The sequence below is a fragment of the Macaca fascicularis genome, chromosome 19 (genome assembly GCF_037993035.2).
Source record: "Macaca fascicularis isolate 582-1 chromosome 19, T2T-MFA8v1.1".
Taxonomy (NCBI): Eukaryota; Metazoa; Chordata; class Mammalia; order Primates; family Cercopithecidae; genus Macaca; species Macaca fascicularis.
In genome coordinates this window covers 8,513,258-8,616,904 of record NC_088393.1, presented here as the reverse complement: position 1 = coordinate 8,616,904, position 103,647 = coordinate 8,513,258, and the positions used below count along the sequence as shown (strand labels likewise).

The following is a 103,647-nucleotide window of genomic DNA, read 5'->3' as shown; positions in this document are numbered from 1 at the left end:
AAACCACTCCTTTAAGTGGTCCGAGGGGTGCTGGGGAAATGTCTCATCTGGAACCCAGGGATCCCCCAAGAGCAGCTTCCCTCTGCTCTTAGATGCGAGAAGGAGGTTCTGATTTTGCAGAGACACCTGGGAGGTGGCCAGGGCCAGGCAGGCTCTGCCAAGTACCCTTCCAGCTTCTGGCCCAACGAGGGAACACTTTGGGATGAGTGTTACAGGCTTGTCGGAACTCCTCTGGTGACGACTTGTGGATGGAACGCACACAAGTGTAGTGCTGAGGTCTGTACCTTCCCCTCTTCCAGGCGGCCTTCTGTGCCTCTGCTCTGAGAACAAGAGACTCAGCCTTGATTCTGGCACACGGGTGCGCCTTGGTCACGTGAAATAAAAGGTTAATATTGGCCGAGCATGGTGGCTTACACGTGTAATCCCAGCGCTTTGGGAAGCCGAGGTGGGCGGTCAGGAGTTTGAGACCAACCTGGCCAATTTGGCAAAACCCGCATGTGTACTAAAATTACATAAAAGCCAGGCATGGTGTGTCAGCGCCTGTAATCCCAGCTACTCAGGAAGCTGAGGCAGGAGAATCGCTTGAACCGGGGAGGGGGAGATTGCCCAGATGGCGCCACTGCACTCCAGGCTGAGCAACAGGGTGAGACTCCATCTTGAAAGCAAACTAAATAAAAGGTTAATATTTATTTATTTACTTATTTTTAGAAACAGGGTCAGGCCGGGCGCAGTGGCTCACGCCTGTAATCCCAGCACTTTGGGAGGCTGAGGCAGGTGGATCACGAGGTCAGGAGTTCAGGACCAGCCTGGCCAAGATGGTGAAACTACGAAAATTAGCCGGGCATGGTGGCAGGCGCCTGTGATGCCAGCTACTTGGGAGGCTGAGGCAGAGAACTGCTTGAACCCAGGAGGTGGAGGTTGCAGTGAACCAAGATTGTGCCATTGCACTCCAGCCTGGGCGACAGAGCCAGACTCCATCTCAAAAAAACACAACAAAACAAAAGAAACCAGGGTCTTGTTCTGTTGCTCAGGCTGGAGTGGAGTGGTGCAATCACAGCTCACTGCAGCCTCAACCTCCTGGGTCCTGGGCTCAAGCAGTCCTCCTGACTCTGCCTCCCTAGTAGCTGGGACCTCAGGCACGCATCAGCACATCTGGCCAACTGTTTTTGGTATGTTTTTGTAGAGATGAGATCTCACTATGTTGCCCAGGTTGGTCTCAAACTCTTAGGCTGAAGTGATCCTCGCACCTCAGCCTCCCAAAGCGCTGGGTTTACAAGCATGAGCCACTATGTCTGGCCCTAATAAACAGTTTTAGACAATGACAGGAGTGCACATAAAAGATCAAAACTAGAATTTGCATAATTAGTATTATTTATTAAGCACTCAAGGAACAGTCAAGACCAAAGTCCCTACCTGTCCTTGGAAAAATGTCACCTCTATAGCAGGTGTCCTAACCCTGGCGTCCGCACACCTTAGGAAGTCCTTGAATATCTCTCTGGGGGAAATCTATCAGCTGCCTGAAGAGCTTTGTGTGTATTTGTACATTTTCCTGAGGAAGGAGGTGCCTGGCTTCATCAGTTTCTTAAAGGGTCTAGGACCTCAAAAGAAATCAGAATCTAGATATTTGGATACCTTTTTTTTTTTTTTTGGCAGAGGTGGGGTCTCACTATGTTGCCCAGGCTAATCTCAAACTCCTGAGCTCAACCATCCTCCTGCCTCAGCCTCTTAAAGTTCTGGGATTACGGTCATGAGCCACAGAGCCCAGCCATGATACCTTTACATCAAAATTACTTTTTTTTTTTTTTGGAGATGGAGTCTTGCTCTGTCACCCAGGCTGGAGTGCAGTGGCGCAATCTCGGCTCACTGCAAGCTCCGCCTCCCTGGTTCACACCATTCTCCTGCCTCAGCCTCCCAAGTAGCTGGGACTACAGGCACCCACCACCACGCCCGGCTAATGTTTTTTGTATTTTTAATAAAGACAGGGTTCCACCGTGTTCTGCAGGGTGGTCTCAATCTTCTGACCTCATGATCCACCCGCCTCGGCCTCCCAAACTGCTGGGATTACAGGCATGAGCCACCGCGCCCGGCCTACATCAGCATTTCCCAACATGCCATGTCAGGACCACTTACTTGCACCAGAACTACCTGGGATACTTATTTAGGAACAGACTCCTGGCCCCCAACCAAACCTCCTGAGTCAGTCTTTCAGGGGTGGGGACTGGGATATTTTGTTTTGCACCGACTCCCTAGGTGATTTTGCTGCTTAGCCAAATGAGAACCATTGTTCTGAACTCACATATAACACGGCGAACAACTGTGTCTGTGTCCTCTCCTTGGGAGAGAACCCCAGATGTAAGTTGCTTTGTCTGTTGCATGGGGAGGGGAAGTCTTGGAAATCCCACTGGGATGTGTCCTTTCCCCCATATGTGGCACTAATTGAGCTGGAATATACAGGGAGAGGCAGCAGTTCTGGTCTAGGGATGGGAGCAAGGCCAGCCAGGCTGCCAGACACACAGGTGTGGTTTTGGAGAATCCCATGACTGAGTCAATCCCTCCATACCAGGTTCCACCCCAACTCCACAACATCCTCTCTCTCTCCTCAGACAAACCAGCCCCAGATCCTCCGGGGTCCCTGAAAGCTGACACAGCTGTCTTGGAAGACAATGGTTGAGATTCCAGGGCGGAAGCATTTTTAAGGCCCTACCTAAAACGGCCCCACCCCGGCTTCATTCCTCCTCCATCTTGTCCCGCACCTCTGCCGGCAGACCCTGGTAAAGGGTGTCTTCCACCAGGAGCCCCGCCTTCTTTAGCCCCCCACAGTTGCCAAGTTCTTCCGGCAGCACCTCAAGGCGGTTTCCTTTGAGCTCCAGGCGGCTGAGGGCCCTGAGGGCACCCACGTGGGGCGAGAGCTGGCTCAGCTGGTTGTCACCCAGAAGCAATGTCCGAAGCTTGCGGCAGAAGAAGAGCTCGTCGGGCAGGGCCTCCAGGGCATTGTAGGAGAGGGCCAGGTGCTGTAGGTTCTGCAGGAGGCCCACCTCGGGTGGCAGGGAGTGTAGCCCGTTGTGGGACACGTCCAGCAGACGGAGGCCCGAGCACAGGCCGAGCTGGGAGGGCAGGGTCTCCAGCTTGTTGTAGCTCAGGTAGAGCTGCTCCAGGCTCCTGAGCTTCCGCACGTGCTCGGGGACATAGGCGATCTGGTTGTGCCATAGCCTGAGCGTGACCAGCTTCCGGCAGTGCTGGAAGCTGAGGATTTCCTCGATGGAGCGCAGGTGGTTGTCCTTGAGGTCGAGTTCCTGCAGGGCGCCCAGGCTGAACACCGCGTGGGGGATGCGCTCCAGCCCGCAGGCCACCAGCTCCAGCTCCCGCAATGCCGCCAGTTTCTTAAGGCTGTTCAGGGCAACCAGACGGGCCCCATCATTGTGCAGGCTGAGCCTCTGCAGGTGGCCGGCGACGTCGGTCACACTGGCTGGCACCTTCCCGGCGTTGCTCCGGAGGGACAATACCTTGAGCTGCTTCAGCTCCCGGAGGCTCTCCAGGGTGGCCGCCCGAGCCAGCTCCTGGGGGAAAAGCCCCTCCAGGTGCAGCTCCTCCAAGCCCCGCAGCCCGAACACCCAAAGCGGCACCTCGCGGAGCTCCTCGCATTTGACGCGCATCACCTTCAGGTGGTCCCGCAGGAAGACCTGCAAGGAGAAGGGTAGCCTGGTGGGCGAGTGGAGCAAGCTGAGCTCTTGTAAGTGCACCAGCTGCGACAGCCCCGGGGGGAAGGTGATATCGCAGATGGCCTCCAGCCGGAGTGACTCCACCTCACTGAGCTCAAAGATGGTGTCGGGCAGTCCCGGAAGCATGCAGAGGGCCAGCTCCAGCCGACCTGCGGCGTTGCGCTGCAGCTTCTGTCGAAGCTTCTCGGGCGTCCACTCGTGGTTGAGATTGAGCTGCTTTAGACGGCTTTCGCTGACCTCGGACAGGAAGACGGCGAAGCGCTTGGAGTAGAGGGAGTCATACTGATCGATGAGGTGCAGCATGAAGGCGAAGTCGTTCTTGACATCAGGAATGTCCCCCATGCCAGTCTCCTCCCGCACGGAACGGAAGGAGTACTCCTTGAGGGGCCGGTGGAAGAGCCAATAGAGCGTGTAGATGCAGGTGAGTCCGTAGATGCACACGAAGGAGATGTAACAGAAGGCCAGCTTGGAGAAGAGGTGGGCCTTGGTGTGGTTGCAGCAGAAGCTGGCGTAGCCCGTGACCTCTGACGTCTCCACCCTACAGGCCACCAGGAAACTGATCTTCTCCACATAGACCAGGTTGTAGACCAGGATGGCCAGGAACTTACACACTTTCAGCACCGTCTGTCGGATGTACATGGTGTACAGGATGTCACCCTCTTCCACGTGCACACGGAACTTCTTCACCTTCTCAAACAGGGCTTTGGCTTGCTCACCCTCCTTCTTGTCCAGCAGGGTGACAACTGGAGGCTCGGTCACCACCTTCTCTGGTTCCGCCAGCACTTTCTCCTTCTCACCCTCCCCTGCCTTCCCCGGTGCGGCCCCTGCCGTGGCCACTATGGTGGCCGAGGCCCGTCCGGCGGCTGCTGGGCCCTTCTGGTTCTCCCCGGAGACCTCGGACAGGGCCCTTGTGGTCCATGGAGAGTCAAAACACTTGCCCAGGATGGAGATGAAGTGTTCGATCTTGGAGCTGGTGCCAGGGAACTTGAACCAGAAACTGGTGCAGACCATGAAGATGAGTGTGTGAATGACCACGAGGTAGGGGAAGTATTTGGCATACCAGTGCAGGGCCGTCTCGTAGCACAGCTGGTTAATGAAGCTGTATTGCTGCAGGTCCAAATTGTTCTTAAGGCCTTTAACCTCCTGCAGGGCCCCCATCTGCTCAGGGCTCCTCCGAGGCAGCAATTGCTGGCACGGGGCATCTGATAAGTTCTCCTGGGGCTCGTGATTGGGTAGACAGATGATCTTGTCCTGTGTCACCTGAGGAGCAAAAGAGACTGAGGGCTGTAATCCTAGCACTTTGGGAGGCTGAGGCGGGCGGATCACTTGAGGTCAGGAGTTCGAGACCAGCCTGGCCAACATGGTGAAACCCCGTTTCTACTAAAAATACAAAATTAGCCGGGCATGGTGGTGGGCACCTGTAATCGCAGCTACTCGGGAGGCTGAGGCAGGAGAAATCGCTTGAACCTGGAAGACGGAGGTTACAGTGAGCCGAGATCGTACCATTGTACTCCAGCCTGGACGACAGAGTAGGACTCCGTCTCAAAAATAATTATTTAGGCCGGGCGCGGTGGCTCAAGCCTGTAATCCCAGCACTTTGGGAGGCCGAGGCGGGCGGATCACAAGGTCAGGAGATCGAGACCACAGTGAAACCCCGTCTCTACTAAAAATACAAAAAAAAAATTAGCCGGGCGCGGTGGCGGGCGCCTGTAGTCCCAGCTACTCAGGAGGCTGAGGCAGGAGAATGGCGTGAACCCAGGAGGCGGAGCTTACAGTGAGCCGAGATCGCGCCACTGCACTCCAGCCTGGGCAACAGCGTGAGACTCCGTCTCAAAAAAAAAAAAAAAAAAAAAAAAAAAAAAAAAAAAAAAAATAATTATTTAAAAAAAAAAAAAAGAAAATGAGGGAGATGGGGGAAAAACAGGCTGAAGGTGGGAGACCCCCGCATCCCCCATCTCTGACTGTTGCCAGCCAGCTGTGACTTTGGAAGAGTTTTGCTAAACCTCTAAGCACTGGTCTTTTTTTTTTTTTCTTTTTTGAGACTGAGTGTCGCTCTGTCACCAAGGCTGCGTGCAGTGGTGCAATCTTGGCTCATTGCAACGTCCCCCTCCCAGTTCAAGCAATTCTCCTGCCTCAGCCTCCTGAGTAGCTGGGGCTACAAGCACGCAGTACCACGCCCAGCCAATTTTTGTATTTCTAGTAGAGATGGGGTTTCACTATGTCGGCCAGGCTGGTCTCGAACTCTTGGCCTCAAGTGGTCCCCTGCCTCAGTCTCCCAAAGTGCTGGGATTACAGGCATGAGCCACCGCAACCAGCAAAGCACTGGTCTTTGAGAAAAGGAACTGGGTTGAATCGTGTCCCCCGAAAAGATGTTGAAGTCCCAACTCCGAATTCTTACGAATGTGGTATTATTTGAGCTGCGTCAGGCGGCTCCTGTTTGGTAATAGGGTCTTTGCAGAGGTGGTCAAGTTAAGACAAAGCCAGCAGGGTGGGCCCAGGATGACTGCGCCTTAGAGAAAGGGGAAACATAGACACAGAGACAGACACGGAGAGAGAAGATGACGCGAGGATACAGGGAGAGGCTGGGTGTGGTGGTTCAGGCTTGTAATCCCAGTGATTTGGGAGGCAGTGGGACAGGGGCCAAGTCGGGGTGGTAGAGGAGGATTGCTTGAGGCCAGGAGTACAAGGTTACAGTGAGCTATGATTGCGCCACTGCACTCCAGCCTAGGTGACAGAGCTTGCTAAAAAAAAAAAAAAAAAAAAAACTGTCTCGGCTGGGCGTGGTGGCTCATGCTTGTAATCCCAGCACTTTGGGAGACGGAGGCAGGGGGATCACAAGGTCAGGAATTCAAGACCAGCCTGGCCAACATACTGAAATCGCGGCTCTACTAAAAATACAAAAACAAAAAAATTAGCCGGGCATGGTGGCACACGCCTGTAATCCTGGCTACTTGGGAGGCTAAGCCAGGAGAATTGTTTGAACCTGGGAGGCAGAGGTTGCAGTGAGCCGAGATTGCACCACTGCACGCCAGCCTGGGCAACAGAGGGAGGCTCCAGTCTAAAAAAAAAAAAAAAAAGAAAGAAAGAAAGAAAAGTACTGGGAGAATGTCATCTACAAGCCAAGGAACCCTTGGAGCTACAATAATCTAGCAGGGAGGCTTGGAAGATTCTCCCTCACTGTCAACTGACGCCTTGATCTCGGACTTCTGGCCTCCAGAACCAGACCCAGAAGAGGAAACATTTCTGGTATTTAAGCCCCTCAATCCGGCCGGGCGCGGTGGCTCAAGCCTGTAATCCCAGCACTTTGGGAGGCCGAGACGGGTGGATCACGAGGTCAGGAGATCGAGACCATCCTGGCTAACACGGTGAAACCCCGTCTCTACTAAAAATACAAAAAACTAGCTGGGCGAGGTGGCGGGCGCCTGTAGTCCCAGCTACTCGGGAGGCTGAGGCAGGAGAATGGCGTGAACCCGGGAGGCGGAGCTTGCAGTGAGCTGAGATCCGACCACTGCACTCCAGCCTGGGCGACAGAGGGAGACTCCGTCTCAAAAAAAAAAAAAAAAAAGCCCCTCAATCCTTGCTACTTTGTTACAGAAAAAGTAACAAACTCATATAGCAATTGCAGCCCTTTCCAGAGTCCAGGGAGAAAATTGAGCATTATGAAAATATGGGGCTGGGCACGGTGGCTCACACCTGTAATCCCAGCACTTTGGGAGGCCGTGGTGGGAGGATGGCTTGAGGCCAGGAGTTCGAGACCAGCCTGGGCAACATAGCAAGACCCCCGTGTCAACGTGAAATTAAAAAATCAGCTGGGCGTGGTGGCGTGTGCCTGTAATCCCAGCTACTCTGGAGGCTGAGGCGGGAGAATTGCTTGAGCCCAGGAGTTCAAGGCTGCATTGAGCTGTGATCATGCCACTGCACTCCAGCCTGGATGACAGAATGAGACCCTCTTTATTTTAATTTTCAATTATTTTATTATTTTTTTTAAGATGGAGTCTCGCTCTGTCGCCCAGGCTGGAGTGCAATGGTATGATCTCGGCTCACTGCAACCTCTACTTCCCAGGTTCAAGCAATTTTCCTGCCTCAGCCTTCCGAGTAGCTGGGATTACAGGTGTCCACCACCATGCCCAGCTAATATTTATATCTTTAGTAAGGACAGGTTTTCACCATGTTGGCCAGGCTGGTCTCGAACTTCTGGCCTTAAGTGATACTCCCACTTTGACCTCCCAAAATGCTGGGATTACTGGTGTGAGCCACCATGCCCGGCCCCTGTCTCTTTTTAGCCAAAAGAAAAAGAAAAAGAAAAAGAAGGGTCGGGTGTGGTGCCTCATGCCTGTAATCCCAGCATTTTGGGAGGCTGAGGCGGGGAGATCATGAGGTCAGGAGTTCAAGACCAATCTGGCCAACGTAGTGAAACCCTGTCTCTACTGAAAATTAGTGGGGTGTGGTGGCATGTGTCTATAGTGCCACCTACTCAGGAGGCTGAGGCAGGAGAATTGCTTGAACCTGGGAGGCAGAGGTTGCAGTGAGCTGAGACCGTGCCATTGCACTCCAGCTTGGGCAACAGAGGGAGACTCCATCTCAAAAAAAAAAAAAAAAAAAAAAAAAAAGGCTGGGCGCAGTGGCTCACGCCTGTAATCCCAACACTTTGGGAGGCCCAGGCAGGGAGATCACTTGAGGTCAGGAGTTCGAGACCAGCCTGGATAACATGGTGAAACCCCGTCTCTACTAAAAAACTACAGAAATTAGCCAAGCATGGTGGCGGGCGGGCGCCTATAATCCCAGCTGTTCAGGAGGCTGAGGCAGGAGAACCGCTTGTACCCAGGAGGCAGAAGTTTCAGGGAGCTGAGATCACACCACTGTACTCTAGTAGCCTGGGTGACATAGCGAGACTCTATCTCAAAAAAAAAAAAAGATATGGAATGGCATAGCAATGTGGGACTCTGGTGCTCCTGGCTATGGAGGTAAGGAAGATAAGGGGTCTGGATGGGCCTTTGAGGGGCTCTGTCTTCAGTTTCCTCTCACTTTCTTGGGTGATGGGAAGGCTTCCTGACTTCCCCAGACACCTACCCCACCCCTTTGGTCATGCCCCCTTCACAGGGGAGCACCTCACCTGGAGGGTGCAGCCAAAGACCCCGATCATGAGCATGGCCACGGTGAGGTACTCAGCCAGCACGTCCCACCAGGGTTTGAGCACCTTGAATGCAGGCTGCTGTTCCGTAAACTGCTTGAACTCGGCCACGGGGATCATGCTGCCTGTGGGAGGGGACGAGACGGGGGGTGTAGAGAGAGACCCTCAGGATGGAAGGCTCTGCAGGGGGTACCCCGAGGAGCCACACACAGGCAGGGCCGTGCTCCTCATCTGCCCGTGACCCTCCCTGTTCAAACTTGTCCAAACATCCGAGGTGTGTGCCCCCCACTTCCCTCTTAGCCTGGCCTCAGTCACCCTCCATGCAGACATCACCACCTGCCCAGAACCAAGCGGCCACCGTTCCCCTCTAGGCACCCCTGCACCTGATCTGACTTGTCTGACCTCAAAGAGCACAGTAGGGCTAGTCCACAGGGCCGCCGCCCTCCAGCTTCCTTGCTTGGCTGCCTCCCCGAAACCAGGTATTCCTCTCCCACCCCTGACACCAAGGCCTGAAAAAATCTGCCTCGATGCTCCCTGACCGCAGACACTCAGCGTCTGGGCCAGCCTCGGCTCTCACCCCTACCAGACCTGAAAGTGTCACAAGGCTCAGGACTTCCGGGGGTGGGCCCCTCCACCCCCTCCAGGGGCACTCTGGGCACCACCTCCAACCTCCAACTGGAAAAGCCGGCTGGAGCCTGGCTCTGGTTACCAGGGCCCCAGGGGCAGGGAGTGGCCAAGCTGAAGGCTAGTCAGCCCTGGGGGTAGAGGTGACCACGACACCTGAGTTTCTAAAGGGGCTACAGCCCAGAATCACAGGCAGAAACCAGAGACCTGGCTCTGAGAGGGGGCAATGGGGTGTCCGGATGTCCGAGGAGGAGGGAGGACTTGCAAATGGAAAGCTGTCAGGTGACACCTACGACCAGGCCAGGGCTGTGCTGCCAGGTTCCTAGCCGGCCCACTCTGTCTGCTCCCAGGGTCTCCTTTTAGACCAAGGTATCATTATTGCAGATACAGACAGGCCAGCCACAAGTCACACTGGGGCGTGGGGCATGAGCTGAGATGTCACTCTCCCAGGCAGTCGCCCACTTCCCCAGAGGCTGAAGTGGAACAAGGAAGGTGGAGACCCTTAGACCAGCCCACTTGTGCCAACATCCAAGTTCCCCCAGTCCTGGGAGCCTCCTGTCCTTGTCCAGATAGATAATCTGTAACTGGGGCTGGGCGCCGTGGCTCACGCCTGTCATTCCAGCAGTATGGGAAGCTGAGGCGGGCGGATCACTTGAGGTTAGGAGTTCGAGACCAGCATGGCCAACACGGTGAAACCCCAGGTCTACTAAAAATACATAAAAAATTAACTGGGCATGGTGAAGCACACCTGTAATCCTAGCTACTCTGGAGGCTGAGGTGGGAGGGTCTTGATCTGGGGAGGCGGAGGTTGCAGTGAACCGAGATCGTGCCACTGCACTTCAGCCTGGGTGACAGAGTGAGACTCCATCTCAAAAAACACACAAAGATAATCTGTAACTGGGCACAGGGGTTTGGCCAGGAAGGAAGGCATCTGCCCATCAGGGAGTTCTCTCTGGCTCCCCATCCATCTCCCCAGGAAGAATCGGGAAACCCCGGTCCCCTGACGCACAGCTCAGCCAATGATTCTGACGCGCCTGAGCCTCGCTTTTCAGTTTCTGTGTCCCCCCAATATTTTGGGGTGACTCCTGGGTAAAAACAAGGTAGGCTGCAGGCTCCACCCACCAAGCTAAAGGCCAGGCGGTCCCCAAAGACCACATCCTTTTACCCCCTCAGGGGCCCCCACTTCAGTCTGGGGAATCAGGCAGGCACGGGGGTGGGTACCGCCTGCCCACATGGGGACTCACCATGCAAGCGTAAAATGTCATGAGTCGGGCCAGGTGCAGTGGCTCACGTCTGTAATCCTAGCACTTTGGGAGGCCGAGGCAGGCGGATCACGAGGTCAGGAGTTCGAAACCAGCCTGGCCAGCATGGTGAAACCCCGTCTCTACTAAAAATACAAAAATTAGTTGGGCATGGTGGCATGAACCTGTAGTCCCAGCTAGGCAAGAGAATCCTTGAACCCGGGAGGCAGAGGTGGTGGTGAGCTGAGATCGTGCCACCACACTCTAGCCTGGGAGATGGAGCGAGACTCCGTCTCAAAAAAAACAAAACAAAAAACAAAAAGTCATGGGTTCCCTGACTCAGGTGGTGACTCATCCAGACTCAAATACATGCAAGGGGGTGCCCAGAGCACAGGGTCCCAAACACCATCGCCCGGCCCTCATGCTCATTCATACTCCCTGCCCTAAGCACAAAGCCAAGTATAGTTTGGGAGGCTGAGGTGGGCGGATCACTTGAGGTTAGGAGTTCGAGACCAGCCTTGGCCAACATGGTGAAACCCCGTCTCTATTAAAAATACAAAAATTAGCCGGTCATGGTGGAGGGTGCCTGTAGTTCCAGTTACTCGGGAGGCTGAGGCACGAGAACCCCTTGAACACGGGAGGCGGAGGTTGCAGTGAGCCGAGATTGCACCACTGCACTCCAGCCACAAATATCCCAGTCTGCCTGGGTCACCAATATCTAGAAACATACCAGGACAGCTCAACTATCCCCAGGGGATGAATATGTACATTGCACCCACCAAAATGGATGCTTGGGGTCATTCTAGGTCATGGATATTTGTGCATGAGGGTATAAAGTCCAAGTACATACACTGAGCTTCGGACAGACCCAGCACCAGGGAGCCTCACATCCTGTTCCAGTTCTGGCCATCCATTAAGTCCTCGAAGGATCCTGCAGGGACAGTACTCCGTTGCTTTACCTAAGAACGTTCACCCCAGGCTGGGCACGGTGGCTCACGCCTGTAATTCCAGCACTTTGGGAGGCTGAAGCAGGAGGATTGCTTGAGCCCAGGAGTTTAAGCCGCCGGGGCAACATAGTGAGACCCCATTTCTACAAAAAAATCTAAAAATTGGCCGGGCGCGGTGGCTCAAGCCTGTAATCCTAGCTCTTTGGGAGGCCGAGGCGGGTGGATCACGAGGTCAGGAGATCCAGACTATCCTGGCTAACATGGTGAAACCCCGTCTCTACTAAAAATACAAAAAACTAGCCGGGCGTGGTGGCGGGCGCCTGTAGTCTCAGCTACTTGGGAGGCTGAGGCGGGAGAATGGCGTGAACCCGGGAGGCGGAGCTTGCAGTGAGCCGAGATCATGCCACTGCACTCCAGCCTGGGAGACACAGCGACACTCCGTCTCAAAAAAAAAAAAAAAAAAAAAAATCTAAAAATTTGCCAGGTGTGGTGGTGCATGCCTGTAGTCCCAGCTACTTGGAAGGCTGAGGTGGGAGGAGTGCTTGAACCCAGGAGTTAGAGGCTGCAGTGAGTCATGAACCAGTCTGGGCAAGACCCTATCTCAAAAACAGAAAACAAAACAGTACTGACTCGGGCTGGGTGCAGTGGCTCTCGCCTGTAATCCCAGCACTTTGGGAAGCCAAAGTAGGCGGATAATTTGAGGTCAGAAGTTCGAGACCAGCCTGGCCAACATGATGACCCTGTCTCTCCTAAAAATACCGAAACAATTAGCCAGGCATGGTGGTGGATGCCTGTAATCCCAGATAGGTTACAGGTGAGAGAGTGAGGCAGGAGAATCGCTTAAACTCAGGAGACAGAAGCTGCAGTGAGCCAAGATCTCGCCACTGTACTCCAGCCTGGGTGACAAATTGAGACTCCATCTCAAAAAAACAAAACAAAACAAAACAAAACTACTGACTCTGGGGACTGCAGAAGAAATCACACAAAACGCACACAAACACGAGCCGGGACCAACTTCCTGTCCTTGCCACCCTGGTGTGAGCTCCACCAATAGCCATCCCAGGTGCACAATCATAGACAAGAAGGCAGAAACTCTCAGGGGACCGGGGGGCAGCCACAGGGGCTATCATTATCTGTCTCCATGACTCAAACTTGATCCTCACAAACCTGCCATTAAATTTCCACAGACACAAGACAGGCCCCCACTTTGTCTGAGCAGGGGTGGGGGGAAGGGGTGGTGGGAACAGGGGCTCGAAGAATTGGGGCAGAGCCAGGGAAAACACAACGATGGGACGTATATACGCTCAGCTTCCTCCACCAGACACTGAACGCCTCCTTTTCTCCCAAGTCAGGCAGTGTCGATGTCGGGGACTTTGTTTTCCAGACTCAAGGGAGAGAAATAACTTGTTCAAGCTTCTACAGTTCAAGTGGCATTCGAAGCCTGACCCATCCAGCCTCCAGGTCCTGCCTGTAGGATTGCAACCGCTCTGTTCCCTCTTGGGAGACAGCCTCTTAATTAAAATGCAGCATCTTGCTGGGCATGGTGGCTCATGCCTGTAATCCCAATGCTTCGGGAGGCCAAGGCGGGCAGATCATTTGAGGTCAGGAGTTAGAGACCAGGCTAGCCAGCATGATAAAACCCCGTGTCTACTAAAAATAATAAATTAGCCGGGCGCGGCAGTGGGCGCCTATACTCCCAGCTAATGGGGAATCTCTTTTTTTTTTTTTTTCTGAAATGGAATCTCTCTCTGTTGCCCAGGCTGGAGTACAGTGGCACGATCTCTGCTCACTGCAAGCTCCGCCTCCCGGGTTCACGCCATTCTCCTGCCTCAGCCTCCAGAGTAGCTGGGACTACAGGTGCCCGCCACTTCACCCGGCTAATTTTTTGTATTTTTAGTAGAGGTGGGGTTTCATCGTGTTAGCCAGGATGGTCTCGATCTCCTGACCTCGTGATCCACCCACCTCTGCCTCCCAAAGAGCTAGGATTACAGGCTTGAGCCACCGCGCCCGGCTGAAGCGGGAGAATCTCTTGAACCCAGGAGGTGGAAGTTGCAGTGAGCCGTGATTGCGCCACTGCACTCCAGCCTGGGCAACAGAGCAAAACTATCTCAAAAATCAAACAACAACAACAAAACAGCATCTTTGCCAAAAGCACATAAGAGCGGTGTTGCATTGCAGCAGGCCAGGCTGGAAGACCTTCCAGCCTAAGACCATGTGGCTCCCACCAGCCCTGGTTCCTTCCACCCATGCCTCACCCCTCCTCCCTCCCAGGTCCTCCTCAAGCCACTTGCTTCCAAAATATGTGTTGGTGAGTTCCTGCTGGGGGAAGGGTGGAAGAGTGAGACCCTCCACACGCACAGCCCATGCTAAGAGGCAGGGAACAAGGAAGAAACATCCAGCAGTTTTCAGCCCTAAGAGGGGTTTTGTAGAACACAAGGCCCAACTTTTTTTTTTTTTTTTTAAGACATAGGGTCCTGACAGATGCAGTGGATCACACCTGTAATCCCAGCACTTTGAGAGACTGAGGCAGGTAGATCACGAGGTCAAGAGATCAAGACCATCCCGGCCAACATGATGAAACCCTATCTCTAAAAATACAAAGATTAGCTGGGCATGGTGCCGCGTGCTTGTAGTCCCAGCTACTCAGGAGGCTAAGGCAGGAGAATAGCTTGAACCTTGGAGGCGGAGGTTGCCATGAGCCAAGATCGCACCACTGCACTCCAGCCTGGTGACAGAGCAAGACTCTATCTCAAAAAAAAAAAAAAAAAAAAAAATAGAGAGAGATATGGTCTTGCTCTGTTACCCAGGCTGGAGTTCAATGGCGCGATCATAGCTCATTGCAGCCTCGAACTCCTGGGCTTAAGTGATCCTCCTGCCTCAGCCTCCCCAGTAGCTGGGACTACAGGTGCATGCTACCATGCCCAGCCAACTTTTGTAATTTTTGTAGAGATAGGGGTCTCGCTATGTTGCCCAAGCTGGTCTTGAACTCCTGAGTCCAAGCATCCTCCCACCTCAGCCTCCTAAAGTGCTGGGATTATAGGCGTGAGCCACTGTGCCTGGCCTCAACCTTTTTTTTTTTTGAGATGGAGTCTCGCTCTGTCGACCAGGCTGGAGTGCAGTGGCCCAATCTCAACGCACTGCAACCTCCACCTCTTGGGTCCGAGCAATACTAATGCCTCAGCCTCCCGAATAGCTGGGACTACAGGTATGCACCACCATGCCCAGCTCATTTTTGTATTTTTAGTAGAGATGGGGTTTCACGGTGTTAGCCAGGCTGGTCTTGAATACCTGACCTCAGGTGACCTGGCTGCCTCGGCCTCCCAAAGTGCTGGGATTATAGACGTAAGCCACGGTGTCCGGCCGAGCTTCAACCTTTTATACGAGGGAGAAACTGAGGGTCTAGGGTGGGGGAGGGTGGCATCTTTGTAGCCCGTCCTGGGTCAGGCTCCAGGCCCGTGGATTCCCAGGGGGGTAGTTTTGCAAGCTGCCTCTGCTAACGGACTTGAAAATCTGGGACATCTGTAAGTTCAAGAGCACCAGAGGTCAGGCTTGGTTGAACCCACCCCAAGTGGTAGGTTCTGGGACTCTGAGGGTCTCCCCGGGATGAGTTGTCAGTGTCTTCCCAGATGCCAAACGGAGGGGGAAGTGGTTGAGATCCCCAAAATCAAGTTTATCTTCAGCCTGTTTATCTTCACGCTGAGACTTGGCCGGGTCTGCCTGGCTCCCAGGACAGGGACCTCGTGGGCCAGGTTTCCCTTTGCCCCAGCCCGCACCCCCACCCCAACTCCTGGTGTGTCGGGACGGCCTGCCCTGGCCACAGGGCCAGCGCACCTGGAGCGACTCTGCCCCTTGTCCAGACCCGGGGACTCCCGGTCCGACTCCCACCCCGCCACCTCGTGGGGTACCCAGAGGCGAAGAGCCACCTACTCACCGTTCCGGGAGGGACGCTGGGCCCAACTCCTGGGTCTCTGGGAGCGGAGCTGCCGCGACTCCCGCAGAGTTCCCGGGCGGGCCGCGAGGGTGAGTCAGGGCAGGCGGGGACAGGAGACCCGGAGCCGCCCCGCCCCGCCCCCGGACGACTCGGCCCCGCCTCGTCGCAGGCGCGCCCAGGTCGACCCTACTCCTGGCGCCTCGCAATTAGCGGGGTTGCGAGGAAGAGAGTGGTCCTATGGTGCTTTGTACTGCTGGGCTTGGGGCTGGCGGGAGATGTAGGGGTCTTAGGACTTTGCAGCTTTGCAGTCTGGCTGGACCCCGGTAGCTGGGGAAACTGAGAGAGCTGGAGACCCTGAACTCCCAAAGGGCCACCCTTCTGGGAACCAGGTCTTAAAGACCCTGTCGAGAAAATGTGGAGGCTGAAGCCAGGCACAGTGGCTCACGCCTGTCATCCCAGCACTTTGGGAGGCCGAGGCAGGCGGATCACGAGGTCAGGAGATCGAGACCATCCTGGCTAACATGGTGAAATCCCGTCTCTACTAAAAATACAAAAAATTAGCCGGGCATGGTGGTGGGTGCCTGTAGTCACAGCTACTGGGGAGGCTGAGGCAGGAGAATGGCGTGAACCCGCGAGGCAGAGCTTGCAGTGAGCCGAGATCACACCACTGTACTCCAGCCTGGGCAACAGAGTGAGACTCCATCTCAAAAAAAGAAAAGAAAAGAAAAGAAAATGTGGAGGCTGGGCTCTGTGACTCACACCTGTAATCCCAACACGTTGGGAGGCCAAGGCAGGAGGATACCTTGGGCCCAGGAGTTTGAAACCAGCCTGAGTAATATAGTGGTACCACATCTCTACAAAAAGTTTTAAAACCTACAAAAACAAAAATTTAAAAATCAGCCAGGTGTGGTGAAGTGTGCCTGTAGTCCCAGCTACTCTGGAGGCTGAGGTGGGAGGATCACCTGAACCTGGGAAGTTGAGAGGCTGCAGCGAGCTATGATCATGCCACTGCACTCCAGCCTGGGCCACCAAGCAGGACCCTGTCTCCAAAAACCCAAAAACACAAAAAAGTGTGGAAGGGCTTCCTCTAACCCCTCAAGGCCCAGTCACCTGGCCTTAAAGCCCAGCCAAGGCACAGGTGACTGGAGTTTTCAGGTGCTGGGAGTGGAGTTGGGGGAGGAGAGGACAGGGGAGGGGACGCTCTGGCCATGAGGCAGGAACTGGGCTGAATCAACAGAAGTTGAGTAGAGTGGGGATGTCCACCTGTCTGTCCCTGCCCAACACTGTGGTCTGCCCTCCAGGTAGGGGGTGGGGGACAAGAAGCTCCGAAGTCCTGGGGGACTCAGCTTCTCTACCTCCCCACCCCCACCCTGGCCGCCCCACCTAGGGAGGTCTGAGCTGAGTCTTAGATGAGCAAACCTGTGGAATTGGACCTTGATCTGCTCTCAGTCTGAAAAACCTTGGCTATATCTACGGCCATACCACCCTGAAAGCACCCGATCCTCGTCTCATCTCGGAAGCTAAGCAGGGTCCTGCCTGGTTAGTATGTGGATGGGAGACCACCTAGGAATACCGGCTACTATAGGCTTGGGCTGGGCACGGTGGCTCACACCTGTAATCCCAGCACTTTGGGAGGCCAAGGGGGGTGGATCACCTGGGATCAGGAGTTTGAGACCAGCGTGGCCGACATGGTGAAACCCCGTCTCTACTAAAAATACAAAAATTGGGCCGGGCGCGGTGGCTCAAGCCTGTAATCCCAGCACTTTGGGAGGCCGAGACGGGCGGATCACGAGGTCAGGAGATCGAGACCATCCTGGCTAACCCGGTGAAACCCCGTCTCTACTAAAAAATACAAAAAACTAGCCGGGCGAGGTGGCGGGCGCCTGTAATCCCAGCTACTCGGGAGGCTGAGGCAGGAGAATGGCGTAAACCCAGGAGGCGGAGCTTGCAGTGACCTGAGATCCGGCCACTGCACTCCAGCCTGGGCGACAGAGCGAGACTCCGTCTCAAAAAAAACAAAAAAAAAACAAAAAAAAAACAAAAATTATCTGGGTGTGGTGGCTCACGCCTGTAATCCCAGCTACTTGGGAGGCTGAGACAAGAGAATCGCTTGAGCCTGGGAGGCGGAGGTTACAGTGAACTGAGATTGCACCACCGCACTTTAGCCTGGGCGACACAACGGGACACCCTCTCAAAACAAAACAGAACAAAACCATCCATGGAGATGTTCCTACCTGTACTTAGGGTGGGAGAGGGAGGGTTCTCCCTGATAGGGTAAAAGAAGCCCTGGCTTGGCCGGGCGCAGTGGCTCACGTCTGTAATCCCAGCACTTTGGGAGGCCGACTTGGGTGGATCACCTGAGGTCAGGAGTTCGAGACCAGCCTGGTCAACATGCTAAAACCCCATCTCTACTAAAAATACAAAACATTAGCTGGGTGTGGTGGCTTGAGCCTGTAATCCCAGCTACTTGGGAGGCTGAGGCAGGAGAATCGCTTGAACCTGGGAGGCAGAGGTTGCAGTGAGCCAAGATGGTACCACTGCACTCCAGCCTGGGCAACAAGAGCAAAACTCCGTCTCAAAAGGAAAAAAAAAAAAAAAAAAAAAAAAAAAATCCCTGACGTTCGCCAGGTCTGAGCCTGAGACCGGAAACCTCTAGGGTTGGAAACTTGTAAGTCAGGGACCCTCTGGGCACTGCCATAGGGAGTCTAAAGACAAAACTTCCTTTTGGATTTAGTAGAGCTTTAAGAGCACCTGTTGTCGGTCAGCACCTGTAGCTTCCTTGAAGGACAAGACGAGCAAGGCTCCCTACTCTCCAAGAGCTTCTATCCCAGTGGGTGAGAGAGATACACTAAGTAAACTAATAAAGGAGACCAGGTGGGGTGGCTTACACCTTTAATCCCAGCAATTTGGGAGACTGACCAAGGTGGGTGGATCGCTTGAGCCCAGGAGTTTGAGATCAGCTTGAGCAACGTAGTGAGATCCCATCTCTACAAAAAATAATTTAAAATGATAGAAGAGTTAGGCGTAATTAGGCACCTGTAATCCCAGCTACTCAAGAGGCTGAGGGAGGAGAATCGATAGAACCCAGGAGGTGGAGGTTGTGGTGAGCCGAGATTGCACCACTGCACTCCAGCCTAGGTGACAGAGCGAGACTCCATCTCAAAAGTAAGTAAATAAGTAAATAAAAATGAGCTGGGTGTGATACTGGGCACCTGTGGTCCCAGTTACTCGAGAGGCTAAGACAGGAGGATTGCTTGAGCCTGGGAGTTGGAGGCTACAGTGAGCCATGATTGCACCACTGTACTTCAGCCTGAGTGGCAGCTCAGAACCTGGCTTTTAAAAACGAAAAAAAAGACAAATGAAAGAACAAGGTAATGCCAGTTTGTGACAAGTATTGTGTGCATAACAAAGCAAGGTGAAGCGGTAGCAAGGGACGAGGGGTTCCTTGAAGACCTCTTTGAGGAAGGGACCTTTCTTTTTTTTTTTTTTTGAGACAGAGTCTCACTCTGCCGCCCAGGCTGGAGTGCAGTGGCCGGATCTCAGCTCACTGCAAGCTCCGCCTCCCGGGTTTACGCCATTCTCGTGCCTCAGCCTCCCGAGTAGCTGGGACTACAGGCGCCCGCCACCTCGCCCGGCTAGCTTTTAGTATTTTTTAGTAGAGATGGGGTTTCACCGGGTTAGCCAGGATGGTCTTGATCTCCTGACTTCGTGATCCGCCCGCCTCGGCCTCCCAAAGTGCTGGGATTACAGGCTTGAGCCACCGTGCCTGGCCGAGGAAGGGACCTTTGAGAAAGGTTGTGTCGGCCGGGTCTCCTTTAGAGAGGTTGTCTCCTTTAGAGTGACTCTTTCCTTCCTTCCCTCCCTCCCTCCCTCCCTCCCTCCCTCCCTCCCTTCCTTCCTTCCTTCCTTCCTTCCTTCCTTCCTTCCTTCCTTCCTTCCTTCCTTCCTTCCTTCCTTCCTTCCTTCCTTCTTCTCCCTCTCCCTCTCCCTCTCCCTCTCCCTCTCCCCTTTCTTTTCTTCTTTCTTTCTTGATGGAGTTTTCGCTCTTGTTGCCCAGGCTGGAGTGCAGTGGCATGATCTCGGCTCACTGCAACCTCCGCCTCCCGGGTTCAAGCGATTCCCAGCCTTAGCCTCCCAAGTAACTGGGATTATAGGCATGCACCACCACTCGGCTAATTTTGTATTTTTGGTAGAGACGGGGATTACTCCACGTTGGTCAGGCTGGTCTCGAACTCCTGACCTCAGGTGATCTGCCCGTTTCAGCTTCCCGGAGTGCTGGGATTACAGATGTGAGCCACCGTGTCCGGCCTTCTTTTTCTTTCTTTCTTTTATTTTTCTGAGATGGCTGGAGTGCAGTGGCATGATCTGGGCTCACTGCAACCTCCACCTCCTGGGTTCAAGCGGTTTTCCTGCCTCAGCCTCCAGAGTGGCTGGGATTACAGGCGCCCACCACTGTGCCTGGCTAATTTTTGTATTTCTAGTAGAGACGGGGTTTTGCCATGCTGGCCAGGCTGGTATTGAACTCCTTCCTCAGGCTCCCAAAGTGTTGTGATTACAGGTGTGAGCCACCACACCAATCCTTCCCCTCCCCCTCTCCTCCCCCTCCTCTCTCCTTCCTTCCCTCCCTTCCTCCCTTCCTCCCTCCCTCCCTCCCTCCCTCCCTTCCTTCCTTCCTTCCTTCCTTCCTTCCTTCCTTCCTTCCTTCCTTCCTTCCTTCCTTCCTTCCTTCCTTCCTTCCTCCTTCTCTCTCTCTCTTTCTTTTTTCTTTCCTTTCCTTTCTCTTTGCCCCTCCTCCTCCTCCTCCTCCCCTTTTCCCCTCCTTCTCCTCCTCCTCCATTCTTTTTTTTCTCCCTCTATTGACCAGGCTGGCATGCAGTGGCATGATCCTAGATCAGTGCAGCCTTGAACTCCTGGGCTCAGGTGATCCTCCGGCTTCACCCTCCCTCCCAAATAGCTGGGTCCACAGGCATGCACCACCACATCTGCTGAATCATTTATTTATTTTATTTTTTTGGAGAGACAGGGTCTTGCTATGTTGCCCAGGCTGGTCTCAAACTCCTGGGCTCAAGAGATCCTACCGTGTTGGCCTCCCAAAGTGCTGGGATTACCGGCATGAGGCACCCCGCCTGGCCTACTTCCTGTCTTCTGAGAGGCTTCTTGGGATCTGTGCCCTGGGGATGTTTGCAACCACATGCTGAAATAAGCTTTTTTTTTTTTTTTTTTTTTTTTTTTTTTTGAGAGATGGAGTCTGTCTCCCAGGCTGGAGTGCAGTGGTGTGATCTCAGCTCACTGCAACCTCCACTGGGTTCAAGCGGGTCTCCCAGCCTCCTGAGTAGCTGGGATTACAGGCACATGCCACCACACCCGGCTAATTTTTGTATTTTTAGTAGAGACAGGGTTTTACCATGTTGGCCAGGCTGGTCTCAAACTCCTGACCTCAGGTGATCCACCTGCCTTGGCCTCCCAAAGTGCTGGGATTACAGGTGTGAGCCACCGCGCCTGGACTAGCATCTTTTTTATTTTATTTTTTGAGACAGAGTCTTGCTCTGTTGCCCAGGATGGAGTGCGGTGGTGTTAGCTCACTGCAACCTCCATCTCCCGGGTTCAAGCCATTCTCCTGCCTCAGCCTCCTGAGTAGCTGGGATTACAGGGTTGAGGAATTGAAGTATTTATCCACCAGCTCCTGTCTGTCCCTGTCTAACGGCTGCTCCAGAGAAGGGAGGTGGACAGGTGTTAACTCTCTGGCACTTCTGACTTCCCTGCCCACAGGGACTGTGAGTGCTCAGGGATATGGACAGGGTGGTATGGTACGTGCTGTGGATATAGATTTACCTGCTGCAAGTATAGATGCACCTGCCACAGGTATAGATGCTGAGTGGGATGGCTGAGTTATAGCACACTAATACTCAATCCTTTCCAATTATTTATCAGAAAGGCTGCCCACTTTACATTCCCATTGCTACTGTGTGAGCCTTACCACGTGATAATATCTAGCTTAAAAAAAAATATGGGCCAGGCACGGTGGCTCATGTGTGTAATCCTAGCACTTTGGGAGGCTGAGGCAGGAGGATCGTTTGAGCCCAAGAGTTTGAGACCAGCCTGGACAACAGTGAGACCTGAGACCCCGTCTCTACAAAAATTAAAAAAAGAAAAATAGCCAGGTGCAGTGGCGCATGCCTGTGGTTCCATCTATTTGGGAGGCTGAGGTGGGAGAAGTGCTTAAGCCCAGGAAGTTGAGGCTACAGTGAGCTACTATTGCACCACTATACTCCAGCCTGGGCAACAGAGTGAGGCATTGTCTCTAAGAAAGAAGATATATTTTTTCTTTTTCTTTTCTTTTCTTTTTTTTTTGAGACGTAGTCTCGCTTTGCCACCCAGGCTGGAGTGCAGTGGCGTTATCTCAGCTCACTGCAAGCTCCGCCTCCCGGGTTCCCACCATTCTCCTGCCTCAGCCTCCTGAGTTGCTGGGACTACAGGTGTCCACCACCGCGCCCGGCTAACTTTTTTGTATTTTTAGTAGAGACGGGGTTTTGCCATGGTCTTGATCTCCTGACCTCATGATCCACCTGCCTCAGCCTCCCAAAGTGCTGGGATTACAGGCGTGAGCCACCACACCTGGCCAAGATATATTTTTTCAATTGGCTTTAAGGTTTCTCCTGAAATTAAAAGGAAAAAAGAAAAAAATTTAAATTTTGGTCCAATATAATAAAAATTGACCAGTTTAACTTTTTAAAAAATTTTGGAGATGAGGTCTTGCTCTGTCACCCAGACTGGAGTGCAGTGGTTTTTTTTTGTTGTTGTTTTGTTTTTTTGTTTTGAGACGGAGTCTCACTCTGTCGCCCAGGCTGGAGTGCAGTGGCCGGATCTCATCTCACTGCAAGCTCCGCCTCCCGGGTCTACACCATTCTCGTGCCTCAGCCTCCCGAGTAGCTGGGACTACAGACGCCCGCCACCTCACCCGGCTAGTTTATTTTATTTATTTTTTTGGTAGAGACAGGGTTTCACCGTGTTAGCCAGGATGGTCTCGATCTCCTGACCTCGTGATCCGCCCGTCTCGGCCTCCCAAAGTGCTGGGATTACAGGCTTGAGCCACCGCGCCCGGCCCTGCAGTGGTTTCATCATAGCTCACTGTAACCTCGAACCCTTGGGCTCGGATGATCCTCCCCACTTCAGCCTCCCAAGTAGCTGGGACTACAGATGTGTGCCACTGCACTCAGCTATTTTTTAGATTTTTTCATAGAGACGGGGTCTCGATATACTGCCCAGGCTGGTCTTGAACTTCTGGTCTCAGGCGATCCTCTGGCCTCAGCCTCCCAAAGTGCTGGGATTATAGGTGTGAGCCACTGTGCCCAGCCATTGTAATCATTTTTAAGTGTACAGCTCAGTGGCATTGAGCATATTCACATGGTTGTACAACCATCACCAACATCCATCTCCCGAACTTTCTTTCTTTCTTTTTTTTTTTTTGAGACGGAGTTTCGCTCTGTCACCCAGGCTGGAGTGCAGTGGCGTGATCTCAGCTCACTGCAAGCTCCACCTCCCGGGTTCACGCCATTTTCCTGCCTCAGCCTCCTGAGTAGCTGGGACTACAGGCGCCCGCCACTGCGCCCAGCTAATTTTTTGTATTTTTAGTAGAGATGGGGTTTCACCATTTTAGCCAGGATGGTCTCGATCTCCTGACCTTGTGATCCGCCTGCCTCGCCGAACTTTCTTATCTTCCCAAATTGAAACTCTGTCCCCGTGAAACACTAACTCCCCACCTCCCTCCCGTAGCCACTGGCACCCACCATTCTACTTTCTGTCTCCCATGAATCTGACTCCTCTAGGGACCTCCTACAAGTGGAATCACACAGGATTTGTCCTTTTATGTCTGGCTTATTTCCCTGAGCATGATGTCCTCACAGTTCATCTATGTCACAACATGCATCAGAATCTTCTGCCTTTTCAAGGCTGCGTACTATTCCATTGTGTGGACGAACCACATTTTATCTATTTACTCCTCTGCTGGTGGGCACTTGGGGTTTGCTTCCATCTTTTGGTTCTTGTGAATAATGCTGCTATCAACACGAGTGTACAAATATTTCTTTTCTTTTTCTTTTTTTGAGATGGAATCCCACTCTGTCATCCCAGCTGGAGTGCAGTGGTGTGATCTCGGCTCACTGCAACCTCCACCTCCCAGGTTCAAGTGATTCTTCTGCCTCAGCCTCCCAAGTAGCTGGAATTACAGGCACGTGCCACCACGCCTGGCTAATTTTTGTATATTTAGTAGAAACCGGGTTTTGTCATGTTGGCCAGGCTAGTCTCGAACTCCTGAGCTCAAGTGATCTGCCTGCCTCAGCCTCTACCTGAGTGCTGGGATTACAGGCATGAGCTACTGCACTGGGTTTAGCTGAACCAGTTTACATTCCCATCAGCAGGACATCAGTATTCCAATTTCTCCACATCACCCCTCAGTGCTTGTTATTTACTATCCAGCCTCTAAGATTTTGGAATGTGAGTTAGCTATTACTTTGTAACAAATTACCCCACAATTTACTAGCTTTAAAAAAGTATGTATTGGTTGGGCTGCAGTGGCTCACGCCTGTAATCCCAGCACTTTGGGAGGTCAAGGTGGGTGGATCGCTTGTGGCCAGGAGTTTGAGACCAGCCTGGCCAACATGGCAAAACCCCGTCTCTACTAAAAATACAAAATTAGGGGCTGGGCATGGTGGCTCACGCCTGTAATCCCAGCACTTTGGGAGGCCGAGGAGAGTGGATCACCTGAGGTCAGGAATTCAAGACCAGCCTGGCCAATATGGTGAAAACTTGTCTCTATTAAAAATATAAAAAAGTAGCTGGGTGTGTTGGTGGGCACCTGTAATCCTAGCTACTCAGGAGGCTGAGGCAGGAGAATCACTTGAACCCAGGAAGCGGAGGTTGCAGTGAGCCGAGATCAAACCATTGCACTCCAGCCTGGGCAACAGAGCAGATTCCATCTCAAAAACAAAAACAAACAAACAAACAACAAAACAAAAAAGCCCCTCACAGTTTAAAATATATATATACACACACATATACACACATATATATATATATATATATATATATTATATAGGTGCAGTGGCTCACGCCTGTAATCCCAGGACTTTGGAAGGCTGAGGTGGGTGGATCACCTGAGGTCAGGAGTTCGAGACCAGTCTGACCAACACGGAGAAACCCCATCTCTACTGAAAATACAAAATTAGCTGGGCGTGGTGGCGCATACCTGTAATCCCAGCTATTCGGGAAGCTGAGGCGGAAGAATTGCTTGAACTCGGGAGGTGGAGGTTGCAGTGAGCCAAGATCATACCATTGCACTCCAGCCTGGGTGACAGATTGAGACTCTGTCTTAAAAAAAAAAAAGAAAAAAAAAATGTGTACACACACACACACACACACACATTTGTGATTTATTTATTTTTCTTCTAGAGATGCGGTCTCCTTATATTTCCCTGGCTGGCCTCAAACTCCTGGGCTCCAGGGGATCCTCCTGTCTTAGCCTCCCCAGTAGCAGGGACTACAGTTGCCTGGCCCTCACCTGAGAGTCACAAGCCTAAGAGTGGCTACACTGGGTAGTTCATTCAATGTCCCTCCCCCACCGGTTCCAAGCAACCACTGATGTGCTGTCTGTCACTACAGACGAGCTCGCATTTTCTAGAATGTTCTATAAATGGAATCATACAGTGAGTGCTTTTTGTGGCTTCTTTTGTTTGGCGTGCTTTTGAGATTAGTCCCTGTTTTGAGAGTAGCAGTAGTCTGTTCCTTTCTATTGCCAAGTTCCATTCCATTGTAGGGGACAGTTTGATTCATGTTACTCATCCCTCTGTTGATGGAGGTTTTGGGAGTGTTTTTATAAAAGGGCAGAGTCCAGATCCCAATTAATTACAGGGTGGGTTTCATGTACCCTGGAGGAACCCTTGCATCATAGTCAGAAGGCAGGAGAGGCTGGGTGAGGTGGCTCCTGCCTGTAATCCCAGCTCTTCGGGAGGCTGAGGTGGGAGCGTCACTTGAGCCCAGGAGGTCGAGACCAGCCTGGGTAACATAGCGAGACCCTGTTTCTACAAAAAATTTTAAAATTAGCCTGATACGGTGGGGTAGCCTTTAGTCCCAGCTACTTGTTTTATTTGTTGTTGTTGTTGTTGTTTTTTGAGACAGAGTCTTGCTCTGTCACCCAGGCTGGAGTGCAATGGCACGCTCTCGGCTCACTGCAACCTCCGCCTCCCAGGTTCAAGTGATTCTCCTGCCTCAGCCTCCCGAATAGTTGGGATTACAGGTGCATGCCACCATGCCTGGCTAATTTGTGTATTTTTAGTAGAGACAGGTTTTTTCCATGTTGGCCAGGCTGGTCTCGAACTCCTGACCTCAGGTGATCCGGGTTTTTTTTTTTTTTTTTTGTATTTTATTTTATTTTTAGACGGAGTCTCTCTCTGTCACCCAGGCTGGAGTGCAGTGGCATGATGTCAGCTCACTGAAACCTCAGCCTCCATAGTGGCTGGGACTACAGGTGCGTGCCACCACGCCCGGCTAATTTTTGTATTTTTAGTAGAGATGGGGGTTTCACCATATTGGCCAGGCTGGTCTTGAACTCCTGACCTCGTGATCTGCCCACCTCGGCCTCCCAAAGAGCTGGGATTACAGGCGTGAGCCACTGTGCCCAGACTGTTTTGTTTTGGTTTTGAGAAGGAGTCTCACTCTGTTGTGCGGGCTGGAGTGCAGTGGCATGATCTCGGCTCGCTGCAGCTTCCGCCTCCTGGGTTCAAGTGATTCTTGTGCCTCAGTCTCCTGAGTAGCTGGGACTATAGGCATGTGCCACCACACCCAGCTAATTTTTTGTATTTTTAGTTGAGACAAAGTTTCACCGTGTTGGCTAGGCTGGTCTCTAACTCTTGTCTTCAAATGATCCACCCACCTCGGCTGCTAGTCCCAGCTACTTGGGAGGCTGAGGTGGGAGGATCACTGGAACCTGGAAAGTCGAGGCTGCAGTGAGCTGTGAAGCTGTGATGATCATGCCACTGCACTCCAGCCTGGGTGACAGAGTGAGATCCTGTCTCAAAAATAAATAAATAGGAGGGCAGGGATCTGCGTAGGTAGATGTGATTTAGAAGGGGGCACTGGGTGTGGGTGGGTAGACAGGTAACCAGGCTGGTGTCATGCCACAAGGGGTTCACACGGGTGATCATTGGTAGACTGAGGGAGAAGATAAGGCCTGGAATGATCCAATCTGGAGGCCAAAGCATGGCATTCAGCTCTGCCATTTTTCTCTGCCTTCCATTTCTGCAACCTCAAATGGGCCCAACGTCCCCACTCCCCCACCCCAGTTCACCCGATGCCAAGTTGCATTATCGGTTTCCTGTGCATGGAGGCACCCTGATTTTCAGAAGCGAGTGAACTGTGCATATGGAGTTTGCAATGGGGTTGGTGATGGGGCAGAGGACGCTGGTTTCTTGGAATGGGGTAAAAAGTGGCTGTGAGTCTGGAGGGATGAGACATCCAGGCGGAAAGCTCATGGAGGCCATATGAGGAGGGGACTTGGCCGACAGAGGTGACAAGGCCAGACTCTTCTTATAAGGAGAGGGAGCTGAGGAATGGCTGTTTTCACCCTCAGGGTCCCACCCTCTTCATGCTACAGTCCTGGAGCTCAGCTCTCCACCGAGGCCCCTGCCCTGGCTTAAGTCACCAACAGGACACCTCCCACTTGCTCCGGCTGGGCTGGGGCCCTTGCACAGGATCCTCTGTGTCCCTTCATGAACTTGTGTTTTTGGTTTTTTTGTTTGTTTGTTTTCGTTTTTGAGACAGAGTCTCGCTCTGTCGCCCAGGCTGGAGTGTAGTGGCGCAATCTCGGCTCACCGTAACCTCTGTCTCCCAGGTTCAGAGGTTAGCTGGGATTACAGGTGCTCGCCAGCACGCCCGGCTAATTTTTGTATTTTATGGTAGAGACAGGGTTTCACCATGTTGGCCAGACTGGTCTCGAACTCCTGAGCTCAAGTAATCCGCCCGCCTCAGCCTCCCAAAGCGGTGGGATTACAGGCGTGAGCCACCGTGCCAGGCCTTATGCACTTGTTTTGACACCTCCCAGGTCGACATAACCTAGTATCCTGGAAGCCCAGCTTTGCCAGGCAGCCTCTGCTGACTTGACGTCCTGTTAGCTGGAAGGGTGTGGAGGGTGGGTGTGCTCTACCCTGCAGATGGCTGGGTCACCTCTCACAGAATACCCTGCAGATATTCTGTCTCCTGTCTCCCTCCTACTCCTCCTTTCTTTCTTTCTCTCGCCCCCCAAATCTGGGGTCTACCTTGCATCCCTGAAATTCACCGGGCGGCATTCTCTTAGCAGTTCTCCGACCCCAGGAAACCAGATAAGGGGTTTCCTGGCGTCTGGGGAACACCTTCGGGTATGAGGGGGTGGGCGGCTGCCCCCCAGGGACCCTGGGCGGCCTAGCTTTCGCAGACGCGAAGGCCTGGAAAGTGCCAGGGCTACCGAGCGGCCGGATTGGTGTGTGGGCCAGAGGCGCGGTGGTCCCGCCTCCTGGTTGCCAGGGCCCAGCCTATCCGCGTCCAGGCGGTCCTTGGTCTCCAGGTGGTTGTGGTGGGGGTCGGGGCAGGTGTATGTGTTGGGGAGGACAGTGGAGGACCCCAGGGATTTGCTCCCCCAGTCCCAACCGTTGACTCTCTGGGTTCCTCAGGCGCAACTGGGGAAACAGGCTTCTCTCGGACCGTGGAGAAGCCACCCCTCTCTCCAACGCGCCCTTCTCCCCCATCCCCCTCGGCGCGCTTCCGCCGGCCGCGCTCCCGGGTCCGGATCGAGCGCGCGCCCCTGGCTCTCCCGCCCGCGGCCGAGGGGCGGGACAGGCTCGGCTCCCACGGCGCCGCAGCCTGCAGCCCCCTCCCCTCGCCTCCTCGCCGCTGGCGGCCACCGCGTCGCTCCGGCCCGGGCCCCACCCCAGGCGACCCTGCGAGGAGCGGCCGGAGGCCGGAGGCCAGAGGCGGAGGTGAGTGCGACGCGAGCAGGTGGAGAGGCTGGGCGCGGGCCAGGCCTGGCTGGGGGAGGGGTCGGGCCCGGGACGCGGCTCTTTGTCTCCCGGAGCCCGTTCGCGGGCAGCGGGGCCGCTCTGCCTCCCGGCAGGTGCAGGCATCCCTGGAGGAGGCTGGGGGAGGCCGCTGGGGGCTGGCGGGGAGACCCGGGCGTGCGCTCCGGTCCCCCACATCCGGAGCCCGTGGCAGCTCCCTGCTCTCGAGGCTGGCGGTCTGAGTCCCTGAGGGGGCGAGGGGTAGGGGCGTGGAGATCGGTCCTAAATTGGAGCTGAGGCGGGGGAGGCGGCGGGCTGGGGCAGGCAGAGCCTCTTCGCTTTGGGGAAAAGCGGTGGGGGGTGGGACATGGGGACAGCAAGGAGCAGTGGGGCTGGCGAGTGGGTGTAGGTGCGTGGGAGCCGAGCGGATGGAAGCCGAGGCCGAGGTTTGAGTGTACATGGGTGGCGATGCTGCGAAAGGGCAGTGAGGTACCCGGGTCCAGGTCTCTGGAGACGACGTAGGTGTCCAGAACCTGGGATGCGGACCAGTTTGTCTCTTCAGGTGCAAGATGGACAAGAGAGACAAGGCGAAGGCAGGGGCCACCACGCGGACGCCGGCTGCTCGCCCTCCTGGACTTCTGACCCCCAGGCCCCCAGGCTCTCCTCGACCCCCTCCCCCAGTAACTCCCGCAGCCCTCCGAGTTCTGGGAGCTGCGGGAGCTGTGGGGCGAAAACCTCTGGCAGAGCGAGCCGGGGGCATCGGCGGGGCCACTCTTCCCGAGTCTGCGCCCCGAGCGGGACCAACGCGGAGTGCTGGGACAAGTTCCCGAAACCCAGGTACCCCAGCCTCCTTCCTCAGCTCCGACCCGATCTTCCCTCCCACTTCCAATACCTGTCCCATCTCCCCTCCACCACCACCTCTCCGGGGCACCTGTGACTCGGCTTTCTCCCGGCAGCTTCCAGGGCCCCAGCCTCCGGGAGAGGGGAGAGAGCTCCTCCTGCCAAGAACACCAGCCCAGGCCCTGTTTCTAGCCCAGGGCGTGCCAGCGGAACCACTAGGTAACCTGCTCCCTCTACCCCAGTCCCCTCAGCCAGGGTTGGCGTCAGAGTCTGGAACCTTTTATTTTACACTGGACGCGGGAACACTTGCAGGTCACTGGACACAAATTGGGTGAAAGCCATTATTGGTCGTCAGAGAGGGCGCATGCCCATTTCACAGATGGGAAAATAGAGGCTTGGGAAGCCAAACAAGGACCTAGGCCTGAGTGTGGCCCCCTCTGTCTCCAGGCCAGGCCCTCTTGGCCAAAAGGGACTCCGGATCCCAGCGGAGGAAACTGTAGCCAGAGGAAAAGCTACAGAGGCTCCCAAAAGGAGTGCCCTCGGCGCCGGGGCACGGAGAGGTATGTGACCTGGAGAAGAGTGGGGTTCCTGGGCAGCGAGGGGGGCCGCCTCAGAGGTATCGGTGACCCTTGGCCTTCTACTTTTTCTCCAGACACTTCCGGGCCTACCCCAGGAACCCCCTCCCCGGCCATGGCCCGTCGGTCCCGGGCTGCGGGCACCGAGGTGGGGCTCCCCCGGCCAGCTCCGAGTGCCCGGCCACGGCCCACGACAGAGGGCCCCCGGAAATCAGTGAGCAGCGCCTCGGAGCACAGTACCACCGAGCCAAGCCCGGCTGCCAGGAGGCGGCCCAGCGCCGGTGGGAGTCTCCAGAGGCCGGCCTCGCGCCCCCTGAGCTCCAGCGCCACCCCTCTCTCCTCCCCAGCCCGTTCTGGGCCCTCAGCCCGCGGAACACCCAGGGCTCCTGCGCATCCCTCGCAGCCCAAACCGAAAGGGCTGCAGGCTCTGCGCCCCCCGCAGGTCACACCCCTAAGGAAGGACGCAGCCCCAGCACTAGTCCCGCTTTCTTCTTCTCCTTTGGCCACACCCTCTCCACCGGGTACCAAGGCAAGACCCGTACCGCCTCCCTACAACGCAGCCACTCCCCTGCCAGCCACGCTCCCTCCTTCTCCACCGGTCACGCCCCCTCTTCCAGCCGCGCTCCAAAGTCAGGCCCCGCCCACCCTGCCGGCCACGCCCCACTCACCGAGCCTTACCTGTCAGTTGGCCACGCCCCTCCCTCTAGCCCCTCCTTCTCCCTCTGCTTCTCCCTCTCTGCAGACCCTCCCCTCTCCACCAGCCACACCCCCCTCGCAAACTCCACCCACACAGGTGATTACATCCTTTCCAGAAGCAGGCGCCTCTTCCCTAGCCATAGCCGCTTTTGTGGCTTCAGTCTCTCCATCAGTTTCATCCCCTCTGCAGAGTATGCCCCCCACCCAAGCTAATCCAGCGTTGCCCTCTCTTCCGACTCTCCTCTCTCCCTTGGCCACACCTCCTCTGTCAGCCATGTCTCCTCTACAAGGCCCTGTTTCTCCGGCAACATCTCTCGGGAATCCGGCTTCTCCCCTCACCACACTCCTTCAGCCAGGCCTTTCTGCTCTGACCACGCCCCCTCCGCAGGCCAGTCCTTCCCCGTCTCCCCAGGCCACGCCCCACACTCTGGCCACTCTTCCTCCTCAGGACCCTCCTCTTCTGGCCACATTGCCTCTGCAGGCCTCTCCCTCTCCTTTGACCACAGTCTCTCTGCAGGATCGTCCTCTAGTTTCTCCCTCTCTTTTGGCCTCGCCTCTGCAGGCCCCGCCCCCACCCATGGCCCCGCCCCACTCACAGGCCCCACCTTCTATGACTACGCCCCCTTTGCAGGCCCCGCCCTCTCTCCAGACCATTCCCCCAGTACAGGTCCCACATTCTCTGACCTCACCGTCTCCGCAGGCACCTCCCTCTCCTCTGGCTTCGTCCTCTCTGCAGGCCACAACTTCTTTGGGCTCACCCCCTTTGCAGGCCACACATTCTTTTCTGACAGTGTCCCCTAGGCAAACCCAACCTTCTTTGACCTCGCCTTCTCAGCCTTCCTCTACTCCCCCTGATTCACCCCCTCTGCAGGCCCCTCTTTCCCTTCCTGCCTCACCCCCTCTGCAGACTTCTCTCTCTCCTGCTGTCTCACCCCTAAACTCACCCCTGATCACATCCCCTCTGCAGGCTCCATCTTCTCTGGCCTCCTACTCTCCTCAGGCACCTCCCTCTTCCCTGACCATGCCCCCTCTGGAGACCCAGTCTTCTCTAGTCCCGCCCTCTCTGCAGACACCTCCTGCTTCCCTGACCACACTCCCTCTGGAGAGCCCACCTTCTCTAGCCCCACCCCCTCTGCAGACAGCTTCTGGTTCCCTGACCACATCCCATCTGGAGACTCCACCTTGTCCAGACCCACGCCCTCTGCAAGCACCACCTTCGCCATTAATCGCGCCCCTTCCGGAGACCCCCTCTTCCATAGCCACGCCTCCTCCACAGGCCCCACCTGCTCTGGCCTCACCCCCTTTGCAGGGCCTGCCCTCTCCCCCTCTGTCTCCTTTGGCCACGCCCCCTCCACAGGCCCCACCTGCCCTGGCCTTGCCTCCACTGCAGGCCCCTCCCTCTCCACCTGCCTCACCCCCTCTGTCTCCCTTGGCCACATCCTCTCCACAGGCCCCAACTGCTATGGCAGTGTACCTTCTGCAGGCCCCTTCCTCTCCCCCTCCCTCACCCCCAGGGCAGGCCCCTTTCTCTCCCCCTGCCTCACGCACAGTGTCTTCTTCGGCCACGCCCACTCCACAGGCCCCACCCTCTCTAGCCGCGCCTCCTCTGCAGGTCCCACCCTCTCCCCCTGCCTCTCCCCCAATGTCTCCTTCAGCCTCGCCCCCTCCACAGGCCCCACCCCCGCTATCCGCGCCTCCTCTGCAGGTCCCACCCTCTCCCCCTGCCTCTCCCCCAATGTCTTCTTCGGCCACGCCCCCTCCACAGGCCCCACCCCCTCTGGCCGCTCCTCCTCTGCAGGTCCTGCCCTCTCCCCCTGCCTCACCCCCAATGTCTCCTTTGGCCAAGCCCCCTCCACAGGCCCCGCCTGCTCTGGCCACACCTCCTCTGCAGGCCCCTCCCTCTCCGCCTGCCTCACTCCCTGAGCAGGCCCCTTTCTCACCCTCTGCCTCACCCCCAATGTCTCCTTTAGCCACACCTCCTCCACAGGCCCCACCTGTTCTGGCAGCGCCCCTTCTGCAGGTTCCTCCCTCTCCCCCTGCCTCACCCACCCTGCAGGCCCCACGCCGCCCCCCGACCCCGGGTCCGGATACCTCTGTCTCGGGCCCACGGCTGACCCTGGCGTTGGCCCCCGGCCCGCCGCCGCCGCCCTCGCGCAGCCCGTCCAGCACGCTGAGCGGCCCGGACCTGGCCGGCCACAGCAGCAGCGCCACGAGCACGCCAGAGGAGCTGCGTGGCTACGACAGTGGGCCCGAGGGCGGCGCCGCAGCCTCCCCGCCCCCCGACGCAGAGCTCGCCGCTTGCCACCCGGCTGCCTGGAGTCGAGGCCCCGCTCCGCCGCTCGCCTTCCGCGGAGCTCCAGGTAAGGGGCACCCCAGACCCGGCCTGGCTGTGGGCGGGGTCGGAGGCGAGGCTTCCCAGCTCGGGGGCGGGACAGCTGGGTCCGGGGCGGAACTTTCACAAGGGGGCGGGACCTTGAGGCAGGGGCAGGTCTATTATCACCCCCACCGCCCACCTGGCGTCTCTCCCCGCAGGTGCGCAGCTGCCGTGGCCGCCCGCTGGCGGACCCGGCTCTGCTGACGGTCTGTGCACCATCTACGAGACTGAAGGGCCCGAGTCGGCGACCCCAGCCCCAGGCGCACTGGATCCGGGGTCCACTTCCGGCGCGAGCGGTGGGAAGGCGGTGGCTGGGGCTGGGGCCGGGGCTGGGGCGTCCTCGCGGAGCCCGAAGCAGGCGCGCCTGGGCGAGCTGCCACTGGGGGCGCTGCAGGCTAGCGTCGTGCAGCACCTGCTGAGCCGGACGCTGCTGCTGGCAGCTGCCGAGGGTGCCGCGGGCGGCAGCGGCGGGGGCCCAGGAGGCGCCGAGGGTGGTGGCGTCACGGGGGGCGCCCGGACTGCACTCAGCGACGCCGAACTCGGCCGCTGGGCCGAACTACTGTCTCCCCTGGACGAGTCCCGTGCCAGCATCACCTCGGTCACCAGCTTCTCTCCGGATGACGTGGCCTCCCCGCAGGGTGACTGGACCGTGGTGGAGGTGGAGACCTTCCACTGAGCCAGACCACAGCCCCGCCTGCTACGCCCCACCCCTGCCTTAGGATCCGCCCCTCTGGGTATGCCTGTTTGTTTTAGACCCCGCCTCCACTGCCCTGGAGCACCGCTGGGTGGATTGGTCTTAGCTCCCTGGAGCCTGAGCCTTTCGGCCCAGGCTCCACCCCTGCCTTTGGCCTCGGAGGCTCGGGACCTACCCACAGCTTTGACTAGGCCCGCCCCTCGAGCTCCGCCCCTTTGGCCTAGGACACGTCCCATTTCCCCGAGCCCCGCCCCGTGTCCAGTGTATTGCCCACCCCGCACAGCCTGAGTTTGCAATAAAACTGGGACACTGGGGCCTGCACACCTTCGCTGTCACCGAGAGGGCCGGGGCTGGGGGCTTCCAGCGGGCTGAGCGGCGCGGGGGGCCAGGCCAGGTAAGGTCTTGCTGGCGGCTGTGCGCGAACCGGTTGGAGCTCTGGATTAAGTACGGTTTTCCTCTTCTGTGAGAAAAGGGGCAGGCCAGGTGGGGCTAGGGCGGGGCCCTGCCGAGTCCTGGCCATCTGGTGCCGCGCACCCATCCAAGTGTGTGAACTTGGGCCTCTTGGTGTCCGACTTCTGGTGGAAACGTTCCGCGCAGGAGGGGCCTGGCTGGGGCTGTGCGCCCTAGTGGATGAGCCAGTGCATGGCCGAGGTGAAGGAGCGACTGGAACACTCCTCTCCCCTCCCTTCCCCTCCCCTCCCCTCCCCTCCCCTCCTCTCTTCTTTTTCTTCTTCTGCTTGACCTCAGGTGATCTGCCCTCCTCAGCCTCCCAAAGTGCTGGGATTACAGGCGTGAGCCACCGTGCCTGGTCTGGCACACTTTTCAAACTCGATGTGGGGAACTAGTACTCCTGGGGAACAGGTGGGAAGATTGGAGGGCACCGAGGCAAGGATGGGGGACCCCTTCCCATGGCCCTTCGGCTGGTATAGGGTCTCGGGCCAACTGCCCCAGTAGGGGATTGCAGGGAGAAGTGGCCTCTCCCAGGGCTGGGTGGGAGATGGAGTCCTCACACTGCACCCTGTCTCCAAGTGTCCTCGAAGTGCCACTTGGTGCATCCCACCCCCACGGCATCCTTGCCCTGTCTCCTTTGTCAGGCGTCCTTATCAGATCCCAAACATTTTCACAGGCCCCCTCCAATCAGAGTTTCCTGCTCTTCCTCCCCCAACTAACCCTAACCCTAACCCCCAGCTCAGTCATCTTGACCCTGGAGCCTCTCAGCCCTAGCCAGTTTCTCCCTGTTCCCAGGTGCCCCTGCAGAGAGCTCCCCCACTAGGCCTTTCCTCCCCCGGGTCTCCTGCATGGCACCAAGAATGATGGCAACATCCCCGGCTGGTTAAGAAGACAGAGTAGGATCTGGCCTTGGGCCCTCAGCCCTGCCTCTGCCCCTGGACCCAGTACCCTTACGCCATCCTGTGATCAGGTTCCTGTCAGTCACAGACCAGCAAGTCCTGCCCGTCCCCATCCCAGACAAGGCACTTCCCAGCCTGGGGTCTGAGGAGAAATGGGCTCTGGCCTGGAGGGGTGCCACCTGCACCTCTGGGAGCTAAAGGAGGAGGACACCAGCACAGTCCTTCGGTCAAATTCAGAGTTTTGTGGCAAACCATAGAGGTGTTCTCTCAAGCCGGGCCCTGGTGGGGTTGGGGACCTGGGTGTTTTTGTTTCCAGACTCTAGGACAAGCCCAAGGCTGACTCCTGACATGCTGGGTAGCCAGAGGCTCAACGCCAACTGCCAGAAAGGACAGGGCACAACCTCAGACAGTTCCTCTGGGGTCCTGCCCCGTCCTGGGGCGCCATCGGGGGTGGAATTACCATGGAAGCAGGAGGCATGGACAGTGACTGTCAGGGTCCCCAGGGTTACATCTGCACTGTGTGTGGCCAGGAGAGCTGTGGCTTGTGATAGGACAGTACATGGGACTTGGCTGTCTCAGTGCACAAGCAGTGTCATGTCCTTTGCTTGGCTGTCAGGCATGGGGGCAAGGGGCACTTTGTAGACCCACACTGGGTGCAGAGGGCAGGCCCTGGCTGGCATCTGCCTGAACCCAATTATGTTTCTGCCCCTAGGGGCCAGGCACCGTGTCTCATGCCTGTAATCCCAGCACTTTGGGAGGTCGAGGAGGGCGGATCACCTGAGGTCAGGAGTTTGAGACCAGCCTGGCCAATATGGTGAAACCCAGTCTCTACTTTAAAAAAAAAAAAAAAAAAAAAAAAAAAAAAAAAGTTGGGCCAGGTGCAGTGGCTCATGCCTGTTATCCTAGCACTTTGGGAGGCAGGTGGATCACCTGAGGTCAAGGGTTTGAAACCATCCTGGCCAACATGGCGAAACCCCATCTTTACTGAAAATAATACAAAATTAGCCAGGCGTGGTGGCGCATGCCTGTAATCCCAGCTACTTGGGAGGCTGAGGCAGGAAAATTGCTTGAACCTGGGAGGCAGAGGTTGCAGTGAGCCGAAATTGTACCATTGCACTCCAGCCTGGGCAACAAGAGCGAAACTCCGTCTAAAAAAAAAAATTAGCCAGGCGTGGTGGCGGACGCCTGTAGTCCCAGCTACTCAGGAGGCTGAGGCAGGAGAGTCACTTGAACCCAGGAGGCGGCGGTTGCAGTGAGCCAAGATCGCGCCACTGCACTCCAGCCTGGGTGACAGAGTGAGACTCTGTCTCAAAAAACAAAACAAAACAAATTAGCCAGGCATGGTCGTAGGTGCCTGTAGTTTCAGCTACTCGGGAGGCTGAGGCAGGAGAATCACTGGAACCCAGGAGACGGATGTTGCAGTGAGTTGAGGTCACACCACTGCACTCCAGCCTGGGCGACAGAGTGAAGCTCCGTTTCAAAAAAACAACAAACAAACGTTTCTGCCTCTAGGAAGCTTTGCCTTGCCACTCCTGGCTCTGTCCTCCACCCCGCCCCATACCGCCACCCAGCAGCTGGGATTCTGCCTTAGCTCTGTGGGGAACCCCACAAAGGACTCTTTCTGCCCCCTACTCACTATCCTCCCTGCACTAGCCCCTCACAGACTCTGCGGTCCATCTGGTGGGGCCCTCTTACCTAAGCCCTCCATGGGCTCCCAATGGCCCCCAATTCAAAGCCCAAACTCCCTCTCCTGACGTAAGCAGTCCCTTCTTGATCTGACCACGCCCAGGCTTTCCTATTCCTCCTTCCTAGGCATGGTGTGCCTCCTGTTGGTCTGATCTTTATGCTTTTACGCCTGGAAGAGGCCCTGACACCACCTCCTCCAGGAAGCCTTCCCTGATCTCCCTGCACATTTGTCTATTGACCACTTACCACATTAGTGCAGGCTCCCCCCTGCCTAGTACCTGTCTCCTCTGCTCCACTGGAGACCCCCCTCAGAGCCAGGCACAGGGCAGAGTACCCCACAATATCCCTGGAGGTGTGAGCAGAATGAACGCAACTGGGTCCTGTGCTTCCTGAAGCCCAGCGATTTGGCATGCCTCTCTCTCCTTCAGGGGGGGCTCAGGTTGATTCACCTGGGTGGGAAATCATGCCCTGCCCCCAAACTGAATGCCCTTCTGTCCTCTCCCACCCCCATTCTATGAGACTGTGGGGAGCTCCTGAGGGCGAGGACAGCGTCGCCTTCCCTGAGCATGGTTTTTGGTCCTGGGGCTGGGCACCCACCACTGCTTGCGATTCTCCTCCCAGCCCGCAGGCCAGTCCGTGACTGTGTAAATACACTTTATTTTCCATCTTTCCCGCCTGGGCAACATGTGGAGTGAACAGGCAGTGTGCAAAATGGTGGTGGGCAGTGTAGGGGGCGTGTGGGAGAGCCCCGCGGGTGCCTGCCCCGTCCCCAGGCTTCATAACACTGAAAAGTGGGCAGCTAGGAAGTGGGGACGGAGCAGGGGTCCCCACCCCAGGAAGCGCCAGGGAGATTGCTTGTGACGCTACTCTACTGGAGGCTCCAGGAGCACCGAGGGGGGCAGCCCCAAGGTCATGAGGCCCGGGGGGCTTGGGGGAGGGAGGAAGGGGACTGGGGGGCATCGTTGAATTTTGGCACCGTTCTCAGCTCTGATTCAGCAGAGGCCACGGGACCACCAGGAGGAAGTGAGGGGAGGCCGCTCGCTAGGAAGCTCCTACATGGGGGCCTGGCCCTGGCTGAGGGTGGGGCTGGGAACACAGGAAGAAAGGGAAGTAGATGGAAGCTGAGCACCCCCCCAGAGATACCCCTCCATCACTGGCCAGGATAGGGGGTGTGAGTGTCTCCCAGAGGAAGATGTGGGGTGCTGGGGAGAGGGGTCTCTTCACTTCCTCGAAGCTGCTCTGGCCCCAGAGAAGCAGGGAGACTTCCCGCTCGCCACTCACTCCCCAGGTGGCCCTGCACACAGTATGGGGGACTTTGGTTTCTGCTGCAGGGGCCATGGTGCCTGCACCAGGCAGGAGAGGCCGGCCTGGCCATCTGTCCCCAGCGGCCCAACTCCCCTAGAGATGGCCAGGGGTTGGTCAAGGGTCACTTCGTCCCGAGGAGTGTCATGGGGTGCTGATGTCCAGCCCAGAGCTGGTGCTCTCCTTCCTCAGGCCTCAGTTAGCTCCTGGGCGCTTCCCAGCAATGCCGCCCCTGTCCCAGAAGGAACCCTGCTGGGAGGTGGGAGCTGCCTGCTCATTCAGTGCTGGGACCTCTGGGTCATCTGTCTCTTGCCCTCTGCCCTCCTGTTAAGAGAGCAGTCAGCCCCTCCAGGCACCCCAGAACGCCAGAGGGCCCGGAGGAGTACAGACCAAGATGGGTAAACACTGCTGGGGAGGGAGAGCCTGCCCCGGGGTCCTGAGGAGCCCCAGGCCGGACCCCACCCTCTGCGCTGCCTCGCCGGGCCTCGCTTTGTGGGTGGCCGAGCCACAGAGGGCGCGGAGTTCGTCAAGTGCGGCAGGTGGAGCGCAGAACGCGGACTGCCCGGGCGCCCCCCGCGACTGCGGTCTCCTGACTCCGGGCACGCGGGGCACGGCCTCAGTTGTCCAGGCCCTGGCTGTAGGGCGCGGCAAGCTCATCGGCGTCGCTGTCTGAGCTGCCCTCGCTGTCCTTGGCCGGCCGCTCTAGACGGCGGAAGAAGCGCGCATCACGCGGGGACAGAGGATACAACGCGTCCTGCAGGGCAGCGCCCACGCCTACACCGAGTAGCTCCTCGTCCGACGACGGCAGCGAGTCCTCGTCCAAGTGCCGCGCCAGGCTCAGCCCGTCGAAAGCCAGCGGGTCCTCGAAGGGCGGCGGGCCCTTCAGCAGCCGCACCTGGGGCGGGGGACCGGCGCTGCAGGCGTGGACCGGCCTTCTGCCCCGCCCTCCCAGCCGCATCCTCCGCAAGGCACCGGCGCTCGGCTCGTCCCAGGCCGACGACACCCAGGCCTGTCCCCGGCATCCCCGCGCCGGCTCACCTCGGCCTTCAGCTCCTCGATCTGGTCCTTGAGCTCGCGGATGTACTGCGATGAGTCCGAGTGGTTCAGCTGACCCTGGATTCGGCCCTCCTCCCTCTGCGGGGTGCGCCAGGTCACGCGGGGCCAGTGCCATGCTGGGCCTGGGGTGCGGCCCCGCTCCTGCCCCAGGCCCTGCCCCCGCCCCCGCCGCTCACCTGGATCTCCAGCTCAGCGATGCGCTGCCGCATCTCGGCCACCGCAGCCATGCTGTCCGCCTCCCGCAGTCGCACGGCCATCACCTCCTCCTTGCTCTGGGGTCGGGGGATTGGGGGCAAAAGGAGGGAGGGTCAGGGGGCGGGACGCATCAGGGGGCGGGACCGCGGGCAGGGGCGAATCAGGAGGCGGGGCGCGGACGGAGGCGGGTCAGGAGGCGAGACCGCGGGCAGGGGCGGATCAGGAGGCGGGGCGCCGAGGGTGGGGGCGGATCAGGAGGCGGGACCGCGGGCAGGGGGGGGGATTAGGGGCGGGGCCTCATGTAGGGTTGCGTCCGGGGCAGGTGCCGCGGGCCGGGAGGGGCCGCGGGGATCTGCACCTTGCACTCGGCCTCGGCCTGCTTGCGGCGGCTTTCGCTGAGCTGCGTCTGCAGTCCCTTGTTCTGTGCCGCCAGGTACTGCAGCTTCTCCTGCAGCGCCGCGCGCTCCGCCTCCACGCGGTTCAGAAGGTTGCGATGGATGTGGTCCTGGGGTAGGGAGGAAGGGAGGACGGAGAACCGTGGCGGTCAGGGCCTAACCCAGGGGCTGGCCACGGGCACCACGCCCCTCCCCCAACGGGCAGGCACCCCGAGTTCACCTGTGTCTCAAGTTCCACCACGCGCTGCCGCAGCTCGCGGCCCTCGGCCAGGGCCTGGGCCTCGCGCAGACGCACGCTCATCAGCTCGTCCTGCAGCTCGCCCACGACCAGCTTCCGTGGGGACTCCTTCCAGCGGCCGCCGCGGGCCAGATGGGCCTGGGGGGTGAAGCCGAGAGGCGGGCGGTCAGCCTCCGCTCAAGAGCCCCGAGGGGACGGCCCTAGGGGCCGCTCTGCCCGCCGGCGCCCACCCGGCCCTCACCTGCCAGGTGTCCGAGAGCTCCTGCAGCTGCAGTTTCAGCTCTCGCGTCGAGGCCACCGCCTGGCCCTCCCGCACCTTGAGCGCCTTCAGCTCCTCCTGCAGCTGCGCCACGTTGTTCTCGTCGGGCAGCGAGCTGTTCCTCTGCGGGGAGAGAGGGATCAGGGCCTGGGGGAGCAGCGCAGCTGCATGGCAGGACAAACGCCCCCAGCCACGTTGCCTCCTGAGCTCTGCCTTGGGCGGCTCAGATGGGGGAGGGCGACCCCCTGGACAAGGCCCACGGGGAGCAGACTCGCCTGTGGAACCGGCTGGAGCTCCTCAGCTGTAAAATGGGTGTGATAACAGCACCTACTCTCACAGGGTGTCCTAGGGCAACCCCCATAAACGCCGTCCTGCACATACTCAGACTCCCCGAGGTCTGAGATCCACCCGCTCAGGGGAATGATCAGGTAGAGAACCAGCCCCAGCAGAAACACCCTGTCTGCCCTCTGGCCCCCAGGCCAGGCCACACCAGGCCAGGCAGTCGCTCTCACTGGGAACAGGCTGAGTGCCAGCCTAGGCCCTGGCCTGGCACCCCAGGGCTCCGTGATGGAGGATTGATGCTCCAGGACCCAAATCCAGCTTTCTAGATGAGGTCCGCACTGACCCGTGTTTGGGTCTAGGGCTGGGACGGATCCAGCAGCGTGTCCTGGAGGCACACTTCCCTGTGAAGTGGAGGGAGGCGGGAGCGGAGCCCAGCTCTTGGCTGGTGATGAGGGCCTGGAAGCAGATGGCCTCTCAGTCCTCCATTTGGGAGGACTCCCAAAATAGTGCAGGCTGGAGGGGTGGGGAGGCTCCTGCTGCATGTGTGAATGGGTCTCTGGGTGCTTTCCTTCCTCTGGGAGCTCCGTGGGAGAGTGGAGTCGATGCCAAGTCAGAGCAGTTGGGGAGGGACCCAGAAGGCCTGGGATGGTGTCTCCATGGGAATGTGTAGGGAGGGAGCCCCAGTGGGCCTGGGCCTTCCTTTCTCTCCTTCCTGTCCCCCTCCCCCATCCCCCTCTCTCCCTCCCTCCCTCCTTCCTGGAACCCGGTACCTGGGGAAACACACACAGGTGGGATGGGGGTATCCAGGAAGCTCATAGAAGCTGCCACGCTGCTGGAGTTTGCCTCATACAGGAGGGTGGGCATGGCCACGTGGGGTTGTGCTGTGTGTGTGCATATGTATGGTTATGTGTGCATGGGGGTGGGGGATTCTGACCTGGGGTCACCCCCAAAGCTTACCCAGGACCCCTCCTATGCCCCAGGGTCCCCCCGACACCTGCCCGCCTGCTTCCTGTCGCACCTTTTCCATGTCAAGAACCTTGTCCTGCATCTCCCGAAGGGCCCCCAGTGTCTCCGTCTCCCGCAACCTCGACTGTTCCAGCTCAGTCTCCAGGTGGGACACGAAGTCTTCTGTGAGGCGGGGGTTCTCCTGGGGGAGGCAGAGAGCTGTGTGGGGCCCCAGGCCATGGCTGGGGGATGGGCAGCCTCCATGCCTGCTGGCTTCTGCCCCCCTCCCCAGAGCCCTTCAGCAGGGAGAGGGGCCCAGGTTTGGGGCATCATGGGCTGGACCCCCTGATGCTCAGAGCAGAGGGCCTAGAGGTCCTGGCACCCATGCAGCTGGCCCGGTCCAGCTTCCTTCCTGGAAAGGCTGCACAGAGGGGACATTATGAAAGGGGACTTGCCTTGGCCTTCGGATGCCCCGAGGGACCCCAGTGACTGTGGTTTTCCAGGGTCACTGGTGAGGGTGGGAGATGGGTTCTTGCTGGGTGGTCACCGTTCCAGCCGCATGGTAGGTAAGGCCAGGGGTGGGGGCGAGGCCTGGGGCTGTGCACCTGTCTCTCCACCTTTCTCCTCTGCATCCCACCCTCCATTTCAAAACAGGGGAGGATGGGGAAAGAATGTTGGTATCAACCTCTTGCTCCCTGCCCTGGCTTCTCAGAAGTTCCCCAGTGGGGGGGCCCCCGGAGTGATGGACACTGCCACCTGGACCTGAAAAAGGACATCTGGCCCCTGGGGTGGGAGCCGGGCTCCCTCTCACTGACCCTGTGGCCTGGTAGCGCAGTTCTCTGGGGGACTGCCTCAGCCCTCCCAGCCACCACCCTCTTCCTGTGGGTCTCTGAGATCCATGTGTGACGGTGGCTCTGCCTCAGCCCAGATGGCCTCCAGGCCCCATGTGGGGGCCCTGCCAGGCTGTGGCTCCTCTGGGCCACCTCATCTTGCCTGTAGTGGCCTCCCTTTGGGCCTGAGGAGGTGGCCTTGGGCCTCCCCCATCACTGCATCCCCCCCAAGGCCAGAGCTCAGGAGTCTCTCTGACGAGCCTGAAAGGAAGCATCATGCGGTGGGTGGGATGAGCCCAGCCTCAGTTTCCCTAACGTCCATGCTGCCTCACAGCAAGGTGGGACGAGATTGCTCGCAGACTCTGAGGGCCACAACACCAGCATCATACCGACGGGGTTCACGGGGACAAGTGAGAAACAGTGAAACTGCCCTTCCCCTCCCCAGGAGCAGGAGATCAACTAGAATCCCCCGGCCAAGGCTTGAGCTGTAGTCTCTGGGCCTGGGGGTGGAGGGGGCACCTCTGTATTGGATGGCTCTTCTTTCTTAAGCACTCCATGGTTTCTCCAACCCACACCCCACCGCCAGGCCCTGCTGGGTCAGGCCAGGATGGCAGTGGGGCCTACAGCATCGCTCCCTGCCCTCTGGGGCATATGTCCCGGTGGCCTGCGGGGCTTAGGGCTGCAGCCACTGGTGGTCTCTGCAATCAGGAAGCCCGACTGCTAGGTGCAGCTGCAATTAAGTTTTTTTTTTTTTTTTTTTCTTTTTTTTGAGGTGGAGTCTTGCTCTGTCACCCAGGCTGGAGTGCAGTGGCGCCATCTTGGCTCACTGCAACCTCCGCCTCCTGGCTTCAAGTGATTCTCCCGCCTCAGCCTCCTGAGTAGCTAGGACTACAGGCGCATGCCACCACACCCGGCTAATTTTTGTATTTTTAGTAGAGACGAGGTTTCATCATGTTGGCCAGGCTGGTCTCCAACTCCTGACCTCAGGTGATCTGCCCACCTCAGCCTCCCAAAGTGCTGAGATTACAGCTGTGAGCCACTGTGCCAGGTCGCAGTTAGGTTCTAAAAGCTTTCAGAAGAAGCAGATTTTTTTTGGGGTGGGGGCCCAGCTCATGGGCCTGCCCATGATGGGATCCAAAGTTCATGGCCCACAAGACACTCAGGGTGCCTGCCCCCTCAGCCCCACCCTGCCGGCTCAGAGCTCCCCAAACAGTCCTGGACTGCCCTGCTCCCATTCTTCATGGCTGGCCCCCTGGGGACACCCAACAATTCTTCAGACTCTGGGGAGAGGCAAGGGCCTCAGTAAGCAGTCATAGCCCTGTCTGCTGCCTGTGACATGGAGGGAACCTTGCAGGGATAGCCCGATCTTCAGAGGTCTCCCTGCTGAGGCTGGGGGGTTGGGAAGTCAGACACTGCAGACACCCTACGAGGTGGCAAGAAATGGGAATCAGGATGTCCCAGAATGTGGAGTTGCTGGGGGAGAATCTGCGCTTGTCTCTGGGTTCCCCTTACCCCAGAAAGGAACAGGAGGGCCAGGTGCTGAGGCCCGCAGATCTGAGCCCTGAAAGAAAACTGTGGGGTGGGGGCGTGGGGCGTGGCCCCGCTCAGCAGCCCCGCACACCCCGCCTGTACCTGCTGCTCCTGCAGCTGCCGGATGGTGCTCTGTGCCTTCTGCAGGTCCTCGGCCGCCGAGCTACACTGCTGCCGCACCACCGCCAGCTCCCGCTTGATGACGTAGTTCTCTTCTGCCTCCTGCGCCCGTGTCACTTGCCCCTGGGCACAGCAAGGATGGGGGCGGGGAGGGGGAGGCCGTGACCCTCGGCTCCCACCCAGGGCCCTGCCTCCCGCCACAGGGGGAGGCCCAGAGAGTGGAGGTGGGTGGAGGTGAGGTGGGGGGCCTCCCGTACTCAGAGCCTGGGATGGGCGTCCCACTGGGCCTGGGGACGTGGGTGGGTGACAGGCAGGAATAGGACACCTGGAGGAGCCTGGGAGGAACAGAGCTAGCCCTGGGCTTGGAAAGCTCAATCTCCTTCCCCACTCTGGCTCTCGGTCTCTGCCCCAGTTGGGGTCCTTATCCAGGGGCACAGCGAGGCCACCTGTGCCTATTCGTGCCAGACTCTGCCAGTGAGGGTGAGGATCTGGGGACAGCCAAGGCCCCAGCAGGACAGGACTGGAATCCCAGGGGGCATCTTCTCCAGTCCTGGGCTCTGGGGCCTCCACCTGCCTGGGGCTAAGACCCCCTTCTTTTCCCCCACCTCATCTTCGTCCACTACCCAACTTGGGCCCCCCATTCCAGGCTCAAAGCCACCAGGTGGCGGGTGGCAGCTTCCAGATAAAGCCATTCAAGATGAGGTGGCAGCAGGAGCAGGTGAGCTAGAGAAGATGGTAGCAGGCATTGCAGGTAGGAGCAGAGAGGAGCAGCGTGAGGGCCGGGGCGCATGTGTGCATGTGTGTGTGTGCGTGTGTTGTGCGTGTATGTGTGCATGTGTGTGCATGTGTTGTGTGCGTGTGTGCGTGTGTGTGCGCGCGTGTGTGCGCGTGTGTGTACGCGTTTTGTGCGTGTGTTGTGCGTGTGTGTGCACGTGTGTGCGCGCGTGTTGTGCATGTGTGTGCGCGTGTGTTGTGCGTGTGTTGTGCGTGTGTGTGCGCGTTGTGCGTGTGTGTGCGTGTTGTGTGTGCGTTGTGCGTGTGTGTGCGTGCGTGTGCGTGTGCGTGTGTGTGCGCGTGTGTGTGCATGCGTGTGTTGTGCATGTGTGTGTGCACGTGTGTTGTGCGTGTGTGTGCGTGCGTGTGTGCATATGTGTGTGTATGCGTTGTGCGTGTGTGTGTGACCGCAGCACTGCACACACCAGGGCCTTATGTAAATATGCTTTTAGGTTCCCCAGCCCTCCTGGGTCCCCACCCTGTGTCGCCTGGAGGAAGCTTTCTGTACATGCGTGTAGACATTCACACCCAAACGCACTCACAGACAGCCCCTGAACACACACACTTCTCCCCACTTCACATGCCCCGCCCACCGGGAAGCCTCTGTGCCCCCCAGAAGCGGTCCCCAGCTGCCCCATGCATGGCGCCAGGCCTGCCCGCAGAATGGCAGGGAAGAGGCGGTTACTGGCTGTCGTGTGCAGGGTGCAGGGAAGGGGCCAGGAAGGAATCCGGAGAGGGGATAAAAAGCTACAGTACCTGGATTAACCTATCAGCCAGAGCAGCGCTCTCCTACCCGGCGAAGGGGATTCCCAGCGACAGGGGGAGGAGGCAGAGCGGAAGGCGCGGGGACAGGAGAGGGGAGACAGACAAGAACCACTTGTCACTAACGCAGTGGACTATCTCTAGAAGCGGGGGAGAGAGGAGGGAAGACCAGAGAACCAGCAGGAGAGGACCCGGAGGAAGAACAAAGCTAGAGCCAGTTCCGTCCTGGAGAGGGATTCGGTGTGCGTGGGGAGGTCGGGGGTGCCCGCGGCTGCGGGGGAGGCCGCAGGGCTGGGAAACCCACTGTCTCACTCTCCACGGCCAGCCAGGCTGCGGCTGGTTGCAAAACTGTGGGCTGGGAGGGGCGGAGAGAATTTCGGCTTTGTGCAGACCTCCCGGATAGTGGGAGAGGAGTGGGGTGCGTTTTAATTTTAAGGCAGAACAAGGCTTTGGGGTGAGGGCAGTCAAATACGGTTGCCGACCCACTTCCTGTGGCCAGTAGAGGGTCAAGTAAGGACGAATGAGGAGCAGGAAGTGGGGGCTTCCGGGGCTGGGGCTCAGTGAGCCCCCGATTCCACCCCCATAACATGTTGGGGAGCAGAATCCGGGCTGTGGCTCCCCACCATGGCGCCACGCTTCTCCTCCACTGCGTTTCCTTTCCTTTCTTTTGAGGGCGAGACTTCCAAATTACAGGGTGCGGTGCCTTGTGGCCCAATTACGGGGCTCATCCACCAAAGCGGCAGTTCTCCCTCCTCCTCACCCCTCCCCGTCCGCGCAGCCGGGGAGGGTGCGGAACACAAATGTATTCCCGTGGCTGCAGGCCACTGGGTTGTAACTCGCCCCTACTCCAGGATTAATCACAATACGAGTCGCCCCCAGTTCTACGGCACTCCAAATCGGGTTCAGGTCGGGTCCTGGGGCAGGAGGGTAGGGCTGCTTAGTCCTCCAGAGAGGAAAAGACTTGGAGGAGTCGGTCCCAGGTTGGTGGCCACGCCCCGCATGGTGGACAACGCCCCATGGCGACCAGGTCCCCACGGTGGCCACGCCCCTCACCTTCTCCAGGGTTTCAATCCGCTGTTTCAGGAGCCGGTTCTCCGTCCGAAGCCTCTATGGGGGTGGGGGGAGATCACGTCATAGGCCGCCCCCCACGCCTGTCTACACACACCCCTCATTCAACCCACCGCGGGGTCAGTCCCCTTAGGGCCAGGCCACTTTTCCGGGCAGGGTGTAGCCAGCATCTTACGTTCAGCGATTTCAGAAAACAGGGCCAATTCCTGTCCAGACTGGTTTTATTACAAAATAAATAAATAAATAAAGTTTTAAAAGAAACCTGGGTTCAGTAAAAATAACGTGAGTCCCTTTGTGGCCATGTGTGTGTTTGGGGGCCAGTCAGTACCCACAACCGCTCAGAAGACTCCATCCCACACGTGGGTCAGTCTGCCCAGGGTTGTGGGGGAATCAGTGGGGGAAGCAGCTGTGGAGTAGCCCCCACCCACCCCTCGCTGCTTTGCCTCAAGCACCCGGGTTCAATTCCGGGGGCAGGCTCCTCTTTGAGTCTGGGTCCAGCCTGCTGATCACGCATCCTTCCTCGACAACTACATTCCCGTGACTTGCCTAGAGCAACCTGTTCCCAGTGGTTTTTGCCTGTTCCCTGGCTGGGGTTTAGAAGATGTTTCCCTTGCTCTTGCCTTCCATTCTGTGCTGATGGATTTTGGCTAGATAGTTGCAGTTTTAGGCCAGGTGCAGTGGCTCACGCCTGTAATCTCAGCACTTTGGGAGGCTGAGGCAGGCAGATCACCTGAGGTCAGGAGTTCGAGATCAGCCTCTACTAAAAACCCAAAAATTAGCCAGGAGTGGTGGCGCGTGCCTGTATCCCAGCTATTGGGGAGGCTGAGGCAAGAGAATCACTTGAACTTGGGAGGTGGGGGTTGCAGTAAGCTGAGATCACATCACTGCATTGCAGCCTCGGTGACAGAGCAAGACTCCATCACCGCCCCCCCCCCCAAAAAAAGAAAAAGATATTTGCACTTTAGGTTCCCCAGGACCCTTTGGGGAGCAGGTGAAATTTGCAAACGAGTTGAATCTCAACTGTACCTGCGCCCCCTTGCTTGATATGAAGGTGGTACAGAAATTGTTTGGATTGGCAGGTGAGTGAGGGTCCTGCCACACTGCAGGTCACACAGAATATTTCCTGGGTTTCTTCTGGGGAGAAAAGGTGATGGAAACACCTAGAACATTCCCAGGAAGCAAATGCAGTCAGACAGAACCGCAGACTTGACAGCCATGGATGCATGTCATGTGGGGAAACTGAGTCAGAGGGGGGCAGGGCATTGCTCTAGTTCCTCAGTTCGGCTGGGTCAGAGTTATTTCAGGCACAGGTCTCTGGTCCTCATAGCAATCTGGAGCCCTGATCCCTGGCCCCTGGGTTTCCCTGTCATCTCTCTGGCTTCAACCCATTATAGCACCAAGCACAGCCATCCTTGCAGGAGCTGGGCGTGCCTTTTGTATTTATTTCTATATTTTTGTAGAGACGGGGTATTGCTATGTTGCCCAGACTGGTCTCCAACTCCTGGCCTCAAGCCACCCTCCCACCTTGGCCTCCCAAAATGTTGGGATTACAGGTGTGAGCCACTGTGCCTGCTGGAGCTGGATTTCGGTCCTTGTCTGTTGGACTCCAGTGTTAGCCACTGTGTGGCTCTGCCCCTGAACAGCATGGAGCCAGGCTGTGTTGGGTTTGTGTGTGTCCATTCCTATCACTGGGGCGTCCTCAGTCTCAGCTGTGACTTTGGCACACAGCAGGTGCTCAATAAATGGTTTTTTTTCTTTCTTTTTTTTTGAGATGGAGTCTTGCTCTGTCACCTAGGCTGGAGTGCAGTGGCGCAATCTAGGCTCACTGCAACCTCCACCTCCCAGGTTCACACCATTCTCCTGCCTCAGCCGGGATTACAGGTGTGCGCCACCACGCCCGGCTAATTTTTGTATTTTTAATAGAGATGGGTTTCACCGTATTAGTCAGGCTGGTCTTGAACTTCTGACCCCCAGAGATCCACCTGCCTCCCCCTCCCAAAGTGCTGGGATTACATGCATGAGCCATCGAACCCGGCAATAAATGCTTGTTGAGTAAATAACTAAAATCACGTGAAAAGGGAATAACGCGCAAGGAAGGAGAGAGCAGCTTTGCACACTCAGGGAACCCCCTGACCTGGTAGGGCTGGCGGGCCAGGTGCCCCAGGAACCAGGGGCCCCAGGTGAGTGCCCACGCCCTGCCCTACACACCCTGGTGTCTGGGCCCTGCGTGCTCCATCTTTCCCCATAAGGCGGTCCCCTGGGGGGGGTCCTCCACTGCAACCTTCTTGAAATTCCTCCAGCTCCCAAGGCACGCTGCTGCCCTGGGCCTGTAGCCCTGGACACCCTGGGCCCGGAGCCGCTGCCCAGGTCAGCCTTGCCCACCGCGCACATCCTTGTCCAGAGCATTTAGAGTCCACACTCTAGTTCAGTGGTTTATTGATTGCTTCCCCATGACTCTGGACGGCCCAGCAGGGCAGGGACCTTGACAGTCTTGGTTACCGCGGCGTCAGGCGGGGGAGGCGCTCACAGCTGGCCTAACAGGTGAAGGACGGCGCAGGTAGGCCGAGGCCTGTCCGCCAAGGACGGCCGAGTCCGCCTGTGCGCTGGGAAGGCCCGCCCCCTAGCGGCCGATCTTAAAGTACGGCGGGCAGCCCCCAAGGGCCTCCCATCCCTGTCCCCGCCCCCCGGGCCCCTGGACTCACTTTGATCTCGATCTGCTCCTCCATCTCCTTGCTCTTCATGGCTGCGTACTCCTTCTCCAGCCTGCAGAGCGGGAGGGCCCCATGGTTACTGTCATGCCCTCGGGGGTCCCCCCTTCCCACCAGCACCCTGGTTGCCCAGCAGGCACCGACCTCTTCATCTTCTTGGGGTTGTACTTGACCTGGTAGGCTTTGAGGACCAGCTTGTCCGGGCAGCTGTCGAACTGGTGGGGGATCACTCTCTGGAAGTACTGTGGGGACACAGCCGGTCACCAGGTCACCAAGATGCAGGCCCTGACCACTGGGGACCGCCCAAGCCCTACTGCCCTGGAGGGGGGCAGGAACCAGTCTGCCCAGCATGTCGCCATGTCCTCAACGCCGTGTCCTCAGTGTTTGAGGAGCACCGGGAAGACTGAGTGTGAGGGGAGGGAATGGGGGGCTGCCTGCAGCCAAAGCCTTAGTTTCCAGAAGAAAAGCAGGCAGATGCTGGATGTGGTGGCTCACGCCTATAATCCCAAAGGTTTGAGAGGCTGAGGTGGGGGAAATCGCCTGAGCCCAGGAGTTTGAGACCAGTGTGGGCAACATGGTGAGACTCCATCTCTTAAAAAAAAAAAAAGAAAAGAAAAAATTCGCTGGGCGTGGTGGTGTGCACCTGTGGTTCCAGCTACTCAGCAGGCTGAGGCAGGAGGATTGCTTGAGCCCAGGAGGTGGAGGCTGCAGGGAGCTAGGACTGCACCACTGCACTCCTAGAGCAACTCCTAGGCCACAGAGCAACTCCAACTTTAAAAAAAAAAGAAAGAAAGAAAGAAGAAAAAGGAAAAGAGAAAAGCAGGCCAAGGAGGCTCTCCTGGGAGTGAAGGCTGAGGGTCGGGGGGTCTGACACAGGGGACCTTCGTGGGGGAAGGAGGACGGGCATGCTGGGGGCCTTGGGCCTGTGCAAAGGGTTAAGGTAAGCGGGTGGGGGACACGGCTCCCACACCCGGCCCAGCTGGCCCCCTCTGGCAGCTGTGGACAATGCCTGCCCGTGTTCACGGACACAACCGTGGCCTTTGTGCATTCTTCCCTGAAGCACCAGCTGGAGGACGCTGGGAGGAGGCAGGGGCCTGCACAGCAGAGAAGTGGCGGTGGGAGGCAGGCTGGCCAGCAGCAGGGCCTCCAGGCAGGCCAGGCCGAGGCGGGGCGAGGCGTGAGGCTGCCTAGACCCCTGCACTCCCTCTTGTGCCCTCACCAGGCTGGGGGGCAGCGTGGGGATGCCCTCATGGTCAGCCAGACTCATGATCTGCCATCAGGCTTCGGGGAACCTGCAGGGTTGGGGCAGGAGGTGGGCAGTGGGGCTCCCAGGGCTCAGCCTCCTCAGGGAGACCTCAGGGGAACAGAGTGGATGGAAACAGATCAGGGAGGTCAGGCACGCCACCTTCCACCCTCGAAGCCAGGCCCTCTCTGTCACTTGCGAGGGCATCCTGTGACTCGGAGCCCCTGGATGGGGGCAGCCCTGCCGGCCCTGGCCCTCCTGGCCCACCTGGGACATCCCCTCCATGTCCAGCTGCATCAGCTCCGCCTGGTTCACCTGCAGCAGGGCGAGGCCCACTCGGAACACGATCTCCAGCCCCTGCAAAGGCGGCAAAGGCAGTGGGAGGAGGAGGGCAGGGAGGCTCCTGTTCCAGCCACCCCCAAGGGGCTCTTTCCCTCCCCAGGCACCGTCGGTCCTCACCTCATACATGAAGATGTCGAAGACCCGGGTGGCGACGGGGAGTGGGAAGGTGGTCAGGAACAGTGTGAGGAACCAGGAGGAGGCGTACATGGATGTGTGGAAGCTTTGGGAGCGGAAGTGGGTGTTGAGGTCTGGGAGCTGCTCCTGCAGGGGTGGGAGGCCAGGTGGGCACAGTGAGGGGGACACCCTCCCACCGGGGGGTGCTGGGCCTCAGTGTCCCTGCCTCCAGGGAGCCTTCCTGGACCTGTGCTGGGCAGCCCGAGGCTCCCTTCCTGGTGTGCCCTCAGCAATCTGTCTGGGGGAGGCCGAAGCACCCCAGAGCTTTGAGCAGCATGGGGTGGGGACAAGCAGGGATGGCAAGAGCTGCAGCCGCCTGTGTGTGTTGGGGGCCCACCCTGGGTAGGCAATGAGCTTGTGGCAGCTCATGGGGTCCTCACGACAGCCTGAGAGGGTGTGTCTGAGGCTGGGGGAGTTGGATCACTCCTCACAGACACCCTGAGAGCCAGAGGTGGAGCATGGGCAGGTGAAAGCCCCTGGCCCTGGGGGGAGCTCCCCCTCACCTTGTTACATGACCTGCCAGTCGCTGTACTTCCCTCAGCCCCCAGCATAAAGCTTTGTGCAAGCTGTGTTGGATTGGCCTGAACTCTAGACAGCCGGAAAGTGGCGGATGGCTGGGGAAACTGAGGCTGGAGAAGGCATTAGGATCCCGGGCTTCCTCCCAGTGCTGGGGGCTCTCTGCACCCTGAGTTTGCAAGCTGGTTGGGCTCTGCTACCCAGCCTGGGGTGGGGTGGCACCTTCTCTGCAGCCCAGGCCTCCTGCATGTGGCACTACCAGGTCCCCTTAGGCTACAGCACTGCCCATGCTCCAGGCCCAGGGAGTGGGGCTGTCACATCCAGGGATGACTGCACAGCCCCACCTGCCATGGCAGCGGAGGCAGGCCGGTGTGTGTGTGTGCACGCGGATGTGTATATGTCCGCGCACAGCCTTGGCGGCTCTGTCTGCCAGCCAGGAGCAGGCCCTGCGGGGGCTGCTATTTATAAACAGACGTCTGTGGCTCTCTGGTAATCAGGCAGGCAGACAACACTCTCCCTCCTTCCACCACACTCTGGAGCAGACAGGGAGGTGGCCGTGGCTCTGCCCGATGTAAGCCTGCCCCGCCCCTCTGCCTCAGCAGCCCTGGGAGCCCCCCTTCAGTGGCGGCTCTCCTGTCCCTCCAAGCATCCTTCAGGGCAGTGAGGCATGGGGAGAGGAGTGCCTTTTGGAGTTGGAACATCCAGGTGTGATTTCACAGCTTAGAATTTTCAGTCCAAGAGATGCCCGGGTACGGCCCAGGGTGCCAGCCCTGCCCTCCTGTAGTTCTGCTCCCCCGTGACCCTGCCTACCTGTGGCCCTGCCCACCTGTGGCCCTGCTCATCTGTGGCCCTACTCATCTGTGGCCCTGCCCACTTGTGGCCTTGCCCTCCTGCAGCCCTGCCCACCTGTGGCCCTGCTCCCCTGCGGCCCTGCCCACCTCTGACCCTGCTCACCTGCGGCCCTGCCCACCTATGGCCCTGCTCACCTGTGGCCCTGCCCTCCTGCAGCCCTGCCCACCTGTGGCCCTGCTCACCTGTGGCCCTGCTCACCTGCAGCATGTACTCGAACTGATAGATGCAGAGCCCGAGCTCAGCCATGCTGGGCTTGAAGAGCTCCCGCAGCCGGTACTCCTGCATCAGCCGCACGAACACACAGAAGGCCTCCTCTTCGGGCATCTGGGGGGATGGGCAGGTGGGAGGGCTCAGGGCAGTGGGGAGGAGCGTCTCGCTGCTCATCAGTGCCCTGGGGTAAGGGGCCTGTGTCCACGTTGGTATCTGGCTCCCTAGATCCTCACAACACACTGCTGGTCCCTGTGTCCCCACTGGCTGTTTTACTGATGGAAAACCTGAGGCTGAGGTCACCTGTCAAGGGCCACTTGGCGGGAAACAGGGGAGCTGGACTTGAACCCAGGGCTGGCCACTGCCAGCACCCACCTGGTTAGGACACCTCCTGTCCACTCCCAGCTGCGTCCTCTCTCCCTGTCCTAAGCCCCCCAGTTTCTCTGGAGGAGAGCCCCAAGGCCCATAAACACCACGCTGGATGGCCTAAGTCCCCAGTCTGAGGTTCCTGTCCAACCCTGAGAGGCGGCAGAGAGAGACAGCCTGTCCCTCCAAACCCTGTCTCTGTCCTGGATGGCACGGCAGACAGGACCCAACCAGACAGGTGCCACTCACTGGGCCTTGGCCTGGGGATTGGCAGAGATCACGGGTGTGGATCGAGAGGGAGGATCTGCCCCAGCAGGACGCTGGGGGGAGGACACGCCACTTCTGTTCATCTCTTGGAGGCCGAGCCCAGCGTGGGCTGTTGTCTGGCAGGATCTCAGCCACCCCCCAGCAACCTACCTGCATGAGGAGCAGGCCCACGATGAAGGCGCTTCCCTGGCAGTAGCCCACCTCCCGGTCCACCAGCGAGTATGCCTGGAAGAGAGCGAGTCCTCAGGGCAGGGTCCCGCCGTCCAGCACAGCCGGTGAACTGGGGAACTGCTCCTTCCTTTGGGACTGAGGGAGTGGGGAGCCCTGGGCCTCACCTTCATGACATTGAAGAGGACCTCCTGGCCCAGGCTGTCCTGGCCCTTGAAGAACTCGTGTTCTGGGTAGGTGCGGGCAATGTCCCTGCGGATCAGCTTCTCGCACGGCGAGGACATCTTGAGCAGCTCAGAGTACTGGTTCTTGACTGGCATGTCCGTGGCGCTGCACAGGAGCTGCCACACGATGGCCCGGAAGTGGTGTGGGATGCCCTTGCGGATCAGCTCCTGGCCACGGGAGTGGGAAGCCGGGGCTGGACTCGGTCTCAGTGCAGCCTCCCCGTGGCCACCCAGCCCGGCTCCTCAGGCGTGGCTCGTTCAGGCCTCGAGTATGGCACAGAACTCATGGTCCCCAATCCTTTTTTTTACCCCCTTTTTTTAGAGACAGGGTCTTACTCTGTCACCCAGGCTGGAGTGCACTGGTGTGAACATAGCTCACTGCAGCCTTGAACTCCTGGGCTCAAGCGATCCTCCTGCCTCAGCTTCCTGAGTAGCTGGGACTACAGGTGTGCACCACCATGCCTGGCTAGTTTTTAAACCTTTTTTTTTTTTTTTTTTTTTGAGATGGAGTCTCACTCTGTTGCCCAGGCTGGAGTGCAGTGGCGTGATCTTGGCTCACTGTTACCTCTTTCCTCCCAGGTTCAAGTGATTCTCCTGCCTTAGCCTCCCAAGTAGCTGGGATTACAGGTGCCCACCACCACGCCCGGCTAATTTTTTGTATTTTTAGTAGAGACGGGGTTTCGCCACGCTGGCCAGGCTGGTCTTCAACTCCTGACCTCAGGTGATCCACCTGCCTCAACCTCCCAACGTACTGGGATTACAGTCGTGAGCCACTGTGCCCCCATTCTTCGTGGGCACTACAGGGCAGCAAGCACATGGGCACCTGAGGTGCAGGGCCTGTCCAGCACCACCCTCACTCACTCTCTCCTGTCCCTGTGCCCTGGCAGGACACTCTGAAAGTGCCTGCACATCTCCACTGCTGCCACTGTGCCCAGGCTGAGGCCCCACAGACCCTGGCGCTGCCCGGTGGCTGAGTGACCACACCACCCGCTCACGCCGTCGGCCCTGCCCCGCTTGCCTGGCCGTCCCCCACCTTGAGCAGCTTCTCCTTCCTGCGCCGCCACTCCTCCCACTCATTGGCAATCCGGCCCCACAGGATCCACGTGTCCTCCTCCAGGTGGCTCAGGTTGGAGGAGGCCGAGGAGCTGGACACCAGTGAGGAGCCACTGTTCCGCCGCGAGCCATTCATGGAGCGCATGGACTTAGAGTCGGCCTCCAGGAGCCTGGACAGGAAGGGCCAGCGGAGGGGCACCAGTGACTCCCTAGGGACAGGGATCCCTGGGGAACCCAACCCATCCTCCTGGGGGTCTCAGAGGATACCAGGGATTGGGTCCCTCCTGTGTTTTTTTTCTTTTTTTTGAGATAGAATCTCACTCTGTTGTCCAGGCTGGAGTGCAGTTGTGCGATCTCAGCTCACTGCAACCTCTGCCTCCTGGTTCAAGCAATTCTCCTGCCTCAGCCTCCCGAGTAGCTGGGATTCCAGGTGCATGCCACCACACCCGGCTAACTTTGTGTTTTTAGTAGATATAGGGTTTCACCATGTTGGTCAGGCTGGTCTCAAACTCCTGACCTCAGGTGATCCGCCTGCCTCGGCCTCCTAAACTGCTGGGATTACAGGTGTGAGCCACTGCCCTCAGCACCCCCTTTTTTTTGAGACAGAGTTTCGCTTTTGCCCAGACTGGAGTGCAGTGGCACAATCTCGGCTCACTGTAGCCTCTGCCTCCCGGGTTCAAGTGATTCTCCTGCCTCAGCCTCACAAGTAGCTGGGATTACAGGCACACACCACCACGCCTGGCTAATTTTTGTGTTTTCAGTGGAGACAGGATTTCACCATGTTGGCCAGGCTGGTCTCAAACTCCTGACCTCAGGTGATCCGCCTGCCTCGGCCTCCCAAAGTGTTGGGTGGTGTGAGCCACCACGTCCAGCCTAAAACCTGCATTTTAAACGGGGGTGGGGCCAGAGGAGGAAAGCAGGAAGGCCAAGCTCAACTTTCCCTCCAGTCCTGGCTCCATCAACCACGGGGGATCCACAGATTCACTTGACCTCCTAAACCCTCGGTCTCATCTGAACGGGGTGGGGACACGTATGTTCAGCCAGGGTTGGGGGGATGAAAGGAGGTGTCCCTCGTCCAGCATCTGGAGGTGGCTGTCCCCTTGCACACACTGGGACTGGCTCTGAATGTGAGGGCACCTGGGAACTCCTGTGGGGGCCCAGGCTGCACCCCAAGATTCCACCCCATCCCCAAGTCCCCAACTCACCGGTTCTGCTCTTCGAGCTTGGCCAGCAGCTCCAGCTCATCGGGGCTAAGGTTCTCGGAGTCAGAGGTCGGGGAGCAGGTGGGGGCCGACAGGGCCTCCTGGGATGAGGAGTCGGGGCTCAGAGTGGGGCTCGCCATGGTGGGTGGGCTTGTTAGCCGTGAGCGGGGTTGGTTCACAGCTCTGTCTGGGGGCCAGAGACACGCGTGGTCGGCATTGGGTGGGTGCCCATTCCATCCTGCCTGCCCACTCTCGGGACATTTCCTCACCCTGGGCTTCCTACCTCTGGTCCACCCCAGTCCGTGCACCCCTCATCCCCATGTGCTCCAGCCCAGCTGACAGCCATGCTGCCCCTTCTGTTTCAGACCCTGGTGATTGGGATCCCTGTCTGTCTCATCAGGCCGGACGTCTGGATGGAGACGGGAGGACTGTTGCCAGGACGTGAGCTGTCCTGCTGTCCCTGGGAATGCAGGCCAAGGCTCAACTCGACACCCCTAAGGCTGGAGCAGGGCCCAGAGCGGAGGCTCCCTGTCACTCGGGGCTCCACGGACCCTGCTGGGACCTCGGGGTACAGGAGCCCCTGTTTTGCCAGCCCTTCCTAACAGCTTGGTCCCCGTCCCCTTCGCGGCCTGCCCTGGGAGTCCCACATCAGTGTCTGACTCTCCCCATCTCATCAACCAAAGTGGGCTGCTGGCACGGCCAAGAGCAATTACTCTCAACTGTTAATTGTCTGGTGCTGCCAACGGCCGGAAGAGTCGACTCCCCTTGGGCTGGGAAGCCAGGGACGTGGCAGAGTGCTGGGAATCTGTGCCCTGGCAGACACGGAGCCAGAGCCGTGGGCTCCGATCGGTATCCAGATCTTTGCCTGCCACGTGCCAGGCGAGTCCCATGCACATCTCTCCTATCCTTTTGCCGTGTCATCTGGCCCGACCCTTCTAGGGGCTTGAAGGACACTGACCTCTTGCCTTCTGCCAGCCTGGAGGAGGCAGATCAATGCCGTGTCAAAAACAAAGGCCCTGGGCTCAAATGGATCTGTGTCTGAAGCATGGCTCCCCTCCACCAGCTGTGTGACCTTGGGCCAGTCACTTGGTGTCTCTGAGCCTCCGTACACTGAGATCATACGGGACCTAGCCTCAAGGGTGGCTGTGGAAACTGAGCATGTGACTGCATATACCATGGTCAGAACAGAGCCTGACACTCAGCGACAGTCCCATGGACATTGGCTGTCACTGTCCATCCTGAGGCCAGGGCTCCTGGGTTCTGCTGTGGCCTGTGTGGGGACTGATGGCCAGGGGACCCCTAGCAGGGGGCCCTAGGGGAAAGGGACGGCTATGGGAGTGGAGGCAGCGGCTGGGGATGGTGTTCCTTCATGCTTCTTCCTGGCGAGCCCAGGCTAGCCTCCAGCATCTGGGATGATGGGGATACCTAGGGTCCTGGCGGCAGGAAGGAAACCCTGCTCCCACCTCTTTATTTGCATGGCCCCTCATGCCCGCCCACTGCCCGGCACGCTCTGTAGCAGGAGTCCGCCGTGTGCTACTTAGCCCCATCTGACCTGGCTGACAGCTCCACCTACAGAAGGGGCCTCATTGGGTCCTTGGAGTGGGGATATCTGGACCCCCAGGCGGCAGGGGGACAGTGGCGGGACCACAGCAGACCCCTCTATACCTGCCTGGCTACCACTGGGTCGCTGGGTACCTTCCACAGCCCAAACTCAGCCCCCAACCAAGCCCTGAGGGCCCACGGGTTGGGTGGACTTGACCCCGGCCACCGCAGTCCTCCTGGGATGGGGTTGGGGGAGGCGCGCCATTCTTTTTTCACTGCATGAGGACCAAGAACCCGCCTTCTCCAGGCCTCTGCGGCTCCCCAGGGCCGCTGGCTCTACCTTGGGCCCTCAAGTGTTCCCCTAGTCTGCCGGGTGCTGAGGGTTTTGGATTTTGGGGAGCAGAAGGAACTGTCTCATTGCCAAGTGGGCCGGAGCCACCTGCCCTAAAGACCAAGCTGCTGGGCACCACCTAACCAGGAGTTAATCATTCCTCAGACAGGACAGTGGGGGCCGCTTTCGGGCCTCCCACAGAGTCAAAGTCTGCCAGGACAGAGACGGGGGCTGTGGACAAGAAGTGCTGATGAGAAGAACCTCTCGGGTCGGCGGCGGGGCTGGGAGGGCAGCTTCAGAGCAGTGAGAATGGGGAGGAGGTGGTGGAGGCGAGGCTGGAGCTTCAGAACCACAGATGGAGTTGGGGAGCAGTGAGAGCTTCAGAACCGAGGAAACCCAAGCTCAGGGCATCAATCCCACCCAATCTCTGCCAGAGCCTCGGTTTCTTTTCTTTCTTTTTTTGAGACGGAGTCTTGCTCTGTCGCCTAGGCTGGAGTGCAATGGCACAATCTCGGTATACTGCAACCTCTGCCTCCCGGGTTCACGTGATTCTCCTGCTTGATTACAGGCACGTGCCACCACGCCCAGCTAATTTTTCTATTTTTAGTAGAGACAGGGTTTCACCATGTTGGTCAGGCTGGTCTCGAACTCCTGACCTCGTAATCTGTCCACCTCCGCCTCCCAAAGTGCTGGGATTACAGACGTGAACCACCGCGCCTGGCTGAGCCTCGGTTTCTGATTTAAAAAATCCCCAAATCCCAGAGCCGTCCACTAGCAGAGGTTGTTCAGCTATTTATCAGGAATGTGTGTGTATTTCATACAGGAAGTGAAATGTATTAAATACGCAGGGCTGAAACTTGCAGTCTGAGAGGCAGGAACCTTCTGATCCCACCGGAACTTTCTCTCCACTCATCCCCAGACTCTCTCAGTGGAAACCATCCTTCTGAAGCGTGTGTGCATGCACAACACACATGCACTCTTCACAGCCACCCTCACTCCCTCACGCATGTACATACATTCACACCCACCCCCACTCACACACAAACTCTCACACATACACATGCACACACTCGGATACACACATCCATGCCTATTCTCACACACGCTCACACATCTATACACACACACATGCACACATTCAACACACACACCCATGCCTATTCTCTCACACTCACACACCTATACACACACACGGACACACTCGACACACACCCATGCCTATTCTCACACACGCTCACACCCCTATACACACACACAGACACACTCGACACACACACCCATGCCTATTCTCACACACACACTCACACACCTATACACACACATGCACACACTCGACACACACACCCATGCCTATTCTCACACACTCACACACCTATACACACACATGCACACACTCGACACATACCCATGACTATTCTCACACACACACTCACACACCTACACACATGCACACATGACACACACACCCATGCCTATTCTCACACACTCACACACCTATACACACACATGCACACACTTGACACACACCTATACACACACACATGCACACACTTGACACACAAACCCATGCCTATTCTCTCACACACATGCTCACACACCTATACACACACACGCACACATTTGACACACATGCTCATCCACAGTCACACATTTACACATATGCACACATGCGGATACACACACACCCAGTACCTTCACACACATATATGCACACATACCTGTGTGCAATACACACATACCTGTGCACATTCAAACACACATACTCAGATACACATACACCTATACACCTTCACACACACGCACACACTTGATACACACATGCTCATGCATATTTGTGCGCACACACACTCGGGTACACACACACGGTGCCTTCACACATGCGCACACACTCAATACACACATATCCATGCACATCCACACACACACGCTCACACACGAACACACTTGGATACACACACAACTATATACATTCACACACACATGCACACACTTGATACACATGATCATGCATATTTGCACATACATGGATACACACACATCCATGTACCTTCACACAAACATGCACACATTCAGTACACACATACCCATGCATATCCACACACACACGATACATGATTCACACACACATCCATGCACACACTTGATACACACCACACACATCCACACATTTTCACACACATGCACACACTTGATACACACCCATTCACATTGACACACACATACATACACTTGATACACACACCCACATAATTCACACACATGATACACCCCACGTAATTCACACACACACGCACACACTTGATACACACATTCACACATTTTCACACACATGCACACATCTGATACATACACACAGATTCACACATTCTCATACACGCACACAGTTACATACCCATGCACATTCACACACACATGTACACATGCACACACCTGGATACACACACATCTATGCACATTCACACACTCGGACGTATACATGCACACACTCAACACACACACCCATGCACATTCACACACACAGTACACACCTCATACACATGCACATGACATACACTCACACACTCAGGCATACACACATACTCTTTCACACTTCTCAACACAAAACATACTCATTGACACACACTCTCACACGAACCCACACTCAGGCACACACACATTCCCACCCATCTACACACATGCGCTCACACACACTTCCTGCGCGGAGCAGCCCTCGGCCCCTGGGAACAGAGTGGGTTTGGGGTGGAGGTGGGCTGCTGTCCTAACTCTGTGGGCGGCCCTGCACCCCTCCCACGGTGCCATGACCCTCGCTGGCTCAATCACTCCTTCCTGGTGCTGACTGAGGGCCACCTGAGGGCCGGCCACTGTCTAGGCAGGAGACGTGGCAGGGAGTGAGGCAGGGGAGGTCCCATCTCCATCTCCCCATGCTGAATGGGCACAGACCTTGGCAACCCACCCACTGGCCTCTGGGTCTGGGGTCGCAGCCTCTCCATGTCCTTAATTTCAATGCTTCACCTCAACTGCTCCTCAGCCATCTGAAGGGGGGTCCTGGACCCTGTCCCTGCCAGCACCCACTCCAGCCACACCTCCACAGGGCCACCCACAGCTGAGGAAGCTGAGCCAGGCCAGAGCACTGGAAAGGGGCTGTGCTCGGGGGTTGTGGGGGGCGTGGGGATGGAAAGTGCTGGAATGCTGGGCATCTTCGACTTCCCTTTCACTTTCCCTCTCGGGGGGCACTTCTGGGCACGCTTCCTCCTTCCCTAAGCCCCCTCCCACCTGGCTGATGAGGACTGGGCTCCTGGCTTCCCTCCTGCCTCTCTGGCCAGGACTTCTCAGTCTCCCATGTGGCATCTCTTCCTCCCCGAGTCCCTCCTTGGCCTTGGTCTTGATGCCCTTGGGGACCTCATTCTTGGGGCTTAAATGACCAAAGGTATGTCACCAGCTTTTCCTTTCTCTCAAGAACTGGCCAAAGTTGCCAAAGTTGCCAGAACAGCTCCATCATCCCCTGGCCCACCCCCCATTCCATGTTCTGTGTTTGCCCCACTGGGGCAGGAATCACACCTGCCCTCTTGGAGTGTCCGGGGCAGAGAGCAAGAAACAATCACCCAGACCCTCCTTCACAGATTTAGATAAACGCTTGCAGTAAACAACACGGTAGGATGGAGAACAGTCAGGCGGTTCCTCAAAGACTTAAACACGGCCGGGCACGGTGGCTCAAGCCTGTAATCCCAGCACTTTGGGAGGCCGAGACGGGCAGATCACGAGGTCAGGAGATTGAGACCATCCTGGCTAACACGGTGAAACCCCGTCTCTACTAAAAAAAATACAAAAAACTAGCCGGGCAAGGTGGCAGGCGCCTGCAGTCCCAGCTACTTGGGAGGCTGAGGCGGGAGAATGGCGTAAACCCGGGAGGCAGAGCTTGCAGTGAGCTGAGATCTGGCCACTGCACTCCAGCCTGGGCGACAGAGCAAGACTCTGTCTCAAAAAAAAAAAAAAAAAAAAAAAAAAAGACTTAAACACACTGTCACCATGCCACTCGGCAAATCCACTCCTAGGGCTCAATGTAAGAGAATGGCAAACATCTGTTCACAGCAGCATTATTCACAACAGCCAAAAAGCAGAAACAATCCAAATGTCCATCAACAGGTGAATGGATCAAAAAAACATGGTCCACCCAGACAGTGGAATATTACTCAGCCATGAAAAGGAGTGAAGCACCGAGACAGGCCACAGCGTGGATGAACCTTGAAAACAAGGTGCTCAGTGAGAGACGCCAGACACAAAAGGCCACACACTGTGTGGCTCCCTTTATACGGAATGTCCAGAATAGGCCAATCCATGGAGACAGAAAGTGGATTTGTGGTCAGCAGGGGCCAGGGGGAGGGAGGAACGGGAAGAAACTGCTTGTAGGTACAGGTTTCTTTTTGGGGTGATAGAAATGCTCCGGGATTCGATAGTGGTGATGGTTGCACAACACAATTGGAATAAATGCCACCAAACTGTAAGCTGTAATGGGGTGAATTTTTTTTTTTTTTTTTTTTTTTTGAGACGGAGTCTTGCTCTGTCTCCCAGGCTGGAGTGCAGTGGGGCAATCTCGGCTCACTGCGAGCTCCATCTCCCAGGTTCACGCCATTCTCCTGCCTCAGCCTCCTGAGTAGCTGGGACTACAGGCACCTGCCACCGCGCCCGGCTAATTTTTTGTATTTTTAGTAGAGACGGGGTTTCACCGTGGTCTCAATCTCCTGACCTTGTGATCCGCCCGCCTTGGCCTCCCAAAGTGCTGGGGTTACAGGCGTGAGCCACCGCGCCCGGCCGAATTTTTTTTTTTTTTTTTTTGAGATGGAGTTTTGCTTGTTGCCCAGGCTGGAGTACAATGGCAAGATCTCAGTTCACCACAACCTCTACCTCCCAGGTTCAAGCGATTCTCCTGCCTCAGCCTCCCGAGTAGCTGGGATTACAGGCATGCGCCACCATGCCTGGCTAATTTTATATTTTTAGTACAGACAGGATTTCACCATGTTGGCCAGGCTAGTCTTGAACTCCTGACCTCAGGGGATTCACTCGCCTGGGCCTCTCAAAGTGCTGGGATTACAGGCATGAGCCACTGCGCGTGGCCTAGGTTTGCATTTTAGAAAGACCCTCCGGCCCCCTATGCGGAGATGCTCTTCAAATTCAACCCTTTCGTGACAGAAGCAGCCCCTTGTCCTACTGCGGGTACATCTATCTGGGTCCCTGGTGCTACCTGCCACCTCCACCCACCCACTCTGGCCAGGCCTGGGTGTTCTCCTGCTGCCTTCTCATGTTCTAGAGTTCAGCCAAGCCTACCACCCACACCCCACACCTCACTCCCAACTGGCCTCTGCTCTCCAGGCTGGAAGCTGCTGTCTTTTTTTTTTTTTTTTTTTTTGAGACAGAGTCTTGCTCTGTTTCCAAGGCTGGAGTGCAGCGGTATGATCATAGCTCACTGTTCACTACAGCCTTGACCTCCTAGGCTCAAGTAATCTTCCCGCCTCGGCTCCTCAAAGTGCTGGGACTGTGCCCAGCTGGTTTGGCCATTCTTTCTGTGAAACCTTCTCTGTCAACCTCCGTTCTTCCAGCATCCTGGCTCACTTCTCCCCTCTCCCTCCCTGAAGACATCCACCCCCCACCTACACCCAAGCCCAATGCACAGTCTATGGCAATTATTTCTATACCTGCCTGCCTGCCTGCCCTATGGTCATGCACAATTCGAGGGCAAAAGCCTCTCTTCTTAATTCTCTATTCCAAGTCCCTAATGCACAATCTGGCATTCCATACATGCTCAACAAACGTTTGTTGAATGAATGAAGATGAAACTTTCCATATCCCTCAGGCATTTTATTTTATTTTTGAGACAGGGGTCTCGCTCTGTTGCCCAGGCTGGTCTTGAACTCCTGGCCACAGGGGATCCTCCTGCCTCAGCCCAAGTCTATTTTAAAAATAATAATAAAGGCTGGGCATGGTGGCTCACGCCTGTAATCCCAGCACTTTGGGAGGCTGAGGGGGACAGATCACTTGAGGTCAGGAGTTTGAGACCAGCCTGGCCAACATGGTGAAACCCCATCTCTAAAAAAAATTAGATGGGCATAGTGGCGCATGGCTATAATCCCAGCTACTCTGGAGGCTGAGGCAGGAGGATCGCTTGAACCCAGGAGGCAGAGGTTGCGGTGAGCTGAAATTGCGCCACTGCACTCCAGCCTGGATGACAGAGTGAGAGACTCTGTCTAAAAAAAATGAAAAAAAAATAAAAATAGAAATTTCTGTACAGTGTAAGCAGAAAAGCCAACGACAGCTTTAACATACAAGTACCATATGGCACAGAGAGTCCCCTGAGCAGGCTGTAGAGGAAGAAGGATTTGAACTTGGATTTCTGACTGTACAGCCTTTGCCCTAAATCCACGTGTGTGCTGCAGCTCTCTCTGTATTCTTTTGCTTTGGGAATGATACACGTATGTAACACCCCAAGTGCAGGGGTTACTTGGTGAAAACAGTCGTTATTTTTCAACAGGGAGAGAGGGCGAGTGCATATGACGCATCTTTCGGTCTGTGGCATTTTCAGAGACAGCAATGAAGACCCTGAGTTTCCTTTCAATGTTGCTTCCCTTTCTCCCCTACCCCCATTTCCTTCTTTTTTTCTTTTCTGAGACAGAGTCTTGCTCTGTTGCCCAGGCCGGAGTGCAGTGGTACAATCTCGGCTCACTGCAACCTCCGTCTCCTGGGTTCAAGCACTTCTCCTGCCTCAGCCACCTGAGTAGCTGGGATTACAGGTATATGCCACCACCCTGGTTAATTTTTGTATTTTTAGTAGAGACAAGGTTTCGTTATGTTGGGCAGGCTGGTCTCGAACTCCTGACCTCAGGTTATCCGCCCGCCTCCCAAAGTGCTGAGATTACAGGTGTGAGCCACCGTGCCCAGCCCTGCCCCCCATTTCTGATTCCTCCTCATCTAATAATTACCAGGGACACAGACTCATTTCTGAATCTAAAGCCCAAGATGCCACGTGATCCCGATTTGTCCAGCCTGACAGACTGCTGCTGTCCTGGCTGGCTTTGACCTCTGGGGAGATGGCCCAACCTAGCACCTTAGGTCCTCTCTTCCTTGGCAAGGGGTGGGTGGACAACTGACAGGCGAGCTGCCCCTTGGATAACAAGAACAGCGGCTGGAATTCAGAAGTCCCTGCCTGATCTCTTCTTGTGCCCAGTCTAGCTGCTCCTCCACATGGTTCTGGAAGTTTCCATATCCCTGGTCTTGGAGTGTAGGTTGTTATCCCAGATCTCTTGGCTCCAGGTGAGAACTTCAGAGCTTGCAGCCTGGGTTCAAATCCCTCCTCTACCCCTTTCTTTTCTTTTTCTTCTTTTGTTTTGTTTTTGAAACCAAGTCTCCCTCTGTCACCCAGGCTGGAGTGCGGTAGCACGATCTTAGCTCACTGCAGCCTCTGCCTCCTGGGTTCAAACAATTCTCCTGCCTCAGCCTCCTGAGTAGCTGGGATTACAGACGTCTGCCACCATACATGGCTAAGTTTTGTATTTTTAGTAGAGACGGGGTTTCACCGTGTTGACCAAGCTGGTCTCGAACTTCTGACCTCAGGTGATCCACCCGCCTCAGCCTCCCAAAGTGCTGGGATTACAGGCGTGAGCCACCGCTCCTGGCCTCCTCCACCTCTTTCTATCTTTGTGACCTTGGGTATGATGTATTTTGCCTCAATTTTTTAATTTTTATTTTTATTTTATTTTTAGAGACAGGGTCTTGTTCTGTCACCCAGGCTTCAGTATACTGGTACAATCATAGCCAACTGCAGCCTCCAACTCCTGAGCACAAGTGATCCTCCTGCCTCAGCCTCCCAAGTAGCTGGGACTGCAGACGTCTGCCACTATGTCCAGCTAATTTTGTTATTATTATTATTATTTCTGCAGAGAGAGAGTCTCACTATGTTGCCCAGGTTGGTCTCAAACTCCTGGCCTCAAGTTATCTCCCTGACTCGGCCTCTCAAAGTGCTAGGATTATAGGCGTGAGTCACTGTACCTGGCATGCCTCAGTTTCTTTATCTGAAAACAGGGCTAATGACAGTAGCTACCCCAAAGTTTTTGTTGGAAGGAATCAATGAGCTTAAACGTGTCATGTGCTTAGGACAAGCCTGACATGTGACATTTATTCCCTCCTGGATGAAAACTTCCACTAGGGCAGGGGCTGGGGCTGTCTAGCCCACTATTGGATCTTAAGAGTCTAGCAGGCGTCCCATATTTGTGGGATAAATAAACCTCCTCTCTTCAACAGGCCCTCCCTTTCTGTGGTGATCCTGTTTAAAGACTAAACACAGTAAAACTAGAATCATCGTTATTGATAACAATAGCAGCAACAGCAGCACACACCTTTGGGCTAAAATCTGAGGGGTGAACCATTCTGACCCGCGGAATCCTTTCTGACCTAAAAAAATATTTTCTGTCTTGTAATCTGACCAGATTACTTTCGGCTATTATAATAGGGTCCCTTCTGGCAAACACTTCATTTTTCTTTTCTTTTTTTTTTAATTTTTAAATTTTTATTTATGTCTTTGAGATGGAGTATCACTCTGCTGCCCAGGCTGGAGTGCAGTGGCACGTTCTTGGCTCACTGCAAGCTCTGCCTCCCAGGTTCAAGCGATCTGGGGCTACAGGCATGCATCACCACACCCGGCTAATTTTTTTTTTTTTTTTTGTATTTTTAGTAGAGACAGGGTTTCACCATGTTGGCCAGGCTGGTCTCAAACTTCTGACCTCAGGCGATCTGCCCGCCTCGGCCTCCCAAAGTGCTGGGATTACAGGTGCGCGCCACCACGCCTGGCCTCAGATTTCAATGAAACACTCTCACAAGCACATCGTGGCATGCTGAGAAATGAATGAAGGTGCAGATGAGTCACGCCAATGAGGCCTTCCAAATCTCCTTCAAAAGGGTACGTCTCTTCCCTGACCCTGATGAATTGAGTTAGTTCTCTTTGACCCTGATGAGCTGAGTTAGTTCTCCTAAATTAACCTCCTTCCTTCTATTGCCCGAGCTGCTAGCATGTGTGTGCTGCAGTCTTCTCTGGGAAGGGCGGCCTTGCTGCCTTTCCAAGTTCTCCCAACTAGGGATCCCCTTTGCTGGGGAGCCCCCCACCGTGTGTGCCAAGTGTACAGATGGCATTGGGGACACAAGGGCCTGTAGTAAGACGCCCATCAAAGGAAGTGCAGGGACACACCTCCCTGAACACAGCACACTTGCTCCTGCCTCCTGGGCCTGTGTCCAAGTACTTCTGCTGCCTTGAACACCCTTCCCTGCCATGCCTGCCTGTGACCTGGCCCATACGTCATCCCTGCTGTGCCTTCCCCAACACCCCAGGGATGCATCAGGCTTTTTTTTCCAGGCTCCCATTGCAGCCTGCTGTACATAATTCTGTCTTATGCTCCCCGCAGCAGGCCTCAGGCCAGGATGGCAAGGGCGCGTGCTGGAATCCTGGTTCCTGCGAGTTTTAGGGAGGATTAAATGAGAGAATATGTCAATGGTGCTTGGCATGGTGCTGAGCACGTGGCGGAGGCCGTCGCATGCCAGCAAGAGGGGTTTTAGATGCAGAGCAGGGACCACATTGTACATGTCTCACATTCCTTCATACCCCAACATCTGACTGCAGGCCCAGGGCTTCCCTGTAACAACTGGCATCTCTTTTCTGCAAGAGGAAATTGAAATATACATTCCTCCTCATCCCCCTGCACCTCTCAAAGCACACAAACAAAGATGCAGCTCCACGAACCCAGTCTCGGGTAAAACTGTGTTCGTATCACTGACAAGCCCTCCTCGTGGTTTCCTACAGAGTTCACAGTCATTCCCCGGGAGCCTTCCTACCCCACTGTCTCTGCACAAAATTCCCCCCTGGGGAGGCTGTATAGAGTTTAGTTTCCTGTGCGTGAGAGATACCACGTGACCTTCAAGAGTCTTTTCCTCCACGCCTTCCTTCAACAAGCGGACAGAACAAACGTCTTCCTACCCGGCGTCAGAGGTCTACGTGGGGCCTCAGCATGGCTATCCGACAGCCCCTCATGCCCACCCCGTTCCCCGTGGTCCTCCTGGGAAGACCCTGTGTATAACCACAAATCCCGCAACAGACCGTCTCTCGTCTTCATTCTACCAGCTCTGATTCGAGCTGGCTCCCTGCAATACAGTTCAGCCTTAGGAAGATGGCCACTATCCAGCGAGGTGTCAACGAAGACCCCAGCAGGGACCTGGGTGGCCAGTGATTCACAGGAGCCCACAGGACTCCCCTCTGAGACCTTATTGTCCCCTTCCACATAGCACTCAGGGAACACACAGGGCCACACCCTAGCCTCCCTGCAGTTCCAAGTTCTGTTCTAAAAATTGAGCCGCTCTCCCGGCACCCCAGTTTCCGGATGGGGAAGTTGAGGCACTGAGCCGCATGAGCTCTTTCTCGGGGTGGTCCATAATCCGCTAGTGAATATCCACAAGGAAGCTTGGGCTTTTTATCTAAGGGTTTCCAAGCACGGTTATATTGTCAGAAGGACCCCAGACGCACGGTGCCCAGGCTGCGTGAGGCTGGACTGGCCCGGCTCCTCCTCGCCCCCTGCAGTCCTGGCCACGGTGTCGCGCCAGCGTCTCCTCTCCTGTCTCGTCTCATCCCTGTGCCGGGGCCAAGCCACCTGCGATCCCTTCCAAACCACCTGCCGCTGACCACAGAAACCCAGGGGAACCTACAGGTTGGACCCTGAGGCCAGAGATGGGAGTGGGGAGGGCAGTGGGACGGAGGGGAAGAGCCACATAAGATAGAAAGACACAGGGACACGGGTCCTCTAGCTCAATCACAGCCCGGCTGAGGGGGAATAAAACGAAGCAGACAACTCATTCGTGTTCCACCCCAGCCTCTTCAGCACACTTTTCCCTTCTGAAAAGCTTCCTTAACAAAGAGCTGCCTGCTTCTGGCAGGCCCCAACCCGGGTCTCAAATACTGGGATAGAAAGAAGCCGTTCTGTTTTGGCCAAACACAGTGGTTGTGGGTGAGAGAACTCACTCGGGCTGTCAGGGGCCAGCTCTGAGGAGCAACCTGGACTGCACTGCTGGCTCTGCCATTTGAGGCCAGGAGGCGTGATGGGGTCAGGAGACTGGGGGCAGACTTCAGGACCAAAGCCAGGAGCTGTTGGAATCCCTTCCTTCCCGCCAGGGGGTGGCATAAATCAGGGGGCGGGCAGTGGTTCCTGTGGGACACTAGTGTAGGAGAGAAAGTGAGCGCCCTTCCTTTTGAAAGGGCACAGCAGGGAAGGATGGATAACTTGGCAGAGGCCTGGGACAGGTTCCCACAGGGGCAGGTGCTGGGGGATTCTGGGGCCGTCACCCTCCAGGGCCCCAGTATGGGCGCTGGCTTGGTTGGTGGGGGGGCAGATTGGCTTCCCAGGGTGCGGCAGGCACCTCTTGGTCTCTGGAGTCTCTGCTTGAGCTGGGGGAGCTGTCGGGGGCTCTGGGAGGGCCTGGACAGGTGGGATCTGAGGGGGAGTGCAGAAGTGTTGAGTGGGTGGGGACAGGGGCAGACAGGCCGGGGGTCTGTCTTGGAGCTCTTAAGTTTTTCTGTGTGTGCTGGGGGATCTAAGTGACCCACTGTGTGCGTGTGTGTGTGAGTGCGCGCGTGTGTGTATTTGGGGTTTTCAGAAAGATGGGTGGCTCTGGATGGGGAGTGGGGTGGTTCAGAATATCCATCGGGAGGTCTTGAGCACGGGCGGATTTTTCAGGAAGCCAGGATCCAGATGGGGCAGGATCAGTGGAGCTACCAGAGTGTGCTGGGTGGACGCCCGGGAGTGATTTAGGGGTGCCCTTGGGCATGGGGCAGCTGGGGTGGGAGATGGGCTTGCAGGCTGAGCTGAGGGCTGTGGGCAGGGGTAGGAAATCCGATTTACAGAAGCCAGAGAGGGGTCCTGTGGGGTCAGTATGGGAGGCGGGTAGGGCCCTGAGGCTGGTCTCCCTGGGAAGAGGTGGGGGCAGTTCTGGGCCCAAGATAGGAGGACGTGAAGTGAGGGGGTGCGGGGAGGGGGTGGCAAGTGTTGTCCAGAAGGGAGGGGTCCTGAGAGATCAGGGCAGAAGGTGGACTGGGGTTCTTGGGCTTGGGGGGGCTTGTGCGGGGCTGATCGGCGGAGTGGGGGGATGGGGAGCCCTGAGGGGGTTCCCGGAAAGGAGTCCTGAGGGTCACTGCAAAGGGTGGACGGGGGTCCTGGGCCTGCGGGGTCCTCACGGGGAGGGGACGGAGTGGGGGAGGGGGATCACGCAGGAGCTCCCGGGGAGGGGTCCGGAGGGATCGGCAACGAGGGTGGGCAGGGTCCAGGGTCCCCCAAGGGTCCCGGGCTGGGGATGCCGAGGCTCCCAGCGCGGGTTTCGGGGCACGACGGCCCAAGTCGCGGTCCTGCCGGTTCCCCGGGGGCCGCATCGCGGAGCCGCCGGTCTGAGCAGGCGCCGGGGAGGCCCGGCCCGCGCCGCCCTACCTGCGCCGAGCGCGCCGCCATCGCCGTGCCGAGCCTCGCCGCCCCGGGCTGCGCCGCCGGATCCCAGCCGCGCCGTTCGCCCCGCAGCCCCGGCCCGGCCCCCTCAGCCGCCCCCCGGGACCGCGGCCGCCGCCGGCTCCGCCGCTGCCATTTCACCCGCTGACAGGAGCCGCTGCCCCGCCCCCGAGGCCCCATCCGCCAATTCGCCGCCCCTAGGCGCTCTGGCTCCGCCCACCAGCCAGGAGTGACGGGGCGTCTGACCAATCTGTGACCACTCCGTGAGGCGGGCCCTGGCTACGTTCAGAAGGTTGCCGCCTCTGAGGAGAGAGCGAATTGAAATGAGGGAAGCGATGAAGGACAGGGAGCTTTACGTATCGGAATGAGAAATCCTGTTGATCAACACCTGATGAGACCAATAGCAAGGAAAGAGGGGTGTGTCTCTGAGGAAAGGCTGCGGCCCTCAGGAACATCAGGCAGACGCGGCCAAGCGTTTGGCGCTAAGCCCCGCCCAGAGCCGGGGTTTCTGCCCAATAACGAGACGTCCCAAGACGTCCATTATTATCTGGCCCCCAAACCTGGGCCCTGGCAACTGTTGGGGGCGCTATAAAGATTGACACCTAGGGAACCAATATTACTGAAGGAGGGCGGGAAAGTGACACTCTCTGACCAATGGGTATGTGAGATTGGTGGGCGTCCTGGGCGGTGGGACTTGAGGCCTGGGTTGAATGAAATGGGGGTGGGGCTAAGAGAAGGGCGTGGCCTAGGCCAGAGATGGGGCGGGGTCACGCAAGGGAGGGGCTCGGGGGTTGGGTCTGAGAAGGGGCGTGGCCAGAAATCCTGACTACTAAGAGGGACGTGAAGGCACCGTATCCTCAAGGAGCCCAGTTCTGTGCTGGGGAGGGGGTGGTTGGGATTGGGGGGTCCCATAAAAGATTCAGGCCCGCCCCCTGTCTTACTCTAGGCTAGGTTAAGTGTCTTCTCTGAAGCTCACAGCGCCGCGTGTTCCTCCATCAAAGCTCGGATAGCGCAGTGATCATGGGGAGGGATAGGCCCTCCCATCCCCCATCCTCCCAGACTGATAGATCCTCGGGCAGTCGGGATGCGGGGCCTAGGTCGGGTATCTTCCGGGTCCCCAGCGTAGGAACTCCTTATAAACGTTTGATGAATGAATAAATGAATGGGCTCGTGATTCTTTTAACAGAGAAGGGAGGGGTGGAGAATCCCTCAAGCTAGAGAGGAATACGTAGGGACAGTTACTGACAGCGGGAAAGACTGAGCAAAATGGACTTATTTCCTCCCCAAAATGCAGGGATGGGCCCTGGAGGGGGTGGGGCAGGGAAGGACCTTGTCACAGCAGAGAGGGTGACGTCATAAGTGTTTTTATTTATTTATTTTTCAGAGACAGGATCTCAGTCTGTGTCCCAGTTTGTAGTACAGTGATGCGAACATAGCTCACTGCAGCCTCGAACTCCCGGACTCCAATGATCCTCCCGCCTCAACCTCCCCAGTAGCTGGGACTACAGACGCGGGCACACCATGCCCGGCTAATTTTTTCGGTAGAGTCTGGGGTCTTGCTATATGTTGCTCAGGCTGGTCGGGAACTCCTGGTGCCAGGTTCTCCCACTTCAGCCTCCCAAAGTTCTGGGATTACAGGCATGAGCCACCTCACCCAGCTAGACGTCCTAAATTCAGAATGGGGAAGGGAAGGCTGGACCCAGGGAGGGGCATGTCAGGACTTCCTAAGGTCTGAGAGCTCAACCTTCTCTGTAGTAGGGGACTCTGTGTGGTCTTGCAAGCAGTGACTGACATCCACTCATGGTCCCGGCCTCTGTCCAGCTCCCTCTGCCTCTCCCTCCCTGTTCCTATTTTGCATGTGCCAACGTTCTGGACCTGTTAATAATCCCCCCGAGGGTCCGGGTGCGGTGGCTCACGCCTGTAATCCCAGCACTTTGGGAGGCTGAGGTGGGCAGATCATGAGGTCAAGATATCCAGAGCATCCTGGCCAACATGGTGAAACCCTGTCTCTACCAAAAATACAAAAATTAGCTGGGCATGGTGGCGGTTGCCTCTAGTCCCAGCTACTTGGGAGTCTGAGGCAGCAGAATCGCTTGAAACCGGAGGCGGAGGTTGCAATGATCTGAGATCACGCCACTGCACTCTAGCCTGGCGATAGAGCGAGACTTCGTCTCAAACAAAACAAAACGAAATAAAACAAAAAACAACCCTAGGCTGGGCGTGGTGGCTCACGCTGGTGGCCCTGTAATCCCAGCACTTTGGGAGGCTGAGGGGGGTGGATCACCTGAGGTCAGGAGTTTGAGACCAGCCTGGCCAACATGGTGAAACCCCGTCTCTACTGAAAATACAAAAATTAGCCGGGCATGATGTTGGACACCTGTAATCCCAGCTACTTGGGAGGCTGAGGCAGGAGAATTGCTAGAACCCGGGAGGCGGAGGCTGCAGTGAGCCAAGACTGCGCCATTTGCACTTTCCATCCTGGGCGACAGAATGAGACTCCATCAAAAACAAAAAACAAAAACAAAACCCAAACATATTTCTATTTCTAAAAATATTTTAAATATATTTATTTGCTTACTTATTTTATTTTATTTTTTGAGATGAAGTCATATTCTGTCACCCAGGCTGGAGTGCAGTGGCGTGATCTCGGCTTACTGCAACCTCTGCCTCCTGGGTTCAAGCGATTCTACTGCCTCAGCCTCCTGAGTAGCTGGGATTACAGGCATGTGCCACCATGCCTGGCTAATTTTTTATATATATATATGTATTTTTTTTAGTAGAGACGGGGCTTCACTATGTTGGTCAGGCTGGTCTTGAACTCCTCGCCTCAAGTGATCCACCCACCTTGGCCTCCCAAAGTTCTGGGATTACAGGTGTGAACCACTGCGCCCGGCCCCCCCCCCCCACATTTCTAAAAACACGGGTGGTAAAAATAGAATTTATGTCTCCCCTCCACCCTTCCGCACTCCTATACTCTCTCTCCCATTTAAAAAATCACAGGACTTTATTTTCCTCCCTTTTTTTTTTTTTTTTTTTTTTTTTTTTTGAGATGGAGTCTCACCCTGTTGCCCAGGCTGAAGTGAATGGCGCGATCTCGGCTCACTGCAACCTCGGCCTCCCAGGTTCAAGTGATTCTCCTGCCTCAGTCTCCCTAGTAGGTGGGAGTACAGGCCTGCGCCACCACACCCGGCTAATTTTTTTTTTCTTTTTTTTTTTGAGACGGAGCCTCACTCTTTCGCCCAGGCTGGAGTGCAGTGGCACAGTCTCGGCTCTCTGCAAACTCCGCCTCCCAGGTTCACGCCATTCTCCTGCCTCAGCCTCTCAAGTAGCTGGGATTACAGGCGCCCGCCACCGCGCCCGGCTAATTTTTTGTATTTTTAGTAGAGATGGGGTTTTACCATGTTAGCCAGGATGGTCTCCATCTCCTGACCTCGTGATCCCCCAACCTCGGCCTCCCAAAGTGCTAGGATTACAGGCGTGAGCCACCGAGCTCAGCCAAATTTTTGTATTTTTAGTAGAGACAGGGTTTCACAATGTTGGCCAGGCTGGTCTCAAACTCCTGACCTCAAGTGATCCACCTGCTTTGGCCTCCCAAAGTGCTGGGATTACAGGAGGGAGCCACCGTGCCCGGCCTTTTTCTTTTTCTTTCTTTTTTTTGTCTTTTTTTTTGAGACAGGGTCTCACTTTGTTGCCTAGGCTGGAGTGCAGTGGCACAATCATGCTCACTGCAGCGTTGACCTCTAGACTCATGTGATCCTCTGTCTTCAGCCTCCCGTATACCTGGAACTGTAGGCAAATACCACCATGCCTGGCTGATTTTAAAATTTCATGTAGAGGCTGGTCACAGTGGCTCACGCTTGTAATCCCAGCACTTTGGGAGGCAGAGGTGGGTGGATCATCTTTGGTCAGGAATTCAAGACCAGCCTGGCCAAGATGATAAAACCCTGTCTCTACTGAAAATACAAAAATTAGCTGGGCATGGTGGCGGTGCCTGCAATCCCAGCTACTTCGGAGGAGAACCGCCTGAACCCAGGAAGCAGAGGTTGCAGTGAGCAGTGATCGCGCCACTGCACTCCAGCCTGGGTGACAGAGTGAGACTCCATCTCAAAAAAAAAAAAAAAAAAAAAAAAAAAAAACTTCTGAGGTACAGAAAAATCCTGGGAAAGGGCTGAGGACAGGTAGTGGCTTGCACCTGTGATCCTGGCACTTTGGGAGGCCAAGGCAGGCAGGAGCACTTGAGGCCAGGAGTTTGAGACCAGCCTGGTCAATATGGCGAAACTCTGTCTCTACTAAAAATACAAAAATTGCTGGGCGCGGTGGCTCACGCCTGTAATCCCAGCACTTCGGGAGGCCAAGGTGGGTGGATCACGAGGCCAGGAAATCGAGACCATCCTGGCTAACACAGTGAAACCCCATCTCTACTAAAAATACAAAAACTAGCTGGGCGTGGTAGCAGGTGCCTGTAGTCCCAGCTACTCGGGAGGTTGAAGGAAGGAAGGAAGGAAGGAGGGAGGGAGGAAGGGAGGGAGGGATTACAGGTGGATTACACCATGCCTGGCCTGACTTCGTTTTTATTAAAGATTGTTTTGCCTTTTTTCTTTTTTTCTTTTTTGAGACGGAGTTTCGCTCTTGTTGCCCAGGTTGGAGTGCAATGGCGCCATCTTGGCTCACCACAACCTCCACCTCCTGGCTTCATGCCATTCTCCTGCCTCGGCCTCCTGAGTAGGTGGGATTACAGGTGCCTGCCACCACGCCCGACTAATTTTGTATTTTTAGTAGGACGGGGTTTCTCCATGTTGGTCAGACTGGTCTCGAACTCCTGACCTCAGGTGATCTGCCTGCCTTGGCCTCCCAAAGTGCTGGGATTACAGGCGTGAACCTCTGCGCCCAGCCTCCATATACAGTCCTTACTATGTTGAAGTAGTCTTCTGAGTGTGCACCTGTAGTCTCAGCTAGTCAGGAGGCTGAGGTGGGAGGATTGCGTGAGCCCAGGAGTTTGAGGCTCTGGCAAGCCATGATCATGCTATTGCACTCCAGCCTGGGTGAGAGTGAGACTCTGTCAAAAAAAAAAAAAAAAAAAAAAGGCCAGGTACAGTGGCTCATGCCTGTAATCCCAGCGCTTTTGGAGGCTGAGGTGGGTGGATCATGAGGTCAGGAGATTGAGACCATCCTGACTAACACGGTGAAACCCTGTCTGTACTAAAAACACAAAAAATTAGCCGGGCATGGTGGCAAGCGCCTGTAGTCCAAAAAAAAAAAAGTCTCCTTCTATTCTTTGTTTATTGGTTTTGTTTTTGTTTTTGTTTCTAATTTTATTATTTATTTATTTATTTTTTGAGACAGAGTCACTCTGTTTCCCAGGCTTGAGTGTAGTGGGGCAATCTTGGCTCACTGCAACCTCCACCTCCCAGGTTCAAGCAATTCTCCTGCCTCAGCCTCCCGAGTAGCTTGGATTACAGGCATGTGCCACCACGCCTGGCTAAGTGTTGTATTTTTAGTAGAGATGGGATTTCACCATGTTGGTCAGGCTGGTCTCGAACCCCTGACCTCAAGTGATCCGCCTGCCTCAGCCTCCCAAAGTCTTGGGATTACTGGTGGGAGCTACCGCTCCTGTCCTTTATTTTATTTTTAGTGATGAGGATCTTGCCGTTGTGGCCAGCCTGGTCTTGAACTCCTGGGTTCAGGCAATCATCCTGCAGGTGGCACCCAAAGTGCTGGTATTACAGACGTGAGCCACTGCACTCAGCCAGTGGGATTTATTGGGTGGGCTTTATTTTATCTAATTTTATTTTATTTTTTAAAGATGCAAAGGTATTGAATTTTTATTATTTATTTATTTAGTTCCTGCTTCAACCCGAAGAAAAGTTGTTGAATTTAGTCAAAGGCTTTTTCTGTAGCAATTTTTTTTTTTTTTTGAGACAGAGTCTCACTCTGTCACCCAGGGTGGAGTGCAGTGGCCGGATCTCAGCTCACTGCAAGCTCCGCCTCCTGGGTTCACGCCATTCTCCTGCCTCAGCCTCCCAAGGAGCTGGGACTACAGGCGCCCGCCACCTCGCCCGGCTAATCTTTTGCATTTTTTTTAGGAGAGACGGGGTTTCACCGTGTTAGCCAGCATGGTCTCGATCTCCTGACCTCGTGATCCGCCCGTCTCAGCCTCCCAAAGTGCTGGGATTACAGGCTTGAGCCACCGCGCCCGGCCTTCTGTAGCAATTAAGATGATTATGTGCTTGGGATTTTTCTTCCTTCATTCTGTTACTATGATGTATTACATTGATTGATTTTCATATGTTGAACCATGTTTGTATAATATTTCAGGAACAGATCCCACTTAGTCATGGTGTATAATCCTTTCCGTGTACTGTTGAATTCTGTTTGCTAGTGGGTTTTTTTTTTTTTTTTTTTTGTCTTTGTTTGTTTGTAGACAGGGTATTGCTCTGTTGTTCAGGCTGGAGTGCAGTGGCACAATCATAGCTCGCTGCAGTCTCAAACTCCTGGGCTCAAGTGATCCTCCTGAGTAGCTGGCACTACAGGCGTATACCACCACACTTGGCTAGTATATTTGTGTGTGTGTGTGTGTGTGTGTTTTGTAGAGGTGGGGTTTTGCTATGTTACCCAGGCTGGTTTTGAACTCCTGGCCTTACGTGATCCTCCAGTATTGGCCTCCTAAAGTGCTGGGATTATAGGAGTGAGTCATCACGCCTGGACTTGCTAGTGGTTTTTTTTTTTTTTTTTGAGACTGAGTCTTGCTCTGTTGCCCAGACTGGAGTGCGGTGGCACAATCTCGGGTTTAAGTAATTCTCGTGCCTCAGCCTCCCGAGTAGCTGGGACTGCAGGCACACAACACCACACCTGGCTAATTTTTGTATTTTTAGTAGAGATGGGGTTTCTCCATGTTGACCAGGCTGGTCTTGAACTCCTGACCTCAAGCAATCTGCCTGCCTCGGCCTCCCAAAGTGCTGGGATTACAGGTTTGAGTCACTGCTCCCAGCGCTTGCTACTGTTTTCTTGAGGAGTTTTGCATCAATATGCATTAGGGATATTGATTTGTAGTTTTTTTTTTTTTTTTTTTTCCTTATAGTGTCTGTGTCTGGCTTTGGTAACAGGATAATGCTGGTCTCAAAGGATGAGTTTGGAAGTGTTCCTTCGCTTCAATTTTTTGGAAGAGTTTGAGAAGGATTAGTGTTAATTCTTTAAATGTTTGGTAGAATTCACCATCTGGTCGTGGGCTTTTCTTTGTTGGAAGGCTTTTTTTTTTTTTTTTAAAGGGCGTTTTACTCTTGTTGCCCAGGCTGCAGTGCAGTAGTGCGATCTTGGCTCTTTGCAACCTCTGCCTCCGGGGTTCAAGTGATTCTCCTGCCTCAGCCTCAGTGCTGTTTTTGCCGCAGCTCATAAACTTTGGTGTGTTGTCTTTTCTCCCTTTTCCTCCCCTCCCCTCCCTTCCCCTCCCCTCCCTTCCCCTCCCCTCCTCTCCCCTCCCTTCCCTATACTTTCCCTTTTCTCTCTTTCTCTTTTTCTCTCTTTCTCTCTTTCTCTTTTTCTCTCTCTTTCTCTGCCTCCCTCTTTCTCTCTTTCTCTCTTTCCCTCTCTCCCTCCCTCCCTCCCTTCCTTCCTTCCTTCCTTCCTTCCTTCCTTCCTTTTTTTTTGAGACAGAGTCTTGCTCTGTCACCTAGCCTGGAGTGCAATGGTGCAGTCATGGCTCACTGCAGCTTTGTCCTCCTGGGCTCGAGCAATCCTCTCACTTCAGCCTCCGGAGTAGCTAGGACCATAGGTGTGCACCATCATGCCTGGCTAATTTAAAAATATATATATGGGGCCAGGCGCGGAGGCTCAAGCCTGTAATCCCAGTACTTTGGGAGGCCGAGACAGGCGGATCACGAGGTCAGGAGATTGAGACCATCCTGGCTAACACGGTGAAACCCTGTCTCTACTAAAAAATACAAAAAACTAGCTGGGCAAGGTGGCGGGCGCCTGTAGTCCCAGTTGCTCAGGAGGCTGAGGCAGGAGAATGGCGTAAACCCGGGAGGTGGAGCTTGCAGTGAGCTGAGATCCGGCCACTGCACTCCAGCCTGGGCAACAGAGTGAGACTCGTCTCAAAAAATAAAAATTAAAAAAAATATATATGTATTTTGTAGAGACGAATTCTCTGTATGTTGTCCAGGCAGGTCTCAAACTTCTGGCCTCAAGCGATGCTCCCGCCTCAGCCTCCCAAAATGCTGGGATTACAGGCATGAGCCACCGCACCTGACCTCGAATCCTCTATTTTCTTATTAATCTTCTGTTTAGATAGTGTCTCCATTATTGAAAGTGGTGTACTTAAGTCTCCAACTTTCATTGGAGTGCTGCCTATTTCTCCATTCAGCTCTGTCAATGTGTGCTTCATATATTTTAGCCCCCTTTGGTTTGGTGCATGTATGTTTATAACTGTTATGTCTACTTGATGAACCAATCCTTTTATCAATATATAATGTCTTTCTTTTTCTCTTGTGATAACTTTTGACTTAAAGTCTGTTTGATCTGATGTTAGTACAGGCACACTAATTCTTTTGATTACTATTTGCATGGAATAACTTTTTAAAAATTTATTAGTATTATTTTTTGAGACAGTCTTGCTCTGTTGCTCAGGCTGGAGTGCAGTGGCACGATCTTGGCTCACTGCAGCCTCTGCCTCCTGGGTTCAAGTGATTCTCCTGCCTCAGCCTCCCAAGTAGCTGGGACTACAGGCATGTGCCTCGATGCCCAAACCTGTATTTTTAGTAGAGATGGGGTTTCGCCATGTTGCCCAGGCTGATTTTGAACTCCTGAGCTCAGGCAATCTGCCTGTCTCGGCCTCCTAAAGTGTTGGGATTACAGGTGTGAGCCACCTCGTCCGGCCGCATGGAATATCTTTTTCATCATTTCACTTTCAATCTGTTTGTATCTTTGCATCTAAAATGAGTCTCTTGTAGACAAGACATAGATCATGTTTAGGCCGGGCGTCAGGAGTTCAGGACCACCCTGGCTAACATGATGACACCCCGTCTCTACTAAAAATACAAAAAATCAGCTGGATGTGGTGGTGGGTGCCTGTAATCCCTGGTACTCGGGAGTCTGAGGCGAGAGAATCGCTTGAACCCAGGAGGCAGAGGTTGCAGTGAGCCGAGATTGCGCCATTGCACTCCAGTCCAGGCAATAAGAGTGAAACTCCGTCTCAAAAAAAAGACATAGATCACGTTTTAAAAAATTATTCTGCCAATCTAGGCCAGGCGCGGTGGCTCACGCCTGTAATCCCTGCACTTTGGGAGGCCGAGGTGGGCGGATCACGAGGTCAAGAGATCGAGACCATCCTGGCCAACATGGTGAAACCCCGTCTCTACTAAAAATACAAAAAATTAGCCAGGCGTGGTGGCGGGCGCCTGTAGTCCCAGCTACTTGTGAGGCTGAAACAGGAGAATCGCTTGAACCTGGGAGGCGGAGGTTACAGTGAGCCAAGATCACACCATTGCACTCCAGCCTGGGCAAAAAGAGGGAAACTCTGTCTCAAAAATAAAATAAAATATTCTGCCAGTCTCTGCTTTTTTTTCTTTCTTTCTTTTTTTTTTTTTTTTTTTTTTTTGTGACAGAATCTCATTCTGTTGCCCAGGCTAGAGTTTAGTGGCGCAATCTTGGCTCACTGCAACCTTTGCCTTCTGGGTTCAAGCGATTCTCCTGCCTCAACCTCTCGAGTAGCTGGGATTATAGGCATGTGCCACCATGCCCAGCTAGTTTTTGTATTTTTAGTACAGATGGGGTTTCTCCATGTTGGTCAGGTTGGTCTCGAACTCCTGACCTCAGGTCATCCACCCGCCTCGGCCTCCCAAAGTGCTGGGATTACAGGCATGAGCCAACGCGCCTGGCCTGAAAGACAGTTTTGAAAGATGTTGAGTTCTTTGTTGATTTTTTTTCTTTCAGCATTTTAAATATGTCATCACACTGTCTTCTGACCTCCATACTTTTTTTTTTCTTTTTCTTTTTTTTGAGACAGGGTCTCACTCTGTCACTCAGGCTGGAGTGCAGTAGCGCAACCTCAGCTCACTGCAGCCTCCAACTCTTGTGTTCAAGCGATTCTCCCCTCTCAGCTTCCTGAGTAGCTGAGATTACAGGTGCCTGCCACAACGACCGGCTAATTTTTATATTTTTAGTAGAGATGGGGTTTCATCACGTTGGCCAGGCTGGTCTCGAACTCCTGATCCACCCAACTCAGCCTCCTAAAGTGCTGGGATTACAGGCGTGAGCCACTGCACCCAGCCATTTCTTTATTGATAGTCTCATTTTATTCATACATTGTTTTCCTGGTTTCCTTTAGATTTTTGTCCATGTTTTCCCTTAGCTCTTTGAGCATATTTAAGACAACTGTTTTAAAGTCTTCGTCTAGTAAGTCTCAGATCTAGACTTTCTCAGGAATAATTCCTGTCAATTTGCCATTTTCTTCCCTTTTGAATGGGCCATAATTTCCTATTTCTCTCTATACCTTGTGATTTTTCTTGTTAAAAACTGGACATTTGAATATTCGTAATGTGATACATTTGGATGTCAGATTCTCCCACTGTCTCAGGGTTTGCTGGTTTGTTGTTTGTTTTATTGTTAAAAACTGTAGTAGTTTTGGTTTAATGACTTTCCAAAACAATTCTGGCAAAGACTATATAACTTGTTGCATGTGGTCACTGATGTCTGTTCCTTAGCTTGTGTTCAGCTAGTGTTTTGACAGATTTTTCTTGAACACCAAGAGTTAAAAAAGCAAGCAAACCACCCAAACAAAAAATCTTTCCCTCGCTCAGTCTTTGCAGATTGGCCCTGTGCTGGAGCACTCTTTTACCATTTCCTCTGGCTTGCACTGAGCCTAGGGATCAGCTAAGCATATCTTAGGGTCTTCTCAGGTTTTTTCTGAGCGTGCATCTTGCCGTGGTCATAACCCTGTGTTTGTAAATCCCCCTATGCATGCAGGTGCTTCTAATTTCCCCAGGAAACGCGCCCCAGCTTTTGCTCCTGAGCCTTAGGCCGTCTGTTGTGTGTTTTGACTGTAATCTTTGGAATAGATATCTATGGTTTGTTAGTTAGGCTTGCAGTGCTTTTGAGCAGTGCCACCACTTTTCCAGCCTGAGTGCCAAGGCAGGAAAAACGGAGATGAGCGCCTTGTCCTTCAGGTGGCTCCCAGACAGCTTAGAGTGGATATACGCTATCATTTGTAAATAAAGTGTGCTCTGCTCCCTCTGGAAGGAGGAACGAGAGTCTCACGCTGGGAGTGTGGGGCTTCCCTGTTCCCTCTACTGCTGTCACACAAGAGAGGGCAGTGGCAAGGGGGGCAAAGGCAAGTCGAAATGTCAAAAGCTTTCTATCGTTTTGAAGTTGTCTTTCTTCTGAATTCAGCATTCACTGGACTACCGTAAACCTTTGACTGTTTCCCAGAGTTCTGACAAAGTTGCATCTGACAGTTTCTGCTTGTTTTTTGATGTTTCTATGGGGAACGCGGGCTTGGAACTGCCTACTTTGTCATTTCGCACTGATCTTGCCACTCTTAACCATCATGTGAATAAGCCAGAGGTAGCCTGAAAGATGAGAGGCCCACGGCTCAGTCACCCTCATGGCCTAAACTGTCAGCCGACCACCCTCCAGCTGTGAGTGAGGTTATCTGTTCCGGTTTCCTTTCTTCTTTTCTTTTTCCTCTTTTTTTTTTTTCTGAGATGGAGTTTCTCTCTCATTGCCCGGGCTGGAGTGCAATGTTGTGATCTTGGCTCAATGCTACCTCTGCCTCCCTGGTTGAAGCAATTCTCCTGCCTCAGCCTTCCGAGTACCTGGGATTACAGGCTCACACCACCACGCCTGGCTAACTTTTTGTATTTTTTTTAGTAGAGATGGGGTTTCACCATGTTGGCCAGACTGGTCCTGAGCTCCTGACCTCAGGTGATCCACCTGTCTCAGCCTCCCAAAAGTGTTGGGATTACAGTCATGAGCCATTGCATCCAGCCCTGTTCTAGTTTTCTGTTGCTGTGTAAGAAACCATCCGAGAACTTAGTGGCATAAAACAGCAACCTTTTTTTTTTTTTTTTTTTTTTGAGACGGAGTCTCTCGCTCTGTTGCCCAGGCTGGAGTGCAGTGGTGGGATCTCGGCTCACTGCAAGCTCCACCTCCTGGGTTCACGCCATTCTCCTGCCTCAGCCTCCCGAGTAGCTGGGACTAGAGGTGCCCGCCACCACACCTGGCTAATTTTCGTGTTTTTAGTAGAGATGGGGTTTCATCTTGTTAGCAAGGATGGTCTCGATCTCCTGACCTCATGATCCACCCTCCTCAGCCTCCCAAAGTGCTGGGATTATAATAGGCGTGAGCCACCATGCCCGGCCTTTTAAAAATATGCTCATGGTTTTTGTGGATCTGAAGTTTGGACAGGGCATGGTGGGAATGGTTTGTCTCTGACATCTAGGGCTTACGGTGGGGAGACTTGAAGAGTGGGGGAGTGCCTACAGTAGCTGGGAGCTGGTATCTGGTGGCTGGGATTATCTGGAAGCTTCTTCATTCACATGTCTGGTTCCTGGACTGGGATGACTCAAATGATTGAAGTCTCTTGGGGGATCGATCTCTTTCTGTCTCTGTCTCCCTCTGCCCCTGTAGCTTTAGGAACTCTCCATGGTCCCTCCGTGGTCCCTCCTCATGACATCTCCATCACTGCAGTCTCAGGGTAGTTGAACTTTTTACATAGTGTCTCAAGGCTCTGGAAGTGAATCTTCCTGCAAACAAGACAGACGCTTGCATGATGTTTTATGATCTAGCCTTGGAGGTTATATAATATCGCTTCTGCTGTACTCTATTGGTTGAAGCAATCCAAGCCTGCTCAGATTCTAGGAGAAGGGATAGTGAGTTTGCCTCTCAAGAAGAGCCTTGTCAAAGTATTTTCAGCTATATTTTGAAGTTGCCAAAGCATTCAAGAGTAGCCAGATTTAGCCAACCCATCAGCTGACCACAGATGCATAAATGAGCCCAGCTATACCCAGCAGAACTTTCCAGCTGAATCTGACCCAAGTTGGTGAACCACACAATTGTGTACCAAATAAATTATTAGCCTAAGCCATTAATTTTGGGAGCATTTTGTTATGCAGCAATAGCTAACTGATACATCCTTGTAGGTGTATGGTATTCACTAAGCCTAATACTGGCTGACCACATCCAGGACCCCTACACAGTGATGCAAGGCAGCAGATTTATCCAGTGACTCTTCTATGTCTGTGTTCACCCCACAATTTATCACCCCTGGTTTTACCTGTCATGACAATTACACCCATCCACTGCTCCTTGACGATTCTGTGAATAGAATTCCTGAATGTAATAAAAAATTGTTGAATTGAAGCAATCTCTAGCTATTCCACTCTAAAACCACATAGCTTACCCCATTGAATCTTTCATTTTACCAACATTAATTTATCACCTACTATAGCCATTCACTCTTTTTTTGGTTTGTTTTTTGAGATGGAGTCTCACTCTGTCACCCAGGCTGGAGTGTAATGGTGTGATCTCAGTTCACTGCAACCTCTACTTCCTAGGTTCAAGTGATTCTTGTGCCTTGGCTTCCTGAGTAGCTGGGATTACAGATGCACACTACCATGTCTGACTAATTTTTGTATTTTTAATAAAGACAGGGTTTCACCATGTTGCCTAGGCTGGTCTTGAACTCCTGACCTCAGGTGATCCACCTGCCTCAGCCTCCCAAAGTGCTGGGATTACAGGTGTGAGCCACATGCCCAGCCTCCATTCACTCATTAAAACACTAGAGAAGTGATGGTTAACATGAACCAAAGTGTTTCCTGCTGTAATAGAATTTATATATTTATGTTCTGGTGGGGTGTAGTAAGTAGCTTCTAAAATGGTCCCCACCTCCTAGTATTCATGGCCTTTTGTGATCCTCTGCTGGTGATTATCTTCCTTCTAACCAATAGAATACTTCATCATTGAGAAACTGTCACTTCTGAGATTATATTACAAAATATTCTGACATCTATCTTGCTAGCAGACTTTTCCCCTTGATGGCTTTGATGAAGCAAGTTGCTATGTTGGACAAACCCATGTGGCAAAACGCTGAGGGTGTCCTCTGGCCAACAGCCAGTTAGGAACTGAGATAGTCTGCCCAACAGCACAAAAGGAACTGATTCTGCCAACAGTCACATGAATGAGCTTGGAAGTGAATCCTTCCCCAGTTGAGTCTTCATGTGAAACCTTAGTCCTGGCCATCTCCTTGATTGCGGTCTTGTGAGAGACCCTAGGCAAAGGATCCAGCTAAGTCATGCCCAGATTCCTGACCCATAAAAACTATAAATAATAAAGGTATGTTGTTTAAGCTGGGCCATTTGTGGCAATTTGTTTGTGGCAATCAATAACTATTGGGTGCCCAGGCATGATGGCTCACGCCTGTAATCCCAACACTTTAGGAGGCCGAGGCAAGCAGATCACAAGATCAGGAGATCAAGACCATCCTGGCTAACACGGTGAAACCCCGTCCCTACTAAAAATACAAAAATTTAGCCGGGCGTGGTGGTGGGCTAAACCACATCATCAAGTGATCCGCCCACCTCGGCCTCCCAAAGTGCTGGGATTACAGGTGTGGGCCACCTCCTCCAGCCCAAAGACAAGCATTTCTGGTTTTGTGCCCAAATGTTGCATTTGCCAACACCCTGGCCTGCCATGCCCCCATTCTGTGTCTATAAAAACCCCGAGACCCTGGCGGCCAGAGACACAAGTGGCTGGAAGTCCAGAGGAACACACCAGCAGGAGAGAACACCGACAGACACCAGCAGACGCCGGCAGGCCTTCAATCTGTCGAACAATGTGGAGTTTGCCTGTGGCGGCAGGAGGATAGCCTGACCGCTGGGCTGCCCAACTCCAGGGGAAGACCACCACCTTCCCACTCCATTCCCCTTCTGACGTCCCCATGCACCTCGCTGAGAGCTACCACCACTCAGTAAAAAAAACTTGCACCCACCCTCCATTCGGATCACCCAATTGGATCACATGTGATCCAATTTTTCCAGTACACTAAGGCCAAAACCCTGGGAGAGAGAAAGCCGTCTGTCCTTGCAATAAGGCAGAGTCTAACCGAGCTCATGAACATCCGCCACCTGCGGACGGCAAAACTGAAAGAGCACGCTGTAACACATGCCCACGGGGCCCTCAAGAGCTGTAATGGGGGTGCCATGGGGGTGGAGCCCCACAACCTGCCCGTCTGCACGCTCCCCCTGGAGGTTTGAGCAGCGGGGTACCGAAGATGTGAGCCACACCCCCTGTCACACGCCCTGCAAGAGGGACAAGGGAACCTTTTCTGTTTCACTACCAACATCCCACGGAAGGGGTGGGAGCGACCTCACCAGGGTTGCCTGGCTCCTTGGGCTCACACACTTCCTCCATCTTCTCCTTCTCTCTACTCCCTTCGCCCTCCATCCCCTCTCTGGACTGTGGGTTTTTATAACCCCATGCATTGCAGTCCGTCCTCAGAACCACATCTCCCCAAGCCAGGAAGAAGAGCAAGGAACAGGATGGGGACACACACCTTCCTGAAAAGTGGGGTGAGCGATGAAGCACCTGACACAGAGGAGAGTCATTTAGAGGCCAGGCAGAAACTAGCCAGTCAACTCCAATGTCAAAAGACTCTGTCTGAACCCATATACAACGCTGATACCTTGAGCCTCACTTTTTGGGAGTCTCCGTTTCCTCAGCTGTGAAATGAGACAACTACAGTGACTCACACTGTTATTGTGAGTTTTATTTATTTTTTTATTATTTACTTTTTTTTTTTTTTTTGAGACGGAGTCTCGCTCTGTCGCCCAGGCTGGAGTGCAGTGGCCGGATCTCAGCTCACTGCAAGCTCCGCCTCCCGGGTTCACGCCATTCTCCTGCCTCAGCCTCCCGAGTAGCTGGGACTACAGGAGCCCACCACCTCGCCCGGCTAGTTTTTTGTATTTTTTAGTAGAGACAGGGTTTCACCGTGTTAGCCAGGATGGTCTCGATCTCCTGACCTCGTGATCCACCCGTCTCGGCCTCCCAAAGTGCTGGGATTACAGGCTTGAGCCACCGCGCCCGGCCTATTTATGTATTTTTTTGAGACGGAGTCTCACTCTGTCGCCCAGGCTGGAGTGCAGTGGCATGATCTCAGCTCACGGCAACATCTGCTCCCAGGTTCAAGTGATTCTCCCGCCTCAGCCTCCAGAGTAGCTGGGATTACAGGTGAGCACCACCCTGCCTGGCTAATTTTTGTATTTTTAGTAGAGACAGGGTCTCACCATGTTGGCCAGGATGGCCTTGAACTCTTGACCTCCGGTGGGTCCACCTGTTTTGGCCTCCCAAAGTGCTGGGATTACAGGTAGGAGCCACCATGCCTGGACATGTTACTATGAGTTTTAATATAGTGCACTAGTAATAGGTGTAAATTGTCTGTTTGAATGATGGATACTCAGTAATTACAGCACTTAAGATTTATCAGGCCGGGCCTGGTGGCTCACGCTTGTAATCCCAGCACTTTAGGAGGCTGAGGTAGGCAGATCACTTGAAGTCAGGAGTTCGAGACCAGACTGGCCAAAATGGTGAAACCCTGTCTCTGCTCAAAAATACAAGAGCTAGGACCAGGAAAGCTGAGACACTGCCGGGCTGGGAGTGCTGCAGCCCCGGGAACAGAGTATGTTCGAGTGAAAGGAGACCATGTGATTGGCATAGTAACAGCTAAATCTGGAGATATATTTAGAGTTGATGTTGGAGGGAGTGAGCCAGCTTCTTTGTTTTACTTGGCATTTGAAGGTGCAACTAGAAGAAAACAGACCATATGTGCAGGTTGGAGATCTCATCTGTGGCCACTTTGTGGTTGCTAATAAAGACATGGAACCAGAGATGGTGTGTATTGACAGCTGAGGGCGAGCCAATGGAATGGGTATCATTGGACAGGATGGTCTGCTTTTTTTTTTTTTTTTTTTTTGAGACGAAGTTTCAAAAAAAAACTTGCCCAGGCTGGAGTGCAATGGTGCGATCTTGGCTCATTGCAACCTCCGCCTCCCAGATTCAAGCAATTATCTTGCCTCAGCCTCCTGAGTAACTGGGATTACAGGCATGCGCCACCATTAGCGCCACCCAGCTAATTTTGTATTTTTAGTAGAGACAGGGTTTCTCCATGTTGGTCAGGCTGGTCTCAAACTCCCGACCTCAGGTGATCTGCCTGCCTCTGCTTCCCAAAGTGTTGGGATTACAGGTGTGAGCCACCGCACCTGGCCCTGGTGGACTTTTTTAATGGATCAGTTGAGCCAAGAAACTATGGGTTTCCTGGGGAAAACTTTTTTCAGGTGAACGTCTCCCCCACTTAAATACTCAGGAGACAAGGTATAAATGTACATATTATCTTAGAGTCCTAAATAAAATATTTTTATAGGTAAGTTACTGGTTTTCACCCATGCTTTTGTGGGAGAGAAAATCATGCAAAATCATGATGTATTTTTTTTGTTCTATATAACAAAGTTTGCTAAAACATTAAAAAAATACAAAATACAGAAACTAGCTGGGCATGGTGATGCACACCTGTAATCCTAGCTACTGGGGAGGCTGAGGCAGGAGAATTGCTTGAACCCAGGAGTCAGAGGTTGCAGTGAGCAACCAGCCTGGGTGATAGAGTGAGTGAGACTCTGTCTCGAAAAAAGATTTATCAGACATTGTTCTACATGCTCTACATGACATAGCTAGTTTAAGTGAGTGAGACTCTGTCTCGAAAAAAGATTTATCAGACATTGTTCTACATGCTCTACATGACATAGCTAGTTTAAGTGAGTGAGACTCTGTCTCGAAAAAGGATTTATCAGACATTGTTCTACATGCTCTACATGACATAGCTAGTTTAAGTGAGTGAGACTCTGTCTCGAAAAAGGATTTATCAGACATTGTTCTACATGCTCTACATGACATAGCTAGTTTAATCCTGAGAGGAGAACAGTGGTCAAGAGCAGGCCTGAAGCTCGCAGCTGGCTTTGGTGTTGCCAGGAGCTTCCATGGCCTTGCTAGGTGACCATGGTGTTCTAGGAGCTCATTTGGTCCTCCAGCTGATCATGGCATTGCTAGAACTTTGCACAGCACTTCCAGCTATCAAGGTGCTGGTACATTTGGTAGCTGGCGAGAGCCTGCTTCCTGATTCATAGATGGTGCCTTCTTGCTGTGTTCTCACATGGTGGAAAGGGTGAAGGAAGCTTTCTAGGGTTTCTTTTATAAGGGCACTAATGAAAGCTCTGACCTCATGACCTAATTACTAACCCAAATTCCCACCTCCTAATCGCATCATCTTATGGGTTAGGATTTCAACATATGAATTTTAGAGGTAATTAAACACTCAGCTCATAGCACTCTCTTTTTTCAATCATGGCGTTAGCCTCAGTCTAGTCTTTACTCCTTGCATATTAAGATTTATTAGTTCTTTGGTGGCTCACGCCTGTAATCCCAGCACTTTAGAAGGCCGAGGCAGGTGGATCACTTAAGGTCAGGAGTTCGAGACCAACCTGGCCAACATGGTGAAACCCTGTCTCTACAAAAACACAAAAAATTACCTAACCGTGGTGACAGGTGCCTGTAATCCCAGCTTCTTGGGAGGTGGAGGTTGCAGTGAGCTGAGATTGCTTCATTGAACTCCATCTTGGGCAACAGAGCAAGATTCGGTCTCAAAAAAAAAAAAAAAAAAAAAAAGACTTATTAGAATGCCTAGTCATAAGATTACCCCCTCTTCCTGATAGCATCCAACTTAGAATCCTCCCCTAAAGAACTTAACACAAACCCCACTCTCCTACTGAGATACCCCATGGTTATGAAACTATCCCCATTGTCCCATATAACTTATATTAATGATTTCTTTCAATAAACATAGAATTGACTTGAGAAAGTTACATTTGTCTTATCTGAGTTCCTTTCCAAGGAAACCAACCATCAGGCCTCCCAGATAGTATCAAGGAGTTGAAACTTAGCAGATCACACCTGGACAATGAGATGTCAGACCCCTCACCCATCAAGATTGCCTAATTGACCATCTGCTTCCTGTTGACCAGTTTCTCTTCTTTACCCCTACCTACCTGTCATTTTCTCACACATTGTTACATTTCTTCCCTGCTATATAAACCCCTAATTTTTAATTAATTAATTAATTTATTTTTGAGACGGAGTTTTGCTCTTGTTGTCCAGGCTGGAGTGCAATGGCGCGATATCAGCTCACCTCAACCTCTGCCTCCGGGGTTCTAGCAATTCTCCTGCCTCAGCCTCCTGAGTAGCTGGGATTACAGGCATGTGCCACCACGCCCGGCTAATTTTGTATTTTTAGTAGAGACGGGGTTTCTCCATGTTGGTCAGGCTGGTCTTGAGCTCCCAACCTCAGGTGATCCACCTGCCTCGGCCTCCCAAAGTGCTAGGATTACACACATGAGTCACCACGCCCAGCTTAAACGCCTAATTTTGATCAGTCAGGAAGATGGATCTGAGACTGATCTCCCATCTCCTTGGTTGCAGCACCTAATCAAAACCTTCTTCATGGGCAGTACTAGTGTCTCAGTGATTGGCTTTCTGTGTGGCAAGCAGCTGACTGAACTGGTGTTTCAGTAACAGCTACCTGTGGTGTCTATTGTCTTTTGCTGTGACAAGTAATACATTGAAATTTGTTCAACTGGCTGGGCATGGTGGCTCATGCCTGTAATTCCAGCACTTTGGGAGGCTGAGGCAGGCAGATCGCTTGAGGTCAGGAGTTCAAGACCAGCCTGGCCAACATGGCGAAACCCCGTTTTTACTAAAAATGCAAAAACTAGCCAGGCGTGGTGGCACGCATCTGTAGTCCCAGCTACTCAGGAGGCTGAGGCAGGAGAATTGCTTGAACCTGGAGGACGGAGGTTGCAGTGAGCCGGGATTGCACCACTGCACTCCAGCCTGGGCAGCAGAGTGAGACTCTGCCTCAAAGAAAGAGGAAAAGAGAGGGGAGGGGAGGAGAGGAAAAGACATTTGTTCAACCACATGTATGATTCTGGTGTTCTCTGACTGGGTGGGTGAGGGGGACACTAACAGTCTTCACAATAACACTACGAGAAAAGCACAGTTATTATCCTGCTTTACAGAGGCAAAAATTGAGACACAGAGAGGTCAACAATTGACTGTGGTCACACAGCTTGTAAGCGGTAGGGCTGGGATTCGAACCTAGGCAAGTTGCCCCGAGTCCATGCTTCATCACTACACTAAGCAGACCCAAATTTGAGGACAAAAGGAATTTATACGGGAGGCAGTTGCAGAAAATGCCAGTGGTGGGAAGGGGTTCTTTATTTCTTCATGCGGACTTCTTTTTTTTTTTTTTTTTTGAGACAGGGTCTCACTTTGTCGACCAGACTATAGGGCAGTGGCGCGATCTCAGCTCACGTCAACCTTGGCCACCCGCGTTCAAGTGATTCTCCTACTTCAGCCTCCCAAGTAGCTGGGACTACAGGCACATGACACCACACCCAGCTAATTTTTGTATATTTTGGTAGAGACGGGGTTTCATCATGTTGGCCAGGCTGGTCTCAAACTCCCGAACTCAGGTGATCCGCCCGCCTCAGCCTCTCACAGTGCTGGGATTACAGGCAAGAGTCCTCATGCCTGGCCTTTCATGTGGGTTTGAGTTACTGTCTAGTGTTCTTTCATCCTAAAGTATTCCCTTCATTTCATAAATGTTACCATTTAAAGCATATAATTTAAAGTATGCAATTCAGTGACATTTAGTACATTTACAGTATTGTGCAACTGTCACTACTATCTAGTTCCAGGACATTCCCCTCACCCCAAAAGGACATCCCATCCTTATTTATTTGTTTTTGTTTTTGTTGAGAGAGGGTCTTCTTCTGTCACCCAGGGTGACTGCAGTGGCACAATCATGACTGAGTGCAGCCTCAGCCTCCTGGGCTCAAGCAATCTTCCCACCTCAGCCTCCTGAGCAGCTGGGACCACGGGCATGTGCCACCATGCTCAGCTAATTTTTAAATGTTTCGTAGAGATGAGGCCTCGCTCTGTTGCCTAGGCTGGTCTCAAACTCCTGGCCTCAAGTAATCCTCCTCCCTTGGCTTCCCAGAGCACTGGGATTACAGGCGTGAGCCACCATGCCGAGCCTCCCATACTTACTGAGCAGTCACTCCACACTCCCGCCTCCCTGCAGCCTTGGAAAACCCTAATCTGCTTTGGCCTCCCAAAGTGCTGGGATTACAGGCGTGAGCCACTGTGCCCGGCCAACAAATTGTCTTATGCGCATGCCATTTATGTATTGTCTGTGATGCATTTGTGCTATGACAGCAGAGTTGTAGCAGAGAGTCCTCGAGGCCCAAAAATATGTACTATTTGGCCCTTTTCAGATGTTTGCCAACCTTTGGTCTAGAAGGTTACATTCTGGAGCAAACAGATCATAGATAAAGAAAGGCCGATCCTAAAATTAGCCGGGCGTGGTGGCGGGCGCCTGTAGTCCCAGCTACTCGGGAGGCTGAGGCAGGAGAATGGCGTGAACCTGGGAGGTGGAGGTTGCAGTGAGCCGAGATCGTGCCACTGCACTCCAGCCTGGGTGACAGAGCAAGACTCCGTCTCCCAAAAAAAAAAAAAAAAAAAAAAAAAAAAAAAGGCAGATCCTGAATCTGGCCCCCTCCACTCACCCGCACTTCCCAGTTATGAAAGGTAACACAATCTCCACATCTTCTTTCTTGGGTTGGTTTGAGTTGGAGCCACGAAGGGGAGTGAAAATGATGTGGTCTTCACTGCTTTCAGAGTTTCAAACCCAACTCCAGTGTTTATCAGCTGATGGGCTGTGGGCAGGTGACTCATCTCTGAGCCACTATGCTCGTAGTTAAAATGAGAATGAGGGCAGCTGTGTTACAGGATTCTTTGAGGTCATATCCAAAAAGCACATAGCACAAAATAAGTGCTCATGAAATGCAGAGGCCGGGTGTGGTGGCTCATGCCTCTGATCCCAGTACTTCGTTTTTCTGTTTATTTTTGTTTTTGTTTTGAGACAGAGTCTTGCTCTGTCACCCAGGCTGGGTGCAGTGGCACGATCTCGGCTCACTGTAAACTCCACCTCCCAGGTTCAAGTGATTCTCCTGCCTCAGACTCCCAAGTAGCTGGGATTACAGCCTCCTGCTACCACGCCCGGCTAATTTTTATTTTTAGTAGAGACAGGATTTCACCACATTGGCCAGGCTGGTCTCGAACTCCTGGACTCAAGTGATCCACCTGCCTTGGCCTCCCAACATGCTGGGATTACAGGCGTGAGCCTCTGCACCCGGCCACTGCAATCCTGGCACGTTGGGAGGCCAAGGTGGGAGGATCTCTTGAGTCCAGGAGTTCCAGACCAACCTGGGAAACATAGTGAGACCCTGTCTCTACAAGTAAAAAATTAGCCGGGCATGGTGGCGCGGGCCTGTGGTCCCACCTGCTCAGGAGCCTGAGGCAGGAGAATTGCTCAAGCCCAGCAGGTCGAGGCTGCAGTGAACTGAGACTGTGCCAAAAGGTTGCGCCACTGCACTCCAGCCTGAGTGACAAAGCGAGACTCTGTCTCAAGGAAAATAAAAAAGAAACAAAAAAATCAAGAATAATCCCTATTGAATTGGAGGTACTGTTGTGAATTCATGGTTTTCAAAATCTATAGATAAATATAGAAGTAAGTTTGTGTGTGTGTTCCCATTTATCTGCTAAGAGGATCTGGGAACCACATACCCCAATAACAATGGGCACACTTAACACCCAGATCATTTCTGACTGCCAATCTCCACCTAGCCCAGGGCTTTTTGGAAAAATTAGACCAGCCTCGGCAACATAGCAAGACCCCATTTCTTTTTTTTCTGAGACGGAGTTTTGCTCTGTCAACCAGGCTGGAGTGCAGTGGGGCGATCTCGGCTCACTGCAAGCTCCGCCTCCCGGGTTCAAGCCATTCTCCTGCCTCAGCCTCCCGAGTAGCTGGGACTACAGTCACCACACCTGGCTAATTTTTTGTATTTTTAGTAGAGACGGGGTTTCACTTTGTTAGCCAGGATGGTCTTGATCTCCTGACCTCGTGATCTGCCTGCTTTGGCCTCCCAAAGTGCTGGGATTACAGGCGTCAGTCACCACGCCCGGCCCAGCAAGACCCCATTTCTACAAAAAATTTAAAAATTAGCCAGGCATGGTGGCGTGCTCCTGTAGTCCTAACTACTTGGTAGGCTGAGGCAGGTTTGGGGGAGAGGGAAGCCTAGAACATCTAGTTAGTCCGGAAAGGAAGAAAAAACGGTCAGCAAAAAACCAATAGGAGTATGTCAAAAGGACCTTGAAGCCAGAGAGAAAAGCTTTCACTGGCCAAATTAAAGATAATTTAAGCATCAAAGGGGAAAAACAGAACGTCAGCAAAATGACAGAGTAAAAATTTGCCTTTCTACAAAAGTGATGAAAAAAATCAGTAACATTTGACAGAATCAACATTTTCACAACTCTGGAAATTAACCAAAAGCTTACAGTAATTTGCAGAGCATTTAATTAAAAAAAAAAAAAGCACATTTTAAAAAACCCCAGCAAGCTCTGTAGAATTTTAACTCACTCTAGTTTTATTCCCGGCTTTCCAGCTCGGAGGTTAGCCTTGAAAAATAACAACAGCTCACAATCTTGATACCACAGGGAAAGGAACAGAGGTGCAGCTCCTTCAAAGCCTCATCCAAGATATGATCTTTTGTGTGTGTGTGTGTGTGTGTGTGTGTGTGTTGCAGTGGCGTGATCTTAGCTCACTGCAACCTCCTCCTCCTGGGTTCAAGCGATTCTCCTGCCTCAGCCTCCTGAGTAGCTGGGACTACAGGCACCTGCCACCATGTCTGACTAATTTTTGTGTTTTCAGTAGAGACAGAGTTTCACCATGTTGACCATGCTAGTCTCAAACTCCTCACCTCAAGCGATCCACCCACCTCGGCCTCCCAAAGTGCTGGGATTACAAGTGTGAGATGCCGCGCCCGGCCAAAAAGAGTCATTTACTGACCTGTTTAGTGGTACTCTGGAAGACCCTGCTCTGAAAGGCCTGACCTCACTTGAACCTACCCAATGCTAAACATTTCTCCCCAGGGGCTAATTGTTAAATGTTTTCACATCACAGCTGCCTGTGGCAATACTTAACATTTGGGGAAATAATAGCCTAACTAAAAATCTTAGAAGGAAAAGGGCCAGGCACGGTGGCTCATGCCCGTAATCCCAGCACTTTGGGAGGCCGACGCGGGCGCATCACGATGTCAGGAGATGGAGACAATCCTGGCTAACACGGTGAAACCGTGTCTCTACTAAAAGCACAAAAAAATTAGCCGGGCGCGGTGGCGGGCGCCTGTAGTCCCAGCTACTTGGGAGGCTGAGGCAGGAGAATGCCGAGAAACGGGAGGCGGAGCTGGCAGTGAGCCGAGATCGCATCACTGCACTCCAGCCTGGGTGACAGGGCGAGATTCTGTCTCCAAAAAAAAAAAAAAAAATCTTAGAAGGAAAAATGAAGGCATTACATGTTCAGAGGAACTTTTTTTTTTTTTTTTTGAGGCGGAGTCTTCACTCTGTCGCCCAGGCTGGAGTGCAGTGGCACCATCTCGGCTCACTGCAAGCTCCACCTCCTGGGTTCGTGCCATTCTCCTGCCTCAGCCTCCCGAGTAGCTGGGACTACAGGCGCCCACCACCGCACCCGGCTAATTTTTTGTATTTTAGTAGAGACAGGGTTTCACCGTGTTAGCCAGGATGGTCTCGATCTCCTGACCTTGTGATCCGCCCGCCCCGGCCTCCCAAAGTGCAGGGATTACAGGCGTGAGCCACCGCGCCCGGCCTATCAGAGGAACTTTTGAAAAATTCTGACATATTTCTGGGGATATGTGCATGTTTAGGAAGGACCTGAGACAGCCCTAAGCTCACACCTCTGGCTGACCTTGAGGCTCTTTGTGCAAGCAGGAAGTGAGAGCTAAAGCAGAGTTGTAAATTTCCTGGGTGAGTGTTGAAGGTGTGTACCTAAGAAGTACACAGAGCTCCTTGGCAAAGACTGGCAGACTTCTTCTGATTCCAGACATTCAAGGCAATCTCTGTCCAATCATTAGCTAACCATGAAGCCAACTGAGCAGAGACTTCAGTGGCCATGACAGAGAATATAGACTTTACAGCTGTAGTTCAGAAAAGCTATTAAACAGGCCAGGCACAGTGGCTCACGCCTGTAATCCTAGCACTTTGGGAGGCTGAGGTGGGTGGATCACCTGAGAGGTCAAGAGTTTGAGACCAGCCTGACCAATGTGGTGAAACCCTGTCTCTACTAAAAATACAAAAATTAGCCAGGCGTGGTGGGGCGTGCCTGTAATCCCAGCTACTCAGGAGGCTGAGGCAGGAGAATCACTTGAACCCGGGAGGCGGAGGTTGCAGTGAGCCGAGATCGTGCCATTGCACTCCAGCCAGGGTGACAGAGCGAGACTCCATCTCAAAAAAACCAAACTAAACCAAAAAACTATTTGTTTTTGTAAATACATTATTATTATTATTATTTTTAGAGACAAGGTCTTGCTCTGTCACCCAAGCTGGAGTGGTGCAATCATGGCTCACTGCAACCTCAAACTCCTGGGCTCCAGCAATCCTTCTGCCTCAGCCTCCCAAGTAGCTAGGAGTAAAGGTGCATGCCACCACACCTGGCTAATTTTTTTTTGAGACAGAGTCTCACTCTGTTGCCCAGGCTAGAGCACAGTGGTGCAGTCTCAGCTCACTGCAGCCTCCACCTCCCAGACTCAAACGATTTTCATGCTTCAGCCTCCCAAGTAGCTGGGATTACAGGCACCTGTCACTATGCCCGGCTAATTTTTGTATTTTTAGTAGAGACGGGGTTTCACCATGTTGTCCAGGCTGGTTTTGAACTACTGACCTCAAGTGATCCACCTGCCTTGGCCTCCCAAAGTGCTGGAATTACAGATGTGAGCCACCGCACCTGGCCAATTTTTACATTTTTTTTCTAGAGATAGGATCTTGCTATGTTGCCCAGGCTGGTCTCAAATTCCTGGCCCCAAGCGATCCTCTCCCCTTGGCTTCTCAAAGTGCTGATATTAGAGGCATAAACTAATACATGATTATTTGTAAATAAAGTTGTTTATGAAACAACTAGGGGCAGGCTGATCAAAGGGAGGAGATGGAATATGTTTTCTTCACGGCTGTATCCTCAGTGTCAAGAACAGCACCTGGCTCGTGGTAGGTTTTTGTTCTCCATCAATGTATGTTAAAGGAATAAATTGATAAATTAGTATTGCTTGTATGTTTGTGGTGGAGAAGTGGTTGACGTGACCAGAGTGACCCACGCTGGTGGAATGGTTGAGAAGAGTGTGGGAGATCCACTTGGGAACAGGTGGCAGACCTATTAGAGGAGATTTTATTTCTTAAACAGGGTGGGGGCTGGGCATGGCGGCTCATGCACTTTGGGAGACCAAGGCGGGTGGATCACCTGAGGTCAGGAGTTCGAGACCAGCCTGACCAACATGGTGAAACCCCGTCTCTACTAAAAATACAAAAATTAGCCGGGCATGGTGGTGTGCACCTGTAGTCCCAGCTACTGGGGAGGCTGAGACAGGAGAATTGCTTGAACCTGGGAGAAAGAGGTTGCAGTGAGCCAAGATTGTGCCACTGCCCTCCAACCTGGGCCACAGAGCGAGATTCCGTCTCAAAAAAAAAAAAAAAAAAAAAAAAAAAAAAGGGATGGGGTGGGGAGGGAAATGACTTTTTTTGGTTTTCTTTTTCTTTTTTTTTTTTTTGAGACGGAGTCTTGCTCTGTGGCCCAGGTTGGAGGGCAGAGGTTGCAATGAGCCGAGATCGCGCCATTGCACTTCAGCCTGGGCGACAGAGTGAGACTCCATCTGATAGATAAATAAATAAATAAATAAATAAATAAATAAATAAATAAATAAAACAAAACCAAAAAAGAAGAGCTCACCAGAGCCAGGAGCCTGAAACAAAAGTGCTGGTGGAAAGGTTTATGGGGTGCCAGTTTAGGCAGTCATGCCTGCGTAGGACACCTCTGGAAAACCGTAGGGAGCCCTGAGGAGAATCATCTGCCCAAACCATTAAGTTCCCAGGTCAGAGAGCATGACCTGCTCTGCGCCTTTACACAGAACGCCCTGGGCTGAAACACTCCCTTGAAGCACTGGAATGTGACCAGACATCCTGGCTCCTTGTAAAACTAGCCCCCACCAGCTGCAGCCCGGTAAGTTAAAGATTATCTTCATAGTTAGACATATGCTTTTGGCTTAAAGGAAAGTCATATAACCGCCACTGCTATAGAGCTTTCCAATGACGTACGCTCCCCCTCCTTCACCGTTTCACCCCGTACCAGCTGCTTCTTAGATCAAAAGACTGTACTTAATACATTGTCAGGCAACCAGAGCTCTGGACCTTTTGCAGCCTTCACTCCAGCAACTGGTCCCCTGGACCTGCTTTAAAATCTTAACTTGTCTTTGCTCATTCCTTTGTCGCCACTGGACTTTGGGTATCCATGGGTAGTGTTGACGCTGGACCCCAACATCTGGCGCCCAACGTGGCATCCCCCAAATAACCTGGTGAGGGAATGCTCTAGCGTGGAAAACGAAGGACCGACAGATGGAGGACTCTCGTAGACGAAAAGTTTTTTGTTTTTGTTTTTGTTTTTTTTTTGAGATGGAGTCTCGCTCTATCGCCCAGGCTGGAGTGCAGTGGCGTGATCTTGGCTCACTGCAAACTCCAACCTCCCAGGTTCACGCCATTCTCCTGCCTCAGCCTCCTAAGTAGCTGGGACTACAGGTGACGGCCACCACGCCCGGCTAATTTTTTGTATTTTTAGTAGAGACGGGGTTTCCCCGTGTTAGCCAGGATGGTCTCGATCTCCTGACCTCGTGATCCGCCCTCCTGGGCCTCCCAAAGTGCTGGGATTACAGGCGCCTGGCCAATGAAAAGGTTTTTAAGCTCTGCAGGTAAGCGGGGCGCTCGGAGAATTCCAGGGTAACAACAGGAAACTATGGGTCGGCCTGAGAGTAGACACAAGAATTATTTGAGGCTGCGCGCGGTAAAATTCAGGCTCGCCCTGCCGTTCATTACGGTGAAGGAGCAATTTCCCCTAAAATGGATGACCCAGCGCTCTGTCTGGGTCGAACAGTAGCCGCTCCCTAAGGAAAAACTGGGGGCGCTTCATGAAATAGTTAAAGAATTACTAGAAAAAGGACATGTTTCACCCACTTTTTCTCCTTGGAATTCTCCAGTATTTGTAATTAAGAAAAAGTCCGGCAGATGGCGCATGCTGACCGACTTCCGAGCGGTCAACGCTGTCATTCAACCGCCGGGAGCTTTACAACCAGGGCTCCCATCCCATCCCCCATTATAATCCCTAAAGATTGGCCGCTTGTTATTACAGATTTAAAAGACTTGTGTTTTTTTGGTTTTTTGTTTTTGTTTTTGTTTTGTTTTTTTTTTTTTACAATTCCTTTAGCAGAGGCAGATTTCGAAAAATTTGCCTTTACCATTCCTGCCGTTAATAATAAAGAACCTGCAGCCAGATATCATTGGAAGGTTTTACCCCAGGGTATGTTAAACAGTCCCACAATTTGTCAAACTTTGGTAGGCAGAACTATCCAGCCTGTTAGAGATCAATTTCCAGATCCGTGCAGCAAAAAATAGAGACCAGCGTATTCAATGTTATTCATCTTTGCAAAAGGCAATTACAAACACTGGATTGCTTATAGCACCTAACAAAATTCAATCAACCACTCCTTTTCAGTATTTGGGAATGCAAGTACAGGAGAGAGCCATTAAGCCTCAAAAGGTTCAAATTAGAAAAGATTCTTTACAAACCTTAAATGATTTTCAAAAATTGTTAGGAGATATTAATTGGATTTGGCCCACTTTAGGAATTCCTACTAATGCTATGTCTAATCTCTTCTCAATAATGAGGGGAGAGGCCGGGCACGGTGACTTACGCCTGTAATCCCAGCACTTTGGGAGGCCAAGGCGGGCAGATCACGAGGTCAGGAGATCGAGACCATCCTGGCTAACGTGGTGAAACCCCGTCTCTACTAAAAATACAAAAAATTAGCCGGGCGTGGTGGCGGGTGCCTGTAGTCCAGCTACTTGGGAGGCTGAGGCAGGAGAATGGCGTGAACCGGGGAGGCGGAGTTTGCAGTGAGCCAAGACCGGGCCACTGCACTCCAGTCTGGGTGACAGAGCAAGACTCCATCTCGAAAAAAAAAAAAAAAAGAAAAGAAAGTTAAGGCACATTGAAGATTGTCTGTGAAAGTCGTGAAAAATGTTATAAAAAGGAATTTATGCAAGAAAGGTTTATAATGTTTGTTTTGAAGGTCTAAGCAAGTTTTAAAATGATAATTGTAAAAAATTCTGTGTGTAAACGTATTTGCTAAAGTTAAAAAGGTATCATCCAGTTTTCCTATACACTAAACATTAAAATAAAGCACAAGTTTTTCTTTTTTTTTTTTCTTTTTTTTTTTTTTGTGAGACGGAGTCTCGCTTTGTGGTCCAGGCTGGAGTGCAGTGGCCGGATCTCAGCTCACTGCAAGCTCCGCCTCCCGGGTTTACGCCATTCTCCTGCCTCAGCCTCCCGAGTAGCTGGGACTACAGGCACCCGCCACCTCGCCCGGCTAGTTTTTTGTATTTTTTAGTAGAGACGGGGTTTCACCGTGTTAGCCAGGATGGTCTCGATCTCCTGACCTCGTGATCCGTCCGTCTCGGCCTCCCAAAGTGCTGGGATTACAGGCTTGAGCCACCGCGCCCGGCCACAAGTTTTTCTTAAAACACTAACCTGCTCTTTAAAGATTGAAAAAGTCTTTTGGTACAGGTACCACCCCCTAGAATTTCCAGCACCAGCCTGAAGACTGTGACCTCATCAAAGCATGGAAAGAAGAAAAAATTCAAGCCAGCCTAAGAAAGACCCTACAGGAACTGCAGCCTCAACAATGCAGCTTCCACAAACAACACAGGCCCCAGACATCATGCTGAAGAAGCAGAAGACTAAGCCAACTAATTCATTCATTTTTAATTCTCTCACTTTTCCTACTACCTATACCTACTACACTCTATTAAGCTCATATCTTAAATCCGTCTTTCTTCGGCCCTGTTACTTTGACAAACAGCGCCTTCTCAGCTTCTAACAACATAACTGCTTGGCTAAAATAATTAACATACCCCCAGTGGGGTTCCTCATTAATAACATATAGTAAACTAAGATGCCAAGTAACACTACAGGTCACTCTTTGACTGGGAAAAAAAAAATGTTGCTAACTATACTCATGTTTGTCTTCTGTTATTTACTAATCCTAGGAAGCAAAGCTGGAATAAGAGCAGTGACCTCCTTGCCTGACAAACCTGTGGCTGCACATACCTACGCTCTGCAATCAAAAAACCCTAACACAGAAAACAAAAAACGGGGAGGTATTGGGATTCACTCAGGATCGTGGCTGTAATTACGGTAATCGCTATGGCGGTAAGCCTTCCTGGGGCTACAGCAGCCCAAAATTATATCTATTGGATATATGTCCCATTCCCGCCTTTAATTAGGCCTGTCACTTGGTTGGAACCCCCCCGGTTGAGGTTTATGTTAATGACAGTATTTGGATGCCTGGACCAACTGATAACCGAGGCCATATTCATCCAGAGGAGGAAGGAATATTAATAAATGTGTCCATTGGTTATTGCTTTCCTCCTATACGTCTGGGGCCTGCAGCAGGATGTTTAGATTACGACAAACAAAGCTGGATGGTTTATGTCCCTACACATCATGGATCAGAGGCCTCTATTCATATAGTTAGTGGAAGGAGCTTTCAATCTAAAACTAAAGTCATATCCTCAGGAAATTCCTACCGTATAGCTAAGATTCTTACTAATCAATTTAGACCAAGAAAGAAAAAATGCCCAGAACAATTGACAGTACGGTCTAAGAAAGCGGAGGTGCTGACCTGGGAAGATTGCATTGCAAATAGTGCTGCAAAATAACTCCTATGGAATTGTCATTGACTGGACCCCTAAGGGGCAACTTGCGGTAAATTGTACTGGACAGCACAAGGGATATCAAGAGCGTGGCTTCCTAGTTGACTATTCTGAAGAGGCACCTACCCAAAAGGATAGAATAAAAGCCAACTTTCCTGTCTTCTGGGAAGGCAGCGGTATGGCTCCTCCACACCCTAAAATGATTGATCCAATAGTAGGCCCAGAACACCCAGAACTGTGGAAATTAATGACGGTCCAAACCCCAGTACAGATTTGGACAGGAGAATATAAAACATAAACCCGGCTGGGCGCGGTGGCTCACGCCTGTAATCCCAGCACTTTGGGAGGCCGAGGCGGGCGGATCATGAGGTCAGGAGATCGAGACCATCCTGGCTAACATGGTGAAACCCCATCTCTACTAAATATACAAAGAAAAAAAATTAGCCGGGCATAGTGGCGGGCACCTGTAGTCCCAGGTACTCGGGAGGCTGAGGCAGGAGAATGGTGTGAACCCGGGAGGCGGAGCTTGCAGTGAGCCGAGATCGCACCACTGCACTCCAGCCTGGGTGACGGAGTGAGACTCTGTCCCAAAAAAACAAACAAACAAACAAAAAAACATAAACACATAGTAAAAAACTTCAATTTATTGTAGCTTTGACCTCCAAATGGACAACCCCATTACAGGGTTGTGTTAAACCTCCTTTTATGTTGGTAGTAGGACAAATCAATATTCTACCTGATTCTCAAACTACATCATGTCTTGACTGTCGTCTTTTCACTTGCATTGATTCTACAATTGATAAGAATAATAGTATCTTGCTTATCAGAGCCCGAGAGGGAGTTCATATACCTGTTTCCCTTAATAGACCTTGGGAAGCCTCCCCTTCTATACACATAGTAACTGAAATTCTAAAGGGAATATTAAACAGAACCAAGATATTTATTTTTACTCTTACAGCGATAATCACGGGCATTATTGCTGTTACCACCACGGCCGCAACCATAGGTGTTGCTTTACATTCTTCTGTTCAAACTGCTGATTATGTTAACTAGTAGTAAAAGAATTCTTCCAAGCTTTGGAATATGCAGACACAAATTGATCAAAAATTAGCTAATCAAATGAACGATCTCTGTCAAACAGTACTGTGGATGGGGGATCGAATTATGAACTTGGAACATAGAATATAAATGCAGGGTGATTGGAATACTTCTGATTTTTGCATTACTCCTCAATCTTATAATGCCTCTGTGCATCATTGGGATAAGGTCAAACGCTGTTTAGAGAGAAAAGAGGAAAATGTAACACTGGATATAGCAAAATTAAAGGAACAAGTTTTTGAGGCATCTCAAGCTCACTTAACTCTCTTACCTGATGCTGATGCCCTTAATGGAGCCGTTGATGGGCTCTCTGACCTGAATCCTCTGAAATGGATTAAAACTGTTGGAGGATCAACTGCTGCAAACTTTGCTTGCATTTATGTTTGTCTATGCTGTTTATTTTTAGTCTACAGGTGAGGAAGACGCCTCGGGAGAGAAGCCAGACACTGCAAGCAAGCCACGATAGCAATGGTGGTTATTAATAAAAAAAAGGAGGGGGGCAAGTGCTGGTGGAAATGTTTATGGGGTGCCAGTTTAGTCAGTCGCCCTGAGTAGGACACCTCTGGAAAACCGTAGAGGTCCCTAAGGATAATCATTTTCCTAAGCCATTAAGTTCCCAGGTCAGACAGCATGACCCGCTCTGGGCTGAAGCACTCCCTTGAAGCACTGGAATGTGACCAGACATCCTGGCCCCTATAAAACCAGCCCCCACCAGCTGCAGCCCGATAAGTTAATCTTCGTAGTTAGACATACGCTTTTAGCTTAAGGGAAATTCATATAACCGCCACTGCTATAGATCTTTCCAATGATGTACGCTCCCCCTCCTTCACCGTTTCACCCCCTACCAGCTGCTTCTTAGATCAAAAGATTGTACTTAATACATTGTCAGGCAACCAGAGCTCTGGGCCCTTTGCAGCCTTCACTCTAGCAACTGGTCCCCTGGATCTGCTTTAAAAAATCTTTTTTTTTTTTTTGAGACGGAATCTCCCTCTGTTGCCCAGGCTGGAGTGCAGTGGCGCTATCTCGGCTCACCGCAACCTCCGCCTCCCGGGTTCATGCCATTCTCCTGCCTCAGCCTCCCAAGTAGCTGGGACTACAGGCGCCCGCCACCCTGCCCAGCTAATTTTTTGTATTTTTAGTAGAGACAGGGTTTCACCGTGTTAGCCAGGATGGTCTCGATCTCCTGACCTCGTGATCCACCCACCTCGGCCTCCCAAAGAGCTGGGATTACAGGTGTGAGCCACCACGCCCAGCCTAAAATCTTAATTTGCCTTTT

General features: G+C 54.0%; 3 protein-coding genes across 10 annotated transcripts; 1 reads left to right on the top strand and 2 right to left on the bottom strand.

Moving 5' to 3' along the window:
- Positions 1–1,353: 1,353 nt before the first annotated feature.
- On the bottom strand, positions 1,354–15,689 carry LRRC8E (leucine rich repeat containing 8 VRAC subunit E). 4 transcript variants are annotated; one of them, XM_065535386.2, is made up of 5 exons: positions 15,594–15,689; positions 11,566–11,646; positions 10,719–10,861; positions 8,833–8,975; positions 1,354–4,979 (listed from the first exon to the last, which is right to left on the bottom strand). In XM_065535386.2, the coding sequence occupies exons 4-5, from the start codon at positions 8,968–8,970 to the stop codon at positions 2,727–2,729; spliced, it is 2,391 nt and encodes a 796-aa protein (XP_065391458.1). In that variant the 5' UTR covers positions 8,971–8,975; positions 10,719–10,861; positions 11,566–11,646; positions 15,594–15,689; the 3' UTR covers positions 1,354–2,726. The 4 variants fall into 4 exon arrangements, with proteins under 4 accessions (XP_065391458.1, XP_073881736.1, XP_005587868.3 ...); XM_074025635.1 differs by lacking the exons at positions 11,566–11,646; positions 15,594–15,689 and adding an exon at positions 10,223–10,318 and having other exon boundaries at positions 10,719–10,826; XM_005587811.5 differs by lacking the exons at positions 10,719–10,861; positions 11,566–11,646.
- A 12,313-nt stretch (positions 15,690–28,002) lies between these two features.
- Positions 28,003–34,115, top strand: PRR36 (proline rich 36). Its single transcript, XM_015440769.4, has 7 exons — positions 28,003–28,010; positions 28,292–28,597; positions 29,178–29,452; positions 29,572–29,674; positions 29,903–30,015; positions 30,108–33,086; positions 33,259–34,115. The coding sequence occupies exons 1-7, from the start codon at positions 28,003–28,005 to the stop codon at positions 33,774–33,776; spliced, it is 4,302 nt and encodes a 1,433-aa protein (XP_015296255.4). The 3' UTR covers positions 33,777–34,115.
- Positions 34,116–37,466: 3,351 nt separating this feature from the next.
- Positions 37,467–70,468, bottom strand: EVI5L (ecotropic viral integration site 5 like). Of its 5 annotated transcripts, none has more exons than XM_045381190.3 (20): positions 70,284–70,468; positions 55,911–56,094; positions 54,686–54,875; positions 53,596–53,820; positions 53,411–53,485; positions 52,619–52,744; positions 50,996–51,139; positions 50,804–50,893; positions 49,438–49,535; positions 49,288–49,348; positions 46,571–46,624; positions 45,512–45,544; positions 43,964–44,104; positions 41,575–41,703; positions 40,257–40,397; positions 39,998–40,153; positions 39,741–39,887; positions 39,364–39,459; positions 39,170–39,265; positions 37,467–39,026 (listed from the first exon to the last, which is right to left on the bottom strand). In XM_045381190.3, the coding sequence occupies exons 2-20, from the start codon at positions 56,045–56,047 to the stop codon at positions 38,748–38,750; spliced, it is 2,418 nt and encodes an 805-aa protein (XP_045237125.1). In that variant the 5' UTR covers positions 56,048–56,094; positions 70,284–70,468; the 3' UTR covers positions 37,467–38,747. The 5 variants fall into 5 exon arrangements, with proteins under 5 accessions (XP_045237125.1, XP_045237126.1, XP_045237127.1 ...); XM_045381191.3 differs by having other exon boundaries at positions 55,911–56,090; XM_045381192.3 differs by lacking the exon at positions 45,512–45,544.
- Positions 70,469–103,647: the final 33,179 nt, after the last annotated feature.

Excerpts from the sequence above, each read along its gene's own strand:
- EVI5L (XM_045381190.3), bottom strand. The coding sequence starts at position 56,047 with ATGGCGAGCCCCACTCTGAGCCCCGACTCCTCATCCCAGGAGGCCCTG. Across the intron at positions 50,894-50,995 it reads TCGACATCTTCATGTATGAG|GGGCTGGAGATCGTGTTCCG; the intron begins GTGAGGACCGAC and ends CCGCCTTTGCAG. Across the intron at positions 46,625-49,287 it reads AGGAGCAGATCGAGATCAAA|AGGCTTCGGACGGAGAACCG; the intron begins GTGAGTCCAGGG and ends CCACCCCCATAG.
- PRR36 (XM_015440769.4), top strand. Across the intron at positions 29,675-29,902 it reads CGTGCCAGCGGAACCACTAG|GCCAGGCCCTCTTGGCCAAA; the intron begins GTAACCTGCTCC and ends CTCTGTCTCCAG. Across the intron at positions 30,016-30,107 it reads CGGCGCCGGGGCACGGAGAG|ACACTTCCGGGCCTACCCCA; the intron begins GTATGTGACCTG and ends CTTTTTCTCCAG.
- LRRC8E (XM_065535386.2), bottom strand. The coding sequence starts at position 8,970 with ATGATCCCCGTGGCCGAGTTCAAGCAGTTTACGGAACAGCAGCCTGCA. Across the intron at positions 4,980-8,832 it reads TCTTTGGCTGCACCCTCCAG|GTGACACAGGACAAGATCAT; the intron begins GTGAGGTGCTCC and ends TTTGCTCCTCAG.